Here is a 103,305-nt window from a genome sequence, read left to right as displayed (position 1 = left end):
AGACTGTGAGGAGAGGTTATCTGAGCAAGCTGTGGTCCTTGATTGGAAATGCTGCTTCAGTAGTATCTGCCTACACCAATGTCCACCTCATTTCCTTCCTAGTAAAGAGCATTTTCCCTGTGTGTTCCTCATCTACTTGTCACCTCCTCCCTACAGGACGTGGAATTCACTGCTAAATTAAGCTGCCACATTCTGGCCTGTCCTTTCTCCTTGATAATGCTAAGTTCATAGCTTTGAGCATTGTACCCAACACTGCTATGAGAGGTATCAGTGTAAAGCAGCAGGAAGGGTTTTATGGTTGTGGGTTTTTAATTCTTTTTGTCTATTTCTTGTTTCATTACAATTTTCTGGGGTAATTTATAATTGTAATTTCCTGGACAAAAAAGAAATCTAAGTTCTGCTTTCCAATGGTTTCCTTCTGCCATGCAGTGTGTGCTAAAATAAGAATCTGTCCATCTGTCTTCCTTTGGTATACAGGTACCTTTTACACGACTAAAATTGGATCTTATGTCCCACAAGGCATTTATATGGGTTAGCTTCTCTTAATATGCTTTAAAGACAAGTAAATGGAAGAAAGACAGACAGTAACTCGAATATATAGGTCATAGATTTCTTCATCCTTCAGATAATCCAGTTATTTTAAAAAAAGAAGCAGTAATCCTAAAAGCTGAGCTTTTCCAAATCAATTATAAACATTGCTTCCAAATGCCTCATGGATTTTATTTTGTATTTCAAAACATCTTTGCAAATAGTGCATATTTCAGTGAAAGCCCAACCCCACAACAAACATGCCTAGCTTGTGTGTTCCCTCCTGGCAGGGAATGTTTTCACCTGGGGATTTGAAAATATTCTGTTTCCAAGTATTTGGATTGACTGTGCCAAGTCTGAACTGAAGATCGGCAGCATTTGTCAGGATATCATCTGGACTAAATCTCCAGAGGTCCCTTCCAAACCCTACCTGAGGTGTCAAAAACAACCAGGAGCTACTTTCTATATATATCATGACCATCACTACAGGTTAATTTGTGCAGAGTTCACCTTAAGATCAAGGCTTCTTGATATGTCACTGATTCAGATTGCATCAGGTTGGAAGGGACCCTCAAAGGTCATCTTGTCCAACACCCCTGCAGTCAGCAGGGACACCTCCAACCAGATCAAGCTGCCCAGGGATACATCAAGTCTGATCTGGAATGCCTCCAGGCATGAGAGCTCAACCACATCCCTGGGCAACCTGTTCCAGCATTTTACCAATCTCATAGTAATGAACTTCCTCCTGATATCCAACCTAAATCTGCTCTGCTCCAGTTTCAAACCATTGCCCCTCATCTTATTGCTACAAGCCCTTATAAACAGCCCTCCCCCAGCCTTCCAGACATCTATCTGCCAGACACCTGTCTGCCCAGAGCACTTCAAAACTAGAAGGAGTGGGTTGCCTTCTCAGAGAAGGCTAATTAGGAAACCCAGGTTTTGCTGTAGAACAAAGAAAAGAGCACTTCAGCAATACACAATGAGAGACAAGTAATATAACATGTCAGGGTTTTGCTAAGCATGAATCAATACTGTTATTTGTTGTATATTTTATAATGTTCACTCATTGACAGGATTTCCAAACACATCACACTAGTGAGCTCACCTTCTTCCAGCACCCCTGTTGTCTCCTCCTGTTGTCTGCCCGTGGCCATTCTGAGTCAATTCCTTTTCTATCACTGCACCACTGGGATGCTGAACAACAAAACTGTGTAACTATTATGCTCTGTTTCTTTATCTTCAAAGACCAGAATAATTTACCTTTCTCTGCCTTTTGCTGAAGATAAATGTTAGGACACAAGGCCATACGTGGCTGCTGCTTGCAGCAACAAGAGACTTGGTAGCTGTTGTTAAGTGCTGAAAACTCAAACGTTGGCTAAATGTCATTTAAAAGATTTAACAATAGGTCTTTGTGAGGGATAAATGTGAGAAATTATTATTTTTCTGCAGGTATTCAGAGGGCTGAAAGGAAAACAGTTTCTGTTTAAAAGAGAGACACAGTTTGAATGGGTTTTGCTATTTGATGGTTTCCAGGTCTAGGGATACAGAATGACTCAAACAGCTGAGACAAGTTTCAGGAGGTAATTAGAAACAGGCATGGGTGAAAACAGAGAATTTTTTGGACAAAGTGTGATTCAGAAAGGCATGTTCACCTGTGTGCTACAAAACCTGCCCTTACTGTTTAATTCCTCTTGCATTCAGGGAAGGTGACTTGGAACACTTTGTGTACTAAACTACTTTATATCTAAAGGTATGCTGGACATTGCTAGATTCTCCTGCACTTGGAACAACTCACACTCCTGGCTACCTGCTCAGGACAGAAAGAGGTAACATCTTTGAAAGAGATTGGTTATAATGCTGCCTGTATCATGAAACATGATGAACTGCATAGTATCAGAGTGTTCCTTCCTGAGCTGGAGTGAGATTCTGTGCCACATGTGAAGTGGGCAGCAAGCAGCAAACCAGTCTGTTGCCTGTGCCTCACTGGAGATTCAGCACACAGAAATCAACACCACCACTATTATCCTTTCCAATTCCAGCTGAAAGTGGGAAGGATTAACAAAAATCCTCCAGCAGATGACTACAGAGTATTCTAAAGTGGTGTAGAAAATACTGTAGACTTCTAAGTGTGCAAATATCTCCCCGTTATGACTTACAGATTAGATTCCTCAGTTGTACTGGGAGCAAGGCATATTTCCAACTGTAGGATTCTTAGACAGGTTAACTCACTTCTACAATCTTTGAATTTTTAGCAGGAACAAGTTTTCACATCCTAGATAATTTATATTGGCAAAATACAGCTTTACTTTCTTTTCTGGCACAAAATCCTTTTGCCTTGTTGGGCTGCAGCTTGAAGCCAGCAAACTTCACTCAGTTGCTTAAACAAATTTAATCTAATGATGTTCCAGCAGTGGCTGTGAAAGGGGAAAGCTCTATCAGTTGCCCAATTTCTCTGCTTTGCTCAGGTTTTTGCTTTTCTAGAGAGGAAGACATCAATTTTGAGCCATGTGCTTGGGAAACGCTTAAAGCAAACACTTCAGCAATGTTACAGGAGAATATTCTTGGGAGGCTAGTGAGCTTGGACCTCCTGTTAGCCACAAATGTGAATGCTGGTGGTGCTTAAATCCAGAGATTTAAAGACCCAGAGAGGAATTTCCAATCTCAAATCTTTTTTTGAATAGAGCCTCTAATTCTGCCAACATGATGAATGCCTCTTCCAGCAAGGATCTGTTAGACCATCTGCTGAAATAGCTCACCAGAGAGCTCAGCCCTGTACACAGAAGGCCACTTGGCTTTTTTTTTTTTTTTTTTTTTTTGCTTTGGAGTTGTGCTACACAGCAGAGTGCTAGGGGGTCATGTTCTTGCTGGCTAGTATTACTAAAAAAGATTGCTGGGATTTACATCAACTGAAGCTCTTTTTAATCTCAGTATCTGCATTAGGCAGTACAATGAGGAGCTTTAATCCACCCTGGAGGTTATGAAGATGCAGATTGCTGTGACTGTCTTTAATCAAAACTCAAGAGGCACAACCTTCTCTGAGAAACAGCTTTTCTTACAGTGGGGGTTTATTTCTGTCAGTCCCATTGATGACTTTCAACTGATGTCAGCAACAGGAACAACTTTATTTTCAATATTGTTGTAATATGGGGCTTTTAGTTGGCTTGTTGCCCTCTGACAATCAATATATTGTATAACTTTAACTTTATTTCCATGCTTTTTCAACATAAGTTCTGTTTGGTGCCTGAGAAATCCCCGTTGGATGCTTTCTTAAACCTGTATTCAACATCAAACACTGCACACTCTCTTAGACTCTTTGCTATGAGTTTCTGGGGTAACAATCCATTCTTTAAAACTGAGTTTGAAATGTTGATTATTTCAGTTCTCTGACACAATTCCTTTGCACATGCACTTTCTTTAAATGTAACAATAACTCCCTAAACCTTGGAGTGAACACTAATGAAAACTCATTTGCCACTCTTCTGCATTGAAACACTCTGTTTCACAACAGAAAGAGTTCTTCCCCTCCTTCAAAGTAAGAGGGAATTCAGTTTGGGGATTATTATTTAAGCAGCTGCTAAACATAACATACCTCAGAGTTGTGAGCACATGAAGACTGATGCAAATGAAAGCAGACAGCCTTTTCAAACCATTTGTCTCTGAGTTGACAAAATTATTTATGGAAATGCAAAGGAGAAGAATTACAGAGGGACCAGTTGCATCTCATGCAAAAATCATGCTGATGGAAACAAGGGCAAGAAAACACAACCCTACTAATTGAGACAGTCAGTTTGCTGAAAACTAGAGCATGCTTCTACTGAAGCAGCAGCATTCCTTGTGCAAAGCCAGTTTCATTTAACCCCCTCCCCTCCACCCAATCCATCTCTTGACAATATTTATACCAATATTATTAACAGTGTTTCTAAGGACCTCACACATCTCTGTAATGCCTGAAAAACCCACTCCAAATCCAAGCAATGAAACCCCAACCCAACAAGAAGCCAACAAGCAAACAAACCAACCACAAAAAACCCCAACAGCCAAACAAAAAAAAATCCCCCAATGCCCAACCATCCCAGTTTTAGAGAAGAGGACCTAAAGTGGACAAAGAGGAGCACAGCATATCTCTGTTGAGCAAACAGCTGAACTGGAGCAAACAACTGAACCTACATTTTTTCTTTGGTGTTACCAATGATCTGCTCTTCCTCTCTCATAAACCACCTTCCTGTGTGACCTGGTATAGATGATCCTGCTCTGGCAGGAGGGGTGGGACTAGATGATCTTTCCAGGTCCTTTCCAGCCCCTAACATTCTGTGATTCTATCAGCACATGCAGGTATTTGTAGCATAGTTTTGACAGATCCTGACCTAACTGCATTTGGAGTTACCCTGCAAACAGCTTATCAGTGCTGGTGCTTATCCAGAGTGGTGCTGTACTTAGCCTCCATTTCTTCATACTGTGACAGCTGGTGGGGGAATGTGGCTTAAGAATGATTTAAGCTGTACAGAGTTTCTTTGCATAATGTTTTTATCTGAAATATCAAAGGGTAGGAATTTTGCTGAAGAACCTTTAAGAGAAGGTGACCATCTGCTTCTTGGCCCCACAGGTAACTTGAGGGAGACAGCTTCAGAAAGGATGCTGGACTGACATACAGTGACTTTTGGCTGTTGGTGAGAGAGCACAAAATCTCCTCTGCATCTTGTTCTTTAGCTATCACTTTTGCTCCACTGATGTTTCCAGGTATTTCAGGCCAGAGTTCAAATAAATTTATCACTAAATAGCATTAGTGGAACATACCTATGAGAGCTAAAAGTGAAGCAGGTTATTATTTCCCTCTTTTATAGTCTCTTACTCCTGCAGTTTAAGTGTAAGCTTTGTCTGATGATGTTACATGTTTGTTTTGCAGGACCTGATATAGAGATGTGGGGTTCATAGTTTGGGCTAAATTTAACTGGCCATAAAACTTCATTACAAAGCCAGGCCACAGTCAGAATACATCCCTCATGATGCAGGCAGATGCAGGCAGTGGAGGCAAATGAACTCAGGATGCTGAAATACTTTTTGTTTTCCTTTTCCTGAGGGGATCAATTCAGTACATGCAACAGTGGCTGTCTTTAATGCTTGAAGTGCAAGGTTTCCAACCTTCTGACCAAGACAGAAGTTCTTGGATGAATTGCTTGTCACACACAGTAAGCAGCAGACAGCTTGGAGCACAAGGGAAGCAAACACATATTTGATAACCTTATATTAAATCTAAACAAAGCAATTCCTCACCTAGTAGAGAACGCTGTCTGCCTATTGATTCTGATAAGAGATTTACTGCTTTCCATGTGGCTTGTCCTGAGAAAATGTTTCTTTGACTATCACTGGGTAGTAGGAGATTTTATACACAGAGATGGAGCTGATCAATAGCATAAATATTTAACCTTTCTCAGAACATTTCCAGCCTGGATGTTGGTTCAGCTTATGCCACAGAAGAAGCTATCTTTAATGTTTAGATAGAGGTGTCTGAGAGGTCTGAGTTTGTTGTTACAATGGCAGCCACCTGAAAGCTGTCCTTCATTAGCTTGACTGCTGAGGGAGAAGCTGCCTACCAGAGCAAAGTGAAACTTTTGCCCCTGGATGGTTAATCAGGTATGAGCTGTGATGCTAAATGCTCCTCTTGCCAAGGCTTGCGCTTGTTTTGGTTATCTCAGGGTGCTAAAACGGATCACAAAGTGGCAAGAAAAGGTTGAAGAGTTTATGGAACAGGAATTCCTGCTTTCTCGACTAAGCAGCTCAGCCCACCTGGGCTTCGCCACCGCACCCACCTTTGTCCATGGAAGCAGGAAGCATTCCTTAGGGAGCCCAGCAGAGTGCACTAAGAGGCTGCTAGACATGCAGCTGCTGAGAGATTGCACTGGGATCAAACGGCTTGAGGATTAATCTGCTTCTGCTGGTTTTTCTTTTAAAGGTGACTATATTCATTAGGCAAACAACAGTACGTTTTATGAATGATCAAAGCTGTCATGTAAGACATCGCAGGGAACTTAACATGTGGAAGCTTGCCCTGTGCTGGACTGGGCTGCTCTCCTACGAGGTGTTTTAAATACAATTTCATTTTGAGAACAGGACTGAGGCAGCATCATTCATAATGTGATTGAGGTCAGCGATTTTATCTCAGAGCAGGTCCTGCTAATCACGGGGTTTCATGTGTTATTGCTTGTGAGGATGACTCTAATTGCATTTCCACCCCATAAAGGGACTGGTTAACACAAAGAAATCTCATCTCCTTTTGTGGTGTGCTCAGCCCAGCAGTTACTTTTGTTCTAAATTGGGCCTGGCAGCCTCTAGAGTGAATGATTGACATGTCAATGTGCTAACAGAAGCCAGAACAAATTTTCTTGTCTGACACCTCCTTTCCTCCTCCGAATATTAATGACGAGTGACCCAGCTGAATGAATGAAAAGTGCACACATCCCTCTTGGCTCCATGCAGATGCTCAGAAATGACAGCAGGACTTGCCCAGGAGAGGACACAAAACCATAAAGCCATCTGGTATTATATAGTGAGTTTAATCTGTTCATTGATTTGGCCAAATGCTTGGTAAATCAAAAGTTGACAGGAAGAGATTCATAATATTTATGCTTACAATACAGTCAAAACACCACAGAGAAAAAAAAAAAAAAGCAGGAATTCTAGATGAATTCCTGGAGAAACACAGGGAGTACAGCTAAGATTCTGACCTGGGAGGATGGGCAAGAAAACCAGAAAAACATTTTAGTTGAAGAAGAGTCACAAAACAGTAATTTGTTCTGATAATTAGTAGCCTTCAATTATCCTGTGAGTAGTTTCAAATAACACAAAGGTATTGATGATCACCAGAGGCTTTTATGGTACTTCAGCATAATTTCCCAAAACATCCCAGTGAGCCAGCCTTGGAACCCATTGCAGGATTGTCAGCTGATAATTAAGATTTGGTTGAATCAACTCCTCTGATCTTCCTTAGTCTGGATGATGTAATTCATTGTTATATCACAGACTGCTGGTATTAAATAAGTAGAGTGTGAAGACCAGGTGCTGTAATGCATAATCAGGGTGCAGATTTCTTCATCTGATCCTGTCAATTTTATTTATTACTTCAATAAAATAGATTCCCTTCAAAAGGGTACACTTAAAGATTTCCCAATTAAATGTTTCCAGTATCTCAGGTGGCAATTCTGCCACAACAAGCAACCAGAAAAAAATCCATGCCAGCATGCAACAGACTATTTCTCTTTATGAGGTCTAGATCCAGTTCAAAGAGAAAAAATATTTTTTCCCACTGCAGTTTACATATCCTTGCTTTTACCTCCACTACAGTAAAGCTACAACCTATTTTTCACCTTCGATGCCTTTCTCATCTTTTGAAGATACTGTAGCTGAATTGCTTTTGTATTTTCACAATATCCCAAAGACTCTCAATTCTTTTGCATCCCTACAGGAAACTCTCCATGCACTGAGTGATTTTGGTGCTGATTATTACAAATTTTCCCCAGCCACCTTTTCTATTTTCTTCTATACCATGTGACAGCCCAGTCAGATTCACCTGGTTGCTGCAAAATCATGTTGGCCTGCTCTTCAAAACCTTTTGTGTGGCCTCACTAGATAGGCAACACCTAAGTGTGTTCTTTCCCATCTTCCATATTCTTTCCTGTTACCCCAAAGGCTCTTTGGAGTTCATTTTTTTTTTCTCAGCTGGTGATGTTGCTCCCATTTTTACTTTGCATGCCATACATCTATATTTACTTTGCACGCCTGTGGTAGCTTTAGGCTATGCCTTTAAAATGTTTTCACAGATCTGGACAGAAAGTAGGAAAATGTAAATAAATCACTATTGGGTGTAAAAAGAAAAATAAAGGTAATTCAAAACAATCCCATTGGAGAGCTATCTCCTGTAAGATTTGGTTCCCAAAACAATCTCTCTCTCTCTTCTTGCTTCCCAAGCTGGGAGATACTAATTTTATGTTTCTGTTTGACCTTGTCTGCACTGTTGTGACTGTATTAACTTCTCTGCTACTCTCTCTTGTCCCTTGCATACAGGGGGTTAGGAGAGGAGGCAGGGAAGGGAGAAGCTGTTTCACCTTCCCCTGGTCTTTGGCCAGGGGGCTCCTTGTGCTCTTTATTAATTGTGAATATCTGTAAATATTGTATATTTTGTACATATTCATTGCATTCCATTATAGATTGTAGTTTGGCTTGTAAATACATCTCTCACTTGCTTCCAACTGAGCTGGTCTGGCAAATCTAATGTTAGGGGGGAATTTTCAACCCACCACAGTGCCATACATCCACCTAACTTTGCTGTCTGAGAGCTAAATGTCTAGTCTAAACCAGGTGTTTAAGTTTCCCTGTAGCTACTGGAGAGCAAGGATACCTTCAGAGCACATTTATTTCACCCCAGTCCAAGATAGGTATCTAAGTTAATGGAGATGGATTGTCTTCTGGCTGTTCTTTCCATACACAGGGAGTCCAGACAACCCTTCTGACTAGTGCCTTGCAGAGTAGGTGAAGTGAATCCCTGTTTGAATCAGCTTGCCCAGTTTCCCCAAGCATTATATTTCCTTCTTTTGCAGCAGCTGTTTTCTCTGTACCTTTTTCTCCTCCCTGAAATTTGTTTGAAATTTTCCTTAGTTAAGTGTGTGAAGAAAAGATGTGAACTTTTACTGTAAACGCTCACTGAAAAAAAAGGTTAATTTTAAACTATGGTTTTTGTTGACTTCTCAATGCTTCGTACTGAAACTTTAATTTCTTGTGTATTTCCATGTTTCTCTGAGTGCCTTTCTGCTCTATTCAGATGTAAGCCTCTCTGTTTTTTTCAGACATATGCTGATTGAGCAGAACCCTTTCACTACATTACAGTAGTCAAATCAATAGTAAAAGCCCTTACCTGTAACATTTGGGTTTATTTTACAACAAAATATATGACAGAATATTTGAGGGGAAAAAAAAAATGTACCTCCTTTCTTTCCTCTTGCATCTTAAAAATAGCCAAGTAGTTAATTTGATATTTAAGAAAATAGCCAAGCAGTTAATTTACAAACAGAATCACTCTGGCATTAGACCTCTGAAGGGCAAAATTTAGCTGGAAATAGGTTGTTGGTTGTTTGTGGGTTTGCTGTTGTTGCTGGTTTTGGCTTTGTTTTTTTTTATTTTTTTATATCTACATAAAATAATAAAAAATAAATAAAAATAAAAATTAAAAATAAAAATAAAAATAATGCTTGTGCCATTGGAACAAGATGTCCAAGGTTCATAAAGAAAGCAGAGCTGCACTTCATGGATTTGATTACTCAGTGATCAATCTCACTGAAAAGCAAGGAAGGACTTTTCAGTTGTAGTTTGCTCTCTAGTGGTTTGTGCCCTTCCAGCTTAAGCAAGCCAAGATAATGAAATATTTAAATGCTAAAATAATGAATTCTTTTGTTAATAGAGGTTGTTCTTTCCAGAATTAAAAATATATTCCAATGGACAAAGGCATTAACTTGCTTCAATAGAAATATTTGCTTTTTCTTAATGTATAACAAATTCAGCTTTGAAACCCACAGAAAGGCTTTGGTCTCTTCATAAAGTGTTTGCAGGTTCCCTATCTCAGCTCTCAACTAGACCCTCATCTTATTTTCTCCATCACAGTGTTCCAAACAAATGGGTGGAAGTTGGAGGCATAGGAAGTTCCATGGCAACAGGAGGAAAATTTTTTTCACTGTGAGGGTGACAGAACACTGGAACAGGCTGCCCAGGGGGGTTGTGGAGTCTCTCTCTCTGGAGATGCAAGACCTGCCTGGATGTGTTCTTGTGTGATCTGCTCTAGGTGATCCTGCTCTGGCAGGGGGGTTGGACTGGATGAGCTTCTGAGGTCCCTTCCAGCCTAACATTCTGTGATTCTGTGAAACAAATCTCTGCAGGTAACAACAGACAGGTCTCCAGGACCTGGCTCCAGGGAGGCAGTTACTTACAGTGTGTATTTGGAGCATTCTGTCTCTGCAAAACCATTTCATTAAAGTATGCTGCAGAAAGAAAACCTTTCTTGAATTTCCTAAATCCTTTCCTTTCCTTTCCTTTCCTTTCCTTTCCTTTCCTTTCCTTTCCTTTCCTTTCCTTTCCTTTCCTTTCCTTTCCTTTCCTTTCCTTTCCTTTCCTTTCCTTTCCTTTCCTTTCCTTTCCTTTCCTTTCCTTTCCTTTCCTTCCCTTCCCTTTCCCTTTCCCTTTCCCTTTCCCTTTCCCTTTCCCTTTCCCTTTCCCTTTCCCTTTCCCTTTCCCTTTCCCTTTCCCTTTCCCTTTCCCTTTCCCTTTCCCTTTCCCTTTCCCTTTCCCTTTCCCTTTCCCTTTCCCTTTCCCTTTCCCTTTCCCTTTCCCTTTCCCTTTCCCTTTCCCTTTCCCTTTCCCTTTCCCTTTCCCTTTCCCTTTTCCTTTCCCCTTTCCCTTTCCCCTTTCCCCTTTCCCTTTTCCCTTTCCCTTTCCCTTTCCCTTTCCCCTTTCCCTTTCCCTTTCCCTTTCCTTTCCATTTTTTTGTTTGTTTTTAAAGTGATGGTTGTGAGCAGGTTCTCCTGTAGGCTGTGCCTCCACAACTTGCATCCAAGGTAGTGTTGGTGCTGGAAACTGAAGAGAGGTCACTGAATTTTATCACTCATATAGGCAAATTCTGCCTATGAAAGGGCAGAGGAGATGTCTGCACATATCAATTCTTCTGGCTAAGCCACTCTTAAAAAGGAAAACCAAACAAAAAAAAAAAACTGGCAGGAGAACAAAGGTCAGTCCGGGAAAGCTTTTATCACAACAAATTCCAGACGCTTCCAACAAAGAGAGCTGGTATTAAATTAGTGCCAAACGATTGAAGGCTCGGCTGCATCATTCCTGTATTGAATGTTTAAAGACTTAGTCCTGACAGGATTATATTTAGGGAGGTAGGAGTAGGGACAGGCTGAATTTCCAGCTTCCAGGGAGCAACCAGAGGGACGGTGCAGATGGGAGGTGTCTCAGGTGAATGGTAGGGTACATGTTGATCAGTGATGGATGTGTTTACACCATGGGATGCAGTCCACTTACCATGTATCTCTGAGCTGTTAGGTTGTTTACTGTCCTCTGCTGGGGGGGGGGGGGACACAAAAATCTGTCACAGTGAGTTAGAATGGAATGAACAGCTTCAAATTGTCTGATACCCTGGAGAATGGTTTCTTAGAACAAATGACATCTTGATTTTTAACTGCTAAACTTGCTCTACAAAATGAGCTCCTCAAACATACAACTGTGGGACCAGCACGACCAGTACAGGAATGTAGCTTGGGCCACAGCTCTTCATGTCTGCTCACAATGAACTTTGAGACCCATGGGAAGCCAGCACCACCAGCATACCACCAGTATACTTAAAGCTTGTAGAGGATGCCTGCTCAGTGGTATCTACAGGGAAACAGGGAGTCTGTATGTGCCATGCCTAAAGAAAAGGGAGTCATGACCAATGTCTTCAAATATGGGTAAAGAACAGAGAAAGAGGACAGGCAGAATGAGCAAGTATACATTATACATGCCAGAGAGAAATGCTTTCTTCCATGCAATTTTCTGTTGCTTAGTAAATATTAATTAAGTTTTGCAGACTGGGGCCCTGTTAGGATTCGCACAAATACATGAGCTATTGACAGCTATCAACAGACTATTTGCAGTTAGAAATGAAAATTATTTACTGGCACAACGAAGCCTGGAAACCTTCAATGAAAGACAGCAATTAAAGAACACAGTACTAAAATCAAAAGGGGGAAGGAGGAAAGAAGAAATATTACTGGGGGGAAAAGGGCATTTAATTCTATTTTTTTCAAAAGGAGCAAACATGAATGATAAAAAAATTCAGCATGGATTTAAGGTTAGGGATGGAAGGGAGATAAGGAGCTTAAGCCAGCTGCATTAGCACCAATTGGTGCTGTGCATGTGCTCCTGTGACAGCTGATGGAGCTGAGCTTTTGTGTAACTGCACAGACCCCGGCACCAGAGAGGCAAACACAAGCAAGCAATTCATCAGCTGGCCACACCACAAACTCTGCCTTTTCAGTTTGTCCTGCAGGTTAAGTAAACCTAATGAGAGCTTATCAGTGCCTTGATTAGAGGTAAGGCCACACACCATCCTTTTCCTGGCAGAATTAACCTTTCTTGCTGAGGCAGCAGTATCCTGCCTTAGCTTACCCTGGTGGGTTGCTTTCATCTGCAGCTGGATTCAAACCAGTGCAAGTACCACTGTGAATACTGTTACTCAGCTGGAAAGCAGGTGATTCCAAATATTTGGTTTCTGTTTATTGCTAAGCAAGCCATTCTTCAACTTAAACAATAAAAAAGCCCCAAATCCAAACGACTCCTTTTTAAACAAAAATTGTTTCAAAAGTACTCTTTTGGTTAAGCTGGTGTAAATTGGGGAACAGATTCAGTCCCATTCAAGGGAGGGATGTCTCAGTCTCCAGTGCTCTCTGCTAGCAAAATGCTTAACAATAAATTCCTCAGAATAGGAGTTCTGCTTGACTAATGTTTATAGGAGCAGGCTTTGGGTTTCTCTGCTGACTGCACTAACAAGAGTGTCAGCTGTGATTTTGGTTCTTGTGATATGGATTAGATCCAAGCTGAGTTTGATTTTTTTCCAAGTCAATTATGAATTATCCGAGAACCAAGGCAGCCAAGTGAAATTGCTCTGAGCTTGATAAAAAAGAAATTAAATTGCTTGTATGCTTAAGAAAGAAGAGAATCTTCCTATTTTTAAGAGAATAGGACACAAATTTATTATATGGTTCTCACTATTTATAAGAAGAGTCTCAGATGTTATGTTGAAGGAAGGTCAGTTAGATGGAGGGAAACGGAGACAGAGAGGAAGAAAATATGCAACTGAATCTTTTGATAGGCAAATTCTTGTGCAGCATTTCATGCCATGTCCTACAAGCATGTTTCCTTGTGCAAAAAAACCCTCTAACAAACCAACACCGTTCTGAAAATGTTATCTTCGGTCCCCGAGGTATGAGGGATGTTTAGTTTGGGTTTACCATAGAATCATAAAGCAACCTGGAGTACTGTGCCCAGCTCTAGGGCCCTCAACACAAGAGAGGGGCACAAAGATGATCAGAGGACTGGAACACTTCTCCTAAGACAGGCTGAAAGAATTGGAGCTGTTCAGCCTGGAGAAGAAAAGACTCTGGGGAGACCTGATAGCTGCATTTCAATATCTGAAGGGGACCTACAAGAAAGGCTGGGGAAGGACTGATTAGAAGAGCTTGTGGTGATAGCATGAGGGGCAATGGTTTGAAACTGGAGCATGGCAGATTTAGGTTGGACATCAAGAGGAACAGGTTCCCCAAGGATGTGGTTGGGGGTCTGACCCTGGAGACATTCAAGATCAGACTTGATTGTCCCTGGGCAGATCTAATTGGAGGTGTCACTGCTGACTGCAGGGGGGTTGGACAAGATGATCCTTGAGGGTCCCTTTCAACCCAATGCAATCTGTGAATCCATGAACTTCTGAGTCTTCCCCAGCTCTAATCTGCTCTGGGGCACTCTGCTTGCCCACCTCAGGGTTTATTATCAGTTCAACTGGAATAAATAATGTGTAAGGCCTATTGTTAGCAGATTTGGAGCACATGCTCTGACTAAAGTAGTTGTAATCTCACCTAGCTACATCAATAGAATGAGATGAAATGACAACAGATATGTCTTCATCCTACCCATACTACAACTTCCACTATCTGCAGCTACACCACTGTAAATCAGGTGAAATATGCTACAGTGCTCCATATTCTGAGCAAGGGCCAAGAGACTGAAAACTGTTGAGAGATCTATAGGGGAATTATATCGTGTCAACAGTTTTTTTACATCCTCAGAGACAAAGATTCTGTTGTAGGAAGAACCAAGCCTAACTGATGATCCATTCCAGATGAAGATTGTGGTAAAATGCCCTTGGATTTCAGTGGGGTAAAATTTTTACTTTAGAATTTTTAAGTTGATTTGTTCTGGTTTTGTTGTTTCAATGAAACAAAAATATGAGGGACACCAACAAATCATATTCCAGCTGCAGTTTCATTTATGAATCCATTGCATCTACTGTATCTTCAATTTATTACCTTCAAATGATACCTGTAAGCAGAGTTTTATTGATCTTCTTTTTATCATTCTCTCTGTATTTTCCTGGGCAGAGATCTACTCCTAAATCAGGCAGGTATTGCAACTGTCATCAAATATTTAACGATTTTTCCAATCCTGGTGTCTTGAAATAATTCAGAAAAATGATTTATCTGTCCATTAGTGCAGTATTGTTTGCTTGGTGGCAAAGGTAAAGTTTAAATAAATGCAAGTGTGGCAGAATATTAAAGAGATTTTCCCAGCTGTAATTTGTCACAATTTGAATTACTAAAAGGTTACTTTATAAATCCATATTTATTAAACTTTCTTCCACCCCCTTGTGTATTGGGCTACCACATACATTTTCCTCCTCCCTTGTTATGTACAAAATGTAATTAAAGTTTATTGCTATTCAAACTTTTTTTTTTCTTGTTGAGGAAATGTTACTCTATTTCACTTCTGACCTTCACAGAATTATCTTTTCTTCCCATTATTAATGGGAAGATGTCCTAATATTAAAATAAAGGGATTTTCAGCTATTGTGCAGTTTATGTGACATGAAATGGATAGAAAACCACATTTCAGGAAGGCTGCATCTGACTAAATCACTCTTGTCCGCAGAGTGCTTCCTATTAATAGCTACTCATTTACAAATTCATTCTCTCTATTAAAACAGAACTAATTATACCAGTAACAGCCAGGCAAAGTTGCCAAGATCATGGCAGTGACCATGTTATTAGAAGAGGGGTGGGCAGTAGAGACCAGCAGCAGAATTGATTTATGTGCAGATACCAACAATCTCTTCAGTTCACCATGTTGTGAAGCAAACCCACTTTTCACAGCCTCAAATCCATCTGATTCCATCATGGATTTTATGTCTTGGTCATTCAAGACACCCTTTTGATTTATTTGAAGAAACAAAAAGGTTTAAGTATAAAATGTTCTTTCATTTCAGATTGCCAGAAAATTTTCCCGTTCCAAAGACATGAGAAATCTACATGGGGTGGGATTAAATCCTCAGAATTTGTGGATTCTTTCTCTTCTGATGGAGGTGACAGAGTCACCACGAGTTGGTTAAATGTGCCTGCTGCTTGTAAAGTATTTGGTTTGAGAAGATGAGCAAGCACAACCTGAGAGAGACTATCACCTCTTAATCCTGCCTTTTGCTCTTAGACTTTTTTGGTGGTCTTTCCTATCTAGTGCTCACTTTTTTTCTAAACATGGTCAATCCATGTTGCTTCACTGTTTCCCCCTGTAAGAACACACACACTGATCCAAACAAAGGTAGTACAAGAGACCTAGATATTTTCTACATCTGTTGTCTCAGGAGTTGCTGTCTGAAGCCCTGTTTCCAAACCCAAGATTTACTTTCCCTCCCTGTCAGACAGTCTTGATTACCAAGTTAGAGAAATGGGTTCATGAGGAAAGGTTAAGGAGCTAAATACAAATAGCCTGGCTGCACAACGACTAAGACAGATGGGAACATCATAATAGGCTGCAGAGGACTATTGCACCGAGAAGGAAAGGCCCCTGGGGAAAGGCATAAAACATAATCTGGCTCATTTTGAGTCTTCCAATTGTCACCAGAACCATTATGGTGAAAAGGGAAGCAGGTGGCTGCTTTACATACTGTTTGGAATTTAAACAAGTCTCGGTAGAAGCACTTTGTCTGTTATGGGTTATCATAAGAGGGCAATATTTGCCCTGCTCCATTAGATCAGAGATCTCTCCAGCTGTGAATCCTGCCTCCTGCAATGCCATCAATGCCATGCTCACTGTAAAGCTGAGCAAATGAGCAGTGTTCCTCCCCTTGGTCTTCTCCCAGTGCCCAGCAGTTCGTGGCAGAGGGCTTTCCTGAGGTTTTATTAAGACCATTATGCTTAACTACAATTAAGTCAGCTTTCCACTATTTATCTATTTTTAAGCCCAGTAATAACTTTGAGATTGGGAGTGTTTTTCCCAGATTAGTTATATGTGGAGTACATCTGATGTCTGTTCAGTAGATTGTGTGATCTTGACTGTTGTGTTGAAAGCTACAATGAGTGTCTTTCCAGTTGTACAGACCTTGAAGTCAGGCTTGATTTGACTTGCTTCTTCCATTCCAGGTTGAGAAATCGTGGTCTGTGTGATCTCCTCTCTTAAACTCCTCCCCTAAAAAGCCATTCCACACTTCCCATTAGGTTTGTTGCCTTTCTTTGTCCCCACTTTCAAGTCAACTATGTGTTTTTCAAGATTTGTATCTAGGGTGCACCCAGTACTCAAGATGTGAGGCTGTCACGAACTGTGAGCCTTTGTTTGTGGATTTTTTTGGCTGCTGCTAGGTGGGGATGACACATCCACAGTGCTCTACTGTCACCTAGCACCTCTCCTACACAGGGATAGTAAATCATATTATGTTTGCACCAGTTGTGGTTGTTTTGTCCCAGGTGTCTTACTTTGAAGCACTGGATGGTGAAAATGGGTTATCCTCTGCCCACTGGATATTGAAAATGGGTTATCCTCTGCCCACTGGATGTTGAAAATGGGTTATCTACAGCCTAGTACCTGTAGATGTGCTGCTGGGAGAGAGAATTCTTTTACTTCTCTCCCACCAAGTACAAGGAAGAAGATTTTTTTCCCTTTGTCCTCCAAAGTTAAGATGAGATGGAGATGGTGGGTTTCAAAAGGGTGATTCTTGCCTTGGTTCAATAGCCAAAGCCATGGGATTAATGGACAGGCAAGAATTCTTATTTTCTATATTCCTTCTCTTTGTGAAACAGCTTACTGCATTCACGAGCAGCTGTAATGTGAGAAATCTGAAGAGTGGAGGTTTTCTGTGGGTGGAAGAGAGGGAAGTGGTAGATTTACAAAGAGCAAGATGACAACAGGAACAAGACAAGGCAGTGACCTGCAGCAATGCTTTTGGTAAAACACCCACAGGGAATTTTCAACTGTGTCGAACACACAGAGCATTGGTATGGTTAGAAGCTGTTCAGCACAGATGAAAAAGCAAAGTTCAATTAAACCCATACACAAGTTGCTTTAGTTTGCTACGAGCTTTGTTAATAAGTGTGGAGACCTTTCTTTTCTAACAGATATATCTTTAAACTACAGTGTAGTGTGTACGGTTTCTAAAACCTCTCCTAAAAATGCTCTAAAACTGAAAGCATTCCAAGTTTCATTTATGTCACTACCTCCCTAAACAAGCAGAACCTGCAGAAGACCACATTCTTCCTAAAAATAAAGCTTTGGCAAGATTAGAAGCACACAGGAATCTGAGGGGGAAAAAAAAGTGTATTAGTATAAATACATAGTTTGTGCTATTCAGGAGCTGTCACAGCATATCCATAAGTTGATGTTCAAGCAATTAACATATTAATGCTAACCCCTCACACTATAATTTAACTGAAACTTTACAGCTGAGACACAGTAAAGATAAGAAAATGTCAAGCCCTTGCTGTTCTTTTAGGAAGTGCAAAAGGGGAATGCAACTTGAACATGTCACAGTGTTCACTGCACTTCATAATCTTCCAGTAGCCTCCCAGAAAAACCCTCAAATATCTGTATTTTGATCCTTGTGCATGTAAAAGAGCATCTGTCAGGTCTTTGTAAGCTGAAAAACCATTGCTCTAAGAAAAAGCTTTCCCTAAGAACAACCAAAATACTGCCTAGAGTAATAATATGGTAAACTGTTCAGGAAAAGCACATTTCAAATGAAATCCTGAATATAAGTTAAGATTCTCAGGAAAATCATGAAATGTGTAAGCACTCACAGACCAAATCATGCACTTGGAGTGGGCACTGTGTATAACATTCTCCAAGTTACTGACAAGTGACATTGAGTAATTTTGTAGAAATTATTTTTCCTGACAGAAACTCACCTTAACATTCAGCTAACACATTAAAAATATGGATTTTGTCTCAATATTTTGGCTTCCATTTTTTTAATGAAAAGGAAAAAAAAAAAACACCTCAACAAAACCAAACCAAAACAACTAACAAACAGTGTAAAAGAGAGATTTGTAATCTAAAAATAGAACAACCTGCCAAGGGTTTCATTGCAGAGTATCAGCTACCACATCCAACAAACTGCTTTCTCTAAGCCTCTGTTTTCCTGTAATCAAGTTACACATGGAGGCCATGGCTTTTCCATAATTTGTCATTGGATACAAAGGGATCCACTGCCATTTGATGTACTCTTCAGTTCTATGCTTTCTTCCTACCTGGGACAAAGCCAACTGTAGCATCAATTCCATCACTTCAGGATTTCTTTGTTTTGGGAGAGAATTTCTCTCTGCAGGCTTAGGTGTCTTTAGTACTATGATTTTCTTTTGGAGTGCTGAATTGAGACACTGATGAACATGAAAATTTATCTGGACTAAAGAATCAGTTTATGAGCTGTTCTGCACTGCAGGAGCAATCCCAAGCTATCCTGCTTCACACGCAGCATGGTGAACAACAGGCTGTACAAATCCTGCGTGCAAATTCTTTCCTTTTGTAGTGTATTATTTTATTCAGTCCTCATTTTCAGGATTTGTGGACTTTGTGGTCAAAGACAAAAAGCTAAGTATTAATTTGTAACTTCCACTTTAAAACCCCTTGCTTTTTTATGCAGTGCTTCAGAAGGAAGGGCAGAAAAGAAGCCTTCCATGTCACTAAAACTACAATAAATCATGAAAGACATTAGGATAAATTTGTGTATGCCACAGCCAGGAATGGCTTCACTTTTTAACTTCTCTGTTATTTTTTTAAGTTCCTATATAAGTTTTCTGTGTGATGGAGTATCAACTAATAAATGAGCTAGCAGGAATCAATTATCTACCATATCACCACAGCACTTTGTGGATTTAATGTTTGCTCTCGACAAAACTGTCTGCTGTATTATGTATTTATTTTTTCTTTTGTGGATCATGTTTACATTACTCGTCCTTACAGCCAGTCCCTTAAAAGGAAAACCTATTTGTCATCTCTCACGTGGATTGTCAGAGTCAAAACCTGCTTGAATTAAGCCCACAGTTACAGCCTCCATACTTTAAATTTATTTCCATGTATCTTGTGCTGCCCTGTTTCATGGAAGGATACAGTTTTGGGGTAGTGTAGTGGGTTGGAAATTCCCCTCCCAACATTAACTTCACCAGAATGCATTGGGATTTTTTACAATTATTTTTTTTCCCTGGCTCTATCTGCAAAGCACCCTCCTTCTTCTTCTTCTTTTCTTTACAAGTGGTGACTTACCAAAGCCTGCAAAAATGGTTAATCTCTGGTGGGTCTGAGGGCTCTGCTTTTTCCATTGACCCTTTGCACTGAAACGCTGAGTGTCTTTGAGAAGCTCAAAGCTTCAGCCTGACTGAAGATGACAAACAAAAATCAGTGTCAGAGCGAAGTAACTTCCTTTTCTGATTGAACGAAACACAAAATTGCACTGAGAGCAAACATTGGTGAACGTATCAGATCAGACTGAAAGAGCCAAGGGGAAGCCCCTCGGAGCACTGCTTTTAAAGCCAAGCTGTTGGCTGTGTTAAGTTTTCAGGGAAATCTGAGGAATTCAGAGAGATGCTGCTGGCACACTGACCTGCAGGCTGACCAAGCCAACTCACCCTCCAGCTTGGAGGGTCTCCTTTAATCACTGGCAGGACTAACAAGTACTAGCTGTGACAAAAAGCATGTGTCCCTAATGAAAGATGCTTGTTCTTTCCAGGACTCTCTCATGTTTAAATATTAGCCCTTAAAGACTAAGACTACCTCAAGCAAGGCTGGGCAGATCCACTTAGGCTTAATATGTGCTATTTTAGCTGCAGTGTCAGGGAATAGTAATCAGTTCTGCTGCCAAAAAAAAACCTCAGCTCTCTTGGTCTAAGATAGAGAGGAGCAGTTTTTCTGAAGTAAAGGGAACTCGTTTGTCCATAATTACATACAGCACAATTTTTTCTGAAGTGATCAAAGGAGCACTTGCTAGGAACAAAAATCATTACTGTTCACAATACCTAAAAGGATCAATAAGGATTTGAATTTTACAAGATTTTTGCCTCACTACTGATGAGGCACTATGCAATGTTCATAACCTGGAGTTAAAAACCCTGGCAGCTATTTTGGTAGTTGTGGGAGACAAGGGATACAAAAGGAACCTCAGATTTCACTGATGTGCAGTGGTAAGGCTCAGAGCCCAAGGCTGCTGCCCTTGGGAGAGCTGGACAATGACTAGGACTATAGCCAGTGTGATTTCAGAGTCAGCAGCCTCTTTCCACTGACTTTGATGGAAATTCAAGTCAGTTTCTGGGAGGGGTCCTATTTGGCCTTCATAATGTACTTACCTGCATGAAGACCAGCACACAGAACAATGTGAAAACAGTGGGAAAGGTGAGACCTTGTGGAGTGGAGATTAATTTCAGCTAATGCTGCCCTAGTGAGACTACATCTGAAGTATTGTGTCCAGTTCTGGGCTTCCCAGTTCAAGAGAGTCAGGGAAATACCAGAGAGAGTCCAGGGGAGGACTTAAAAGGATGATTAAGGGACTTGAATCTCTCTCCTATGAAAGAAAGACCGAGAGAATGGGGCTGTTTGGAGAAGAGAAGGTTGAGAGGGCATCTTATTAATGTTCACAAATATCTGAAGGGTGGAGGTCAAGAAGAAAGGGCCAGGCTCTTTGCAGTGGTATCCTGTGATAGGACAAGGGACAATGGGCACAAACCAGAACACAGGGAGGTCCTATTCAGCATGATGAAAAACTTGTTTCCTTTGAGGGTGCTGGAGCCCTGGAGCAGGCTGCCCAGAGAGGCTGTGGTGTCTCCGTCTCTGGAGACTTTCAAAACCCCCATGGGTGCATTCCTGCCCTAGGTGATCTTGCTTTGGCAGGGGGTTTGGACTAGATGACCTCCAGAGGTCCCTTCCAACCCCTGCCATTCTGTGATTCTAATCTAGTATCTGACCTAAGCTTGTTGACAGACCTCCTCCTTATCAGCAGGAAAAGCAGCAAGAGAAAGAACATGCTCCAAAGGGTTATCTATCCTACATACTTCAGACATTTAGCCTACACACTTTAGTCATCCATCTCAGGGCAGAGTGAAGGAATTCCCATGGAGCTGCCTCTATTTTTATTTTTTTTTTCAGTAATGAGACTGCTATCCTAGGCAAGATGTTTGATTTCTGATTTGGTTAAAATTAAATAAGTAGAGCTCTGTGCTATCTGTCTAAGCAGCAGAATGTATTTTGCTGTGTTTCCTAGCTATGCATGCATAATAACTTTTTTTTGCACCAAGCATTTTGGTTACATCATTGCTTGTACAATATTTGAAAACTATTCCTGCATCTTGTCAATTCTTCAACCGAAGATGATAGAGGATTAAATAATAATATTGGTTGTTTAGCCATATTTATCTTCCTAGCTTGCTTATGGAGTGTATTTTCATGCAGAAAACCTTAGCAGGGAGCATGAAATATTGCAATGTGTGGAACCGAGCAAATTATGCTTGGAGGTGTCAAAAGATACAGAAGAGGCTTATTCATAAAGGTAAAGAAAACATTGCTCTTTCTAGGCAACACATTTTTATACCCTGTCATCCTCTCCAATCATTGCAATGACTCCAGAAGTCTTCAGGTCTTCAGGCATTTTACAAGCAATATAAATGGTGCAAAGCATCACAGTAAAAGCATTCCCAGGGTTGTTTTTTCTTCCTTTTTTTCCTTTTCTTTCCTGGTTTTTTTTCTTCTTTTATCCACAAAGCCCATAAATTTTGATTTTTTCATTTCTTTTTGATTTATTTTATTTTTAAAAGGAGTGATTCTCTCTTAGGCTGGCTGTGGTGTACTCAGAGTGGGTTTTACCATTAGCTGCAGTAGGACCCAGTTCTGGATAATCAGCAGAGGCGGTGTGGGTAGAAAGGTGTCTTGCTGCAGGCAGCTCAATGTGGGATGTAACCTTGTGAAATCAAATGTACTGTCAGGTGCTGGCAGATAGTTGGGTAAAAAAGCAAGTGGTTCATACCTGAATTTGGTAGTGGGAGAGAAGAAATTGTACTGTAAAGTTGGTTGATGGATGCGGTCATGGCTGGAAATGATTAGCAGCTACTGGAAAGGCAAATAAAGAAACAACAAAACCCAAAGACTTTTGGAGACTGTGCAAGGCCTGATTAAACTTGTGTGGGGTTTATGTCTTGTAAAGAGTCAAGCTGAAAGCAGATAGTCTCCTGTGGGGAGGGTATTTGGGGTGTGACCAAGCTATGGCTGGAGTCTAGCAAGCTAGTCCTGGCAGTTTGGCTGGGGATTCCAGCTCTCAGAGGCCAGGGGGGATGTGTCTGCCCACAGGCAGGAGCACTGGTTTGTCTGTACTATGGTGTGGGAGCCTGGGCCACCTGTGAACCTCAATACCTTCACAGCAGTGTAGTAAATGGCCTAGAGCTGGTACTCAGCTATATCATGTCCCATCCTGCAACTGATGAAGTATTGCATAGCTCAAGAGTGAATGGTATTTTGTAGGGCATCTCAGAAGGCTTCAGTAGTGCCATAGGCATGTTAGACATTTGGAGAGAGAAGTGGTAAGGTAGAAGCTCCACCTGAACCAAGAGCATCTATGCTCCATAGAAAACTAGTCCTGGACTTCTGAGCTCCCAGCTTGAGTGCCATGGGCACTGCACTCTACTGTCACCAGTCTTGTGAGCTCTCCAATGTGTCATTTCATTAGCATCCAACTGATCCAAGAGTCCAAGTTCCACTGACTTTGAAGTGTCTGGAGTACCTTTCCGTACCTTTTCCTTGATATCACAAAGACTGGGGAGAGAAGGGGCAGCACTGGTGTCTGTGCAAACATTTCATTTGCTCTTGGAAACAGTAGCTAAGACTCTCAGATGGGGATAGTGGTTGCATCCTTGGAATGTGTATATTATACAAAACCCCTTGTGATCAGTTAAAAAAATGGATAAAAAAGCACTTCCCTCCAGGAAAGTTAATGTTCAAGATTCCTTTCCTCTAGAGACAAATATCAATTCAGAGAAAAGCATGCACCAGGTTGCTGTAAGAGTGTGGGGTCATTGTCATGTAATTCTAGGCACTGCTGCAAGAGCTGGAATATTAAATCTCTCACTGGGTGGAGAGATGGATGCAGACTGAGGGCAACCTACAGGGAAATAAGATAGATCTAATAAAACTTTGCTCTCTCAGTAGTATGTAAAGAATGTTTCCAATATTGTGCTCACTAAAATAGTGTCTCTGGGCAATGTGAGAATAATCATAGGTAGAAATTCCACCTTCCTGCTAGAATCACATGAAGGAGAATATAAACTGTTTCTGAAAGAAGATGATCTGAGAGAACGTCAGCTGTCTCACCCTTAATGACATCTGAGTATCTTCTGAGATTTCCTGACATAATGAGATTTTGGACTGGGTTAGAGGATGTCTTTATTTCCTTGAATCTTGTGGAATTGCTGATTGCTGTCTGATTTTCTTATCTGTTTGTGTTTGGTTTTGTGGGGGTTCTGTATTGGAGTTGTTAAAACAATATACTTGATTACATCTTTTCTGACAGAGCTATGAGATAAACTTTCTTGGAAAAAAAATAAAGCCTACCCAGATGAAGTAATCCCTGAGGATCATCTCTTCAATTTTCAAGACAAGAATGGAACAGTGAATGTTTTGTTTATCTTCAGGAAATAGAACTTGTGGCAATAATATTATCCTAAAGCAAGAGCCATGGAATCACAGAATAATTAAGGTTGGAAAGGGACCTCTGGATATCATCTCCCTCAGCCCCTCAGCTCACAGCAGGGCTGGCTAGACCACACTGCTCAGGGCCATGCCCAGCTAGATGGGTTTGGATTACCTCCATGGATGGAGACTCCACAAATTCTCAGGACAATCTGCTCCCATGTTTGATCGCATCAGTGTAAAAAAATGTTTAAATAGAATTTCCTCTGTTTCAATTTGTGTCCATTTCCTCTTGCCAGCCCCCTGATGGAGTGTTCACTGTCCCATCATCTGGGTCAGTAATGAAGATGTGAAACAGTATAGGACCCAGTACTGACCCTGAGTTAAACCTCATGTAAAGGACAGCTACCCTCCTTGCCTATCCAGCCTGCCCTTCCTAAGGAGCAGAGTTCCCCCATGGCAGTGTTCCAGCCATTTGAGCTATCCCACCATGTTTCTGTGATCATCACAACACTGCAGCCCTGCAAAACATACATGGACTTCTAGTTCTTCTTGTTCCCCATGTTAGTGTACAGACATTACAGAGATGCACCCAGTTCTGTTGATTTCCCAGAAAAGGCATCACAGATTCTCCCACAGTCCTTGGGATGTATCTGCATGGCCAACCACAGACAGAGCTGGGTGCTTTTGCTCATCCTGTACCCAGAGGAAGAAGACAGCTTTGATTCTGGCACTGCTCAGCTGTGTTAGAGATGTGCTTTGCTTCCACACTAATAATTCTTACTGCAAGAGTGTGAGCATTAACCCATTCTGACCCAGTTTTTCAGCCTGTAGGCTGGCATGGGTTACAGGTTACATCCATCTTTGGTTTTACCTGTGTAGATTAGACATGGGAAAAAAAGGGAAAACCACTGAAATTACTGTTTGGCCAGTTGTGAACAGGAAAAATGACTTTACTATCTTCCCTGCAATTTTTAGAGGTGGATTCATTACTGTTAGGGAAGTGTATATCATTCTGAAAAAAAAAAAAAAAAAAGAAGTGGCCACAAAAGCTGTGTCGGAGTTTGAGAAAAAAGTTCAGGTCATAGTCCCAGCTAGAAGTGGCTACTTAAATGACAGGATGATGAGACATGTAGTTTCTTAGACATTTGAGCAGAAAGAATACATTTGAACTAACTCTTTGATGCCGTGTGGTCAGTTTTCCTCCCTGAACCATTAATTGCCACTAGTCCCCATAAGTGTCTTTATTCATGTTAATGAAAAGATTTTGCTGAGCTATGCTTTGCCTCACTGAGACTCTCTGTTGGCTATACCAACATGCTATTGTCTGCAAAAAGAGAAGCTCTCAAAGCTTCCTGAAGAGCTTTTAACATCATCTTTGTCAGTAATGTTTTAGACACTTGTCCATTCCACTTGATCCTTCCTGACTACATTAGCATTTATTTCCATGCTGCAGAGAGGAAACCAACTGTCCTATGTCTTTTTACAAATCATAAGACATCTTGCTAGCAGCTCTGTCAGACCCCCTCTTTGGGTAGATAAGGGCAAAACTCGACCAAATGGAAATTCTTCTTCTCTAGAAATGACAAATGTTTTACTTGCAGTGTAATATGCTGCAACCCTTTCTGGAGGAAGAGAGCCTTCCTAACAAATCTGCCTTCCTAACAAGCCACAACAATTGATACTAACCACAGCAAACTGAGATTTCAGCTCGTCTGAAATCAAAGAAATTATACAAAGAGCAACATTTTGTTGATGTTTCCACTCTCTCAGGTAGAAAAGAAAGTGTTCACAAACTGGATTTGCAGATTATCTACGTGTGGCATGTCCTGTGAAATGCAGGAAACCTTTCCTTTTTGTATTAGTGCAGGTAATTGTTTTACAAGTGCCAGTAAGCAAACTGTGTGGGTTGTCCCAACCACCAGAACATTTGACAAGGAGCAGCAGTAGCATCCTTGATTTGTAGAGGATCCTTCAGTTTTTCTTAGCACAGACTATTTTAAAGACAGTACACGTTGCAAGGGCAAGGGGCTGACACAGTCCATTATCAAGATTCTTAGCTCTGTTCTCAAGGTAAATGGGAGACAATAAACTCTCATGTAACCAGAGAAGAATGAATGCAGAGGATAAAAGTGGTTGTAGCAACTCTTCTCCACATTCTTCCAAAGTTTTTGCTCAAACAAATCAATGGAGCTTGAAATTGGATTTATTTCAATTTTTTTCCAGCCAATATCAGGAACAGAAATGCTATGATTTTGATCAATCTAGGACATGTTTATCCATCTGTGGTTGCAACACCTGAGGATATGTACCATAATATATAACATTTTATATTCTCAAAGTGACTCAGGGATACCATATTAGACTGCATTGCAGTGCAGCAACACTGAGGAAATAAGCCACACGCAGGGAGATAGAATCATAGAGATAAGGCCTTTTTTTATCAGGACATATGAGCACTTCATCTGGAATCAAATCCCTCTGGCAGTAGAGGCCTGAGGTCCCCTCTCACTTACTTCTTGTCAATATAGGTCAGTTTGCCAACATCAAGATACTGACATCTCTGAAATACTGGTGTAGGGCAGGAGGAAGGATATTTACTGAACATCTGGTTGCGAGGGTCAGTTGCTCTCCTTAGTGATCTTCTTGCTCATATGATATCACATCACTGCCAAGATGGAAATAGGTACTTTTTCTGCAAAACTAGAGAAGCAAAAGGCAAATGAAGCACAGATCTTGGTGTTCTTCAAAAGATAATCTAAGGACTGTTGACAATTAATGGAGTAATTGCTGATAGTCTTCAGGGAACCATCTGGCTATCAGGTCTACCTTTTTCTAAGTGATCTGCTTGAAGAAAAGACAAGTGAAGACTATATGTATGAATTCAGTAGCAATAATTTCCATATGGCCAATTGTTCTAATTAGTATGTGGGTGCCATTCAAGTACAGAGTAGAGAGGAGGACAATGTGTTCACATGTGAGAGCGTAGGGATTACAGACTGTCAAATACTTCTAGACAAGCATGACAAAAAAATCAAAGCAGCTCACCTGTAAAATGTATCCTAGAAACTGATATCATTGAAAAATCTGCTTTGGCTGATTTTTTTTCCCCCCCATTTTGCCCAAGAGAACTTGCTGTTTCACTGTGTGCCAGGAAGCATTTCTTGGGCTCTCAGCCTACATTTTTCCTTTCCTGGTTTAAAAATCTCTTCAGCTTTTTTAAAGGGCCTTCTCATTATTTCCTCCTCAGGTGTACCTACACTTCTTGGGTTCCTTCAGTTGATTTCCACCTCTAAACATATGCCTGTAATTTGTGTTTTTAAAGATAAAAAGTCACATGCCTGGTGGTAGGACAAAGATATTTCCCAGACTTACTCAGAGAACTGAAAAAAAAAATCTTAAATAATCTGTATCCTTTTGGGGAAGATTTTCCAATGAAAGGTAATCTTTATGCACAGAGGAAGAGCATAACTCCTCCTTGTGCCTTTGAAATTCTCCTCCCTCAGTTTTCTATCCACTTCTGTAATCTAGCTGTGCTAAAGGACACCTACAAGAGCCAAGTGTCGGCTTGAGACTGGCTAGGAGAAAAAACAACTAAATGGAAAAGTGCAGTTTTGCAATTAAACTTAAGTCTCTCCTTTTGTGTTGTCTCCTTCATTTCTCTTTCTAGAACCCTGCTTGTATTATTCTGACAAGGACTTCTGTAAAGTCCCAAGATGCCAACCTGAAGTTGACAAGAACGGTGGCAAAAATACCTAAAGCACAAATTCTTTTGACAGCCTAACAGGAGTCTGTCGTCTGCTGGAATCACCTTTCATTTTCCCCTTGTGCATTTCTGCTGCTCTCTCCTCTGCACACCCCTCAGCCACAGCCTGAGGCTGTCAGGCATAATTCTGCAAAGACACAGGGAAGGAAAAGAAAATGCTAAGTGTCACCTCTGTCCCATGACCTCCCCCTACTATATAAACTGAAAACAGAAGTCGTGGGAAAGTGGCCTGTTAGCTCCTTAAATCTAGATAGGTTTAATTGGTTTCCAAATAGCTATGCTGGAGAGATATCTGTGTTTAATATAGGATGCAGTGTCCACTGAAATCAATTAGCCTCTTTATACTGGTTTCAGTGGGCTGAAGGTTAACCCTGCTTTCCATCATGAGAGTTCTGTATAAACTCTACCCACTGATGCTCATTTGTAAAGGATCAATACAGAAGCCCTCGTTCCACTAGCACATAAAAATGAGGCAACAAGGGATAATCTGAAGTCTTGTAGTAGAAACACAAGTTCAGCAACACTGGTTAGACGCATGAGAGCTCATATATAACAATAAAAGAAGCTTTTTGCAGTTACTGCTGATGTTATTTCTGCAGTTACTGATCCAATACTGCTTTATAGTTCTGAAGAAAATGTTCCCTGGCATTACTAACCCTGATCATTCAGTTATATTGCCAATTAAGTCCAAGCAGCAATGTTCAAAGCAGACATAGATAAGCAAGCTGTTAAAAAAAAAAAGGGTAACTATGCAAAGATCAACCACTGACTTTGATAAAAACTAAATCCAACTGCAGCATTTAGCTAAGACATCCCTTTGAATTTTTGCCATCCTGAGTGGCTCTTGTTTGAAATCGGAGACTCTCCACTTCAGAAATGGAAAGCTGACATTCTCCATCTGCAGCCACTCAGCTTGATGTTCCCATCATGGATACTTGCCTTCACTGCTATTTGCACCAAATGCTGATGTGGATATGTCAGCTGTCTATGCAGTTCTGTCACACAGACAAAACAAGTGAAATAATAGTAGGTGCTAATAAACAAACTGATGATAAATAGTCACTTTTTAATGTGGCCATTGTGTTAAATCAGTTAATGGTCTTGTGTTAAATTAGATAATGTTATTTCTGCTTCCAGAGTAGCTGCAGTGTGCCCAGGTGGCCAAGAAGACCAAGAGCATCCTGGCCTGTATCTGGAATAGTGTGGCCAGCAGGAGTAGGGAAGTGACCATGGCCCTGTGCTCAGTGCTGGGGAAGCCACACCTCAAATACTTGGTTCAGTTTTGGGCCACTTACTCCAAGAAGGACGTTGAGGTGCTGGAGGATGTCCAGAGAAGGGCAGCAAAGCTGGTGAAGGGTCTAGACAACAGGTCTGGTGAAGAGTGGATGAGGGAACTGGAATTGTTTAGTCCGGAGAAGACGAGGCTGAGGGGAGACCTCATTGTCCTCTACAACTCCCTGTAAGGAGGTTGGAGTGAGGTGAGAGTTGGTCTCTTCTCTCTAACATCAGGTGATAGGATAAGAGGAAACCACCTGAAATTATGCCAGGGGAGATTTTGGTTAGATATTATAAAAAATTGCTTTGCTGTAAGAGTGATCAGTCATTGGAACAGGCTGTCCAGGGAGGTGATGGAGTCACCATGCCTGGAGGTGTTCAGGAAAGGTGTGGACATGGCACTCAGGGATGTGCTTTAATGGCCGTGGTGCTGTTGTGTCAATGGTTGGACTTGGATCTTAGAGGGCTTTTCCAACCAAAGCAATCTGTGAATCTCTGATCATCAGTGGCTGGAGCTTGCAGAGGAAGAGGGCTGTAGTACCAAGATGGGGGATGAACAAATGGGGTGGGAGAGACACAGAAAAGAAAGAAGTATGGGATGAAAATATGGGGGAAAATAAAAGGAAATATGAAGCAAGAAAGCAGTACATTTCAAAACCAGCTCTCTGATAAAATAAATCACAAAGAAACATAGAAAATTTGCCTGTTTTTAAATCTGTAGAATGCAAATAGCAGGGAAAAAAAATCTATTAAAAATCTTTCCTCTCCATCTTTAGTGCAAATTTACTGGAGAACAGATGCTGCTTTTGACCTGGAAATCTGTGTATGTATGCAAAATTTAACCAAAGGATCTGCTCCTTTAGAACAAGAATGCTAGGGGATAGAACAGGATTTCTATTACTTGTGCTTTGTCTGCCTAATGAAGGAATAATTTTCAGCAGTGGCCACCATTTATTATCTCAGACCTGCAGGTAATGCATCTTATCTTCCCTTGTATCAGTTTTCAGCAAGGATGTGTGCTGCACTGTCCTTAATCTCTGTTTATGCCCAAACAGAATTTAGTGGGTTTTCTTACCTTGTGTTTGAAATAGCCCCATGAAATAGATGGGGCAAATATCTACTCTAAAACAAGAAATCTTTGGCTTGTTTCTTATCTCTTACTCCTATAAATCAGGGATAATTCTTCTAAGGTCAGTGGAGTTAGATGGATGTAAATTCAGACAACAGAAGGAGGTGCATGCTCCTGTTAAGCCTGTGTGATTTTTTTCTAAGCAAAGCTTTGGTAATATAATCAGGAGCAGTGATAAATCCTTAACAGATACCTATTGTTCACAGTCAAATGGCCTTTTAGGTCAGCTGTCCAATTACCACGTCTTCCTAAGCAGTGGTATCTCTCCCATTCACTGCCTGGTGTTGAGTGGTATGTTCCTGACAAGCAGAAGAAAATCCAATTATCTGCTTTTATTTCTTGCTGCTTCAGGAAATGTTTCAATTTTTAATATGGCATTTGGCCACACAATACAGATGTTGGTAGGGTGCCTTTGGAGAGAATTATACTTTTGTAACTATTTTTCATAACAGTTGTGAAGGACAGCACCAATTTGCTGCTGCAGCTATCTGAAGAAAACAACACTAAATCTATGTCTGGACTCACTCTGTAGATAATGCTGTGAAGAAGTCACAGAAAATATTCTACTGCATGTCTCGTTCCAATCCTTTTGGATAAGCCAGCACATCCTAGGAGGGTTGCTGTGAATTGAACACCACCATATGTCTGTCACAAAATAATTTTCTCTGAAGAGTAAACTATTACATGCCTTTCACACCTCTTCTGATGCCCGTTTCCAAAAATCCTTCAGAACCAGAATGGCCATAAAGTTTTGAGTTACAGGAAATGTTCAGCTCCTGAGAGTCACAGAGATTTGTGTGTCACCACTTCCCCCTGCAACAAGTAGTTACAAGAAGTAGGAGGAGAGGAAATGGCCTCAAGCTGTACCAGGGCAGGTTTAGGTTGGGTATTGGAAGAAATTTCTTCACTGAAAAGGTTCTCAAACACTGGGACAGGCTGCCCAGGGAGGTGGTTGATTCCCCATCCCTGGAGGTGTTTCAAAGAAGTGGAGATGTGGTGCAAGGGAACCTGGTTTAGCATCACGAAGATGCTCAGAAGGTTGGAGCACCTCTGCTGTGAGGGCAGGCTGAGGGAGCTGGGGGTGTTCAGCCTGGAGAAGAGGAGGCTCTGGGGAGACCTTCCGGTACCTGAAGGAGCTCCAGGAAGCATGGAGAGAGACTGTTTACAAAGGCCTGTGGTGACAGGATGAGGGGCAATGGCTTCAAAGTGCAGAAGGGAAGATTTAGATTGGATATCAGGAGAAGTTCTTCACTAGGAAGGTGTTGGAGCACTGGAACAGGTTGCCCAGGGAGGTGATTGAGGAGCTGTGATTCCCTGGAGATATTCAGGGTAAGACTTGATGGGGCCCTGGGCAACCTGATCTAGTTGGGGATGTCCCTGCTGACTGCAGGGAAGTCGGACTGAATGACCTTTGGAGGTCCATTCCAGCCTGGACCATTCTATGATTCTATGATCAGACTTGGTAGAGTTACAGAATGTTTGAACTTGATGATCTTAAAGGTCATTTCGAAACAAAAAGATTCAATGATTCTATGAAGGGTTTATTTCAGACTCTTTTGGAGGATAAACAATGTCTTTTGTAAAAATACACCCAAAAATCTCAAACAGATTTTTTTTTTTTCCACTTATGTGTATGCAATAGCATTAGGGTGTGCATGGGTTTCTTGAGTTTTTGTATTGTTTTTGCCATTGCTCCAGAGTAGAAACAAAATTGGCAGGAGAAACAAAATTGGCAGGTAGAAACAAACTTGGCAGGTAGAAACTTGTTAAAAACCACACATGTATCTCACCCAACTTGGAAGCTAGGAAATACTTCTGAATCACTCATTTTTGATACAGTTTCAGTTTGCTTTTGGGGTTATTTCCAGTGCAAAGTGCAGGAGAATCTGGCTGGATTCTTGCTATTTTAACAGTCAGTGTAGTTTTCTGTTCCTTATAAGTTGTAATAAATGAAACTGTGAGGACTCAAAACAACTTGGGTTTTTTGGTGGCAGAATAACTAGTGCCCTGAGAATATATTTCATTGTCTTCAAATGCCTCTGACCTTTAAATGTAAACTTTCAAATTTGCAGGAAGTGCTTTAGCCAACAGATTCTCATTAACATTTGTGGCAGTTAAGAAGCTGAATCCTTCTCTGCTGAACTAAAATTTACCTCTATGCCACAGACTATGAAGCCACATGAGGAAAATAAGAGAAGCTGCTAATGCTAAGCGTGCTTTCAGAACTCACATTGCAGAGTTCTCTTAGAAGAGGCACAGACTTATCCTGAACTCATTTCACATGGTCCTGATGGTTTAAAACCTGATGGTATTAGGGTGAGGATTCAGATCTTTTTTAGACTCTGTTGGTAAACTTGGGGAGACTGAAAGAGAAGATAAAAAGGTACTTCTCCTCCACCATCCCTAGTGTAAAAAGACTTGGTGATAACAAATCCTGCTGAGCCCTGGATATTTCCTCTTGCTTCAATTTTTTTACCACTACCCTTGGAACATGATGCCAGGGAAATGAGCTCAATTTCTTCTCTTCAGTGCAGAACACTCTCAGTCCTCTGATATTCCCAGCCTTTTGAAAGTGTGTCTCTTCTGCCCAGTGGGCTCCCAGTCACCAGGAACAATCGTAGCAGATGCTGGGGTTTCTCTTTGAGTTGGCTAGGTTCAATAAGTAGTGTTCCCTTTCTTGCTGCAGACACTTCTTTGTGTGCCTTGGTGTATGCCTCAGGTGTTCTCCTTTGCTCCTGTCTTCTCTGCAACTTCGTTGCCAGGGCAGGTTAGACATGCAACATATGATTCTTTGGTGGTTGTTTAGAATCCAGTGTGAATCACAAAATGCCTGGAAAGATCTCAGGAAAGTTTATGAGAAGTGTTCAACAGCCCTCTTATTTTACACTTTTCCTTTGAAATTTTGTTGAGAAATGGGCCTAAGACAGGTGAAACTAGAAGCAGTTGCTTGTCTCTCTAATTAACAGATCAAGTGTCCTTTTCAACTCCTACTCTATCATATCTCCACAAACAGAGTAACAGCCAAATGACAGCTAAATCTTTAATCTGGACTGAAAGTAAACATGCAATCCTATACTGCTGCCATTTAATAGTGCTTAATTTCTTCTTGCAAAGGTAGGTGTCTGGCACTATGTGACATTCCCCCAGGCACCCATGGCACCTGCAGAGGGCTGGCAGGTGGAACACAAGAGCTATGCACAACCCTCTCCATCCATGCAGCTGCTGAAGACCAGGTGTGATTACCGAAGGCATCTCAAAAGACTCTTAAATGCCTGTGCTTTCAACTGAATTGAATCCTAAGTGACGGAGTGAAGTTTAAACTTAGCATTTTTAAGGTGCTCAAATCAAATCACCCGCAGCAGTGTCAGAATTAACTTCATTTCAAACCCCGGATGTGTCTGCATTTGTTAGCGTTGAGCTGTTTCCATCGCTGCTTTCAAAGGAAACTGAATTTCTGTTGCCTGCTACCGTTTCTGCCTGGGAAATGCCATGACAACAAGCTTTCTGTGTGTGTAAGTTTAGAAAATAAAGGCCACCTTTCTGCCCATTCTACTTTAATGACTTTCAATGGCACCATTTATTTTGAAACAAGTTACAGCATAAGGCAATTTTGCTACTCGATAGCTTTTGGGTGCAATCTGTTTTTGATGTAGGGAATTGATGAAGCTCTCAGCTGGCCTGAATTCTTCAACTGGAAGGAAAGGAAAGGAAAGGAAAGGGAAAGGAAAGGGAAGGGAAGGAAAGGGAAGGGAAGGGAAGGGAAGGGAAGGGAAGGGAAGGGAAGGGAAGGGAAGGGAAGGGAAGGGAAGGGAAGGGAAGGGAAGGGAAGGGAAGGGAAAGGGAAGGGAAGGGAAAGGGAAGGGAAGGGAAGGGAAGGGAAAGGGAAGGGAAGGGAAGGAAAGGAAGGGAAGGGAAGGGAAGGGAAAGGGAAGGAAGGGAAGGGAAAGGGAAGGGAAGGGAAAGGAAGGGAAGGAAGGGAAGGGAAGGGAAGGGAAAGGAAGGAAAGGAAAGGAAAGGAAAGGAAAGGAAAGGAAAGGAAAGAAAGGAAAGGAAAGGAAAGGAAAAGGAAAGGAAAGGAAAGGAAAGGAAAGGAAAGAAAAGAAAAGGAAAGAAAAGAAAAGAAAGGAAAGAAAAGAAAGGAAAAGAAAAGAAAGGAAAGAAAAGGAAAAGAAAAGGAAAAGAAAGAAAAGGAAAGGAAAAGAAAAGAAAAGAAAGAAAAGAAAAGAAAAGAAAAGAAAAAGAAAAGAAAAGAAAAGAAAAAAAGAAAAGAAAAGAAAAGAAAAAAGAAAAGAAAAGGAAAAAAGAAAAGAAAAGAAAAGAAAAAAAGAAAAGAAAAGAAAAGAAAAGAGAAAAGAAAAGAAAAGAAAAGAAAAGAAAAGAAAAGAAAAGAAAAGAAAAGAAAAGAAAAGAAAAGAAAAGAAAAGAAAAGAAAAGAAAAGAAAAGAAAAGAAAAGAAAAGAAAAGAAAAGAAAAGAAAACAAAACATAAGAAAAGAAAACAAAAGAGAAAAGAAAACAAAAATGAAAAGAAAAGAAAAGAAAAGAGAAAATAAAAGAAAAAAAAAAAGAAAAGAAAAGAGAAAAGAGAAGACAAATTTAGAGGCCAGAATTAATCTTCATGCTTCATAATTTTCTCCAAAGAGAAAAATCATAAACTATATGGATGTTGTGCCTCATTTTTAAAGAATGGCGAAAACTGGAAAATCCTAATGAATTTATGACACCAAACACAGCCCCATGTTAGTTATATTATCTTGCCACTTAAGTGTTTGTGCTGTGATGGAGAGCAAGTGCATTTTGCTGAACAAGCTGAAAATGCTGCCTCAGATGAACAGGCTGACTTCAGCTTTATTCAAGTGCTTTGCTTTCAGGCAGTTTCTGGTATTTCAAAGTGACTGACAGAATCAAGCCAGATTCACAAGCTCAGTAATTCAAAATGATAGAAATTATGACCTTTAAGATCAGAATGGATCTTTCTGAGAACATTTGAGGGAAGTACTATATAGTTACTATATAATTATGGTAGATGAAAATAATTGACTTTTGCAGAGAGCAGGTGAGAGATGGCTGCTATGTTTGGAAGGTGACATGAATGTTCATGAAGAATTTGGCTACAGATTGTGCCAACTAACCTGATCAGTGACTGCAACCAAGCCAACAATGAAAGATTTGTTATTGTGTCTAGATGTGGGGACCAAACAATGCCAGGTGATATTGTAGGATTAATATCAGACACGGCATCCAGCGTGCAACTGGCAGAGACACATACATCATTATTGCAGTGGGCATGATTTGAATTAAACATTCCCAGAGAACACTGAGAGTAATACTGCCCTAAAAACTACCTATGAAGATGTTTATGAAACCACATATCATGGGAAAATATGCTAAAGGAGATGCTCTCTTAAAGAGAAAATTCCTAAGTGTCTTATCAAGAGAGACGATGTCGTACGAAGTGCCACATCTAGGGATAGAATCATAGAATCATAGAATGGTCTGGGATGGAAGGGACCTTTGAAGGTCATCTACTCCAACCTCACCTGCAATCAGCAGGGGCATCCTCAACTAGATCAGGCTGCCCAGAGCCCTGTCAAGCCTCACTTTGAATATCTCCAGGGATGGGGCCCCAACCACCTCCCTGGGCAACCTGTTCCTGTTCGTGTGATGCTGAATGTGCCAGCAGGAATCCATGCCACACGAGTAAAACAAACTTCCAGTAGGGAAGTATAGAGTTACATGACCCTGTGGCCAAAGTAGGACTTAAAAAATTATTATAAAGAAATACCAGGAAATGAGAGCTTGAAGACAGGACATAATAGTTCAAATAGGAAATGTTTACTGGCTTGGCACAAAATGAGCTCTAAGCATGACAAATAGTTAGACAGACAGAACGATATATTAGGGAGAGCAATAAGCCCCAGAAGACTTTGCAAAGACTGGATTTTCAGCAACAGAAGACCATTCTCTAAGAAACAAAGCACTGCAGTCTTTCAAGTCAGATGAAAGCTGCAATTTATTTTAAAAGCAAATCCACTGAGAGATTTTAAAGCTGGAGATACTGAAGTCCCCGAATACAGCTCTTAAAAGAGTGGAAACATGTCCCCAGATTTGACAAAGGTGTTTCAGATGTACCTTCACAGCAGTGAAATCATTCTACAGCATCCCTCCCATAAAAAACCAGCTGATACTAGCTGGGATGGTGCTCAGTTTCCTGAGCTGTAAACTCGATGAGGCTCACTGAAGTCACAAGCAGCTTTACACTGAGCAGCCAAACCAAACAGTACCTGGTTTCCAGTGCAATGAAGTTAGCAGTTACTCCAGCACAAGTAATGCCAGTGCCATAAAACAACCAAGAGCTGTCACGCTGCATTGTTATCTAAATGTGACTTTCAACCTCCTGCTGCATGTGCTGCTATGTGGTCAAGGACAAAACTGATCACCTTCTACTTAGATGTGCAAGATTTGATATTGACTTCAAGAAAGCCATCAGATCATCACCGGGAGCTTCTCAGACATGCATGTCTTTCATTAGAAATGACTTAATGAATAGTTTTGTTCCATGACTGAATTAATCTGTTTTTATTACAATCAGCATTTCTTCCAAATTTAGCATTCTTCAGCATTCTCTGTTATTCTGTGCTGAACTTTTGGAATGTTTAATGTCCTAATTCATCACTTGACTAAGCTTATTGAAATTATTGGCTCAGCCATGAATTCATTACCTTTTATTTCCCACCTATCTCTGATAGGCAAATTTTCATAGCAGTGAAATATGTCTGACTGCTTTGCTCCCAGTTAATGCAGTATTATTGTAACAATGAACTTCATAACATTTCCAGATACCTTTTTAATTACATTAAATTGAACTTGCTTGATAGAGTCCTGCGGTTGCCTAAGTTTGAATTTGATTGTTGGCTTGGGTTTTTTTCCCAAATGAATGGAAATACTTTGTGTTGGCACTAATGTTGGATAAAACTTTTGTGTATCATCTGTCTTTGAGGTGCTGGCTTTGCTAAATCATAAGTGAATAACTTAGAATTTCAACTCTCTGTCTGTTCCAACAGTAAAAATGGCATGTAAAGACTTCACTTAGACAGAAATTGACAGCCCATCAAGATTCTGTCCCTGCTCAAACCCAGCCCTTCATCCTGTTACATCTCAAGTGTTTTAAATGCCAGAGACTGAAAGAACAAATTATGTAGCCAAAAAAAAAAAAAAAAGAAAAAAAAAAGGGAGGCAGGGGGAGAAAGATTTTACTTGAAACTTTATATCAGCCTCCCAATAAAGAAATTAATTATTCTGTCGGTCTGCATTAATTAAGATAAAGAACCAATGGGCTAAATTGCAGCAAGTGATAGACAGGCCAGACATTGGGAAAAATGTACTGCATGGATACTGAAGGTGTGGGTCAGACTGTCTAGAAAAGCTATGGAGTGTCTGCTGCTGGCGGTTTTAAAATACCAGTCAGACAAACATCCATCAAGACAGGCACTAGATAAACTAGGCAATCTCTTAAAAATCTCCTCCAGTTTTATTTTTTATGATTCTGTGAGCTTGTCACACTGAAATATCTCTCTGATTAGGGTCTGATGTTAACCCTTGAATACTGTAGGGCTGTTTATACTTAGGTTGTTAGAGAGCTATAATGATGAATAAAAGACAGATGACTTGTTCGCTCTCAGAAGCCTATTTTTCAATAAGTCAGCCTCTGAAGTCAGACAGATTTCCATCAGAGGTCAGTTCTAGAAGCTCCCTTCTTTCAGATAGAATAGGACTTTCTAGGTCAAGCATCCTGACATCTTCTATAAATACACTGAAGTAAAGACCACCATCATGCCCAGACACATGACTGCCATCCCATAACTCACGTAGTTACAGAATGACATCTAAGGTGAATCCTCAACCTCATGCAGCTTCCACTGAGGTTTAAACTGAGAGGTTTTACCAGCTAGTTGAAATGAGACAAGATCCTGCACAGGACCAGTTGCTGTCCTGTGGGAACTTGTTATGTCAATGCACGTCAATGTTATGTCACAGCACTGCAGTCAATGCATGACTGCAAAATTAACTCATGTTGGAGAAAACATTTCCAAGGTGCAGGGACCTAACACTGATTCTACTCCTCAGGCTTCCATGTTAAGCCATTCTAGGAGCACATTATGAAGCTCTATAGAGGCTTGTTCTGGCTACCCACAATTGTTCTTATGCTCTTAAAATGTTTGAATGAAGTTCCTGAACTGTCATTTAGGTGCTTTTGACAAAATTGTATTGAGTCCTTTTCAAAATCTTCAAGGACATGCTTATCTAATATGTAACTTAGTATGCACCTACTGAACAGTACTGAAGAGGAAATGATTTCATAGAATCATAGAATGGCTTAGGTTGGAAGGGACCTTAGAAATTATCTACTCCACCCCCCCTCCATGGGCAGGGATGCCTCACAACTAGACTTGGCTGCTCAAGGCCTCATCCAGCCTGGCCTTGAACACCCCCAGGGAAGAGACATCTACAACCTCCCTGAGTAGCCTATTCCAGAGTCTCACCACCCTTGGACTGAAGAACTTCTTCCTAAGTAGATGTTCCTGGCTATATGCACTTTCAAATATATATTCTCCACTCTCTAGCTATAGCATAGCAAAATAAGACAAACTCTCTTGGAAATTTAATCCTCTATGCACAGCTGTCCTGAAGGAATATTCAGAGCAGGATGATGAGGGCAGTGTAACTGAAAGTCAAAGACAACAACAAAGCCTGTCTTAAATCTTAAACCACTCCAGAGAAAGGGAGGTAGCAGCATTGATCTTAATATACTTATTCCCTCATCCACCAGCTAGTATTTATTTTGTTTAGTTTTATTCCTGTATTCCATTTTTGTTCCTGAATACCCTGATCTGTTGCTGATTTTAAACAGTTCCATTCTGAATGTGAATTAGCATCTCTGATACCAAACACCTACACAAACACCTCTGTGTATTACTTGTGGTTTATTTTTATTTCAAATCAGGTGCCTAATTGCAGTGCTTACAGGATTGCGGGGAGCTTGGATTATAATTGTATGAAGTTCAAGCAAAAGTGACTATAAAAGCATCAAAGAAAAAATAATAGTTTGTAAATGTGAGTGGAAAAGATGCTGAGATTTACATAATGGATGCAGTCAGACACCCCTACTGCTTTATGGAGGGAAAAGTGCATGTGCACAATAAATAAATTACGTTATGCCATCAGTGTGTTGCATCTAACCGCATTAGTGGCTCCATTTTCCCCCTCATGACTTAGGTAGGATGACATATTGGAAAACACATATTTCTTCATTATACTATTTAAATGGTTTGATAAATCTGCTTATAGATGGCAGAAACATTTGGTATTGCACCTACCAAGTTATTTATATTTGATCCAAATCTTTCCTGTGTTTACATGCAAGGCCTCAAAATACTGAAGAAAAAAAAATTATTGTCATAATAAGCCTCATCTGTGGCTTGGGTAGAACATGAGCAAAATCTTGTTCTTTGACCTACTCCAGAATCATACAATTGTTTCAGTTGGAAAAGACCTCTGAGATCGTTGAGTCCAACCAGTCTCTAACTCTACCAAGGCTGGGGCTCAATCATGTCCCTTAGCACCACCTCTCTGAAACATCTCCCAGGATGGGGATTCAACCACCTCGCTGGGCAGCCTCTTCCAGTGTTTGAGAACCCTTTCAGTGAAGAAGTTTCTTTTAATACCCAACCTAAACCTGCCCTGGTGCAACTTGAAAGAACTACTAAGTACCTTCAGGCTGCCTTCTTGTGTGTGTGTTTTGCAGTGCACATCGAAATCTACTCAGTTCAGGAGAGAGCTGTGTGAAAAATCTCCTTCACGATGAGGGCATTTTGATGCTTCCAGTACCTAAATGGAGCCTACAAGAAAGCTGCAGAGGGACTTTTTAAAAGGACATGTAGTGTTAGGACAAGGGGTAATGGATTTAAACTGGAAGAGGGTAGATTTATATTAGATTTCTTCTATGGAAGGGTGGTAAGACACTGGCATATGTTGCTTAGAGAGGTTACAGACGATCCCCCTCCTTGGAATTGTTCAAGGCCAGGTTGGATGCATCTTTGAGCAACCTGGTCTAGTGGAAGGTGTCCCTGCTTATGTCAGGGGAGTTGGAACTAGATGAGCCTTAAGGTCCCTTCCAGGTCAAACCATTCTGTGATTCTATGATCTATGTTTCAACAATTCATTGCAAAATTGTTTTTTTTTGAACATGCTGCTAATAGTCAGAGAATTTCTCCCCCTGCTTTTTTCTTGTGGTTGTCTGTGCTTTTTTATTTTTAAAAGAGTAAGAAGAATGGCTTAAATATGGCCAAAATGGGGAAACCCAAAAAAAGGGAACAATACTGAAAGTTTGCCAAAAAAATCCATATTTTTTTTAAAATTAAGAATCTTTAGATTTAACTTTTGGGTTTTTTTTCTTTAATTCAGTTTTTTAAGGCAATTCTGCACTGCATATACATGAGAAAAATTGAATACATGTGTATGTTTCTCTTTGCAAAAGAAAAACCAAGCAAATTAAGGAATGTGTTACTGGAGGTCATAGACAGGATATATTATTGATTTGATTTTGCAAGACACTAAATGCCTGCAGCTCGCTTGCCTTGCTCCGAGTGGATTTAAGGCACTTGTCACATGGCCTACTCTTTTCTTAGCTTAATTGCAGTGGAAAAGGCAGAGGAGTAACATCAGAAATGGAAAATGATGACAGGAAAAGTCTGGTTGTTGGTTTCATAGGGGTGATGGAAACAGCTATCCTCAAAGGCTCTCTGCTGAGTAATATAGAGAAAGACAGAAAAAGTAAGGAAACATAAAGATTTTAGAATAGTGGAAAATAATAATACACAAAGCACGAATTATTTCATAGAATTATAGGATCATTTAGGTTGGAAAAGCCCTTTAAGATCAAGGCAAATCATTAATCTAGCACTGCCAAGTCTACCACTAAACCATGTTCCTAAGTACCACATCTGCATGTCTTTTCAATACCTCCAGGAATGGTGACTCAAGAACTTCAACTCGATTTCTGGAGCAACAACTGCTCAAAGAAAACATTATCAACACAGATGAATCACATCTATCTAAGAGAGTTAGTTTAAGGATATTTTGTCAGACAAAGAGAAATAAGCACTGCTAGAGAGTGATTCACTCCTTAGGTAGACTGAGTATCTTTCTCTCATGAGGCATCTCAAAGAACATTGTGAAATTCAGATGGCACAAATCTGGGCCACAGTGACTGGGCACTACCGGACTGATCCTTCCAACAGTTTCTGCCTTGAGCTGCGCCACTGGAAGTCTGACACCCAACTTAGTAAATTTCTAAGGGCAGTGAGTGTCTGCCCTTCCAGCCTGCAGCTATTTTGAGATTAGGCAGCTGTGGCGAAATAGGTAAAACTTGATTCTTACTTGGCACAAAGAATGGATCTCACGAAGAACCACAAAACCCTAAAAAAAAACCCTTTAAAATCCCCTGTAGAAAAATAAATTAAAAAATTGCCTTAATCCCCCAAAGAATGACGATTTTGCCACCTAACTACTGCTTGTGGCATAGACTCATGCTCAGATGTTCATTGCTGAGGGCTCCCTCCTGCTGCCGAAGTCATCGGTTTCATCTGATGACGGCCTGCAGAAAATGCAAGGTATCATTTAAACGTTTTTATGAGTATCTTTATTTGCCTGAGAACACACAGAGCACTCACACTGGTGCACTCCCCACATATACTCTCTACACGGATCAGTGAGCTCAGTGCCTTTTCAATAATTCAGTCTGTGTGCTCTGGCTGTGTCTTCTTGGGAGAGGAGCCCAATACAGTACCCAAGCGCTGTGCTTCCTCTTGGAAGGAGGAGGAGGTGCATGCTACCGGCTTTCCTATGCTTGCTTTATCTGTCGTGCAGGCATGGCTTTCAGTCAGGCTTGAATCAGAAAGGACCAGCCCCTCAGACAAAGGTCAAATGTTCTTCAATGGAAACTTCTCCTGAAAGCTGACTGCAGCATCAAACTTTCCTGCATGGGAAAAAGGCATCTTTCCTCACTCAAAGACCCAATACACAGAAGCAAGATATTTTTTCCGTTTGCAATAAAATGCAATTTAAGACACGATGCCGCCAATATGAAGAAAAAAAAAAAGAAAAAGAAGAATAAAAGACGGCTGCTTTGTTTGATTTCCAGCTTTTTAACCTCTCAGCGTTTCCGGTGAAGACATGCAGCCAAAAGCGAGCAGCGCCAAGTAAAGCCAGCGCTCGACCAACAGCACCTTGGCACTGCCTCGGCCCGGAGACTTACGAATCCTGGGCGGGGGGGCTTACACAGGGGTCCCCGTAGCCCCTTCGGCCCCCGCCCCCCGCCACCACCATGTTGTTCGGTGCAGCCCCGGCGCAACGCTCCCCTCGGCCCCGCGGTGCTCTGGGGAGAACAGGGCACAGCCGCACCCGCGCTACCTCCGCACCCTCTCGGTCCGTCGCGCAGGGCGGCTCCGGAGCCGCGCTTTCAGCAGCTGCGGCGCCAGAGCAGGTGCCGGGGCGCGCCTGGGCGGGGGCGCGCCTCTGTGCGTGTGCGTGTGCGCAAGGCGGGGCCGCGCAGCAGGCAGCCCCGCGCCGGCTGGTGCCATCTGGGAGCCGGGGCGGGGAGCGGAGGAGGGAGCCGCGGGCAGGAGGGAGCCGAGCATCCTCAAGGCCGAGGCTCCGGCTGTCTTTTTGTCTTTCCGGCAAGCGGGAGGCTCTTCGGTGCCAGTACCGGCGAAGTACCTGGGGATCGGCTTCCCCGCTTCTCGCTGTGATTTTTTTTTTTCAGTTTGTTGTTGTTTTTTCTCTTTTTGCGATTTCCCCCCGCCCTGAAACCCAGAAGAAGCTTCTGAAGCAGGGCGAGCGCTGATCTTACGTAAATGGTGCTGCTCCTGGGACAGCAGCCACTCTGCCAGTCCTGGGCCGGGGGCGCGCCCCCAGGCACCCCTCGCCCTGCCCCTCGCTGCTGCTGCAGCCCGGCCTGAGATCCGTACCGGCATCGGCGGGGGCGAGCGGCAGCCGGCAGCCCGCAGCCACATCCCCGGCGGGTTTCGTCGCCTCCGCGGACCGGCTGCGGGGATGCTGCGGCGCGTCGGAGCCCGCGGCGGGGAGGGTTCTATGTCAGAGAGATAACGCGGCTCCGCCAGCAGCCCGGGGGTAGTCTCGGTGCCAGTCCCCCTCCCCCGGGACCTGGCTGCCTGGCAGCCGCTCGCTTCTCGGCGGCCGGACTGGCAGCGGCGGCGGAGTCGACGAGCGGCGGGGCGAGGCCCGGCGGGGCGGGGGAGCGGCGGGCGGCCGAGCCGGGGCACCCCGCCTCCGGGGGGCAAGCGCTGGGGCTGCTGAGGAGCGCAGGCGGCAGAGGCAGGGAGCAGGAGGAGGAGGGCAGCGCCATGACTCACTTGCAGGCAGGTCTCTCCCCGGAGACTCTGGAGAAAGCCCGGCTGGAGCTGAACGAAAACCCAGACACCTTGCACCAGGACATCCAGGAGGTGCGGGACATGGTGATCACCCGGCCGGACATCGGCTTCCTGCGCACCGACGATGCCTTCATCCTGCGGTTCCTGCGGGCCAGGAAGTTTCAGCACTTCGAAGCGTTTCGCCTCCTGGCGCAGTACTTCGAGTATCGCCAGCAGAACCTGGACATGTTCAAGAGCTTCAAGGCCACAGACCCGGGCATCAAGCAGGCGCTGAAGGATGGCTTCCCCGGCGGGCTGGCCAACCTGGACCACTACGGCAGGAAGATCCTAGTCCTTTTTGCTGCCAACTGGGACCAGAGCAGGTAAATGCAGAGCCACCCGCCCGCCTTAACCCTTTCTTTCCCCGGCCAACGCAAAGCAAAAGCTGTGCCAGAGCAGAGAGGGTGGGTGGGCAGCAGGGACACACCCGGCTCTGCCCACGGAGGGCTGGGCAGCAGCCTGGGAGGGAGAGGGAGAAGAGGAAGAAGCAATGTGTTTTGTGCCTTAGGGCCTTTTCAACCTTCTAATTCTTTAGGCTATGGATTTTGGAAGAGAAGTAGGAACTACCTTGGTTGCTCTTTTTGTCTGGCAGATGTGAGGTTTATGCTCTTCTGCCTCTCTTTAGCCAAAGTGAGCTGGCATGGTGGATGATGTCCTCACCCTCCTGACAAAGGCTTTTGACAATCTGTCTGCTGGTCTTTCTACTTCAGTTCACACAGGGTTGCTCAGGTGCCATGGGAAAAAGTCGGAGATTCTGTGTGCAAAACAGGAATATCCATCATGGCTTTTGAGCTGAAAAGTTTGCCCAAGTAGGAAGCTGAGGCTCCAGACCCTTTACTTTAGCTAAAGAACTCTCTTCCTGAGCTACCTGGAAATGCCATGATGGAAGTTACAGCAACCACTTCGCTTCCCCAGTCATACTGCTCTAATTGTCAATCTCTGCATAGGAAGATCCAAGCACACAAAGCTTTGGTGGCACATTGAAGGAGGCTAGTGCAGTCCTTAGAACAATTTCTGTTCCTTTTTGGAGCTACTCTAGCCAGAAGATGACTTAGCAGGCTGACTCAAGAGCTGTCTGCCATCAAGGTCCTTTCTTTTAGCAATAGGCTTCATACTATGTGACATTATTTGATTTTTCTGAATACCTCATTTGGTGTCATGCCCAGTTTCTCCTGCAGTCTAAAATTACAGCCACAAAAAAAAATTGTGCTTGATTTGCAGTACATGTAAATGACTGAATCCATTAAGAGTGAATTCTGAAGCCTGCTCCCGTGAGCACTGCAATCATTTATCTGGTTTCCCAACCGGAGAGCAGGCTTAGGATGCGAAGCACTAGTGAGAAAATTTAAAATGTTGCCAGTTGCCTCCACATGAGCCCACAGACTCTTTCATGCAGCTTGACACAAGCTGGGTACTGGCAGTGCTGAGTGCTCAGTGCACATTTCCCAAGCTCAGGTATTTTGAAACAGGAGGACACTGAAAAGCTATCAATGTGGATAGAAAGGATGAAATTTGGGGAATTGTCATACTTAAGCCTGCCCTTTAAGTGTTCGTGTAGATGTCCTCATGCAAGCTGTGTTAATAGCCATTGCAGAGTGAGCCCACAGCTCTACAGCAGTCGATGTTACAGCTAGGGATGGGTTTCTGCCCCAAGAGCTGCTGACCCACCATGGTTTTGCTTCTCTTTGGACAGGGTAGCCACATCCACACTGCCTATGAACATAGTTTCCTGGCCCTTGCTAACCCATGGATCATGCCCACAGACTGGGAGAAAGCTGTCTGGCATAAATCAAAACTGCCACAACCAAGGTAGCAACTAGAAAGTTTGGGTGAACATATGCAGAGCTGGGGCCAGCATCCTTTTCCTGCTTCAGTTTTCTGGCAGATGGAGCCAAAGCAGCTGAGTGAGGAAGCAGTGGTGATGAAGCTAAGGACTCTCTGTGTGTGCTTCATTTCCCATATAATAACCAGGTCAACCTTTTATTTTAAAAACAGCTCCATAAACTCTTAAAAAACCTTGAATGAAAAAATAGCAAAGAAAAAAAAAAAGGACATTTAGGCCTTTTATTAAGTCATGCATCTACCCTGAAGAAGTTCTCTTGTTAAAGGTAGTGTGGCTGACTCAAGGTGTTACATCTAATTAATGAAAATAAAACCCCAAAGCTTTATGTGATGCTTTTCAGAGGATTAGTTCCTAGCTGAAAAAAACAAAACCATCAAGAACTCAAATTTGGAGATGAAGTAGCATTTAAAAACGTAATTACCATGTGAAAAGAATAGGCTTATTTTCTTCTTAAATTTCAGATATGCTGAGATTTAAACTTGATGAGATCGGCTGACACCACAGTAAATTTGCTCTGATCTTTAAAACTAAGTCCTACTGGTAAAGTTATTATTTCTGATATAATAGGGAAGTGACTGGGGTTGACAGGGGTACCTAATGGCTGTCTTTGCAGTTGGGTCCCTCTTGCTCTTCAGCGCTGCCTCTGCTCCAGAGCAAGGGATTTGTTTTCAGATAGACCACTCAGACAAAGGGGAGAGAGATGAAGCCCAGCTGTGGGGAGTGGCTTGCTCCAAGGCACATGACAGGTCTGTGACAGATCTGGGAACGGAGCTAGGTCACTCTGCTTTCTGATTAATTTAGTGTCTTCCATTATCCGATATTCAGCAGCTGAACCAGGGGAGCATTGTGTATGGAATGTATGCTATAGCTGACACATAATATGTCTCAGACTTGACTTAACTGACTTGAGATCATATAGTATGGAAACCAGCAACACTGGGAGGATTGCTTTTTTGTAGTCTGTCTTGTTAGGACCTCTTCATATGCTTCATAAAGTAAGTTAATAGAGCACAGCAAGCCTGCAGATTTATTTTATGTGTATGACTTCTTATGGCCAGCATGTAACAATTAGAAACAAAAAGTTCCAATTTGTTGTTTAAATGAATACCAGACATACTAAACATGATTTATAGAGCACCAGCAGCCTATGATTTACATAGTTCCAATTAAAAAGACAAGCGTGGGAGGCACAAGAGTCCTATGGTAAAACAAGCCTGTGTACTACATGTTAAATCATTAAATTAATCCAGGGCCTGAAAACTGTACCAGATGTCCTACCATCTGAGCAACTAAATCAGACACTCATTTAAAACAAACAAACAAAACAAGGAGAGGTGAAGGAGAATGCATTGAACAGCACAGCAGCTTCTCAATGAGACCCTGCCTAACTCTTGGTCTTGTTTCTGCTAAGGGGAAAGTGAAGATGGTTGGCATGCTGGGTAGCACTGGGGAAGGGATCAGGCTTCCCTAGCAGCTTCCAGATTGGTGATTCAGAACTACATTTGGCTTGTAGGTGTGTATGTGCATTTGAAGATTCCCTTTCTCTCAGTGTGTCCAGCTGGTCAGGTTTGGTGTTTTTCTTTTTTTTTTTTTTTTTTAATTTTTCTTTCCAGTTAATGATATAATTAACTTCAGCTCTGAGTGACAAGGGATCTCCTGTCATCATGCATGCTCATCTGTATGCTTCGTGGCACCTGTGTATAAATTCCCTAGGAGATTAAGTCCATTTTAATGCTATTTATTTGAAATCTTTCCTGGCAGCGATTATCTCAGTTTTTTTTTTTTTTTTTCCTAGAAAGTGCAATGGAAAAGTGCAGTAGAAGAGTGCAGTGATACCTAGTTTCTCTCTGTGTCACAGTGACCCAGTCAGCTCCCACCGTCCTCAGGGAATGAAGAAATCCACTGCCCTCATTGCTGTGAGCTCTTGTGCTCTGCTGTTGCATCAGATGATTTAAAGCAGGGCAAAGATGGAGTCCACTGGTTTGCTTCCAAAACTGTGCTTTCCTGTGCAGAAGTGCTAGAAAATTTCCTTTTCCTCCCATTAAATGGAAATTTAAATTCTGTAGCTATCAGGAGGCTGGTGTGCTCCTTGTGTCACCATTAAACACAGGCAAGTTGGCAGGGTATTTTTCAAGCTCTGATAAATGCAGTGTGACAAAACAAATAGCAATGCTAACAATAATATATTAGCAGTAAGAAAATACCTGGTGAACAGTCAACTTTTGTTTGGAGTTAATATCTTTTAAATAAGAATTATTTACCAGTGCAAACACTGGTTTTTTCCCCCTATATTTTCTCCTGTTTTATTGTTTCCTAACTTTGCCCTAGGTATCCGTATCTTCCTGTTTTCCCTTGAGTGATTTTGCTAGGGATCTTTTTGATCAATGCCTATGTAAAATTTAGATCAGCTGAATCTCCATCCATGGCTGTGACTGTTAGACACTGGGCTAACATAAGGAGTGATGGATGGTATTAAATCTGAATCTGAAAAATAATTTGGTAAAGTATTTGAAGTAGTTTCTTTTTTTCTATGGATTTTTGTAACAGTGGTGGGACTTTTTTGTTTTTGGAACACGGGCTCCCAGGTCATGCTGCCACTATTTAAGCAGAACAGCTATAAGAGAAGTTTTTATAAAACCCTTGTCTCTTCAGCATTTGAATTTGTACCTAAGCTAACAAACCAAGGAGGTCTGAAGCATCATTTGTAGGTACTCTTTTGTGTATCTTGAAGACTCTCATTTCACTGACATTCTAAAAATATTAAGCCAGAACAGCAGGTTAGAAATGGGATGATTGCTCAGAGACTTGACCAGCTTTCTCATAAACCACAATGGCATAAGAGCTCATTTGATAGACACCTTGGCTTGTTCAAATGGTGATGAGCTTAAAATACAGAATGTGCATTCCTTATGTGTTTGAGACTGTCAGGAGACACGTGGCTTAAATTTAAGCAGAGGAGATTTATCCCTTCTAGTTAACAGTTTGCATCCTGAGAAGCAGACTCATGCCACTCAGTTTTAATTCTCAGAATAACTTGAAATTCCTTGCTATTATGGGGGGGAGGGGGATGACAAAGAGCAGTAGAGATAGAAGGGCAACTCTGCCAAATCAGATTATCTGTTCTTCAGTACAAAAGTGAATCAACTGGAACCAGAATCTGGTTAAACAGATGATATGGTGGATGCCACCCATCATCAAGAGCATCAAATGCTGAAAAGAGCTGACACAGCTGGACTTGACATGAGACATCTGTACCCTGCATTCTTCCTGTCTCTTTGCTTTCTGTTGGCCTGCTGGAAATTACAGTGGCCTCTAGGAAAGAAAAGGAGGTATAGAGCACATAACCAAGAGGTGAAAGTGAAAAATTACAATGAATTGCTTCCAAGAGTTGATAGCAGCGTTTGCCAGATTGCTTTTCCCAGAGATCTCTAGAAATACTTCGAATCTATTTGCATCCCATAAAAAAATCTTAAAGAACTATTCTGTAAAGGGGAAATTGCTGCCACTGTTAAATTACAAGTAAGTAGGATGCTCAGTTAATTGTTTGAACTGTTCTGCTCTTGACAAATCAAGGCCTCAGTGAGGTATTGCCCTAGAAAGGTCTGCTGCTGTCATGGTAGAAATGGTAGCCATCCCGGAGCGTTTGCAGGAATCGCTGTCAGTGTGGCTATTAACTTGTCAAGCCTTCCCAGGCTCATTGCTTTAAAGTCAACCTGAATGAAAAATTTCAAGAGGCAGCAGAGTGTGTCTGCACACCAGTCCCCACCTGATTTCAACTTAAACTGGTACTCACACAGAAAAGGCAGCAGAGTGTGTCTGCACACCAGTCCCCACCTGATTTGAACTTAAACTGGAACTCACACAGAAAAGGCACATTAAGAGTGTATGGTTGTGGTCATTTTAGGCTGTACCTTGAAAATTTTCCACAGATCTTGAACAGAAAGTAGTAGAATGTAAATAAATTACATCTAAATGTTAATGTGATACTACATTTCCAGCATTTGTTGTTCACATTAAAAACTGGGTTAAGGAAGTTGTCTAAGCTCTCCATTGAATTAAGCATGGTTCTATAAATAGAGGGCATTAAACACATTTAAATTAACCATGAGTTCTCAATTATGCTAGCAATTAGTAATTCCTTGCTTGCTACCTTATATCCCATAAGAATCTGTTAAAACAACTGAATTTAGCCATAAATAAATAAGGGCTTATTTCTGCCTTACTGCAGGTTACTACAGAAAATGGACTGCAGCAAGTCTCCCTCTCCCTCTCCCTCTCCCTCTCCCTCTCCCTCTCCCTCTCCCTCTCCCTCTCCCTCTCCCTCTCCTCTCCTCTCCCTCTCCCTCTCCCTCTCCCTCTCCCTCTCCCTCTCCCTCTCCCTCTCCCTCTCCCTCTCCCTCCCTCTCCCTCTCCCTCTCCCTCTCCCTCTCCCTCTCTCTCTCCCCTTTCTGTTCAGCAGTCAGTCCCATCTTGGAGCAAATTCATTCCACACTCACCATTTTATCCTGTTTTTCTCATTTTGCTTGGTTAGATTTCTGTACTTCTATAGGAATTAATTTCAATGTGGAATAAAAGTTTCAGCAACACAATCCAGAGTAATATTTCCCACCTTCTTTTCATGTAGGATTTTAATTTCCCTGAAGCCTAGCCAAAGATGGAGCATATTTTATGGCAGAGCCTGTGCATCCTGGAGTTAAAATGAGCAGTAGTAGCAGTGAGGTGGAATGTTGGACAACATGGGGCTGGAGTGGATTGAAAATGAGTCTTTATGCAAATAGCTCTGTGCAGTGTGAAAGCTTCAGGATAGTTTCTTTAATCATGTTTCATTTGCTTGGGCTGTTCAGCTGATACTTTCAGTACTCAACTTGCCATTTGCACCACCTACGAGTTCATCTATCACACCAAGTGTACATTTTTGGCTTGCCTCAGCATATGTCCAGAGTAAAAGCTGCTTTAAATATCCACTAATAGATTTGTCTTTCTTTGGTTTTCTGTACTGTGCTTCAGTAAGGTATCAATAGCAAGAGGAGGTGTCCATTACAGGATGAAGGATAGCTCCCCTTTTCAAATGATTGCCCTGAAGAGTATTTGAAGCAGGAGGCTTGGTTGATAATGAGATGTCCTTGCATACTCAATCCAGATGTGGCTTTTTAGACTTAAGACTACTTCAAGTACCTTCCTCTGGCAGAAAGTGCTCTTCCTTGCTTTTAGCTAGACTTGTGTTCTTCACAACTTATTTTCACCAGGAGGACAACTTTTTGTCTTCTTCTGTAAGTAATTCTACAGTATTGTCATTGTTGTGGACTGTACTTCTCACACAAAGCAAGCCTGCAATAGGAGTTATGGTGATGGTGGATACATCATAGACTTATGGAGACCCAGCCCTGCAACCACTGTTTGCTCTCTGTGGTGGCTGAAGTCCTGGTCTCATTGGCTCCTGGCAGCTTTCCCTCTGATTTGAATAAATCCAGGACATAATTAAGTATATTTGTATATATTTATCATGTATATATATTGTATATATTTATCACTTATGTAGATATAAAAGCATTGCATGGCCAGGCTTAGAGACTTGATTGGTCTCATAAACAAAGAATCTTTAAGTGCAATGCACCAGATTTCTAGCAGCCTTGTGCCACTAGGGAGCAGTTAATCCAAGGCGTAGGATGTCTTCTTGAACTCTCTAAGGAGGACATTAGAGATCTGCTTAGGAACTTGGGACCCTTCTTCTTAGAGGTAGGGTGCTTGCAGCAGCCTTCTGCTTCATGAACTCTTCTCTGGAGAGTGAGACCCTCTGAATTAGGCAGCATGAATGTCAAAGGGGATTGAGGCTGATTTTAAGATCTATTTCTAATGTGTGTTACTTGTATGAGCTCTGCTAGTGATCTTCCTCAGACTAAGGCATTAGCTGCTTTCCAAATGTCTCACCTGATGTAATTTCCTTCCCAGTGCAATGTTTTCCTTGGGGAAGGCCCCTTACAGCTAATTTAATGAAGAGATAAAAAATAAATTTAAAAAAAAGTATTTCTGAGACCTCCATCACCTTGTGGGGATAACCAGGGCTTTGCAAGCAGTTGACAACTCTGAGCCCAGCCTCAACCCTGCCCATGGCTCTGTAAGGCTCTTTCCCTCAGGCTAAGCAGGTTTTAATCCTGATGCTGGCAGTTGTACAAAGTGCATGCTGTACAGGGGATTTTTGGTTCCCATGTGGATTAGGTGCCACTGTCCATGCTCCAGTGTTGTGCTGGATAGATAAATGAGTCTGCAGATACACCAGGCAAACTGGGGCTTTTTTGTGCCAATAGAACTGCCCATGGGTTGCATGCTGCACATCCTACACATCCCACTACACATACAGAAACTCATCTGGGAAAGAGCTAATGAATGATTCCATCCTTGCACTGTTTGTTTGTTTGGTTGTTTATTCAGAGGCCTCAGCACCAATGGTGGCATTTTCCCCAGGAGACCTGCAGTTGGACTTGGAGGAGATGCTGTGCCTGGGGAAAAGGGGAACATCAGCTGTGCCTTTCCCAAGAGCTGGCTAACAGTTCTTTGATGAGCAAATTGTGCTAATAGTTTTAAAGATCCAGGTTTTCCTTCAAAACAGGTTTTAAGGCATGTCCTTTCCCCCCACCCCTGGACAGAATTCAGTTTACAGAATTAGTCTTTTTGTTTTTTTTTTTAACTGCCAAAAGGAATTAGTGAATTTTGGCATTTTGAGGATTTCCACAGGGAAATTACAGAGAAGAATTTTTCTTTTGCCATTTCCCAGTTGAAATAATAAAAAAAAAAAAGCTGAACACAAAAGAGAGTGCAAGCCAAACTTCCTGTGAACCATAGATCTCAGAAAAATAGAACCTTAGGAAAAAAAGTTATGGCTCAAAAGGTGAAAAGAGAAGGCAGAATATGAAAACTTTTCTTACAGTCAATCCAACCAAATTCAAATAAGGATCTCCAAAACAAAGGGAAGAATAGTGTAAAACAATGTTTCCCCTCATGTTTTCTGGGTAAAATGCACCTTTTCTTGTTCTCTTGTGTTAGGCTGACATTAAGAAAGGCCTTTTCCTAGTCCCTTTCCTAGGGATGCATAGCTGTGAAGTTCACTGAATTTTAGTTGGCTAAAAAAGATATAAAATAAAATGCAAAGGTGCGAGGAGTCAGCCAGAACAGATTAATTTCATTTGTGTTATTCCTTTTTGCAGATGCTTTCAAAATACAGTTGTGTGCACAATGGAGCAGTGTTCTCATTGTATTAAAGGAAGAAAGCAAATTACACTGAATTCAGTGTAATTCAGTGTAATTTCTAAATAGGTTCACATACTCTTTGCTATTTATGCATTATAGTGCAGATTTCTCTGGGGACTCATAATTTTGAGAACTTGTGTCAGATATCATCATGGTAGACATTTTAAACAGCCTTATTAGAAGAAATATCTGGACAACCACTGAAGATTTAACTTTCTTTTATCCCTGGAGTGTTTTCTTATCTGATATTTTCTGATTTAACTTTCTAATGCCGTGTCTAATACTGTGGTGCAGACTGACAAATTTACAGCTATTTCAGTAACTATTCATCTTACTTCTAAAAAAAGATTTTTAAGTATATAGTTAGCCTGGAAAAAGCTAAAACTTAAACTACTACTTTCATTTCTCTTAAAGAATTCCAGATAATTCATGTGTTTTGCCACATGAAAAAGACCCAATGGTGTAAACTGCAATTTGATTAATAACCTCATTATATGGCAGTCTAAAGATGGCATTGCTGTATATATTTAAGCTATTCAACTGCTGTATTAGGTGCTTTAGCTTCAAAAAGGAAAGATTATACTCCGCAGTGCTTGGGTAATATAGAATTATGTCTTTAACAAGATCATTGATCTAAGAAAAGCTTATGTGCATATATGTAAGACGCAATACCTAATTGCATATTGTACAGGACATTTTTGTAACCCCACATGTAACACAGAAAATGATATAGACAGTGAATACCATGTTTCAAACTTCTGAACCCAGGCAATTTGGGTATACAAAGTACTCAGTACTTAGAAGGTGGTTAAGAAACATTTAAAAGGTTGGTATTGATCTTAGCTAGAAACACCTCAAAGCCGTAATGTGAGTTACTGTCTGCTTTCCAGATCCTTGAGCAATCAGGCTTCTATGTTAGCCTTTGCCTGGAGAGAGACAAGGGGAGCATGTGGAAATTCCTTTTTTTAAGAGAATAATTTTGTAGAATTCTAGAATGGTTTAGGCTGGAAGGGACATCAGAGATCATTTACTCCAACCCTCCTGATGTGGGCAGGGACATCTCTCAGCTAGACTTGGCTGCCCAAAGCCTCATCCAGTCTGGCCTTAACACCTTCCAGGGTGGACGCATCTACGACCACTCTGGTCAATCTGTTCCAGAGTCTCAACACCTTCATACTGAAGAACTTATTTCTAAGATTCCTAAGCCATTATTTCAATCCCTTGGATACATATAGAAGGAAAGTTTGACTCCAGGCTTCCAGTGTTAGGCTCAGGTTTTGGTATCATTATGGTTTTAAAAAAAATACAAAGTTGTATAGATATGTTTGTAGAGACATTTAACAAATGGCATAGATATTAAAGCATATAAGGAATCTGCAGGTAAATTCAAATTTACTCCTGGTGTTTTATGTTGCTGTGGTTCGTTCTGCCTGGCTCACAGTCTGGATGCACATAATCCTGCTCCAGAGGACGAGTTCAACTACCTGGGCTTGTGAGACTTTCCCAGTTTTACATACCCATGGCTTCTGGGATACACTTGGGCTTCCTTGAATTAAACTTAGGGCAAGCAGGACAAAGCAAGAACCCTGGGAACTTCTCCATGTCTGTGGTTGTTGGTCCTGTCCTAACCAAATCTCCCCTTAACGTTTGCAGGTACACGCTGGTGGATATTTTGCGTGCCATCCTTCTCTCTTTAGAAGCCATGATAGAAGATCCTGAGCTTCAAGTGAATGGATTTGTTTTGATTATAGACTGGAGCAACTTCACCTTCAAGCAGGCCTCCAAGCTCACACCAAGCATGCTTAGGTTAGCCATAGAGGGCCTTCAGGTAACATTCTTTTCTTTCTTTTCCCGATTCTCCTTAGCTTTGTGGTTCATTACAAATCTGGGTGGCTAGAAAAAAACCAATAAAACAAGAATCTATGAACTTGTGAACAGCAAGGCTAACAACATAAGGTACAGGTGACCAGGCAAGCTACAGTGGCACACACTAATGTGTGAGCTTGGGCAGCTAAATTGCAGTAACTCCTGGTGAGTAGGCTCATCCTTTGCCAAAATTAACAAGTAACTTTTCTATCTTTATTCCAAAGTGACTGGCTTCCCATAAACTCAGACTCTAGCTTCTGCAGCAGCAAGTTAGAAGTAATCAGTTTGGCTTGTCATTTTGCACAAGGCTAGTGAAATATGGTTTGCTCCTGCCATGCCAGGTTGGGGTTTTTTTTATTGATTGCATTGGAGCAGGCTCTACATCAACTGCCCTGAAAAGTGTGGGGCACTCTGGTTAGACAGTTAGCTGGAACTGTTTGCTCAAAGTTCAGCATGTGCTTGGCTCTTTTGTTGGACTAGGATTAATTTGAGCATCATCTTCTGGGGCTGAGTATACAGTGATTTAAATTTCCTTTTGCTCATTGTAAATGCACTTTGCATGGTACAGGCACGTTGGTGGAAAGGATGCTACATAATTCTTGGCTGTCTCCTCTGATCTTTAATGAAAGTGAAAAACTACAATCTGTAAAGTAGTTGTTTGCAGTGCAAGCTTGAGTTGCTGTCTTAAAATATCAGTAATTCACTCCTGTGGTGGTGTGCCTTGGCTTTACAAGGACATATATTCTTGTTTTTCTGTGATGTTTTTATAATTTATACATTTTTATTGCTCATAAATCAAAATAACAGCCTTATGTGTGAACTTTCTTCGCTTTGATATTGCTAGTTTTGAAGAAACTTGTATAGCAGTAGTATGGAGTTTTGATTTAAATCTTGAAATGGCTTATTCAACCTGCTGTTGCACACAGAAGGGGAGTGACAGTCAGGAGACAAAGATCTCAATTTTCATTTAGTTGTATTTCCTTAAGCAATGGTGTGATTCCATGGTCTTGAGAACTACATCAGATCTGTACTCTAACAGTGCTGCAGTTCCTTTGATTGCTTTCAAAGTCCTTTCCTTTTTTTGCGTGCTGTTTTTCAAAGCTAGCCACTGTTTTCTTGTTTATAAAATGAAGAAATACCTTAGTAGTCTCAGTTCTCAAATGATGATGTTTCTTCTTGGACCTTAATCAGAGGTGATTATTTTGAAGATAGCTGTAGTGGATAATTACATCTGAAAACATGATCAGTGATCTACCAATTCTGAGGAGGGCTCTGAGACTCTTTGCACTCCTACCATTGCTTGGTTCATTACTAAGTTGAAGTCCATGGGCTTAATTCACCTCTGCCTCCAGTTCTGTATTCAAATATCCCAAGTCTAATGGTGGCCAGCATCCAGGGCATCATCTTGTGCTCATTGTCTTCAGTCCTCTTGATTCTAGAGATGTAAAACTGGGCATGAAGTCCTCCAGAAGAGGGAATGAGAAGGCACTGGAATGGCAAATGAGGGCTAAAACTCTCTCAAGGCTCAAGGACTCTGTCCTACCCTGTGACAGGTATTGTTACCTGTAAGCAGCAGATAACTTTAAGCAGATAAAAGCATGCAACTTTTACATGCCCTTTTACCACAAGTGTTTGTAAGGAATAAATTAGTTGAGGTCTCAGAATACAGTGTTTAATTTTCTGTGAAGAACCACTGAGGGAATGAGGACTAAAATTCTTACACTAGCAAAACTGACTGACTCTCCAGTGATATTTTCTTAGTCCTATGACTTAGGGATTTGCTTATGTTTAATTATTTTTTTGTTTTTTCTTTTTATTAGACATTATTCTATGTAAAGATAAATTAGAATCAGTGGAAAAGACTAAAAATACCTCTGCTGAGCATTTTGGAGGGAAAACCTCACTTCAAAAATAATTGTGATCAGAGAGGAAATAAGAGGGAAGTGTGATGGAAAGATGGTACAGAGAGACCCTGGGGACAGCACAGGTTTATTTGCACCTTCTTGCAAGATTTCATGTCTGAAATGTTACATCCCATTAGCATCAAGAGGGACTGACTTTTCTTCTCTTTTGGACAAAAATGCCTAGCAGAAACATCATTCTGAATGATGTCAAAGTAAAAAGTGCTTAGTCAGATGGTACAAAAAAGAACAACTCACGCATGCTGTTTATTTATGATCTTTGTAAATATTCTTTGTTTAATCAGAGAAATGGAATTTATTTTGGCTTATAAGATTTAAGAGGGCTCAAAGTGCTGAACTCTACTATTTGGGGAATTTAAATATTTGTATTACTTGGGTGGAAAGGGACAAGGAGAGTGGGATTAGTGACCACTGAAAGTTAGCCAAATCCCTTTGCCTCCTGAATGAAATCCACTAAATTTGCATTATATTTGCTTAGCTTCCTCAGTGAGCAGAATATTCAATACCAAACAGAGTTGATCAGAAGCTGTGGTGTTTCTGGGTTCTTCACAACTGCTTATTTTTGAGGAAATTGCTTTTGAAAGTAAGATAAGCAAATATATACAGTTTTCTACTGAAAAGAATTTCTGCTGTGCACTCTGTCTGCACATGTATGTATGTATTAAATGGGAGCATGAAAAGAAGCATACCCCAACTGACTTGTGTGCATGAGAAAAACCTTCTAGGTGGTTATTTTCAAGAAAAGAGCCTTTTGGTCATGGAATTTTTAAGATTAAAGGACAATGATTATCTGTAAATTAATGTGAATTTCCAGTGTATCCATCCCAACAGTACTGTACCAAGCAATGGGTGCAGTGTAGGTCAGTGTTGATTTTTAGATCAAACGATCAAGAAGCAAAAGGCACCTGTGGGTGTTGGGGCACTTGGCTGAGACTTCTGAAGCATCAGTCCCAGCCCATACATTGGCCCTGTGCTTTTGGAAAAAAAAGAGCAATGCTCTTCCCTGTGGATGCTGATGGCTACAGCTTTTATATTGCTCCTTTTCAGTGGGAAGAAGGATTTGTACTCAGACTTCCTACACCTTCTGTAGTGAAGAATAAGAGCATAAGAAAATGCTACATGTAATACTCTTTGTGTTCTGAGAAGGATCTGTGTGGATTAATTGCCTGGGAGTACCTAAGAGCATAGAGAAAAAGGGAAACACTGTTTGGTGAGACTGAAACACATGCCATGACTTTAGCACCTTGCATTGCTCTCCCCAGAGTATCCAATGCATAGGTGTTGGTGAATCACAGTCTTTAGGTGTCCACTTCTCCTCATTCATTGATTTCTGTAGCCAAGCACTGATTTTGGGCTTGGGAGTGAGCTCATGTTACTCAGCAGCTGGATTCCTGAAAGCAGGGAGTGGTACAGCATCGTGTGCTGCAGCACCTGAGTGCCTTGAGTATGACTGAATGTTAGGAAGTGTAAGGAAAAGAATGGAGAACAGAAGAATGGTGAAGCCACTGTCAACACTTCCATCTTGAATGTTGTGGATGATTCTGATTTTCTCTCCCAGAAAGACTGCTGTAGGACTGGAGGGCAAAAAAAAACCCCAAAAGATACTGGCTGATTTATGTATAAGGAACAGCTAAGCTGGCAGGGATTCTTCTGAGTGGAAGAATTAAAGCTGTGGAGGGAAACTACAAGTATCCATAAAATAATTCAGGTTGGAAGAGACTTCAGGAGATCAATAAGTCCAGTGCCCTGCTTAAAACAGGGACCCTTATGAGGTCAGACCACGATACAAACAAAGTCATGGGTGGCTGGAGGGAGTGGACAAACTGCAGATGTTCTACCTCTATTTTAAGAGACAGGCTTCATCAGATGATACTAGCAAGAGGCCTGGCTCTATATGACAGAATGATCCTTTGTGCAATATCAGAGTAATCTTTGGAGCTTTTTGCTGTGGGAAACTGAGTGATAGAAGCAGAGCTGTGCTCACGGAAAATGGATTGAGTTTGTGGAAGAGAACTGAACCGAGGATTACTAAATATATAAAAACACAACAAAGTTCAGTATTCCTTGGGTTGTGCATAGGTGGAGATGAGGTGAATGCTGAATGGAATTATCACATATGCTGTCCACATTGCATCTACTCTAGGCTCTCATTTTTTGGCCTCTGTTAAGGACAAGGTATGGGGTAAAATGAGACTTCTGGTGGGACTTCACAGAATTGCAGAGTGATGAGTTGGAATGGACCTCTGGAGATCATCTAATTCAACTCCCCTGCCAGAACAGGTTCATCTTAATTGATTTAATTAAGTCAGGGGTGCTTAGGGACATGCTTTAGTGCTGGACTTGACAGTGCTAGGTTAACAATTGGACCTGATGATCTTAAAGGTCTTTTCCAACACACACACACACACACACACACGCACACACACACACGCACACTCCCTTTCTCCCCTTTTAATAACCTTTCTTTCATTTTACTGCTCCTGACACTCCCACAGCCTCTTTTGCCTGAGCACCAAGCTTCTGCATATGATTCTTTGTGATAGTCCTTTTATAGCTGCCTATATGAACATTTTATTGAGTATCAGGAGAGCATTATTTTCACCAAGCAGGTTAAAACAGCACCAAAGACCAAAAATTCAATTTGAAAATGATCTTGAAAGTTAGAGTTTATTATTAACTCTGACAGGCTTCTTTAGAGGTAATTGCAAGTGAGCTTTGTAAAAGGGAAAGTTGTGATTATGCATAACACTCTTTAACTGATTAATTGATGTTTAGGATTCTAAAGCCTGGAGCACTAAATCCTTCTTAAATCTTTGATTTCTATTTAGCTTATAATAGTATTTGCATTCATGACAGATTTGTTTTGCATGTTGTCACTCAGGTAAATCTGGTCACTTAGTGAAAATGGAGAGTTCCTGGTGGCTCAATGTTAGAGCTTCTCCTCTAAGTAAAAAGCTGGGGGAAGAGAGATGCTACACATTTAAACTGGGAGCTAAGCATATGTGGACAGTCAGCATTGCTGCAGAGGGCAGAAGACTCTTGGTTTTGGTTGAGGATGTTCACAGGAAGAGAGAGCCATAGTGTTGTGGGGGACAAGGCAGGTCTTTCAACTGACTGACTCTTTTTTGCAACAAAGGAAGGCTTCATCAGCCAGAACAAACTTGTTGCTGTGTATGTAAAAGCAAGCCAGAAAAAACACGAAGACAGCAGTGCTTGCAGCTCCTATTGCTATCCAAAGCATCTTTCAAACAGCTGTTCTCAGGGATTGCAAGGACAATATCCCAAATCAGATTTGCTGCAGCAGTGTACAGTTGAAGTAAAGTAGAGCAGGGCATGCAGCATCATGCACAGGACTCGGTTTCCTCATTTTCTTTAACCATGGGCTTCATCAGCATCTTACAGGGAATATTATCTGAATCACTAATCATTAAGGCTGGGAGAGACCTCTAAAATCATCAAGTCTAACTATCAGCTCAACAACACCATGCCTGCTAAACCATGTCCTGAATGCCATGTCTACATGTCTGAATACCTCCAGGGAGGATGACTCCATCAATTCCCTGTTCCAATTCCTGCCACTCTTTCAGTAAAGAATTACTAATTTCTTTTTAATGTCACTGTTGGTTCGCTTTTTTCTTTAGATACTCACAGACAGCATTTAAATTTTGCCACCTAGTTCTGGACTGCATCTATGCAATCAGCAGGTTGTGGTGTCAAGAATTTGGAAGTCAGAAATTTCCAGAAGTAAGGATGCCACTGAAAAGAGTATTTTGACTCCATGTAATTACACAGTCACAAGCTCTGTGTGGTGCATAAGATTATTAATAATGAGCTTAAGGAATAATTACTCAGTACTAGTAATGAGTATCAGTGGGCAGCAAACCACCAGAGGGGAAAAAAAAATATCTTTGCATCCAAACTTAAAACCATAAAAGCCACTCATTCTGTCCTGGAGTTTTCCACCAGTTTTTGAGAATAGGGTCCTGACACTTCACATTGTGCTTGGGAGGATATTAAAAAATAACAGGTTCAGGCTTTTAATGGGAGCATCTTCTGCTTTCAGGAGGGCTAGGAAACCATGTAGCTGCTTTCATTCTGTTTTTTTATCAACAAATTAAACTGTTTGTAAATATTAGAGTACCCTGAGCCCAAGACCAGCCTAGAAACTGAGTGAATGTACTTGTAAGCAGTTTCTTACCAGTGCAACTTATGTTCTGTAGCAGCAGAGGAATGGGATATTTTTCCCAGGAGGAAAAATTATTATTTTATAAGAGTTTGCATGTATTTGTTCTTCTCTACATTTAAAAAGGTAATCAGAAAGGCTTGCCAGCAATTTACTGTGGAAATAGGGTAGACTGGAAGTGATTGTTAGTTTGAGAGTCTCATCTGCTGTCTGGATGGGCTTAACCTGCCAGTTGAGAAAGGCTGGAGCTCGAGTTCAATTGCTTGCAGGCATGGTTGCATAGACACAGGCTTTGTTCAGTGGGGTCCCAGCTGTTATCTGAAGGCAGAATAATTAATTTCCTTGCCAGATTCTTTTATGATGCTCATCAATAAAAAAATGTTGGATGCCTTTCAAATGATAATTTATTTGTTCTCACATACATGCTTTTAAGATGAGAGGACACTATGTGGTGGGTCTTTTTTGGGGTTTTTTGTTTGGTTGGTTGGTTTTGGTTTTGTTTCCACTGAAAGATTACTCTTAAAACTGCTAATTTAGATGTCCACTGCGATAGGCCACAGTCTGATTTTTTTCAGTCACCTTTTCTATGTTTGGAATGCAGCTATTATTTATTTTTGATCAGGAGGATTCAGCGGTTCTGAAGTCTTGATCCTGAACCCCCAAGCCAGGAGCTTGAACTCTAGCATGGCTTGAATTTGTTGCTCCTCATTAGGTGTTCTTTGAATGCATGTAACATCATGTAGGCTGCCACCTCTTTGAAACAAATGGTAGGAAATAGTAAACTGAACTCCCCTTTCACCCTCAGAAGCTCTGCCGTGTGGCACCTCACTGAAAACTGCAGGGATGCCTAATAGGGTTAAAAATCCATCACCCAAACACTGCCACTGAAGCTAGGGGAGTCACTGCCTGCAGTAGGTTGTCATCCTCCATGTGAACACACATGAGAAAGAGAGTGGGCACTTTGCCAGTGTTTTGCAGATATTTGCTGTAAGCGAAGCGTGATTAGTTGTGGGGTTCTTGGCTTTAGTTCAAGTGCTTTGATCTATCTGGCACAGACTTCTGCCTCTTCCTCCTGCCCTTTTCCCTCTGAGCAGCCTTTGCTCCAGTTCTCCTGCTTCCCTAGTTCCCCATCCCACTCCTGTTGACATTGCCCTACTTTGCACCAGTCTTCACTGATGTGTTTTGGTTTTCTTTTTTTTTTGTCTCAGTGCTCTGGTGTCCTGCTCCCAAACCTGTCACTGTAGGTGATTGCATGGCACATTAAGCTCATGTTAGACTCCTTAGGAGATCTCAGCCTTTGTAATGTCAAAGGCAAAAGTTTAAGATGCTCTAAGATCATAGTTCACCTTTCTGCTAAGCAAGATTATCTCATGCAATATATTTTCTAGTATTCCACACAGTTTAATTTAATGTTCTGAAGGCAGGTTTGGCACATTCTTTGGAAATGTTTTGTGACTTCCTGCTCTTCACATTTTCTTTCATCATTAATCCTAATTGTTCTATTTCAAAATGTCACCTCCTATAAAACCCTGTGCTCTTTCACCTGGCTCCAGAGCAGGAACTGATGTGCTACACTCAGTAACACAAAGAAAGGAATTGTTTGATGGAGTATCTCTCTACAGCAGCAATGATGTGGAATCTGGATCAGATGGTGAGATGTGAAAATCAGAGGGATTCTCTTGATCTGGAGAGCTCAGAATTACTCTTTCTGATACTATCCAAATCACCTGTGTTACCAGACCATTTTATAAATACATCTTTCAGATTTACCTCAAAAAGCTACACGCTGGACCATTTTTTGCAATTATTTTGTGAGATCAGTCTGCTCTTTGTTTTCTGTGATGCTCATAAATCCTCTGTGATCTTATTAGGCTGTGCTTTCTGTTGGCTTTCTGTTATTGTCTTCAGTACAAACTGCCTTTGCACACAGTGCCTGTCACATCAGCTAAGCTCATTCTTCAAAACAATACAGTGTAATGTTTTTGGTGAGTTTTCTTTATATTCCTTAAGCAAGTGTTCCTCTCCTCTAACAATTATTTTTTATGAATCCAGTTTGACTTTGGTTAAAAGCAGACTTTTGACTTTGGTTATAAACGCAGGAAAAACACTGCTGTCATGTTTCACTAATGTTGAAAAAGAAACATGGGGGAAATTCTTTAGGAGAAAGCACCATAAAAATGTGAAATTATATAGCTGGTGATGGTTTCTCTCATCTCTTGTTTCATGATCATAAGAAAAAATTAAGACAATTCAATTCTGTAAGTGCTACTCTGCTGATTTAAAGTATTTCTGGAATGGAAAGATTTATAACATACAAAGAAATTTATATATCTTAAGAAAAATTATAGTGTGAACTCCTTAAAATATCACGGTCCAGCTTGGATAATATATATTTCTTTTTTCCCAAAAAGATTACCCCAAAACCCTAGGAAAAATGCATCTCTCCAGTTATTTTCCTGCATATTTTTGCAAAGATCAGAATAAGTTCTTAAAGGCCATTTCTAATGTCTTTTAATGTGAACTGGGAATACAGTGCTTGTGTAATCTTTTCCAGGGTTCTCTGTAATAAAAAGGATCAGTCAATGATGTTTTGTCTATACATAAGGAATACCCAAACATGGATATGTGCTGAAGTCTGAGGTGGCTGCACATAACCTGTTGGTGGAAACTGGGAGGCACATTCAATCCAAAAAGCTGAGTATAACTTCAGTGCCTGACACTGAGAAAGTAGCATCTCATCATCTCACTCAGAAGAGTTCTGGCTGTGTTCTCATGGGTTGCACCTATTGTTGTTCCTCAAAGTATAGGGACAGTGTATTATAATCCCTCAGAGTACATATCTTGAGTTCTGACTACAAAATATGTCTTCAGCCCCCTTATTTAGGGGGCTGAATGTGGCATTGGAAAATGCAGTCTTTAATAAGTGATCAAACATTGTATTTTCAAAAGTGTTTGTGATTTCTTGTTCTTTTCAGTTGGATCTTAAGAATCTGGTACATCTATTAGAGTCATTTTGGGGAAGGCTTTCTGTCTGAGAAGAACTAGATTTCAGCTGCTTGCACTTTCCCCACTGAACACATTTTCTAGAAGGAGAAAGTGGTTCTGCTGTGATTCAGGAGAGGACATCCTTAAAGCTATGTTTAAACTAGAGTTGTCACTAATTCTTACCTGATATTGCATTGAATGTGTCTTGTTACCCACGAATCTTCTCAGTTAGCTGGGAGGTGCCTTCATCCTGTGCTAAGGTCTTTGACTGAAAACATCATTTAGAGCACTGCATCATCTGGCTGAAAGCCACTGTGTGAAGTATGAAGGATCTAGGATAAATCATCAAGTACTGGTAGTCCTCCAGCATTCTTCTCATAATGTTCTTGCAAGGTACAGCCAGTCCTCTGAGGTCCGCAGTGGATCATGGAATCATCAAATTGTTTTGGTTGGAAAAGACCTTTAAGATCACCCAGTCCAACCATTCTCTAACTCTACCAAGTCTGGTGCTAAACTGTGTCCCTCAGCACCACATCTCTGCCTCTTTGAAACACCTCCAGGGAAAGGGATTCAACCACATCCAGTGGCAGCCTGTTCCAGTGTTTGAGAAACCTTTAGGTGAAGTTTCTTCTCATATTCAATCTAAACCTCTCCCCTGGTGCAACTCGAGGCTCTTTCCTTTTGTTCTATCACATATTACTTGGGAGAAGAGACTAACCTTCACCTGGATCCAACCACTTTTCAGGGAGTTGAGAGAGTGAGAAGGTCTCCTCTCAGCCTTTTCTTCTCCAGACTAAACAACCCTAGGTCCCCCAGCTGCTCCTCAGAGCCCTGTTCTCCAGACTCCTCATCAGTTTCCTTGCCCTTCTCTGGACCCACTCCAGCACCTCAGTGTCCTTCTTGTAGTGAGTGCCCCAAAACTGAACCCAGTACTCAAGGTGTGCCCTCACCAGTGCTGAGTGCAGGGGGACAATTATGAGGGGATACAGTGAAACAGTTAGGATTGATGAAGGATTATGTATCTGTGAGGAACTGGCTGAGCCCCTTTGCCACTTATTTTCCCATCCTTTATCTTCTGGGGGTTTAATGATGCAGAATTACAAGCGAAGTGTGACATATGTTTTGGGTATTAGTTGAGTTCCATTGGGTCATGCTTTTCAAAGGTTTTTGATAGGAATATTGAGCAATTGATTTTCTCTGGAAAACCTGATGGCATCTTCATCCTATTGCTATCAGTATGATCCAATTCTGTTCTTCACAGATATTCAGCAGGGGTGCAATTTAATGAGACCAGTGAAAGGAATCTGACCGCTCTATTTATAGCACACTAATTGATCAAGGTAGCTGTGATAGGAGGAAATTTCAGAGAAAATCAATGTGGTACCAAATGAAAGTAGCCTTTAAGGAGAGCTGCATGGAAAACCAATTAAGAATGCATCTATTTGATGATCCATGGGAACAGCTTGGACCATGTCTGTTCTTGCTTTATGTTGTAGGAATGAAACCAAACTGAGCATCTACTTGCAAGGTGAACCTTACTAAATATTGTCTCCTTCATCCTGTTGATATTCTGTCCCATTAAATCTTGATGAATTGGTTTGCTTTCATATGGTGACTTTTAAGGAGTCCCGTTTGACAGCCTTATACTTTGTTGTAATCAGCTCTGATGTCCTTCCCCGAGGATGGCAGCCACAAACTGCACAGCCTTTTGGCTGTCTGTCCAGGACTCAGGAAGAGTGCCAGGTCTCAGGGCTTTCACTTAAATGCAGGGAGAAGATGATTTGTCTACCTCCATTCTCATTCCTGTCATCCAAATACTTGTAATCATAGTAGCTACCCAAAGCAGAACTGTTTGTACTCATTGCTTTGTTTCTCAAAGCTGTGTAATGGATCTTTGCTTTTTCCTATAATTGCATTTTTTCCCTCAAGATATCTGCTGAAGTCCTGAACAATCCCTCATGCTCCATGCCTGAAAATGTTGGTTTTGTGTGGCAGGTGTCCTCCTTTATATGGGTATCTCCATGCCATGAGGCTGACTGCCTTCAGTAGACAGCTTTTGGGTTGCTTTAGGAGGGTAGAGTAAGCAACAAACTACCATGAAGACTTTTTAGCAGTAATTTGCCTCAGAAAGAGGCAAGAGGGGAATGCATGTACACTTTGGTGGCTTTAAATGTGCTTCTTGTTCTTGTGTTTGTACATACAGAAAAGTTTTACCTCTTCTTAAAATAAAAAAAGGCAAATGCAGGGAGGGGGAGAGTCACTACTTGTGCCTTTACAAAGCTGTCCAAGTTAGTAACCTGTGGTTTTTTTTTTCCTTCAATGCTTAAATGTGCTTGCAATTAAATGGATAAAATCTTTGCTGCATTTTGTGGCATGTGGGATACAGTGCTTGGTTTCATTTTCTGAGGAAGAGAGCACATAGTTCTTTCACTTGAATAATCAAAGGCATGGCATCATGAAGCAGCTGCATGAGTAATTCTGGGTTTTATTCTGCTGAATGGGAAAGGAGTAAATAATCTGTGTCTTCCCTGAACAGTTAATTTTTGTGGGATAAATTTATATAACATCAATAGCTAAACATATTAATGGTGCTACATTTTCAGTTTTGAGCATATATAGTGGTGTGAAGTTGTGGTTTAATTAGCTAGGTGAATAATGTCAGAAATATGGTCAATTACCAATATGGTCCTCATCTTTCTTCAAGCCTCAACTGGGAATCCAAGTTCCCAGTGACATCAGCAGTTGCTGTGGTGAACTTTCATGATCTAGTCTTGAATCTTTCATTAAATCACAGACTAGGAAAGCAGACATGAGGACTGAGATCAAACCCCCATGCATTTACAGCACTGATGTCTTCTCTGGTCAAAAAAGACAAGGCATGTCCTTGTGTTTTTGGAAGCAAAGCTAATTTGGTGCACTGATGAGCAGACTTTCCCAGCCCTGTACATTTTCTAAGCAGCACCATGAAAGAAAAATTTCCAGGATGTAAACAGAGATGAGACGAATGGGGCCTGAGAGAGTTCAAAGATGACACTAGGGCCTGAAGGTGATGAGTGGCTCAGCTCTGCTCTGCAGTGTGTGAGAATGGAGATAAGGGGTGGCAAGTTTATCTGCTCTTCTTTTAGCTGTATTAGATGAAAGAGTTGGGGCTGTTCAGCCTGGAGAAGAGAAGGCTCCGAGGTGACCTTATTGTGGCTTTTCAGTATCTGAAGGGGGCCTCCAAGAAAGCTGGGGAGGGACTTTTTAGGCTATCAGGTAGTGATAGGACTAGGGGGAATGGAATAAAGCTGGAAGTGGGGAGATTCAGGCTGGATGTGAGGAAGAAGTTCTTCCCCATGAGAGTGGTGAGACCCTGGAATGCGTTGTCCAAGGAGGTGGTTGGGGCCCCATCCCTGGAGGTGTTTAAGGCCAGGCTGGATGAGGCTCTGGCCAGCCTGCTGTAGTGTGAGGTGTCCCTGCCCAAGGCAAGGGGGCTGGAACTGGCTGATCCTTGTGGTCCCTTCCAACCCTGACTGATTCTATGATTCTATGATTCTATGATGTAGCTGGACACCTTTCAGAGCAACAAGCTGTGATTTAAAGTTATTGTATAGAAGGGCGCTGGAGAAGTCTCCATGTGAGCTGCCAGCACAGAGATGATGTTTGAGCTCAGGCTGAGACACGTGGGGAGAAGAGAAAGGGACTGAGGGCAGAGTACTTTGGGGTCTTTGTGAAGCAGAGTGGATTAGGAGGGATTTTTTGAGAAACAACTCCAGGTTGGGAGGGCAAATGGAAACTGGATTGTGACTGACAAGGCCCTGAGTGTTTGGTGCACTGACCTGAGACTGGAAGAAGTACCTGTGTCACTATTAAGGGACATAAAGGTGACATCTAAAACTTACACTGTGCACCAACCACCCAAAATATCCATTTGGGTCAACATATAACTTTTATTCTGTGCTATGTGTTTCTAATAAGATAAAATTCTTATTCCCCATGAACCTTAACATGCTTACAGCATTGTGGCTCAAAGAATGCCATCACTGTAGCTGTTCCTGGCACAGCTCTTCTCAGCACTTCATTTCTGCCCAGGTCTTGGTCTGCAAAGGCTCTGTGCCCTGTTTCCTTGTCCTAAATCAGTCCTGGCTGCTGACTGATTTTTGGATTGTTTTAAAATCCAAACCTACCAACCAAAAACCACGCAGATTTTGAAGTTAAGATTGATTTCTTTTAAAGTCATAAAGCCTTGTTCACAAAGCTTTTATGCTTTCCCTGAGGCTTCTCCTTCCTGGAAAGGTTTTTGACAATTTCAAGTTAGTCAAAAGTAGTACACTAAGCTGTAATTCATGTTGCCAAGCATTTTTTTTTCCCAAGGCCATGCCTTCTCAAATGCAGGCCTACACTGGTGAACCTGCAGAATAGAATTATCTTTGGTCAGGTCACAAAATGAGATGCTGTCCCTGGGAGCACTCTGTCGTGTTCTCCTACCAGCACCAAGTTCACAATTATGCCCTTGAAAAATACCATTTGCATAGCTGACTGACTGTCACAGGGCTGGGACATAGGTTACTGCTGTGAGACAGGAGCCTTTTGGCATTCTTCTGAGTCACTGGAACCATCTGTCCCTCTTCCTGAGGTAAGGCTGGATGGAGTGAGTGGAGCCCTGGCATGCTGTTCAGCCTTTTATTTGGCATTCTTGAGCTTGCATCAGTCACAGGCTGATGGAGAGGCTGGTTTAAGACAGTTTGTTTTGTTCCATGTTCTGCAGCAAACCTCAGGCATAATCTACTTTGGTGCACATAGTGTATTGCTGCAAATCAGATTCACAGTGATTGTTTTTCCTGCAAGTGCATCACATTGGGCTAGGTGTTGCTTGCTTCTCACCCCTCCTTGCTAAGAAGCTTAATTTTCTTTTGAACACACAATAAAAACTAAAAAGGAGGTAGGACAAGGGGCAGTGGTTGGAAACTAGAACAGAGATTGGACATTAGGAAGAAGCTCTTTATTATGAGGGTGGTGAATCACTGGAATCACCCTCATGGTTGCCCAGAAAGGTTGTGGACTCCTCATCCCTGGAAGTGTTTAAGACCAGGCTTGGTGAGGTTTTGAACAACCTGGTCTAGTAGGAGGTGTCCCTGCCCATGGCAGGGAGGGGTTGGAACTAGATGATATTTAAGGTCTCTTCAACTTAAGCCATTCCTGCTTTAGTCAGATTCAGTCAGGATTCACACAGACCACAATTCTGGTCACCCATGTAGTGTCAGCCTGGTTTTCTTCTCTGTTTTCTTGTGTTCCTTTCCTTTCTCTCTTCAGTTTAATCCTTTCAACATGAAGTAAAATTCACAGCCTTGGACTCTTCAAATTGATAAGAAAAAAAAAAAAACAAAGCTTTAAGTTGAATAATTTTTAGACAACAAAATGCATTTACTTTATCTAGTAAAGATAAAGGGGTCATATTCCCCACAATGCTGTGTGTGTGGAGACATGGTTAAGTATTAGTCTTGAAGTGGGAGCTGTGGTTTTAGAGGAGAACAGGACTTTACAGATAATGCCAAGGATGTGAGTTTACAAGTTGAGTGCTTTGTGGGGATCACTACCACACTATAGAAAATAAAAACTGAAAGAATTTGAGCTTAGTGCTGTTAGTGAGCTTTCAGCCAAGCAATATGATGGGAGGGGAGACCTTACTGCTGCGAGGAGGTCACAGTGAGGTGGGGGTTGGTCTTTTCTCCCTAGTAACAATTGATAGGATGAGAGGAGAAACTTCTTTACTGACAAAAATGGTCAGGCATTGGAACAGGCTGCCCAGAGAGGTGGTGGAGTCACCATCCCTGGAGGTGTTGATAAAACATTTAGATATGGCGTTTGGTGGGCATGGTGGTGTTGCCTTGACAACTGGACTTGATGATCTTAGAGGACTGGCTGTGGAAGACACAAATGGAGCACAGAGATGACAGTGAAGTGCATTTATGTAAAGGAACTTCTCCAGGGGTGATGTTCAATGGGAACAGAGTAGGGAATAAGGGCAGAAACCTTTGGCATTGAAAGCTGGGGAGGCCAGATTGCATGGAACAGGGAGACTGGGAAGGAGGCAAAGAAAATGGGTAATGCAGCAGCTGGAGACATCTTGTTGCTTGAGCATAACCAGTAAACTAGAGGTGGGTTAACAGTGAGTTATTTTGCAGTGAAAGGTACTCTGTAATGTGTTTATATGCTAAAGAAAACGAGAAGGAGGGGTGAAAATAGGAGCTCTCACTGCAAAAAAACAGTCACTGGAAGTATAAATGAGGAGTTGGTGCTGAAAAGTCAAATCTCCAGGTTGTTTCCCAGGTAACAGGTGAGTGTATTTGGGATAGGCAAGGTCCAGACCTTGCCTGGATGAGATGTTTGTGTGTGACATTTGTTTTGCCCTCATTTTCAGAGTCCTAAAATAGATCTCATTTCCCTTAGTATTGCGTAAGAGTGAGTCAAACCCAGCTTTTAAACATCTTTAATTAATTTTAACAATCACACTTCTAGTTAACACTTTTAAGGTAATGAATGCTGCTCTCCATCCCTGCAGAAAAGACTGAAGAATTTGCAGTGAGTGTGCAGATGCTTTTCACCAAAACTGGTTCAGACCTCTGCCACCCTTTTCCATCCTCTGGAACTAGACAAGATGCTCCAGTGCAGAATGTTTGAACTTTCCTGTCCATAATGCTGCTGCCTTTCTGTGTCTTCACACTTTCTCTTCTCTTGTGCCCATCTGCAGGCTCCTGTGAGCTCTGGTGCAGGCTCCTGAAGCTCTGCAGCTTGGGAGAGCTGGCAGTGATCAGTTGGTTTAAGTTTGATGTGGATTTAAACAGAGATAGGCTTGCCAGGTTGGACAGAATTGGAGTTGCTTGGATTTCAGAATTTTGGCTTCTGCTTTGATTCTTGCTTCAGGCATTATTTCAGATCCAACATCAGCAGAAAAAAATACCTTCTTTACCTGGCTGGCAGCCATGTCCAGGGCAGTCTGATCTTCCCTTGTTGTCTACAGCAGTGGCAGACGATGCTCTTACTTGTGCCCGTGCTTTGATGAAAAAAGTCATCTGCAGTTTTCACTCCTTTGTGGGAAACACACCTCAGTGGGGTGGATAAGGATCAGAGAAGAATCCTGTTTTATGTGGACTCTATAAAAGTATATGCAGCCTGCTAATCATGCCACAATGCTTTCAGCTTATAAACTTCCTGCTGTAGTGGAGGGCACATGATAAACTTTTTGCACTGATGCTGGGATCTGTCACCACCTGTTTAACAACAGCACTTTAGAAAAGATTTTTTTTTTCCTCAATGCCTCTACATCTATATTTACTTTTCTGTCAAACCCCCCCTAGGGAGAGATTTATTTCCCCAAAATAAAAGACTTGTAATTTTTTTTTTTCTTGTGAAATACAAAGCCATGAAAAGGTCTTGATCACATTGTTTAATTTATTACAAATTCAGCTTCTCTGTTAGCTTAGCTCCTATTCCTATCGGGGCCGTGTTGTTCACCCTGTTGATGATAGGGAATAAATTGGTTTTGTTGTTATGCTTATGAAGCATCTTTTGCAGAAAAAAAAGATAAATCAGTAGATACTCAATAGTGAAGAACTGTTTCCAGACAGATGTGTTGGTTTGAAAAAGGAGAGTCTCACAGCCTGGATGGTTTACTCTTCAAAACCATCAGAAATAACTCTTGGCATCACCATTTACAGCCCTATATGTGGATTATTATTTGCTTTGGTTTTCTTAATTAAGTAATCAGACTGAGCCTGATTCTCAGGGGATGCAGAGTTCAGCTCCTCAGAAGCAGTTATGTTGCTATAGCTGAGGTTCTCCAAGTCTCTTTTGTGCTTTCACCAGATCTGCTGGTCAGGAAGGTCTGGTGTCCCTCACTTGCAGCTTTTGTTCAGAGTTGGACTCTTTCTGCTTCTTTGCTTCCCCAAGTACCAATTTTGGTATTGATCCCAGTCTTTTAAACTTGAAACCTTTATGTTACCTGCTGAGTTAATGGCAGTATGGACAGAACTTAGTAACTAAACACTTACCTTAAATATAAATGACAGTACCTTGCTCAGTGCTGTAGGAAAGGAACTGGAATGCTGAAGATCTGATGGATAAGAAAGTAAAAATTACAAATATTTTGCTTGGAGAATTATTTTTACCTTGCAGACATTTCTGTTCTCCATTTTAGACTATACAGAATGTGGAGAGCAGAAGCTTCAACAACAGATGATCTGAACAGAAGTGTTCATGTGATACTAATTCTGTAAAAAGAAAAGAAATAAAGCTTTTCAGTTGAAGTTACTACAGTGGATAGAAACAGCTCCCAGAATTCCTTAATGGGTATTTACACAATAGACCTCACAGTGCTTGAGTAGCCACTAGTGATATGTAAAAGGTTTGATCTGTGTAATCAATGGAATTTGTAAGGTCTATAGCTTACATCTGAAAGTGAATATGCTTGCTTTGTTTGAGGCATAATAATTTAAAATTACTTCAGATTTCCATGAGCTTCTGGCTCTTTTAAAATGGGCAGCAGCCAGTGGAGAATGTCTAAGTGTCTGTACTTATAAACTGATAAACTGACAAACACTGGGCTGCTTCTCACTGGTGGCTATTCAAGGTTTTTATTAACCTAAACAGATAGTTACATCCAAGCAGCATTTTGGGAATGGTGTCTGATTTCTGTTTACCTTGCAAATTGTTTGGGAGAGTGCTAGGTGGCTTTGACTTAGTCTTAACAGTCTCACAGTGTAGATAATTGAGTTTCTCCTCCATGAATTCTTCTGGGTGCCAGTAAGTGTGCAGTAAAGCTAGTGCTCTGGCTTTGTAAAACATTATTTTGTGCAGCTTGCTATTTCTTATGCTTCATTTCAGTAGGGCAAGGCCTGTTTCTGTAGTGAGAGGCTGTGTAGTACACCTGATGCAGTCAAACTAGTGCAAGTCCACAGACAGTTCAAGTGAGTGAGATGTATGCGAAGAATATTGTTTTGGAGAACTTTGCACTCATCCTTGCAGATGCAGTAGAGAGAGATGCAGTAGAGCAAGACTGGAATGACAAAGAGTTGAGCTCAACAGACTCATTTGCTATTAACTTATTGGACCTTCTTAGTGTTAACCACAGACATGGTTTAATGGGTATGGTGATGTTGGGTTGACAGTTGGACTTGATGATCTTTTCCAACCTTAATGATTCTATGATTCTAACTGTAGTGATGACATGTCATGATGATCATGTCTTACCTTGAGTAAATTGTCAAGTGTGGTGTTTTTCAATGCATGGTGACGCTTGGAGGCAGCTGAACGCTTCAGTAAAAATGCTGGATTCAGCTGGAAGTATGGAGAGAATTTGGATGGGCAGAATGAGATTAACCAAGTTGTTATTTAACAAAGACATAGGGGTTAATGCTTCTACCTCTGCACCATGGGACTTTTTAAAACTAGATGTGGTCAAGACCTCTGTTGCTTTTTTTTACCTGCTGAAAGCAGATCCAGCAAGCTCACCAATCCTGTTCAATTGCACTGGAGCCTTGGGGCAGAGTTGGGTCCAAAGGAGAGGAACCAGTTACTGAAGTGCCAGCAACTGTGTTGCACTGAGTGTTCCACCTGGAGATTAACCTGCAGGTGAGGTCTACCACAGGCACAGAACTGGGTGATGAAGTTTCCAGCAGTGTAACAGCTCAGAATAACAAAGAAATCTGTTTGAATACTGAGGGTGTCTCGGGACACACAGATAGTGCCTGGCTGTGATTTATGTCATCACGTAACTCTTCACAGCAGATCTGCGTGAAATTCAATTTCTGGTGCTGGTGTTAGCTTGCATTTTGTATGATCATGGCAAATATCAGAGTGGGATCTGTCAGTATAGCTCCAATGTGCTGCATTCGTAGGCACAAACCCAAGGGCACTGTAGCTATTTAAAAAATGTAAGCAGAAACATTATAACCTCTAACACTACAACCTTAACACTATAACCTTTATAAGAAGAGTCACAAATTTTTCATCAAGACTGAATGAAAATGTGTCTGGCTTCTAGAGACTTCTTTTCTTTCCATAGGCAAGTATCAAATGGTTCAAAACTGAAATGTTTCATTTGGGGTAGGCTGCCAGTACTGAGCGGAGCATTCAGACACCTCACGTCCCCATTTACCTCTAGGCTGTATTTGTTCCTGTCTCCAGGAGAGACTACTGTGTACTGCAGGAAAAATATTCCAACCAAATAACATTGCCTTTGTAAGGAAATGGAAGCTTGGAGCACTCAAACCACAGCTCCTAGGGCAGTAGAAATAGCTAGCAAGCATTTTGAGATAATTTCCCCCTTTCGTTTTTCCATCTTCCTTCCCTCCATCCTGTATTTCAGTGAACTCAGATTTTAAGGCTGCCTTTGCTTTTTTGTATACTGGCAGATTTAGCAAGTGCATTCTTATCACAAAACACTTAAATATTCATGCTGCTTTTAATTTTAGTGCTGAAGGGCTGTAGTGGGTATGATGATGCAGGAATTTGGGTTCAGAAAATGGAAGATTTTTTCTAATGCTTCAGCTATGTGTGAAGATTTGTCAGCCAGGTTCCAAAATGAGAAAAAAACCTGACTGGAGTATTGCTTTAAATCATCTGTTTCAGTAAATACACAGCCAGGATGTTTCAATGGCTGAGCATACAGCTGGTATCTGACATCTAGAATATGGCTGGAAATGTTCATTCAGGCCGAGAACAGGTATTATAGATCTATAGTACTACAATGTACACATATATACACAGCAGCACATTTCTTTGCCTGAATTGCCAGAAAGAAGGGTAACAATGCAACACATTTAAACTGATCTTACAGTTATTGCAAGTGGGATTTATTACATTTAAGGGAATTTAAATGAATTATCTGTGCAATTCATATCTCCCTGTGTGCTGGCAGTAGGCAGCCTGTCTTTCCATTGTCAGCATTTGGCTGATTAATTGGCCCCTTGCTTGATTTGTTTTCCTTTTCTTTTTTGTTATTCTGTGTAGCTTATTCTGGTGCTTTCCCATTTTAATATGGTAACAGCAAATTTGCTCAAGGTCTATGACCTAATGTGGATTAAAATTCAAGCAGCAGCAGCCCTAATAGATAATTGATCTACCAGTAGGACACAAAGAACTTATTCTGGTTCCTAGATTGGAAATGGCTTCCTTTTTTTTTTTTTTTTTTTTTTTTTATCCTACACTGATAGTCTGAATTCTTAAATCTATTTTAATTGACAGTGAATAGACTACTGGAAACTGACAAATTAACCACGATAATAAATTATTTAAGAGATTAATTTGATGTTTGGGGAGTAATGATTTTTAGACACAGGCACACAACACTCTATTTGACACATTATTTGTTCATTTTATTTTGGTGCAGTTCTGTTCATTGCTAGCAATGTCCAGCAAATGTTGTCCACGCTGGGTCTGTATTTGTCTCTTGCTGTGACCCCACACCTGTTAGTACCTAACAGAAGATTTTACTTGCTTAAGCTGCTTTTTTCTAGAGGTGTGAGAGCTTTGTGACATGCTCTCCATATACCCTCAACAGCTGCATCCCTTGGTAAGTGGACAGGTTGGAAAAGGCCATGTCTACTCTCGTTAACATTGGCTCTGATTTTGCTTCAGCTTGTCATACATCACTTTGCTTTGTGGCTGAGGAATGACTTTTGACTGTTCAGTCAGGCAAGGGTAGAAGCTTTTTTAAGGTTTAATGATACTCTCACTGAAGTGAGGAGCTCTGTATTTTCAGGCTCCTTTAGAGGTATACAGAGTGGCCACAGCAGGGACATTTGCAGCTGAAGCATGAATGACGAGTGGATGGTGGCTGCACAGTTGTGTCACTAATAGCATGTATGTGCTGGATGGCATGGTGCAGAGTATGGTGCTAATGGCTGAGAAGCAAGTGACAGCCATCAGAATGGTTCTTCCTTCCATTAAGTCCTTTCAGGCATACCATATGTCATCGTCCCTGTACTGGGATTTAATTCTCCTGTTAGCATCAACCACTGACATTGGACTGACAGTAATGTAAGAAAGCAGAAAATTAAAACCATGAGGGCAGCAAAGCAGACAGAACATGGCCAAGTCAGAAAAGCAGAAAAGCAGGAAAAGGAACTAGGATATTATTGTGCACATTCTTAAGATGTCTGTGGAAAGTAATTATGCTGGTTTAGTATACTGCATTGGACTTGAATACCATTTTAACAATAGACCAACAAATGTTTTACAAACTGTAATTACAAACATTTGAAGATGTTGCATATGCAACAGCAACAGCAACATCTTTTGTTAAACAAGCCTGTGTTTGGAAAAAGACACCGTACAGTGGCCTTCCAGTATCTGTCCAGGTCTACAAGAAAACTGGAAAGGGACTTTTTACAAGGGATAGGGCAAAGGCATGGACTGAACCTTGAGGAGGGCAGATTTAGACTGGAGATTAGAAAGAAATTCTTTACAGTGAGGGTGGTGAGACTCTGTAACGTGTTTCCCAAGGAGGTTGTGGATGCCCCCTCCCTGGAGGTGTTCCAGGCCAGGTTGAATGAGGCTTTGAGCAACCTGGTCTAGTGGAAGGTGTCCTTGCCTCTTTGGAACTAGGTGATCTTCAAGGTCCCTTCCAACCCAAACTGTTCTGTGAATCTATGAAGTTTTGAACTGCTCCTTATTAGATTGGTGAGCTAAGAGCATAGCAGTAGTCAGTCTCTTAGCCATCTTCATGGCTCTTTGCTGGGCTCACTCCCTGTCTGCTTTGCACTGAGAAGCAAAGCACTGAACCCAGTGCTCCAATGGTTTCAGAATTCAGTTGTTCTCTGTAATGTGGACTCTGGCTACTGTTACTTTCTTTTGCTGAGAAGAGATTCACATGAGATCCACTTTCATCTTACCAAGAAAGGGTCTGCATTTCTGATTTTGATCTTCCTACTCCTTGGATATGAATTTTCAAGAGTTCCAAAGTGTGATGTTAGGATAGACACTACCGTGACATTTCTTCATTACTGGCACATCCTGATAGCACAATGAACAAATAGGCTTTGTCCAAGATCTGTATGATAAATAATTATTTATTTGCCCAGTTGCTGTGAATTTCTGGTTTTAACTGGCAGGGTTTCCTCTGTAGGAACTAACACAGAGAAAACCATGCATATATGGCTTTAAAAAGATGGGGGATTGATGTCTGAGTTAGACTTCAACAACAGTGATTTATGATCCTCCCAGAGTAATAACCAGAATGACAAATTCTCCCTCAAACAATATTGAAATTCCCTGGGCTCCCAGGAGAATTTTCTGTGTTCGTACTACCATTCAAGAGTGTAGAAGAGGGAAGTGAAGGTGGAATTACCTCTTAGGAAACCGTATCTATAGAAGCACCTCTGTGGAGATAAAGTGTAGCTGAGCAGTTCAGACTGAAGCTTTCTTGAAGCCAAAAGGCTGAAATAAATCTCCATTCTGTACTATGACAAAGGTGTTTGAATGCTTTTTGGAGCTGGAAATAGTTTTGTGCTGCTGGGAGCTGACCTTTTGAAAATGTGTATGCTGCATAGTTCATGATACCTCTACTTTTAATAAAATATAATACTTATTAATGGATCTCAACTCAGTCATTCAATTTCCCCAGTAATTTAAAGCTTAATTATGCTGCATTCTAGATCTCAGTGGCTGTCCTCAGTTGATTTCTTCTTAAATCACTCTCCCTCCAATTTTACAGTTCAGTTTGATTCTCGGGACTCTCATTTGCATGGCCTGACAGATTAAAATTGGATGGCTAAAACTATTATTGCTCTTAGTGCCTACTGCAGTGATGGAGATGGATTCCTCATAGTCTGAGGAAACATATGGCTCATGAAATAACTTGAATCACTACAGCTTTCATTCTATTGTATTCTTGTAGGTTGAAACTGATAAAAAGGCAATCCAATTTTAATGCATCCTGTCTGAAACTGAGAGCTGCTTTTTTGAAGGACCTTTGGCTAATAAAATTGTAGGTGACAGTTTAGAAGTTCTCCATTTCCAGGGGGGGGAAAGTGAATATTCTGGTAGGAGAATTAATGTCTTAACACAGTGATGTGTTGTCACTGCAAAGCTGCATGATGCTGTTTGAAAGCTGCCACAACACAGAAACTGGCAGTTTTGCCTCTGTGCAGTATCTGTTCACCCTATCCATTTACAGACCTGTGTGCCCTGGACAGACATACTGATATACCACTAAGGATAATCACTTCATGTGTGGCTTCTTGCAGATTTTGGCTGAAGGCAATCCAGAATTAAAAATCCATAGGTTGGCTCTGATACTTCTGGGAAATTGTCAGTTGGGATGTTATGCAGGAATTATATGGAAGGAAGATTTGGTATTTCCTTGCTCTAGTTGAGTTTAGATCTGCAAAGTTGGTCTTGGTGTGTGACTGTCAAACATGGATCCTCCACATGGGAATACTTTGCATTTCTCTTTCCCCTCTTTTCTGTGTAAGGTTTGAAGAGAGGCTACAAAAGGAACATGATGAATGTGTTTTTCTCTGGCACATCACAGTAATTTCTCTATATCCCTCCTTGAATTAATTTTAATTTAATCTCTCCTGTTTTCCTCTTCTCCTCATTTCTGTCTTATTTCTATGGGTTTTGCTTTGTCACTGTTTCCTTCAGTCTTTGTCTTAACCTTATCCTAAGGTTTCCCTTCCTTCCTTCTGCTATGAGATAGCACAAGAGATCACATTTTGGCTGAATAAAGCAGAACAAGTAAGTGTGGCTCCCCTAAGGCAATCCTAGATAAGGTGCTATTTAGCCAACTCACATTTGAAAGTGGTCGGGGGCACAAGAAGGGGGGGAAGTGCTATCTGATAACTACTGATGCTCCTCTTTGAAATGGCCCCAAGGCTCTGGGAGGCTTTCTGCATGATGAAAAGCATTGTGACAGCAATCCTGTGGTCGGTGGTATGGGCAAGGACCGAGGGCTGTTTGGGCATCACAGCCTCACTGACTGAAAGAGGGTGACTTCGGGACGAGGGTGGTACAAGCAAGATGCTGGTGTGGCATTTCATCTCCACCTATACAGGCCCTGGCCAAAGACTTCCTGCCTTCAGGAATTTGGGAATGGCATTTTCATGGATTTCCTGCATTATTTTTATTCCACCAGCATTATGAAAGTGTTGTTACTATATTTACACACAGCAGTTTGCAGTACAGTGTTTTCTCCATTTTTCTTTTCTGTAATCTTAATCTAGTAAGACATTCACAAGCTGCCTGCAAAAATGGATTTTATATTTTTCCCTGTATGGGAATTTCCATAGAATAAATCACCATCTGATAATTGCCTGTTGTAAAGAATAATTTTCATCACAGGAAAAGAAAACTGTATAGAAGAAGTGTTTTTCTGCCTCTACCAGTTTGGAAAACAGCATCATGCTGGTTTCCCTCCTTTTTAATATCTCACATTCCAAATGAAGTGTTGCTTAGAATTAAAAGAGACAGTGTTGGTAGCCAAAGACAGATTTGTCCTTGGAAAACAGCATTTTTCATTTCCTCTTTAAAATTAAAGCCTTCATTTTTTTCCATGTTCAAACTAAATAAATGAGCCAAGGAAATATGCAAAAGCCTAAGCCTTTGTCAAAGTGAGCAAAAAATTGCTAAAAGAATTTGACACAAGTTGTAATTAAAACTTATTTAAAAAAAAAAAATCAGACCGAACCCTCCTGAAGTTAATTTGCAAAATTAAAGTAATTTCAAATGAAACTGAGAGTTTTTTCACAAGATATTTTCTTCATTGGGCCCATTGAATTAAATAAAGGAGCCCTTTATCTGAAGACTTGGAGCACAAAATCTATGTAGATCTTTTATTTTTTTATATTTCTATATAAACATTCTCATGTGGTCAGAGGGCTTTTACATCCCTATCCCCTTAATTAATTTAAACAATATATATATATATATATATTTTCCTTATGAGTAGCATGTTGAAATGAAAGATGGAAGATTATTTGAAATTAAAACAGATACTTCAATAAAAAGAGCAATATTCTCACTGGATGGATACCATCTCTCTCTCTCTGTTCTCATCTCATTAATTTTAACATATTTCTATATGAGCTGTAAGATAAAATGACTAATACAAATGAAAAAGGAGGACTGCCAAAAATCAAATTGCTTCACTGCATTCTTAGCAAAATGACAACATCCAGTTCTAGATAATTAAATCTTATTTTGTAGGAATGTCACTGAATGATGTTAATTTGCCTTTAGGTATTGCTCTTTTTGGTTGAACACAGTAACAGAAATTTATATGGACACTTTTTGTCTTAGAAGTGGTTTAACATTGTTTAATAAAAATGAAAAGCTCGAGCTGGGAGAGAACAAAATTGTAGCGTGACAGAGGGAAATCACTAAAAGCAACTTTTGCAAGGGTCCAGCCAGATTTTGCCACCATTGAAACTTAAAAATTTCTTTGAATCCAAAACTCAAAGAGCTTTAACACAGAGGGACAGAGGTGAATTCTCCTGTTGTTATAGACAACCCGAATCATAGCATCCTTGTAATTTAGTACTCTTTGTCTCAAATGAGTTAGGTTGTCTATTTCCCCCCAAACTTGTTGTTTGATGATTCAAAGCTGTCTACTACTTCCCAGTCTAGCTGTATTCATGGTGAGCTGCTTCTCATTTGTGTGGGTGTCCTTGGGTTCCAGTCTGGGAGCAAGACTTGATGTAGAAGGCAGTGGCTCTTGGTTCCTTTTGGTAATTCAGCTCCTGGAGTACTAAGGAAGTGAAATATTCCTTCTAATCAGAGCCTTTTCTTTCTGTGATTTTCTATGCTTTCCTCTTTAGCATACTAAAAATTGAGTCTAGTCATGCTACATCTTGCATCAGACAGAATGTTTTAGTGCCTTTTTAGTGGAGCTTTCCATTATGAAAATACTATTTTGATGCATCATCATGATTATTTTTCTCTAGGCCCTAGTTTTTTGGAATAGCTGGAGGAGTCCTGAATTTATTGTCTTCAGGAATAATTCTTAAGCAACATTTAAGATATTAATAATCTAATATGCTATCTTTGAACTGGTAGTTTTTGTTAGATACAATTTTCACAGCTTTGACTCTGTAGCCTCTTGTTGCCTGCAGATGCTATGGCCTGAACTCATCACAGCACTGAAGCACACCCTTAAGTGAAGTGTGAGTGTGTTCATTGTATTTGTCTAGACAGTCCTTTGAAGGATGCCTCTAGACTAGCCACAAAAACAATTTCTCTGCCCTTGAGGACAGCACAAACTCCTAACAAGCCCCAAGAGCCTATATGACCAAACACTCTTGCAGTGTTAGTATGTTGCAAAGCACATCCAAATGGGATTTCTACAAGTGATATGCAGCACATTTGTGAACCCTGGTGTGGCTGGGCTGCCAGTGCACCTTTGGGCATACAATGGTCCCAGCAGCTTCTTGAAGAGCTGTGCAAAGAAACTTGTCTCTAGTACTGATTTCAGCTGGTTGGACTAATTATTTACAAGTAGATTGCAGAAGTTTAAATGTAAAATCAATGCCAAGGAATGGAGAATGCTGTGAGCTTTAAGAAATTCTTTAATTTTTCACATTTGATAGCAATGAAAAATGTGGGTCATTTATATTATTTTTACAATAACAATTCTGGCACCAAGAAGCCTTACACTGATTTTCAGTAGGGATTTGGCACTTTTCTCTCTCAGGTGCTGTTGAAAATGCCATGCACTGGTTTTGTTGTTTTTATGTGTGTTGTGTTTCTGCTGGCCACAGAAGAGAGCAGAACCCTCTACAAAACCCTGAGGGCTGTCTCAGATGATGGCCAAGCCCAGCACAGGTGGGATGTGGTGCCCATCAAGAAAAAACCTGGGTTCTTAGCATGTGCCAAGGGACGTAGCAGGCAACAGCAACTGGGTCCTTGGAGAGGAAGCTTGTGGAGACAGGTTGTGTGAATTAATGTGTGGCAGAGAGGAAAAAAGACTGGGCTGTGAGTGATCAGAATCATGCCATCAGAGATGTAAACTCAGTGAGGTAGTTTGCTTGGGATCATTCTCCAACATTGGCTTATAAACCTTAGAGGAGAGGTCAGCTGGTGCCTTGCACTGGTAGTCTCCCAGTCCTGCAAATATCAGTGAGCTCTGCCTCTTGCTTGGCAACCCACTACTGATTGTCATATGTAAGCCCCATCAGATTTATTACTTTTCCAGTCAAATGCACAGTTCACACTTCATGGCTGATCTCTATTTCTTACTGTTTCCTGGCATGGGATTCCTTTTACTTAGAATTCATGTGATTCATGGGTTACAGCTTTTCTGTTCAAGAGCAATACGTCTGCAGAGGCAGTTGTGACTGCCACCACGCTTGTGACTCAATCTACATAAAACCCCACAAGAATCAGTGATCTGGGAAGAAATTTCTACCTGCTGTTTGTGTGGGATGGCCATCTGTCTGGCAAATCCCCATGTGGAAGCAGATATGGCTGAGAAGAGCCAGAAAACCTTCAGACACCTGGTTCTCCAGCAGCTGCAGTTGCTTATTCCACTTTTATTCTTTTCTCATGAGGTGCTGTCAAGAGTAAGTTTTGGACCTGCAATCAGCAGCTTTTGAATTCTGGTCCTAGCACTGTGTATGATGCAGGATCATTCTGACCAAATCACCCTTTCTCTTTCTGGGCCCAGGTCTTAGGGGTTCCTAATTACACCTATGGAAGTGCTCCTGAATTTAGGCATCTCAGTTCACTCACTTCTCTAGTCAGTTCTGGAAAATGCCTTTAGAACTGTCAAAAAACACTGGGACAAATTGCCTTTTAATATCAAATGGCATCTTGTAATTGAGGATCATTCCACATATATTCATAATCCTCCATGTAAATGGTTTCCAAAATGCAAAACAAACAAACAAACAAAAGATAATGGAATTGTCAAAGTCATACTTTCTAAAGATACTCTTTTTATTTGCTAGAAACGCAATATCTTTACATATTGACAAGTCATCCATTCTGAGCCCTCAGTAGAGTACAAATACCTTGGCTGTCTGCTTTGAATCTCTGCATGTTCACAGCTCTTTGCCTGTTGAGATCTTCTCATTCACAGATTGGGCTCAGTTTCTGTGTGAGACATTTTCTGAGCAATGAAGAACAAACCTTTCATTACTTGGGTAGATTTTGGGGCACTTGTATTCATTTAAAATCTTATAAACTCATGCAAGAAGGCTTGCAGCCTGAAGTGGCTGGTTTGCTTTGCTGTCTTCCATAGCTCCTACGCTATATAAAGTGTTTGACCCTCATGAGGTTTAACACAGTTGCCATTCCAGAGTCAACTCTGAGGATACCACAGAATCACGGAAAGGTGGGGGGTGGAAGGGACCTCTGGAGATCATCTAGTCCAACCCCTCTGCTTAAAGCAGGTTCACCTAGAGCATGTTGCACAGGAATGCATGCAGACGGGTTTTGAAAGCCTCCAGAGGGGGAGACTTAAAGACATCTGGACATATATGAAAGACACTTCTTCAAAGACATTGAGATGAAACCAGCAAAAGGTATCTTCTGCTGTTTTGTGCATGGCACACAGCATGCTGCACCAGACCTGCAGCCAGGATAAACCTCCGTAGACGAATGGTATCTCCTGCTATTAAAGGTTAAGGTGTCACCCAGTTATTTATCCTTCCTAATGGATTTGTTGGATTGATGTGATAGGGACATAATTTACTACTTTTTGTATAGCAGAGGCTGTGTTCTCATAATGGTGTGTGGGGATTTATGATATTGAAGAGAGTGAATTATCAACCATCCTGCTTGACATTTAGGCGGCGCTGACAGAAACTGGGCATTTAACTAGATGAAGCTTCAGCAGCACAATCTTTCAGCAGGATTGTTTTATTTCAGGGCTCTTGTTAATCAGATGTTTGGAGAAACTCAGTGAAATAGATTCTCAATTGCAGTGGCTGTGGCCAGCTGGGTGTAAGTGGGAAGCGGTAGCTGTCATCCTCCCTGTAGATTACTGTTAAGGCATTCCCTCCTGGATGGAAAGGATTTCATCTGGTAATCCACTGGGTTGTTGCAATTTGGAGGCAGGTGGCTGTCTGATGTAAAGACCTCCCTGATTAGGACTGCCTGCCAGTATTTGAATGATAGTTTTAAAAGGAGCAAGTGACCTCTTCAGGTTTCATAATATTCACAGGTCTGTAGCTGTTCACAGAACTAAGGAGGCTTCTTGGCACATGCACTTTCTCAAAGTATATTCCTGTCTGAAACATGTCATGAAAGATTTCCTTTCTATAGTTCCTGCCTTCCTTATCTGACAGTCCTGGATTGGTTGATATAGTTTATGATTTTCTCTTAGCTATTGTTTTATTGTGTTCTCTCTATGACCTAAAATCAATATTCTTCAAATGGTGCTCTGTAGATTATATCTAGTCTGCTGGATGCTTCTCTATGGCCTGTTGTCTTGTCTCCAGAGAAGGCAAAACATGTCTATGTGCACAGAGTGCCCCATCTAACCTTTTGAACCTCTGATCCCACAGCAGTTTACAAGCCTGTTTGCACCTCTTGCTTCCTTGCTCGGTGTTGTAACCATGACACAGGGGACAGCAGCAGCTTATTACATTGTGTGTGTGTGTATGACCTACCAGGCAAAGACAAAATGAGGACACATGATGAATACAGCAATAGTATTCCAGGGCAGAGTGGCTGCCTTGTTCAAACTGCCAAACCTTCTGGCATATTCTCTTGACTCAGAAATTGAAAATGCAGATCAGAATCTTTCCTAGTGAGTTGTCTGCCCCTTGTGTTTTTCAGCAAGTGGAAAAGAGAAGTCATTGCTTCAATGCAGATATGCTGTCCTTACATTTAAGGTCCCAGAAGGTCCCTGACTATGTGACAAGAATTACTCTCATGGATATTGCATTACAGTTTATGCTTAATGTTTAATGCATTTTTGGTTCTATGAAATATGGATATTATTGGAGACATCTTGGATGGTAGTTTAGATTTACACTTTCTTTTTAAGGTGGAAACAATAGGGATGTTTCTAGTGCTTTTCAGCGACACTAGAGGAGTGGAGATGGTTGAAGTGAAAAATGAGTAAAATCTGTAGGGAAAAAGGAAAAAAATATATTACATAGAGAGATTATGGGCAAACCATGTATGTTTAAAGCTTCTCTGGAGGTTAGAAATGCCATGCCTTTACTTGACTCCTGTAGCTGCCTCAGCACACTTCCTCATCACTTGGTCCAGGGTGTGTTGCTGCTTGGTGTGGAAGGTCGGAACTCGGCTGAGAGGATAGAGTTTTGAAGACTGTTTCTTCTTACTTAAGGTTTATTATTAAAATGAAAGCATTCAGCTTAATAAAAAATAAAAAAAAAAATACAATTTGATGTGTGTGCAACTCGTGTTAAGAGTCAACTCACGCTGTGTCTCTTTGTTTTGTGAACACACAGGACAGTTTTCCAGCTCGGTTTGGAGGAATACACTTCGTCAATCAGCCGTGGTATATCCATGCCCTCTACACAGTTATACGTCCCTTCCTGAAGGAGAAGACAAGAAAAAGGGTATCCTGCAGTTTCATTGTCCATTCCCTGGCAGCTGTAGTCAGCAGATGAATCATTCTCTAATCAAGTAGATATACACAATACCTCAGCTTGTTATTGATGGAAGCTATTAAAGTCCATCTGCATGTAAAGAGCATCTTTAACTGGTTTAGAGACTTACACAGTCCTATCCTTTAAGGACACAGTCAAGCAGGGCTCTTAAGTGTCTTTTAAAATGCAAACATATGCCTTCTCCTGGGTTGTATTAAAAGATATCACCAACATTACAGTTTCTATTAAGATTCCATTCAATTTAATTCCATTTAGTTCCAGATAAAATTATTTGTGTCTTTTAAGAACAGGGGTAATGAGTACAGGATCCTTTCCTAGTGTGATTTCCTTGACATTAACTAAAATAAATGGCTGGCATATAGTAGTTTGCAAATCCTGATTTGAATGAAAGCCAATGAAAGGAAATTTCTGTGTCTGTGTATACCACAGGCAGCCTCTGAGATGTTGCTGAATTTGCAGCATTTGCAGCAGTGCAACTAAATTAGAGCATGGTGGTGATAGGACATAGACTGATATTATTTCTGTAGCAGAAGCTTTGTCATCAGCATCACATAGAATCATAGAATGGTCTGGGTTGGAGGGGCCCCCTGAAGGTCCTCTAGTCCAACCCCCTCTGCAGTAAGCAGCGGCTTCCTCAAGCAGGGGCAAAAAGCAATTACCAAGAATGTGGTGATCTTTTTTTTTTTTAATTTTATTTAATGGGATCAGCTCTTTAAGCAACTCTGTATTTGCTCTCCTCAAACATAACCTACAAGGCCACAATGGTCCATGGTATTTAGCTGTTTTTTCACTGACTGGTTATGCTTGAGAGGCCTCTACTATTCACAGATTTTGAACTATAAGATCACAAAGCCTTTTGTGTTACAAATATGCAAATGAAAACCCATTTTTTCAGGATTCAGTTGCACTCTGTTCACTACAGCTTCAACAAAGAACATTACAGTGCCAGATATGTTTGAGGCCCTTTTAAGTCAAATGTTGTGCAGGTATAACCAGGAGGTAAAGTACAGCACATGGGCATGCTACAGCATTAAAAATAAGTGACCAGGCAGTTGAACAGAGGTACTTAGGAGGTGCACTCTTTAGACACTTGAATCATTGTCATATAGTTTCCAAAACACTGCCTTTTTACAGCTGTTTTGTCAATGCAGAATATCCTTAAGAAACAGTCAGGTAGTTAAATATGGATTTAGAGTCCAAAACTTAAGTGTCAAACTGTGAAAGTTGTGCCCAGCACATAAAATGTTAAAATCAGCTTTAAAGAAAAACAAACAAAAAAACCAAAAACATGAGAAGCAGAATGAATGATTGTGACAAAAAACCCAAATTGAAGAGAATTCTCCTCAGGGTTTAATCAGGTTTGTTATTTACCTGTTGTGTTTATCTTGAATTATTTTGTGGGTTTTGGTTTGGGTGTTTTTTTTTTTTTTTAGTATACCTGGTAGCTTTGCAGCTGATAACTATGTTCAGATAAATGTAGTACTAGACATATAGAAATATAATTGCCAAGAAGTGAAACATTCAGTTGTAAAGGTGCCATAAACCAGATTACTTCCATATATTTGTTCTTTCACACAAGGATAAATCCCTTTCTGAGGTGGAAGAACATTCATAGAATCATAGAATCAGTCAGGGTTGGAAGGGACCACAAGGATCATCCAGTTCCAACCCCCCTGCCATGGGCAGGGACACCTCACACTACATCAGGCTGGCCAGAACCTCATCCAGCCTGGCCTTAAACACCTCCAGGACATTCCTGGGTTTGTGTGGTTGCAGGAAGCTTCCCACCTCCCCAGCTGACTGGAAGATGGGCTGAAATAAGCAATACAAGACAAGTCTTTTTGTCTCTCTGTCTTTTGAAATTAACTCTTTAAATCATGCTAGAGATTCAGATGTCCAGGGAAGTCCCTGCAAAGTGAAATGGAATGTGAATTGGCATCTGCCTGTGCTGCCCTGTGGCAAACAGGCAGTGTTCAGCTGTCAGGAGGCATCATCCCACCTTGCCTTCTTGGCTGCTTCTGTGCTAGTCAATTGAAAAAGAGTTAGGCACTGCCCACTCCAACTGTTTAGTTGTACAGACACTTTCTGGCAGGGCACTGGCTGGTGCCAGCTGGTGCTTAGATATTGCCCAGGAACAATCTGGGGATGGCATGGCCCAATGAGCAGTATGGATGAGGTGAGCTTGTTCTGGAGATGAAAGGAGTTTAACCATATGGATGTGAACTGTGCAGTGGCAGTTGCTCCTAGTCCCAAAAGGGCAAATCCTGGCCCATTTGATTTGCTAGTCTAGACTGGGACTTGCTGTGAGCTGTCTGTGTAGATGTGCCCACGAGCAGGCATTTCCACCCAGTGGAAAGTCTGCAGGTGCCTAGTGTCATAAAATCATTAATGTTGGAAACAACCTCTAAGATCATGAAATCCAACTATATGTGGAGGAGAATCCTGTCCCAGCCCAGAGGTGCTCTGTTTCTAGTGCTCATTGGTCAGATATTCCACATCTCTGATGAGAAACAATAAGGTTAAACATAAACACAAGTATACATGTCATATTAAAAGAGATAGATAAGAATGTAAATAATCTATGAAAATAAATCTACCAAAGCACTGACAGAAAATATCAGACAGCCCATCAGCTACTCCCTCATTGTTGTCACAGAAATGGTTTTACTATTATTACTTACTTCATATATTGCCAAGTATGGATGGTATTTACTAGTAAGAGCATATTAAGGAAGAAAATCTTTACAGTGGAGTTTTCATTGCATTGCACTATTTATCTTCTTTATAGAACTCATGGCTGGATGCTGAAAGTCAATACATATTTCACAGTGTGTATAGTGAATATTAATTTTATTTATTATTTATGCTCTTGATTTATTAATTTAATTCACAGGATTAAGCAGAGCAAAGAAGAAGAGGTAGGCAGTCTGTCTATCTAACCTTCAGTCCACCTAGTTACCAGACATCATTTCTGACCTTCCTTAGGCCCTTTGTCCTGCCAAGTCGTTCATGCTTTGATCACTTTGTAGGTTTATGAATATGCTTTATGAGCATGCTTAAGGCAAAGGTGATGTGTGCCTTGGTGGCCATCTCTGTTAGCCCAACATAACCAGAATATTGAAACTGTACCATATGCTGCAATAAATGATGATGTAATTGGGGCTTGGATGACTTTTATGCTACCGCTTTGTTCTTCCCTGCCTGTCTGCATATAGATATTCCTGCATGGTAATAACCTCAACAGCCTGCATCAACTAATACACCCTGAGATCCTGCCTTCAGAATTTGGAGGAATGTTGCCCCCCTATGACATGGGGACGTGGGCAAGAACACTGCTTGACCATGAATACGATGATGACAGTGAATGCAATGTGGACTCCTACAACACTCCAGCAAAGGATATAGAAAAGGATCTCTCTCCCAAATCCATGAAAAGGTGGGTTAAAGGTACTGTGACCTTCTAGTATTGACCTTCCTCCTGTGTTATGAAGCTGCAGATAGTTTATTATATAGGAGGAGCATTTTTTATTACTACCTCAAGAAGTTTGCTTGACTATAGAGCGTGGTGTTGATTATTACATGTGTGAGTTGTGAGCTGAGCTCAGCTGATGATTTCTGCAGTGCCATGTAGGTATTGTATATAGGACTATGTGTGGAATAAGCTGATAGCCCATCCCAGCCTCTCTTTTAGAGAGACTGTGCTAGCTGGAGTGAGCCTTGGTGCAGAAGGTAAACTGGGGAGCCATTATCCAGCTGGGTGGTGAGAACAACTTTTATCTTCCTCCATATCATAGCCCCATAGCCTGGTACCCACCAGTTTGTAGATGGCCAGACATTTACAGCATCTGAGTTGTCAGTCACAGTGATACACACAATATGAGAAAATGTAATGAGGAGAACCAGGACAAAAATCAGTGCCAACTGTTGTGCTCCAATCTGGTAAACCTGCTACCATTCTGCTATTCTCTTTGAGGAGATAAAGTAAAATTACTCTAAAACAAAGTGAAGAATAGGAAGAGTTAGTTACCCCTTCAGTAACTATGGAAGCAATGAGGTGATTCATTTGGGAGGTCCAACCTGGTCCAATCTTGTCAGGGCAGTAGAAGAGAAAGGGGAAAGATTACAGCAGGGTGATGGTAAAGATTACAGCAGGGTGATGGTAAAGGTTGAGCAAGGCTGCAAAATTCAGAGAGCAGATTGTAAGGGATAGGCCTAGCAATGAATCAGAAGAAAAATTAACAGGGCAGAAACCAATATGTAAAGTCATTAAAATTAAGTCAGAATATGCTAAGCTAAAAATTCAGTTTCAGTTGATATTTGGTACGAAAGGAAAATGACTCTGGAAGCAGATCAGACAGGATAAAATATTTTCAGACTCCTCATCCAGGAAGCTTTGGCTGGAAAATGTTGCATAGATTGGGGAGGACACTGAGGTTTGAAAGGGAGGTTTATTTTGGGAATGAGAGGGGACAACAGGAGATTGCCATGGGAATAGATGAAAGAGCATTGAAAGGGGAAATGGCAAGAGATTGGATGGGAGTCAGCTAGGATAGGGAGAAGCTAAAAAAGGTACTAAAGCCATATGACAAAGATGCAATTAACAAAAGTAGTGGAGAAAATGGGATGGGAAGTAGCCAGGGGAAAGGGAAAGTGAGAAATACATTTATATATGATTTTTACCTAATACAAGAATTGTGAGACAATAGAGAATCTGTCTTGCTAAGACAGGTGGAATTTAGGAGCTGAAATGCAGAAGTCTTAGTGTTGCAAAAATAAAGGTGTGAGAGTGAATAGCTTCATCCACAGATACAGCAAAAATAAACCATGAAAAAACCCTCAGGAGCACACTTTTGGAGGCTATCCTTGGCAAGCACATTATTAAATGGAAAAGCAGTAGCTTGACCAGATTATTCATCCTTTTTTGCAGAATTTTAATTCTCATTCAAATTGTGCTTGAAAAATCCTTCATGCAGAATTACACCCCAGTGAAAGCTTCAAATTGACATTCTTTGTCTGGATTAGCTGATGCAGTATGAGCTGTATTGCAGCAAATAAGTTTCCACATAATATTGAGCTGAAATTTCCACATCTTCCTGGCATTCTTTTTCAGTTAGCATGTCTACAGCACCTGCTAGAATCCTCCTTCCTTGCTGTTGGATATAAAAAGTACTAAGTAGACTTATTGTGCTAGCACCAAATAGAAGGGAGTGGTAGCAAGATGGACAGAAGGTCCTAGACTTTGATGTATTAAGTGCTCAGATTGTATTAGAACAGAAATAGAAAAGTGAAGAGACAAAGCAGGTAAGATCTTCATTAAAAATTAAATTTAACTTAAATTCTGCACCTGGTGGATTCTTTATCTGTTTAAGAAAACACTCAGTTTAATGTATAAAACCCCACGGCAGTAAGTCAATGAAAAGTCCTTACTTCTTAGAGAGTCTAGCAGATCTCCAACCATCATCTTGTTTAATTTGGCTTGCCATTTTAAAATCACTTTATTGCACTGCAAGAATATCTTTCTTAAACCTGCTGAAAATTCATTTCTTTGTTGCCTATTTTTACTCACATATGAACCACTGATGTTCCTATGGATCTCCTTGAACTTTTGGGTGACCTCTACCTGAAAGGAAGGTGAGGATGGTGGTGGAAATAAGGAGGTAATCCCATCTGTAGTACAGACTTTTGGAGTGGCACCACTGCAGCTGTCTCAGCAGTCATCTTTAGCTTGTGGCTGTGTCCAGCCATAGCTCTCATGGCTGAGGCACCCAGCTGGAGACCTGCATCCTCTTCTCACCTAACCCTGCAGGGCAGATATCTGGGTTGATAAACTTTGCAGAGTGTGTGGCTTTGGTTCCTCACCTCTGCAGTGAGGATTTGTAGTACAACTCTGTCCTGTTGGGGTTTGGTTGGTTGGTGGTGTTTTGTTTTGTTTTGGTTTGGTTTGGTTTGGTTTGGTTTGGTTTGGTTTGGTTTGTTTTGGTTTGGTTTGGTTTGGTTTGGTTTGGTTTGGTTTGGTTTGGTTTGGTTTGGTTTGGTTTGGTTTGGTTTGGTTTGTTGGGGGGTTTTGTGAGAATTTATTCAGTAATGTCTGTAAACTTATTTGGGAGATGTAGGTAGAAGGTGCTACAGACCTACACAAATGTTTTTTCCTTTGACATACCTTCATTCATGAGTTGCTGCTGGACGGAATGAAACATGACAGTAAATGTTGATTTAGAACTGAATGAAAACTATTTCTCCTTCCTCTTCAAGGCATCTAGGCTCCTGAGCTCGCACGCCATAAATCAGGATTCATGCAGTTTCATTTTCACATCTGCCTTGGCATCAAGGATTTAGGAGGCCCTTGGAATTTATGGCCAGTACTGCCTCACTGGGAATTCGAGGCCAGGTTTGCAGCCTTTCCAGCTCCCCTTCAGTTCCCCACACAAGGAACTGGAAACCTTGGCTGCTGGAACATTGGCAGCTGAGGAAGAGGCTCAGTTTGCTATTAGTTCTTGCATTCAATTGGGAATCCTTTGAAGTTATTACATTTTCACAGCACTTTTTATCTTGATGAACTGGATTTTCTGGGAGTACAGCTTCCCACTAGCAAATTTTCAAACAGCTTTTGCATTGGCACACAGTACCTTGTAAAGATTTTTAAAAAGCATTTTTAATTCAGTGGCTCAGTTTTCTGCCTGGGGAACTGACCAGCATTCTTGATGAAGGTTATTGTACTGTTTTAATTAATTTTTTTTAAATTATGTTTATCACAAGAGAGACCATCAGAAATTGAAAGCTAATTTTCTTGGGTTTAACATTAGTAAGGGAATGGGGTAAGTACTATTACAAAATATCTTTGGGTTTAGTATTTTTCACTAAGGCTTTAATTCAGATGTTTTTTCTTGTGCTTTTGAAAGTTTTCTTTGGATTTTTTGAGAAAGACCAAATTGTCTCCTGCTATCAGCCTCATTCATTGATTTCAGTGGATGATGCCAGTTTAGGAGGGGGCAACTGACTCTGTACGGTTACTTGAGGACAGGTCAGCACTCATGAAGATTTTTTGGTGCTGTAGCCCTCCACACTGACAATACCAGTGTTATTTCTCACTGATGAATCAGAGACCCTGGACAGATTCTACCATCATCACTAAATTTGCCCTTACCATCCTTCTCTGCTCTGTTTAATTTTGCTGATGAATGAGATTGATAGATGTGTCCTCTGCTCCAGAAATCCTGCTGGGCATGACAGGATTCCCTAGGGTTGGCTTAGGATCTCACACTTGCCTTTAAGTGCTATTCAGAGAAGGAGGAACTTGTGCTTCCAGCTGACACATACCACTAATAGCAGTGTGCCTTTAGGCAGCTGAGTGGCTGAATTGTGCCTTCTTTAACAGCCTAGTGCCATATAACCTTCTGCTAGAGAGGGTCAGTGCTTAAGTCAGTAGAAAAAACAGCTTAATTTACCCTCTGTTGTGTGCAGACCTGCTGACCATTTCACTGAAGATCCACTTTATTCCACCTTTTTTCTCCTGTACCCAGAAACCAGCACTGAGCCCTTCAAAGCCACCTAGTCACTCCCTGAAGGTATTTTTTTGACCATTTGCAATGATCCCATGCTTGGGTAATGCTGTAGCATTATTTTTAATCCCTGCAAGAAATTAAAATGAAGAGAAGAAAGCTGAGGTTTACCAGCATTTGTCTTGATCTAGAAATGTCAGATGAACGTGTTATCCCTCTGCAGGTCTCAGTCAGTTGTGGATCCTGGGGTGCTGAAACGCATGGATAAGAATGAGGAAGAAAACATGCAGCCTTTGCTTTCACTTGACTAACAGTTCCTGAGCACTGGACATGAACTGAGGTGGAAAGCACTGCCTCTCAGCAGCAAGCAAACTATTGGGAAAGAGTGTGCCAGCTGGAATCCTATTTACTCATGTTAATGTAGCATAATGGCAGGAGGTTTCACCATTCCACCGGAATGCTGGATGCCCTTGGGTGAAAAAGAAGAGGAGGAAAAAAAAAAAAAAGGAAAAGAAAAAAAAAAAAAAAGAAGGAAAATAAAAATGAAATAAAAACCTAAAGAGGAATCAATAATTTATTCTGTAAGTGCCAACTTGTTTGTAAATACAATATAATCCTCCAATTTGACTTTGTAAGTTATGGTAAACAAATGCTATGGAGATCAGTGACTGTCCAATATGTCAGTGAAATGCACCATGAAAGAGAGAAGAAAATGTGTGCATGCTTGCACACACACACACAGACAGATGCTGGACAGAGAAAAATATCAAAGCCAATTAAACATTGTCCTTCTCATAGGAAGCCATATTGCAGATAGCATACTGACTGCTGGTTTGTTTTCTCTCTGCAATGCTCATGTAGTGTGGAAGGATAAAGAGGGAAGCTAAGACCATGGAGATCCTGTAATTGGTTGAATATTTCCTAACTATAGGAACTGATTTTCCAAAAAAGCCTTGTGGCTTAGGAATGTGATTTGGCATAAACCATGTAGCATTGTGAAAAAAAAAAAGATCTCAGATGAACTGGAACCAACTCTTTGACGGCTTTGTTGTTTGGCTGTATGGATCTATGAGGTTTCTTCCTTAACTTTTCATTTACAGTTTGCAAGTAACCTGGCTTGTTACCCTGATCTGGGTGTTGTAATGTGGGACACATTGGAGTTACTTCTCTTGCAGTTTGGGTGCATGTCAAGAATTATTTTGAGAACTCTGTTCTCTCTCAGAATGGGAAAACAGTCCTCTAAATACAGCAAAATAACTGGAATTTGAAGGTAAATCCTGGCAGCAGAGGTTAAAACTTGCTGAATCCTGTGCACTGGGAGTCTGGATACATATATATATTTTTACCAATTTCTGGCTAGCATACAAGGTGACATTGTCAGACCAGTGTATTTAATTGAAGGTTTATACAAGAAATCCTACCTATTCAATGTACTTAGATATATTATAGATTGTATATTGAGACAACATCATTATTAATATAGTAAAACTTTCCATAGAACAGCAGCATCCCACTCCAAGCAAGGATTAATATCAATCAGTTGTAGCCAAACATCTCAGCCTATGTGTTTAGGACACTTTTGTTTCGGTTGTAGTGTAACTGTATATATTGAATATGTGCCATAATAGAGAAACACATTTTACCTCAAAAGGACAACAGGTTTAGCTAGGGGTTGGGTAGACAGCTGAAATGCAGGGGCTGTGTCATCTCTGTGTCTTGACTGATGTGAGCGCAGCCTGTTGTATGCTAGGTCGAGAATGTCACTTCTCTTAGGGCTTAACTCTGCAATCAGAGTGAGAAGACACAGGGTGCCCACCAAGATACTGGGATAGTTAGAGGCATTGCAAGAGCATGTCTGTGTAATGCAGGTATTAGGTGAGGATATACTGACCACAGGGGAGGAGATGGCTCGCAGCAACTCCCCCTCCCAAGCACCAGAGTTTAAAGAATTTCTTCCAGCACTTCAATGATCACTGAAGTTTCAAAGTCATTATGTGTAGGTCATCTCTGCTCCTTGCAAACTATATGACTGAGTAGGCTGGGATGAATTAAGAGAGAGCAGAGAGTGAAATCTCAGAAGTGTGTCATCTCAGATGTAACTCCTCTGGTGGCAGCTTTGGTGTTTCTCAGGGCTGAGACAACCCTGTCTCTTCCAGCATCACCCTTGATTAGCCCAGGCAGCACACAGATAAAGCTCTCCTACTTCTCAGTTCATTAGCAATGCAGAGAAATGGTGTGTGCTCCAACGTGCCATCACATTGCAGGAGCTTGTCTGAACAAGCCATCGCCTTTCTGTTTTCATGATATGTGTTATGAAATGCAAAGAGAAAAGACATGGAGCCTGAACATCTTTGCAGTCTGGCCTACAGGTTTTCAGCAGTAGAAGCTGTTGTAATATTGCTTCCCTGGTTTGAGAGACTTGAAAGACTGATGAGTTCTTAGACACTGTTTTAGTCACTTCTGGTTTTCACCTACCTTGTAATACCATGCTGGCTAGGTGAGATGTGTCTCTGGAGTTTGCACATGTGCCATATGTGAATGTATGTTGTATATGCCCACACTTATGGTTAGTAGAGTAGCAGATTGCTGTCTCCCTGATCTTTATATCATTATCAGACAAAACTCTTAACATCAGTAAAAATTTTCTCCTTGCAAGGGCTTTGGAATTCACTCAGTATTTCGTATGTATGCAAACAGGGTGGTGATCAAAATCTTCATGGCTGCTTACACAGGCCAAACCCTGGTGTAAACCAGCACAATGCTGGGTTTGGAGTACACCAGCTGTCTGGTCAGAAAATGCAAATGCCTCCTACATTCCCACAGAGCATCTTTGTAGGACAGTGTATCTGCTCAACTATATGAAGCTTAATGTTTGTTTTGAAGCTTGTAAGTTTGTTTTGTTTGTAAATCCTTTATTTGTGTAATTTATGTAATGTCTTCTGATGCCTGATTTCAGCTGCAAGTTAAGGAGTATTAATGTATTCTTTTCAGAGAGTGAAAGTAGGATACATTATAATTTTATGTAACTGGGACCTCATCTTTCACCAAGAACAAAAGTACTTTTTTCAGTAAGGTCCTCACTGTTAAAGAGTTGGGCAGCAGGTCTTCTTGGCTGCAGCTTTTATTTAGCTGAAGGAAATTCTGGCAGTGGTAGTTGCAGTTGTGACATTGGCTAAAACTAGGAAAATGAGCAAGAAAAACAATTATCCTTGACATGCTCTCAGAATTCTTTGAAAGCATTTCTCTTTTACACATCAGGGCTCATAAAGGGTTCTCACCTTTCCCTTGCTTCTTGTAGAAAAATCTTTCTAGGTAGGTCAATTTTTAACAGATTAAATTTGGACTGAATTTTTTCCAATCTTTATTGTCATAGGAATTGATGCCTAATTTTTATAGCAGAATCAAAGTGCTAAAAAGAAATTTCAAAAGCTTGGGAGGAATTCCTCTTAATTTCTTACCTTTGTTTTATACTGGGTAGCATAAACCTTGTTGTAATTATGCATGCTGATATGCATATATATTAAAAAAAAATAATCCTGCAATATGAGGAACTTAGTGGAAAAACTGAATACACCTGTCCAGCCAACTAAGTAAAAAAACAAACAAACAAAAACAAAATAAACACAAGAGAGGAAGACAAAAAAGTGTAAAAAAGAATAGTTTCAGACATTTGGCAATATCTAAAACTATCCCCTTATGTGATGTCTCTGCCATAAAGCAAATGTTTAAAAATATATGGAAAACTTGTGGAAACTTCCATGGCCAAAGCCTTCCTCCTGCAATCAGAGTTGTCAATAGTCTCTTGGCTTTATAAAGACAGGTAAACTGTCACCACTAAGCTCCAACAAACACACAGGCTCCTGATAGTTATTGGTTGTAAGATAGCTTTAAGATGTCTTTACAGAAATGTAAATTTACTGTATAGCATATTTTAAAAGATGTTTTGCACTCTGCAAACGTGCTATGCCTAGTTGCAGAAGATATTTGTAGAGACATAAATAGACTTAAAATGGAATTACAGGAATTAGGAGTACAGGGGACCTCAAGAGGTCATTGCTATGTGGAAGAGCAGATTTGCTTCAATGTCTCTTAAAGAACTGTGTTAGCTCAGTACCTTGCATGGAATGCTCTTTGTGTTATTGAATCACAGTCACAGCAAAGCCTAAGCACATTACCTGACAAAATTGTAACCTGGCAATATTTTGTTCATGCCTTTTCTTATTTACCTGTTCTGTTTGGGAAATTAAAATGTTTGCCATGTGTCATAAGAACTGCTGTTTAGAATGACCTGGGAAACACTTTGCAATAAGCTTTGGTCATGTCCCTGTTCCTAGGTTGTTTCTGTTAATATCAGTGTACTTATTCATCAAGATTTCTGATAAAGTCAAGTTTGAAAGAGCATGGAAGAGAGAAAAATCAAAAATCAGCCCTCAGGGTTTTGTTTAGAATATTAAAATAGGATTTGGAGGTGGAGAGGGGTGTAGGCTGAGTTTGGGTTTGATAATCTTGATTTGCCTGTAGGGCATGTTCAGCATTGGGTACCAGGATAAATTTGGAAGATAAATACTAATGTAAAAGGCAAAAGCAAAGTTTTCAAATAATTATACAGACAAATCACTTCATCAGGTGGCTAGCTGTGTCATGTCCTTCTAAAGAAAGGAATTTTGCAAGTAGCTTGTGAGCATATACTTGTGGTGCTGAGAGCAGGTCTTTAGTCCATGAAATCTGAAGCACACTGTAAAATCAAGAAAATAAGTTATCTCATTCCTCAGGTAGCAAAACAGAGACACAGCGAGTTGGAGACATTAAAATCCTGATGGAAGATATTCACATTGTGTTTATGTATGGCAGAAGTGAAACCAATCACTAACTCTGGTTTGAGCTGCAGGAGTGAAAAATGTGTCCCTGCTTTAGGTAAGAAGAATGTTTGTTTGTTGATTCCAGTCATGCTTAGTGTCTTTAGAAACCTACTGAAATGTTTTACCACAAGACCTTTACAAACCAGGGGTCTTCTGTTCTCCTGTGGTGTCAAATTGGATTATACATTTTACCATTACTGCTGAAGAAATGATAAAAAAAGGAATATGTCCCCAAATCAAATGCCTTTCTTGCCTGTATAATTGGTAGGCAAAAGGTAATTTACTCTGAAGACTACCAAAAGGAAATCTTGGCTGGCCAGTAAGGAATTCTGGACTTGGTGAGGTTGGATCTCTTTTTGAGGGCCTTGAAACATAATTATTTTCCATTAACTCTAGAAGGAACATTGGTATTTTATTTAGAAGCAGATGAAAAGTGCAAGCCAGGCAGAGAAGACCCACATCCTGTATTGCTCTGTAACCTTGAATGATCCTGTGTCAAGGGGTCTGTATTTGCCCTTCAGTCTGCACTTCAGCTTTCAGTTATGTGGGAATTTTTTCCTATCAGCTTTTGGGATCTTAATTTTTTTCCCCCTTCATATGGGTCTGTTGTCACAAACCAGCATTGACCCCTGTTGGACTGCACAATTTCCAAAGTGATTTGGTTGTTTGAAAAATAACAACTTGTAGTTTGCTGGGCAGTGGTGGAGTTGAAATATAAGTCACAAGCTCCTACTATTTCGTCACTCATCCTTCAGTGTTTTGTGTGTGTAAACTGTTTTGGTTCATAATGGACATGTCAGGCTCATAGGAAATGAGTTTAATAAAAAAGAATAAAAGAGAAGGTTTCTGCAGTGAGTTCCAAATCTGAGTTGATGGTATTGCTGTGGAATCCAAATGGAAGGGAAGCACTACACCCAGACAAAACAGAGAAGCTCCAAGCTTCTGATATTTCCTTATGGCACACAATATTTTTTGTCTGAAAACGTGGCCAAAGTATTTTGTCTATGGGGACTGGCAGAGTCACCCAGCTCTGCTGCTCCTGAGGTGGTCACTCACAGCAAGTCCTGCCTAATATAGGTATGACAAAGCTTGCTTTTACTGTTGGCAAAGAATGCACTTCCAGAGAACTGGCATATCTGCCAGTTAGCAGCAGACAAATGGTGGGGGTTAATCAGGATTTGTACTTGGTGCTGAAACACTGCTGTGATTCCTTAAAGAGACTGTCATGGCAGCAGCAGCACACAGCAGTGCCTAAAGGCAGGCATCTCAAATCAGATCCCCTGGTTAATAAAAAATTGAGGGCAGAAGAAATAGAAGATGATAAACACAATAATTGAAATGAAAAACAGAAGCAAGCCTGCAGTGGAAAATCGTATGAATGGCAAAAATTATATGAGTGAACTTGCATGAACACTTGCAAGAAGTGAATAGGAATCTTGTTTCCTCCATCTACATTCTAAGCAGAGTTCTCCTTTTTCCCATGGCCTACCTTGTATGGCCATGGTGGAGTTTCCTAAATCTTTGGAATAAGCTTGTGTGACCATGTGAAATTGTAGGTGCACTAGCTGAGCTTGTGAACATGGTTTAATGGGTTGATGCATGCCACCAGATCCTCACCTGGAGAGGGGCCCCAGAATGACTGAGGGCTGGTACCTGAAGGAATATGAGGAATGTTTTGTCCTGCCTAGCTGAAGAAATCATGCAGGGAGAGGAGGACAGGAGTTGCACACCTGTAAGGAAAGGTGACCTGTGGAGAAAACAGCAACAGGGAGTTGGAGTGACCTGATGAGTCATTTTAATGCAATGGTAAGAGAGGCTTTCACTTGCTCTGTACCTTGAGAGGGAACTTAAAACCCCACCACACATCTGTTGTTAGGAAGGAGAGAGAACATCTTTGTCTCTTTCCAACACAATCTTAGTTTTGATGTATCTAAATCTGATGTGTGTGCCAACCTCTTCTGCTGCTGCTGCTGTTTCCACAGTGTCTCTTGGGGTCTGGGTGGCCTGTGGCATGATAAAAAAATCACCTGTTAATGCCAGTGTTCATCAGCCTGTCCACAGGAAGGGAAAGGAGGGATGTGTTCTGCAAAGCCCTGCTGTGGAGACAATTTTGTTGGAGAATTCAGAGCTGACTCAGAAGAAAGCCTGCCCTGCCGTCAATATCAGCACCTACTCTGTGTAGAAGGCTGTGAGTGAGCAGTGTGGGAATCCCTTCTGTGCACCTCGATGTCTTGTGCTAATGATGCAGCCTTCGAGCTGTAGCTGGTGATCTATGTCCTGTGTCTTTAAAGAGTGCTGCTGGTGATGCTAATCGTAGCCATTAGTCACCCAGGGTGGAGATGATTTAAAGCAAACTGACGACTTTAAGCATGCCACTTAACGTCTAAAAACATTAAATTGGTGGTTGTTAAAAGGAATGCTTAAGATTATGATAACTTAAAAGAGTTTCAGGGTTTGGTTGCATTGTATGCTTGATGGGACTTGGTGTCTAATCACTTCACTTTAAATATGGTTTTCCCTGAGGGTCATCTGCATGTTTCATGCATCAGAGGGTGAAGGAATTGAATAACAGAAAATGCAATTCTTAAGCTATGAGTATGTTCAGAAGGGCACATATGAATGAATACCTGACACTATCTAAAAAAATACAGTTTTGCTGTTGTGTTTAACTTGACAATAATGTCTCTTTCAAATTGTTTGGGTCTCTAGCTGCCTATGGACTGTGTTGTAAAATGTGTCCTACAAAACTTCCCCAGCTCTGCAACCTTTCTTCTCCAACCCCCTTGCGTTCAATGACATCCTGTCTTCTGTATATACTTTATTCTATGAATAAGTGGAGAAAACTGTAAAGAACCCCAGCACCCTGATAATCTGCAGACTAGAGCTTGAGCATCACTGCTTTAAACATTTCCCTCATGCAAATCTCTGGGAACAGGGTGAAATGGAAAACGAGAGAAACAGCTGACCTCGTCGTAGAGGAACACGAAAAAGGAGTCTGCAGAGGTGCAGATAGAAAGTCATCAGAGACAGCTCTTGTGATGTATTATATTACCTTCCCCTGTCTGTTAATTACCACTCTTCAGGTAGGGACTTCTGCCCCAACATTTAAGCAACAGCCAATTATGGAAGTACTCCTGACTCAGTGAAGATTTGGGCCAAACACTAACTCTGTTGATTCTGCACCCATGCAAACGTAAAAGCACTCATGTAATCTATTAATGCAAGTCTGTTACAAGAAAAATGATTAACAGCTAGTCATGGCAACACCTAAAATGGCTAGATTGGCAATCAGTGCCTTAAGGCTCTTACCATCTGTAGTACTTGCATAGCAGTAACCACTGAATGCATTTTTTTTCCCACATGCAACTATCTACTGTTGGAGCCTTAAGGAAAATACTACAGCACCGTATCGAAAATCCAAACATTCAATTACAGGAGCAATTTGCAAACAGTGCTTGTATCCTCAGGATTAAATTTGTTTGTTTGTTTCTCAGTTTAGTACTGTTAGGACTCAGGGGGTCTGAGATTTGTAAAGCCAGGACAAGTCTACCAGTCGTGTTCTCTCTGTGTATAGTTTCAATAACTATTCTCTTCTCACAACTTGTTGCCAGTTTGCATTTTATTCTTGGACCTAGGTAAGATGGTTACTTTTGGTCTGTTGTATTCCACCCTAAAAAAAAAACAAACCCTGAAGATTCAACAACTTTGTGAACCATGTCACTCTTTCTATTGTATATTTAAGTATCATCAGTTCTCTGTGATCAATGGGCTGGTTTTGGAGAGTAACTACTGCTTTAAGTCATTGTTGGTTACTGAGGAAGAATGACATTCTGTTAAATAAAATATGACCAAATGGAAATTAAAATACATATATATTTTTGTGTTTGTACATGGGAGTGTTTGTCTGCCTTGCTTGTGCTGAAACCTACGTGGAGGACACATTTCAGTTGGATGGACTGTACTTGATTTTTATCAAAGTTTTGAAAGAGAAATGAGAAGTAACTGAGTGGTATATCAGCATGTAAGTTATTTTCTGGTAACAGTGAACTTCTCTTTCCACCCAGCAGTAAGTTTTAGAGAGCTAACATGTTTACAGTGCTGTTGTGAGCTGCCACAGGTTGTGAATGTCTTCGCAGAAGATCATGCAGAACTGCAGCACAGGAAAATCTCATTTGCCCCTCAGAGGCATTTCCTACTTTCTTGCTTCCTGACTTCTACTGCACTGCATTCCTGGGATCAGAGAATGATAGGGGATTGGAAGGGACCTCTGGAGATCATCTAGTCCAACTGCCCTGCCAGAGCAGGTTCACCTAGATCAGGTTGCACATAAATGTATCCAGGCAAGTTTTGAAAGTCTTCAGAGATGGAGGCTCCACAACCTCTCTGAGCAGCCTGTTTCAGTGCTCCATCACCCTCATGTTTAGGTGGAACTTCTTATATTCAAGTTGGTGCCTGTTACCCCTTGTCCTGTCACTGGGCACCATGAATGAAGACTGGCCACATCTTCCTGACAACCACCCTTTTAATTATTGATAAGCATTTATAAGATCCTCCTTCACTCTTCTCCAAGCTAAAAAAAAAAAAAAAAGCCCTAAATCCCTTGGCCTTTATTCATAAAAGACATGTTTTAGTCCCCTAATCATCTTTTTAACCCTTTGCTGTACCCTCTCAAGCAGTTCCCTGTCAATTTTATCTCACATTCAATGACTTTTGATGCCACATCAGGAAGAAGTGATATGAGCTCCTCTCAGAAATGTTCTTTTCTTCAGGCTATGGACAGAACAAGCTATGAGACACTGAAGTGGTGCCTGCAGTAGTCCCATGTTTCACTCTAGATTGTACTTTTCTCAGGAGGGAGACATTCAGGGAGTGATAGTCACTTGTGTACATGCTCTCCAATGTCTGTTGTGCAGTATTCCTTAGCTTAGGCACAAGGAGAGTTATGCACATTTTCTGTACATTTTCCAAATCTTAACTGTGGTTTACAGAGATTAAGAAAAAGTAAAACAGGCTGCTGCAGTAGTTTTCTGCTTCACTTATAATTTCAGTGGAATATTCAGATGCATTCCTTACACCCATTCTGCAAAATATGACTTGCCAAGAAGCAGCAGCACAGATTTCCCAATGACCATATTGAAAAACTACTGACAGTTTCTCATCTGTGGTGGGATGTGGTCCTTCAGCTCCCATTGTGTGTGCAGCACACAAGCCATTGGTGCTCAGGGGTGCATCTCATCTTTATGGTTCGAAGCAGATAGATGTCAAAGTGCTCTCTGCTTCTTTTGGAATCCTTCACTCACAGCCCTCTTGCTGAGCAGAATTAAAGTCCTAGCAAACTGCTGGGGTTTGCTACGATACCTCACCACAGTGCTTTGAGTTACAGCCACTCTCCATTTGTACATTGCCAGGCTGCCTTTCCCTAAAACATGATCCCAGTGTGTGTG

At 41.1% G+C, this 103,305-nt stretch overlaps 1 protein-coding gene across 1 annotated transcript; it reads left to right on the top strand.

Moving 5' to 3' along the window:
- The first annotated feature begins 43,833 nt into the window (after positions 1–43,833).
- CLVS2 (clavesin 2) lies at positions 43,834–93,313 on the top strand. Its single transcript, XM_054393149.1, has 5 exons — positions 43,834–44,222; positions 54,641–54,815; positions 85,342–85,452; positions 88,719–88,939; positions 93,226–93,313. The coding sequence occupies exons 1-5, from the start codon at positions 43,834–43,836 to the stop codon at positions 93,311–93,313; spliced, it is 984 nt and encodes a 327-aa protein (XP_054249124.1).
- Positions 93,314–103,305: the final 9,992 nt, after the last annotated feature.

This window comes from Indicator indicator, chromosome 27 (genome assembly GCF_027791375.1).
Source record: "Indicator indicator isolate 239-I01 chromosome 27, UM_Iind_1.1, whole genome shotgun sequence".
Lineage (NCBI taxonomy): Eukaryota > Metazoa > Chordata > Aves > Piciformes > Indicatoridae > Indicator > Indicator indicator.
This window is presented reverse-complemented; position numbering and strand designations above follow the sequence as displayed.

What these genes read in the sequence shown, in the direction of transcription:
- CLVS2 (XM_054393149.1), top strand. Translation starts at nt 43,834, where the DNA reads ATGACTCACTTGCAGGCAGGTCTCTCCCCGGAGACTCTGGAGAAAGCC. An exon ending in GCCAACTGGGACCAGAGCAG is followed by an intron (nt 44,223 to 54,640) that starts GTAAATGCAGAG and finishes TAACGTTTGCAG; the next exon opens with GTACACGCTGGTGGATATTT. An exon ending in TAGCCATAGAGGGCCTTCAG is followed by an intron (nt 54,816 to 85,341) that starts GTAACATTCTTT and finishes GTGAACACACAG; the next exon opens with GACAGTTTTCCAGCTCGGTT.